Source organism: Amblyomma mixtum, chromosome 3 (genome assembly GCF_055824585.1).
Source record: "Amblyomma mixtum isolate Tamu chromosome 3, ASM5582458v1, whole genome shotgun sequence".
NCBI classification, from domain to species: Eukaryota; Metazoa; Arthropoda; class Arachnida; order Ixodida; family Ixodidae; genus Amblyomma; species Amblyomma mixtum.
The window spans coordinates 339,407,209-339,551,387 of NC_143014.1; the positions used below are offsets into that span (position 1 = coordinate 339,407,209).

At 49.6% G+C, this 144,179-nt stretch overlaps 1 protein-coding gene across 2 annotated transcripts; it reads left to right on the top strand.

Moving 5' to 3' along the window:
* Positions 1-12,153: 12,153 nt before the first annotated feature.
* On the top strand, positions 12,154-110,360 carry LOC149356108 (uncharacterized). Of its 2 annotated transcripts, XM_089584115.1 has the most exons (3): positions 12,154-12,786; positions 75,624-75,796; positions 107,273-107,608. In XM_089584115.1, the coding sequence occupies exons 1-3, from the start codon at positions 12,321-12,323 to the stop codon at positions 107,459-107,461; spliced, it is 828 nt and encodes a 275-aa protein (XP_089440241.1). In that variant the 5' UTR covers positions 12,154-12,320; the 3' UTR covers positions 107,462-107,608. The 2 variants fall into 2 exon arrangements, with proteins under 2 accessions (XP_089440241.1, XP_089440242.1); XM_089584116.1 differs by lacking the exon at positions 75,624-75,796 and having other exon boundaries at positions 107,273-110,360.
* Positions 110,361-144,179: the final 33,819 nt, after the last annotated feature.

A 144,179-nucleotide genomic window follows, 5' to 3' on the forward strand; every position in this document is an offset into this window, starting at 1 on the left:
CGTCTACCCCTGCGGATGTGGATTTAGGAATGTTTGCTTCCCTTTTTCCAGTTAAGACTAATCAGTTCTAAGCTGTTCTCTATTGTGGTGTCCTGTGTTGCTCCCTCACTTGGGGAGGTTACCCTATAGTCGTTGCTAAATGACGCAGCTATGACTGACGTAATGTAGTTGACAGCATCGTCTCCCTATAAACGTTTTCCCTCAGCATCTTTAATCTGTTCCTGCTTTCTTTGATTTGTTATTCCCAACCAGCTTATATGGTTCCAGAATTTTCTTGGCCCCCCTTTATTTGCATCACGAACTTCAGCCAGCCATTGATCAGAGGACTGCTTTATTTTAGCCTGGACGAGGACCTGAACTTGCTGTTTCTTTTGTCGATAAGATTCCCATTTTTCGCCTACTTCCTCTTCAGATAACTGCGCCCTCTTTGCTTCTCTGTGTTCCCTTGAAGCCGCCCGTCGTTGTTCGATGGGCTCTTTAATTTCCATATTCCACCAGCGTCGTGGCTTCCTTTTTCTTCTCCAGCGGTTTACTCCTTTAACTTGCTTCATTTTTGTGGCGATGAGCAGTTCTAACTGATTATACTCCCACTTTCCCATGGGGAGTTTCTCGATTGCTTCCTCTATGCCGGCTGCATATCTCTTTTGACCAGGGCTCCCAATTGTAGACTAATACCTTTATGATCACTTCCTAGGCTGTACTTCCCCTCTTCGTCTATTTCCATTATTGCGAGCTTGCTATGGATGCCCTGCGACATTAGACAGTAGTGAATGGTTGTCCGCCTGTTACGGGATTCCCACGTGATTTCTCCCTCACATTTAGTTTCTCTGTTGACACTAACTAGGTTGTGCCGCTCACAGAAGTCTAGCATTAACTTCCCGTTACAATCTGTGTATCCGTCCAGATCCTCGATGTGGCCATTCATGTCTCCAAGCAAAATAATACCGACACCGCCTCCAAACTGCTTTATATCGTCATTGAGGCACTTTTTATTTATTTATTTATTATTCCTCAAAGGTCCCTTTCGGGACATTACATGAGGGGTGGGGATAACACGGCAAAACAAAAATATTATACATTAATAAGAAATGGACAAATATTACATTGATGAATGGGCTTCCTCGATGGTGGTCTTGAACTTAACTAGATCCTTGTTTTCTTGCCTGCATTTGTCCCCGGTCCTTAAATAAGCTACCCTTAGCCATGTCCTTTTGCCAGCAATTGTACCTGATACCCAGACGTATACTTTGCCAATTTGTTCCTTGATGTATCAGCATACGTGCTCCTCCTCCCTTGTCCTCCGTTGTTGTTCAGTTGCACCCTTCCCAGACATAGACATGGATTAAAGGTGGATCTTCTAGATCCCTCAGATGCGCCTCGCATAGAGCGTACACACCTACTTCTTCATCCTTTAACTGCTGTTCTATATCTAGCCATTTCGCTCTCTTTCTACCCCCTTGCATGTTTATGTAACTGGTCCTGGCGTTAAATTTCTTTTTCGTACTTTTCTTTGTGGGCCTCCTAGTAGCCATTTTGTTGGGCTCAGCCGTCATTGTTACATTTACTACTTCGTTTCTACCTACCCCTACGCACTGAGCCGCCGTGGACCCCCTAAAAAAGCTACCGCTAGGCCTCCCAGGCGCCAGCCTATCTCTTCTCCTACCCTTCCACTGAAATGGATGCCATCTCGTCTAAAGCCTCTGCACAAGCCTGCTCTGTGCACTTTCTTGTTTATGTCTACCACCTCAAAGCCTTTCTCGAGGCTTAACGTCCTTATCTCTCGATTAAGATTCACAACGCCGTTAGCAACCTCTCCGTTCCTTCCTTGCACCTCCTGCACTGTGCACACCATGATCTGCGCTTGCTGTGCTATCGCCCTTATACAATACAATACAATACAATACGATACATCTTTATTTTCCAGAAAACAACTGGATGGTCTCTTGGGCTAAAGGCTATCACCGTCAACTCCCTCAGCTATTCTTTTCACTACTTGTGCGGCGTCATCATTCAGGACATCATTTAGCCGCACCGGTACCACTACCATGTTACGCCTTGCAACATTCTCGGAAAGTTCACTTTTTGTCTCTCTCAGCACCTCGTCCATTGTCCTCCCTGGGAATACCCCGACTCCTACCCGCCTATCACCCTTTACACGCTCCATTATAGCTCTTTTGCTGCGCCTCATGTTTGAGTCACCAGCGATAAGCACTAGGGTATTCTCCCCCTCCCTCCTAACTTCCGGATTTGGATGCCGCTTATCAGTGACTGTGACCTCATTCCTTGGGTTTAGCTTCTTCCCCTTCTCTCCATCGCCTCTAGACTTCCTAGCTGCCACCTGTGCGTAGCTTTTCCTGTCAGAACCTGTCTGACTTACTTGCTTGTCGCTGTCCATGCCAGTGCAAGCCCCATCCACGTGGCTGGCGCTGGAATGTCCGCCAATGTGGCTTCCAATGGCGGTTTCTGCCATTTTTTACTCCAACTGACCAAGCTGTTCTTGAAGTTTGCGTTTCTCTGCCCTCTCTACCTGTAACTCTCTTTCTAGAGCATCCATACGTAGCACTTGTTTGCTTTTCGACTGTTCAGCCCTGTCCAGGCGTGCAACTAATAAGCACCATTTGCACATAAAATCTGCGCCTTCGGCCTCCTCCACCGATTCGAACCGCGTTTCTTTTAAATTCATCGACGCCTCACACTCCTTACATTTAACCTTCAGTAGCTTAACCCTCTTATCAGCACTCGATTATTGCCACCACCAAATGCTAAGATATCAATAGGCTCAAAAAAAAAACACTTGAAAGCACGTGCACAAATAAAATAAAATTCCGCCTACCGCAAATGCCGATCGATCACTTAGAAAACGAATAACTATCTTTCTAAAAAAATTCAGGGGAGCACTTTGTTGGCCTAAAGTGCGGTGAGGCGGAAGCCTTAGGCGCGGGGTTGCTGCTTGTGTCACTGATGTGTGGTTAAGATGTTAAGCTTCGCCTCGGAGTGGAACGCGACAGCGTCTTGCAACGCTGCCAGGGAGTCCACAGAACGCCATCGCCCGTTCGGCTGTACACCTTGCTCGTCGGCAAATTGGTTTTTGAGGAAAGGAAATGCATCTGTCTTGCGTATATCGGTGGACACCTGAACCTCGCCGTAAGAGAAGGGAGGAAGATGGGAGTGAACGAAGACACCGTATTCACTAGACGCGCCTTTGTTCGTTCTAAACCTTCGAGCTGGCATGGCGGAGTGGTAGCGTGCTCGTCTCGCACTCTGGAGACCCAGGTTCGATTCCCGAACTCAACCAATTTCCTACTCGATTTTATTTATTTATCTGGTCTGACTAGAAAGGTTAATTAGGCTAATTGGTTAATTAACTAATCAACTAAACTCAGAACCATTTACTTGGAGCATCGCTATACCTTCCCTTTAATTGGTTGCATGGTTACTAGCCAAAGTTCAATTGGCCCCGTTTGAAATTCGCGCACTGTGACGTCACGACCATTTCGACCAATTGAAAAGCGTGACATTTCTGTCGACAACTTCTGCTTACAACGATGAGGCATTAAAGGCTTCCGCCTTAAATGTTAACGAACAAATAAGCACCTAAAAACTATAGCTGCCGGCCAGAATAGACCCGGCCGATTATAGGTCACTGACACAAATTCTATTCTTTGTCCCGCACTTCCCCTAACAGCCTAGAAACAAAACACAACCTACATTAAAAATATTAAAAGAAAGTACTCCTCTATTTTACGCAGGCGCGTCGCTCTCGCAGTCGTCAGACGGTCCGGTCTCCACACGTGATCCTAGGAGCACCTAAACATGCGTCCGCACAGCACGGCTGTTAACTCGAAACAGGTGCGCCAGCGCCATCTACCATCATGGCCAGTAACCAGCTGGGGTAGCACGTGTCACCCTCAAGGTCAAGGTTCACACACTGTTCGAGGCTGGGGTTGGAACCCGTTAATGAGTTCTATTGGCACTAAAATTGAGTGTTGCTTCTACCTCTGCATGCAACATGCACCGAGCATTTGCAGCCACTGAGCCCTGGGGTCCTACACCACATGTTTCAAACTTATCAATAGAGATTTTTATTTCAGAAGCTATGAAGGATACAACAATACGGTTTGTGCAGGTAGATTCTACATCATGGCAGACATATGTACCTGATAAATTTACCTAAGCAACTTGTTTAATTTACATTTTATGAGGCAACACTACACTGCGAAATTTAAGACGTTGAACGCTATAGGTGGGCGCAGGTTTTAAATTTTTTGAAAATGTCGAAAGTCCAAACAACGCATTTCAAAGCTCTTTGAGTTGGCTTTCTTGCGCTGCACTATAAACAGGCGTCGTAGGCATTTCTAATTCAGCAAGTCCAAACGCTGTTTGAGTATTTTATGTTGTAGAAGCAGTCAACTGATTTTTGCAGCAATACTATACGCAGCGGCACCATTTTATAAATGAGCAATGCGGGAAAGCCAACTGAAGTAGCTTTCAAATGCAGATTTTTGGCGCTCGTTGTTTCGAACCACATTGGTGATTTGAAAAAATAAAATTAAAACTGGGCGCACATGCGATGTTGCCGGCCTTTAATTTTGGAATATAAGGCTACCTTTTACAACAAAAAATTTAAATTTTGTGCGTTATATTTAGATGATTGTTTAGTTATAGAGCACTGTCAGGCATATAATGTCCGCAGTTCTGTAGAATCCACCTGAGCAAACTGGATAATTGTATCCCTCATGGCTTTTCAAAGAAATATCTGCATCAAATAATTCGAAACTCTCGGTACATATAACAGATACATCGCGGGTGTGCTGCCACAAATGTATCTAGCCACAGCGAAAATTGTCGTAACTGTTAAGGCCATGAGTATCTTAGAAGTTACACAAAAAATTGCAATATGGAGCTCACCAGTTGGTATTGGGGAAAAGGCCTGCTGCCAGTTTAGCCTTGCTAAGCTTGAAATATTCTGCGAAAGCACAGTTTTTTGCTGGTGGACACCACCGCCCCGTACCTGAAAGCGCGATTCAGGTGTCCACTGACCCAGGGAGCCAGTGATGTGTCTTTCCTTTCCTCAAAATCAACAGAGTCTACAACGTTGTCAACGCCAATGAACTCAATGAACCCAGTGAACGCCGGCGACCTATTGCTTCAGGGCTGCGTTTCTGCGAGAACGTTGCTAATACAAATCCAAGCAGCGCACACCTGTCACTACTGTCACGTATCTCGAAGTGCGATTGGGGTGTCCACTTACCCAGGGAGCCATTTATGCGCGTTTGATCTCCTGTTGGGACTTATGCGGACAGATGGAAATTTATGAAGACGGAGACGTGCAATGCACAACACGAGAGTGTGGCAGTTTAACGCAAGGCGTGATAGGCTGTCGCTTCTGCAATGTGCCTGAAACAATTGAACATTGTTTCAGACTGCAAAGACGCGATTTTGTTTTGGGATGTGCTGCAGAGGACGCTACAGAAAGATTTTCTCCTAAATTCCCACAGTGTGCGCTACCTTGTTGTTCCCCAACCTGACTCGAATCCCTATGATATGATTCTGATTGGACTTCATAGCCTTTGGAAAACGCGCATGCAAGACAGCAACGTTGAACCTGCTGTTTCGCCCAGAATTCATTTTAGCCGAATGTTGCTGCAGTAACGGACATTTACAAATACATGGATCTTTTACCGCTTTGGTTTCCTCTACTGCTGCGCTGTATATCCTTACCGGCCTTTCAGTTCTAATATGTTTACTATCACGTTTGTGGCATGCAGTGCCTGCCTAGGAGCTCTGTAAATAGTTTTTATTTGTGTGTGTATACACACACACACACACACACACACACACACACACACACACACACACACACACACACACACACACACACACACACATATGTATACTTATACCAGGTGTCCCAGCTAAATGTAACCAAGCTTTTAAAAAACACGGGGTGTCCTAGCCGTCTCAAACCAAATGAGGGTTGTTTAGAGTCGCGTGACCTAGTCTGCAGTATTTTTTTCGTTCTTCAAGGTTGACTAATCAGTTAAGCTTAATTAACAAACTTTTTAATTATTGACTTGAGGAACAAATTGTCAATGGAAAAGTTGTAGATCGCTTTGAGAAACATCTTAATGAGACATTTGCAGCAAAGTAGTATTTACGTAAAGTAGTTTTTTACTGGCCATTAACCATAACCCGCACAATAAGAAAAAACTTTCACATGACAACTGTGCCACTTCAACGTCCCAAGACGCGCCTTAAAGAATAAAATCCATTTTTTCTGCAGTCCTCTCCTCGATGAGACTTTGGGTGCACATTGGGACAGAGAAGTGAGCGAGCAGATGGTCACGTGACGACTTTCTTTTAAGGCCAATAAATGAAGCTACATACATCGTAACTTGACGGAAACCGCACTACTAGCGGTTTTTCGAGGTGGTCTAAAACTTTTGCATTGACACTTTCTTCCTCAAGTTAATTATTAAAAAGTTAGCTAATTAAACTTACCTAATTAATTAACTTTGAAGAGCGAAAAAAATACTCAAGACTAGGCCACGCGACTATGAACAACCCTGAGGTGGTTTCACTGGACTAGGACACTTCGCCTGTTTTAAAAGTTTGGTTACATTTAGCTGGGACACCCGGTATATCCTTTCTGTACAAAACAACGTAAATAAATACCATGAAAGAAAGAAAAAAAATAGCATAGTGCTCTCGTGGACAGGCCAGCGATGCTGATCTGTTCGCACCGCCGCTGGTTCGGAAGCGAGTAGCAGCAATATTTGTTTCATTTCTGCGGGCACCCCTCCGACAAACCTCGCCTTTTTTTAGGAGTACTAACAAAATAGTTCTTTGGCACTAAAGAGTGGCGAAAGATGCGATTACCAATGAGGCCGCCCCTTCCGCCATCTTGTCTGTTTACTTTCGTGTTGCGAAGAGGACGGAGATATTGATGCATGCTTACAGGGATGTCTTGGAAGTCGGCTCAGTCCTCGTTTCAGTTTCTTGAACTTTTAAATCGTGATTCATAATTATTTTTCTTCCCGTCGTTTTTGTAGCACACCAGGACCGAAATTGTTAACGGTGCAGGACTTTGCCAAAGCAATTAGAGATGGGAAACAAATATATGCTATTTTTGTGCACTTTTGAATGCTTTCAGTAAGGTCTTCACAAAAACTGCTTCACAAGTTGAGCAGGATACTGCACAAGTCCAGACTTATTAATCGGCTTACAGCCTATATTAAGGGTGGAGAACGATTTTTTATTTCCAATGACCACCATTCAGGACGGCTTTCAGTAAACCTTGGCGTTCACCTGGGTTCGGTTCTAGATCGTGTACTGTTTTTCTTGTTTATGAGTGATGGGCTAAATGTTATCCTAATTCGAGCTAAACTGCATGTCGATGATTGTGCATTACACTCCAAAATAGAGTACACCACAAATCAGGAGTTGCTGAACGACTAAATTAAAGTCGATTAATTTCAAATAATCCGCTTTTATGTACATTGCACACAAGAAGCATGAACTAAAGCTTCCATGTGCTACTAATAACACAGTTCTCTTGACTCGGACTCTGGGTCACTAATGCCATCACATGGACTTATCAAACTGACTACATCGTAGCTAACGCTAATCGCAATTGTTGTTCTTTTCGAGGAGAGCTTTGAGTACTTTTACCCTTTCTCTCCGCCTAGCTGCATACAGAACTGTATTTCTGCCGATTCAAGAGTATGCCTTTGTTATTTAGTAGCCTTTGATTAAAACTACCATTAGCAAGGTAGAAAAGTTGCAAAGAAAAGCAGCTCCCTCTATTCACCTATAATATTTTGAATCTACTCACAAAGCCGAACTTTCCACCACCATGTGTGACGACTCTTTCAACTGATTAATGGTCACAATAAGACAGATCTCACTGGAATAATACCTTTTGTTCTGGTTATGCCATTTCCCAGGCGCATAACTGCACAGTAACCCAACTTAAACTTACCGTGATTGGCCAGTGCTTAGGGTGCTCCGCTGCTGACCGGAGGACACGGGTTCGATACCTGCTGCGGCGGCCTGCTTCAATGCAAGCGAAACGCAAGACGCCCTTGCACTATTGGATGTCAGCCCACGTTAAAGAGCCTCAGGTGGTCGAAATTAATCCGGAGCCCTTAAGTCATCATGCCCATGCTGCTTTGGTACGTCAAAACCTATATAACATACCAAACCATACAAGTAACTGCATTTAACACGTGTAAGAACTGCTTTAGGTATTCTTCCTGTCCACAAACAGCAACTGAATAGAGCCTCCTTACTATTGATCAAGTTTCTAAATCATCACTGTCGACGTTTCTGTACAGTATTGTTTAAACACGTGTTTTTCATGCTTATCTACCGAAATATTGAAGCTGCGTTAATATGATTTACTTCCTATTCCTTGCCTGTATTCTTTGGACGTGTTTGCTTCAGTGTATTGTACCCTACCCTGCTAAAATCCTCAGCGGGTATGGCGGTATTTAAGAACGAATTAAGTTAAACACCTGAAGTGAGTAAATTTTCTCAAAAGCATGGACTAACAAAAACCCCTTTCCATTTTTTTTAACGAACGTTCCTCTTTATAATCGCCCAACTCATGTCCAGAGTGGCCTTGTGTCCATTCAATTCGATATACTCGCGCAATGGTACCATTCTTTATTTGGTTTGGTTTACTGGGCTTTAACGTCCCAAAGCGACTAAGGCTATGAGGGACGCCGTAGTGGAGGGCCTCGGATAATTTCGGCCACTTGGGGTTCTTTAACGTGCACTGACGTCGCACAGTACGCGGGCCTCTAGCATTTCGTCTCCGTCGAACTGCGAACTCCGCAGCCGGGATCGAAGCCGCGTCTTTCGGGTCAGCAGCCGAGCACCATAAGCACTGAGCCACAACGGCGGCTGCAGACTTTCTTTATTGGTGAAACGACTACATGTTGTTGCTGCACTGGTGCACAGAGAATATTATGCCTAATTCTTTCAGGAATTGTTTTCTTCGGAGCACTCCCTATGTAGCTAGTCTCCAGTGATGTTTCAGGGCACACTCGCATACGCGTTGCGCCGACCGATACATTGGTTTATTTATACGTCAAGTTCATTTCACACGGCAAAATAATGCGATGGTTAAAGAAAATTTAAATCCCGCCGGCGAATTGCGCGGTGCCCCCCAGATTAGGTGAATTGCTGCCTAGCGTTACCTCCTATACATCACCGTCAACCTGGTCTAACAGCCACAGTGAAATGTCATTTTAATATCCGAATATTCGATGTCCTTGTGCAGCAAAAGTTATGTTCCAACCAACCTGTTCACCCTTCTTTCCGGCGACAACGCCCCGCCGTTGTGGCTCAGTGGTTATGGCGCTCGTCTGCTGACCCGAAAGACGCGGGTTCGATCCCGGCCGCGGAGGCTGAATTGCGATGGAGGCGAAATTCTAGAAGCCCGTGTACTGCGCGACGTCAGTGCACGTTAAAGAACCCCAGGTGGTCGAAATTTCCGGAGCCCTTCACTACGGCGTCCCTCACAGCCTGAGTCGCTTTGGGACGTTAAACCCCAATAAACCAATTTCTGGCGACAGCAGCAATGATGAGACATGTCATGGAAGTTATGAGAAGGATAGAGATGAGGATTTATGGGTAACCGAGCGCATATAATACCTGCAGTGCACTTCTATGATCATGCAGCACTCTCTTAAGCGTTCATCTGTTTGTCAGACAAATTGCCTAATTAAAATCTAGCGCAATAACCCACGAGCACATTGCTGGCACTAAATGCGCGTGATCAGGCGGCAAGAAATGTCTGTTGATGAGTCCGTGATAAGCGGTTTTATTCTAATAACGTATTCTAATCGGTGATCCAGCCGTCGCGGTGGCTGAGTGGTTATAGTGCTCGGGTGCTGACCCGAAAGAAGCGGGTGCGATCCCGGCCGCTGCGGTCGAATTTCGATGGAGGAGGTATTCAGTGCACGTTAAAGAACCCCAGGTGGACGAATTTTCCGGGGTCCTCTACGGCGTCCATCATAGCCGTAGTCTCTTTGGGACGGTAAACACCCCGAAACCAAATAAACTAATCGGCGATCCGGAGCAGCCCTCTAGATGTACGAAGGAGCAAGATGTCTGTGGCAGTCCAATCAGAACTCAGGATCTGGATCCGAATCGCCCATTCAAACACGCTCTTCGGTTTCGAGGAGCAGGAAAACTTGATCGTCGATTGGAATACACCGTAAGTATACACGCCCATCTGTCCACGTCGCTACGCTGCAGGCTACCACATCACACGGCACTGCATGAATGCACAAGTGTTACCGCTTAATTACTATTTAACAAAAGCCAGTGTGATTCGCTAAATGTAGTTTACATCAATATTCATTACTCTTTCTTTTTTATTAGATTACTGGCGGATTACTGCGGAGCGAGTGAATGCTGTTGGAATAGCGGATAAAATTTGTGCCATTCATCATGCGTAATTTAGCGTGTCTCACCCTGTGGGTGTTTCAAGTAGTCCCGTATTTACCAATAGCATCTTTGTCACTTTGCAGCAACTTTTTAATGCTACGAGTTAATGTGCCATAACCATTGCGCAAGCGTTGTACCTTCAGCCTTTTTTTTTATTTTGTCTTGAAACTTGCTTAAGAACATACTGAGCCACAAGCAAGTCAATTGGTGACCGAAATTGAGATACCTGAACACAATTCCTTCTTGAAGCGACACATCAGTAGAGAAAATTTCGACCATTCAGCTAGTGTAGAAACAAAATTATTTGTTCGCTATAAACTCCATAAGGACACAAATACGACTGGTAAATTAAAACTCGGCGCGTGTTTTGGTGAGGGGCAAAGCCGAGACGTAGAAAGCAAAACGATGATCAGAAGCCAGCTTGCTCTGCGTGTGCCATTTCCTCCTACGACTCAGCAGCTAAAAAGAAGCACTTGCGGCTGAGCGCCGTGTTATGAGAAGGATCACGACTACGTACCTGTAATGCACCTGTTTGCGTTTCTTGTGCTAAATCTGCAGACCTGCCTCATTTAAGCGTGAATGAAGAGGTGCTCAGCTTTCTATAAGAGACTAAGAGCTTGTTAGCCAGCCCTTAAAAGTGTTTTGACATCCGAAATTGCTCCACCAATGTACAATCTGTTACTGAAAAACTCGTGCCTTAATGAGAGCTTACGAAAACACGCATGACGAAGTGTGGAGGCACAGATTCATACAGAAAAGTAACACCTTATTCTACTGTCGGCAAGCACGCCGGCACGTGCACAGCACTTGAGCGGTGCGCTGTATACGCTATAAAAAGACAGATCAGGCCGCAGCTGGTGGATTTGAACTGAGGTCCTTCAGTGCTCGTTTTTCTGGGTGCGCTGCTGCAGAAGCGCTCTCCCTGAAAAATTAGCACTATTTGTTTGCTGAATGAGGCCAACTGGCTCTTGAGACAGGATGCACGCGCACTGTGCACAATGAGCGACATAGCTGTCATCACAAAAACGGCTTTGACGACTGGGCATTTAAGCATTGCTTTTTTTTTTGCCATTGCAAAAAATTAAAGGCCCTCCCTGGCGTATAGCTCTTTCCCACTTTCTTCTTTTTTTTTTACTGATGAGAAGTAAGACGCAACAGCAGTTTCAGCCAACTGCGAGAAAGGCTTCGCTGTTCATGACTGACTCCGATGCATCGATGCACCGAGCTCCGGCACGATGCATTGATGGGTGCCTCCCAGCGTGGCACCGCTGTACCTCCGTCCGAGGTACTTACGCACTCGATGCATGCACCCAGAAGATGAGCACCCTGCTCCGCACACACTTCGGCTTCCTCCCCGCGAGATGAGTCAGACTGAAGCATAATAGCGAGGGCTCTGCGAGAATGCTTACGGCTTAAAAAGTGTAACTGATACAAATATAACTCCAAGAGCGGCACTGATGAATCGCCTGCAAAGTTAGCAGCATCCTGGCGAGACGAGCGCGTCCCGCACCCGGCTCAAACGCGCACTGCCGCGCGCTTCGCGGGTGAGCCGAGAGATGGCGGCCCTGGATCTGCCCTCCGCAGCGGCGGTGCCCTCCCTCGTCAAGGGCCGGACCCCGACGAGCCGTCCCCCCGGCGAAGCCCCTCCCCGTCCGGCCCCCCGCCGGAACTCACCGGCCAGAGCAGAGCGGACCGACCTGGGGAACCGTCGCTGCCGCGCGCCAACCGATCGAGCAGGAGCGGCGCGATGACGGCCCGCGCCAGTGTGACCCCTCACTGAACTCCCCCCCTTGCATTCCATACTTGCCGGCGCACCTTGGGCTGGAAGACTTCGATGCCGGCGGGCTGAGTGGCGGCCAGGCATGGTGTCACCGCCGGAGACCATGATGCCTACAGCGGCCCCCAACAAGCCCAAGCTCGGCTTCTCCATCGAGTCCATCGTCGGCAAGGATGCGGTCGACGAGCGGCGAGCCGACGTCGTCGCCACCGCGCACCACCACCACCACCACCTGCCGGACTCACTGGCGGCCTCGGGGCCTCCCGACTCGCCCCGGCCCCCGGCCACTAGCGTGGCAGTGCCCATGGCCACTTTTCCGCCGCTGGCGGCCGCGTACGCCGCCATGGTGGCCGAGCAGCACCCGCTCTCGCGGGGCCCGCCGCCCTACCTGGGGACGGCGCTGCAGCACCACCACCCGCCGCCGCCGCCGGCCGCCCTCGGACACCTGGTTGGGCCCGGGGGCCCGTTCATGGTGTCCCGAGACCCCCAGCCCCTCTACCCGTGGCTGCTGGCGGCCAGGCATTCCAGGCTGTTCGCGCACCGGTTCGGAGGTGAGCACCTTCTTCACTCGGCAACCGGCCTACTGTACCAGACGCGTCGGGCGCACTGTCCTCAGGCGTCGACGCGTCTGGTAGCCTCAGCGGTTGTGTCCTTGGTGGAATCTGGCTTTCTCGCGCTGACAACTGCCCTACACGTGCAGCAGCGTGCGCGCGTCAGGCGGAAGTTCTGTCGAGCAGCCTACCAGCCGTTCTGTATAGTTTCGTGCTGGCAAGTGTTCAATAGCACGTGAGTGTGCGTGACGTCAACGCATCGCAAAAGAAGTGCCGGCCGACTGCTGAAAAGTGCGTGGCTTCATTGCAAGTGAGCGCTATTTCGCAAGAGCGTAGGCTGCCAGGTACATTGCCTGAGAGTTTGCAACCGTTTTTGCAGGGAAATCGCCTCTGATTGAGAACAATTTTGAAATGAATTGGCATTCGATGTCGCTAAACTGGGGCTGTTTCCTTCTTTTCGCGGCCAATTCTTCGTTGATTTTGTTCGTGGCTGGCACGCACTCTTTCTTATAATTAACTTGCTGACAAGGGAAATCGCTAATAAAATGCAAAGAAAGCCATGCATGCATACTTGCCGCCAGTCGTGTCTGTTCCCTATTTAGCTCCATTTCTCGGCTCACGGATTTTCAACGGAGCCGCATGTGGGTGCGCGCTTTCTAGCTCATGGTCGCAGGCACAGAGGCTGTTACCCGTTGTACGCGCTCTAGGCAGATGTAGGTTGTCGAGGGTAAACCTACACCTTCCTACCGGAGCGCCGTGTGCGCTTCACGCTCAAACTGCTTTCATAACGCACGAACTGTTCGCCATTCCGTTTCATTCCACCAGCATCGTTAGCGTCTGCCGATGTGTTCAAGCTCATCCACTGGTCCTTCATGGTCCGGAACGATGCAACTCGCCCGCGACGCAAAAAGCACGAGCGAGTAGCAAGCTGTTCTCTGTCTTGAATATTGAGTAGAATGAAGATCGGCGGATGCATTGTTTTCAGCCGCGGAGCCGAATACTAACATCGCTTCCTTCGTTGAAAACCGCGGTCCTGCGTTGCTACCCTGTGTACACATAAAATGTGCTGATGTAATGTACGCGGCGTGGCACAAACCTGTCAGCCGCCGGCGCCTTCGTCATGCGCTCGACAAGCCCGCAGTTTCTTCTGTCAGCCATCAAAGCTTCTTGGCCTTAAATGTGCGTGCGCGTTTCCCGGCCACGCCTTGCGAGCCACGACTGCTCAACTTTTGCTTAGGTGTAGTCGGAGCGAGGCCCGACCGAAGGAGAATCCTTGCAGACTCCCTTCCACCGACCAGCCACGCACCGCTGAGCTGCCGCGTACGGACTGCTACAAGTCTCGCGCTCCTCGAACAAGTGCTGCGAAGACAAAGCGCGACGCATGGCTGCAGAGCGCCTAAAACTTTGCACTTTGGATCGCTTTTCATTGGTGCGAACAGCGCTGGTAAGAGTACTTCTTAAAGCGCGCCGGAATCTTGCGGAGGCATGGTCGAGGTTCTCTCACGTCATATAAACATCTGTCTGCCGCCGTACGACACGGAAGCAGGAAGTTACGCACTCAGTAAGTAAGCTGAGCACGTGACTTTTTATTGCTTCCGTGACGCACGTAAATTTTATTTTTTCTTTAACAGTCCAGGTTTCATCCAGTATGAATGTTACGAAAGCTTTATGAGCTGCGTGCCGCTTCTTCGACTGTAGGCAGTGCCGCAATCTTGTATCGGCGCGTCCCCTGTCTTCTCTTGGCTCCTTCTTTATATGTTATCCTGACGCGCAGTTACAGTGATGGTACGTGGCCCTGCACGTGGTGATAGGAGGGGCGCCGTGTGGCGCGGCTTCCTTTGGGGCTTTTAACGAGCAGTGACGGTATCGCAGAGCGTATATGCTCGACTTCGCCGTGGAAATGCGCCCGGGATTCAATCCCGCGAATTTATCGGGACAGCTACAGAACTCCACGAGCCTCAGGTCATTGCAATGAATAAAAACTTGCGAGCATAACGGCGGAGAAATTATCGCTTTCACATAGCGGCAGCGTGATTCTGTCGGCGATGTGCCCCTGTGTTCGGTACATGCAAAGCGAGTTCCTTTCGCAGAAATGCACCAGGCGTGAAACAGTTTCCGTTGAAAGAAAACTGGAGCCATGCTTGCAGTGGCTAATATTTTCCACGAAATTTTCCTTCGACCATTTTCAGCTGCTCGACAGTTACTGATGGGAGAGAACAGTGTCTAAATCATCGGTAGTTAAATCATGTCACACTTTCATCGCCGAGTAGGGGGGGGGGGGGGGGCACTGCCGCCATGCTTTTCAGCAGGCGCACACGCGGCTTCATGTGCAGTCCTCGCAGCGCGACTCCGAAAGACATGCGGCGTGTGGCATACGGCGGCAGGTGCGCGTTATCGCGGGAGAAGATGTTGGGATCGTTTTGGATGTTTGCAAACGATTATGGCCGCGCGCACAAAACGCAGTCGGCGGTGGAACCGCATGCGCTCGCGACCGGCGAATAGTATTCACAGAGTGCGACGTATTACTAGAATACACACAAAGGACAGCGAGCAGAAACACCCGGAACACACGCTGGTATGTGCCTTTAGTGCGACAAGACAATAGTATGGGCCTTTGTGCGACAAAAAGCACGCGTGCGCTTTCTCATCGAAATCGAGACGCTGCCACCGCTTGCATGGACCATGTTGTTTTTTTCTTTCTCTGTATGGGCAAGTTTGCTGACGTGCAGCAGCAAGCGTGTACTCCTGCAGGTGCTTGACAGGGCCGTGTGTGCCGAGTACATTGCTGGAGGGACGCATTGAATGCAGCTTACTTGACCAGGCAACGCTGTGGGCTGTCCACATCAGCGACGCCGCATAGCTGATGCATGGCGGGAAACTCTGGTGTGTTACCTCCCACGATATGCAGTCAATGCCACCTCAGGGATCGAATCCACGACCATGTGGTGACCCGACGAACGCCGTATCCATGCGGCGACTTGCACCGCAGCGGGTATAGGAGTTGCATTATAGGCCCTGCATGTGTAGGGCGTTCCGAGCGCGTTTTTAGGCACGCGTTTAAAACTGAGCTGCGTCGGGAGCCAAACACGTTTTCTTCGAGCTCAATTCAAGACGTAGGCGAGACGTTTTATTCAGCCAGTGGGATAACTACTATAGACTTCTTCGCTTATCACCTATTACAGCCCCCAGTTTATGCAGTATCAAGTTGGAGGCTTAGCAGATGCCCTTGCCGCTGGAAACCAAAGCTCGGCGTATGTGAGCGTGCAATCCGGCTGATTGGCCTCCCGTGTTGCCTCCCGCATGGAACATACACGTTGCAGGGGGCAAGGGGGGGTGCTAATTACGCACAACTTTCACATTAACCTGCCTTTTAATCAACTCGCCAATGTGCCCCTTCTGAGCAGCAGCATTGCAGACGGGACCCTGCATGCCATGCTGCCAGATTGAGGGAAGTGAGACAGCGAAGCGGTGCCGCGCTATCGTTGCGGTGCAGATGCAAATAGAGCTAAGAAGGGATGGAATGAAATGTGTCAGCAAAATAAAATATGTTGCCTGTATACTTGCAGTGTTGAACTATCCCCTGCTTCGTGTATCTGAGTAAAGGGTCTACCGAAGTACATATTCGTAAACCGGTTGTAAAGCACTATCCTGCAGGAAAGCAGACAAGTACGGCATATGCGTCCTCGCGTTTCATTCCGTCCTCACTGTACAGCTTTGGTCAAAATAGCCAAATCTTCGCGGCAATTTTTACTGTTGGTGTACATGCGTGCACCACACTATAATGAGAGTTCGGTATTCGCGCGGAAATAGCTACCGGGAAGGGGGGACTGAATAACGAAAGGTCACTGTTGATGGACGCGAGGATGTTCTTTGGGCCAGAACCAACGAATGTTTCAAGCCACGTCACGAGCACAACGGAACGAGATCAGATAGGGCGGAGTAGGAGACGCAGGGTGCCTGTGGACGAGCGCAATTTTCTGCAGAGCCAATGCTTTGCATCCATAGCACAGCTCTGGCTACGGTCAGTCAGCGCATGAAAATGCTCTGCATCTGAAGCTGCTAAGCCAGGGATGGAAACGTTGGAATTACATCCTCTGGTTAAGTTGTATAAGCGGTTTGCTGTGGTTTGACTCCTTGAGGACCGGGCCTCGGAATATTGCGGCTTTGATGGACTGACCTCTTAAAAGAACGTCTTGCTGGGCAAGTTGGTAACTGTTCATCTTTGGTTACAGGACAGAAAAAAGACACAACACAAGGCAGAAAGACGGGACATCTTTCTGCCTTGTGTTCTGTCTTTTTTCGCGCCTGTAACCAAAGATGGACTCACCTCTGCCCCACACTGCAGCATCGCTTCAAGAGGCCCAGCGAAGCCTCGCGTCTAGTATTTCTTGGCTGCGCATACGGGAGGGTCGAGGCGCGCCGTGGAATATTACGTATGTGTGCGAAACAAGTCGCACACGTTTTTGATATACCGAAGGCGGATCGTGAGCGCTGCTGAGCGTTCTTGAGTTTCGGCAATGCAATGAAAGACAATCCTTCGCGTACAAAGGAAAGTCTTTCTTTCAGTGGTAAAGAGGCATCCATGCTTACCTCCCTCCTGCATCCGACGCTGGATCAGGAGCACCTGGCCGAGTGGAGAGGCGAAGCGTCGCTAATTGGGAATCTTCATACACGGCTAAGCAGAGGGAGGGGGCGCAACGCGAGCCTGGGGTGGGGGAGAGAGGGCGGCGGGTGTGACCGTGGCCAGTTTACGCGGAGTTATGCGACGGTGTAATTGGCCGGCGGCTACCCAGTGGGCTGTGACCGAGGGGAACGGGGGGAGGGGGTTCGTTCCAACGCACAGCCGATTTCAGTGACCGTGCATGCGTGAAGCGAAGCGCGGTCTCCGAATTGCCACTGCTCTTTGACGAGGTTGGCGGGTTACGTGCGAGTGCGCTGAATGGTAAATGCCGCGGTCACGTCCAAGCCATACGGAGTTCGGGCTTCTCGACCAAGCAGAACAAGGGTCTAATGCTACCATTTAGGGGGAACAAGCTTATCTGCTATAGTCGGATACAGCTCCAGAAGGAAGCTGCAGATGCCCATCAGAAAATGCTAGCTGGCGTCGAATGATTGCCATGACGCCGGGGTTGATTCGATTAAGCTAGTCCCCTTTCTGTTGGCAACCCCTGAGATTTCACGCCAGCGGGTCAAAGATGATCAAGCCATGACGTCATGAGAATCGCTCAACGCCACTGGATAGAGGGCGTGCTTTATGGGGCACTTGCCGCTTCGTTCCTAAGCTGTATCCGACTGTATTAGATGGGACGAATACTCTGACTGCTAGCAGAAGATCATCTGATGCAGTCCTCCTTTTTCTATAACCGGGGGATTCGTGCCGGTTTCTCTTTTTAAAAAGCCGCGCCATTTTGTTGCCTTTTTCCGCTCAAAGAGTTGCATTTTTCTATGTATGTTAACATGCGAAAACATATGAGTCTCACTGGAACAAGAAACCGGCGTCGTCCAGAAAATTCCTGTTTGGCTGGCAGGCAGTGACGCCATCACTGACGTCACCAGAGTAGAGAAATATCATTGGCTGGAGGGACGTATCTTCACAAGACCGGAAGTGACATCAGCAAGCCGGCAATGCCCATTGGCTTGAGTCAAATGGCATCATAGATCGGAAATGACGTCACCGGATCAGGGAGTTCTGTGTGAAGCTCCCACCTGCCAAGCGTTGCAGGCGTTGTACGGGAAGAACCCGAGTCTCACGTCCGGGAAAGGCAGCAGCAACTTCGAATGCTATCGCGTTGCCAGCACTCAATGGAATTAGGTGTCGCTACGGTTTTGGTGCTTGCGCAGCACATTTCGTGCGTTGCTCGTTGGTGAACCCTACCATCATAGACATATGAGTCAGCCTGCACACCTCTGCAGTTTAGCGAAGCCCTATAGTTAACGCAAGCTCTCCGGTCAACCATGCTGCCGTATCCCTCGCTGTCGACGGCAGCGAATGTGAGCCATGTACGCGAGGAATCGGAACCACTCGCCGCCACGCTTGCTGCAGAGGCCCAGCGTATACGAACGCCGGGAAGTGTGGCACGCGCTTCACTTTTGAGGGTGCGGCACAGAGCGTGAAGCGAGTCTGTGGCGCAGATTCGCCGAGTAATACCCTAGTCACACGCGCAGTCTAATCGCGGTTAAGCCGAACAGAGGTTAGTGAACTTGACTGCGGGCATCGCGAATCACGCCCTTGTCATGGAGCACGCCACCGTTCTCGGTTACGGCAAACCGACGGTCCTTTGGGTGGAACAGATGAAGTCATGCCTTGGTCACTTACAACGCAGTGTTTCGAGTGCCGTCAAGCGGCAGCCATCCGGGCCAACATTTTCTCTACGGCGGAGCCCTGACCCCAGACAGCAGAAAAGCGTGCTATAATTTGTTGTCGTCGTCAATAATCAGCCCTGGGATACAGAAATGTCCAAAATGCATCCTTCTTTGGATCCCCGACCCGTACCGAGTTGCTGGTAGGAGTGACAGTCTCAGTAGACAACGCAGTGAAGCGCCAGCCTGTTCCGAAGCGCCGTCCACATGCGAAACAAACTAGGCTTACACGAGCCGCCGTCGTCCGCCGCGCATGCGCGCGGGACCATTGCGGAAAGTTTGCGGCATCCGGTGCGGGGAGCGTTACGAGCTTGTCCCCTACTTCCATGATGCGGTAGGGACCAGACCGTTTCCGGCGTTATACTTGAGCACATTGGGACGGTACTGCACTGCGTCGGCGGGTGGTACTCGAAGGCGCGTTCGAGCACCGTCCGGCACATTTATGTCGGATATCTCTGGCGCCACAGCCGATTGGAAGGCTGTGTGGAAGCACTGTCGGACGGCACTCTAGACACTGCCTACTTAGTGTGTTGCTCTTGAAATATGATTCTGTGCAAAAAATGTGCGCTGTTGAAGGGGGCCAACTCGCGCGCTTTTCGTGCTACGACTCCGTCGCCTCTGTCCACAGACGCCGCCATTTTCTCGGTTAACGACGCAAACCGAGGTCGCCAAGCTCTGTTCGCGATAACCTTGGTTAGCGGCGTAAACCGCGGTTTGGTCCGGCGTGTGAACAGCTGTAACTGTAGTTAGTGGAAACCACGGTTAGCGTAACCGTGGTCGAGCGTGCTCGTGTTGCAAGGGTATAAGACGAGAACTTAATTGCTACACTCCGAGGGCCTCTCGATGAGCACATTCGGAGGTTGGCGGAGGATATGGTGAGATAGCAGCGCAAAAGTGCTGCTGTTGTTGCAGGCCGTCGGCAGCGCGCAAACCGAACGGCGTAGAGCGAGTGCTTGTAGTGTCTGTTCTTTCCACATCCGTCGTCTTTTTGTGTTTCTGAGACAAGAGGTTCCAAAACGCGTCCGTGGATCGCGAGTCCGTCTCAGGTGACCCAATCTGGAATAATCCATGCTCTCGTGTCGCCGCGAACATCTTTGAAACGTAAAAACCGTAGCGCAAAGAGACGAGGACACAGAAAGAACGACAACACACGGCGCCGTGTGTTGTCGTTCTTTCTGTGTCCTCGTCTCTTTGCGCTACGGTTTTTACGTTTCAAATATGAACCAACAAGCCCAAGCATATGCCCTTCTGGAACATCCTTGGTTTTTCTGCAAGAGGGCGTGGCGCCGGGATTCTCGTCCCAAACTTGTTCCCATCCATAACCGTATACGCCGCTTGCGCCACTGATTCGTTGGCTCCTGGCCCGTCGCGGCACAGGGCGGGTGCGCCAGGACACACAGTGCGCAGTGCCGCAAGCACACGCACGCTGATTCGAGCTGTGGCGCCGAAAGGCGTGAATGCACGGCTCCGTATTGGCATCCCCTGTCTCGAGGGAAACACCCAGAGCCTTCACTCATCAACTGTGTTGCGCGTCTCGGACGGAGCCAAAAAACCACAGATGTCTCGTACCTTGGACCCATCACCTTTTGCGCAATTCCAAGAAATTACCCGATTAACTAGGGTAGTGTCCGAAGGCCGTGCGTGCTAGCCGGCGAGACGGAGGCGACCATTTGACGGCGGGTGTGAATCTCTAGAAGAAGGGCTATGAAAGCGGGCGCATGAAGAAAAGACTCGCCAAAAGAACAATTCAACATCGTAACCTCATATACGAGAGCGAGACACCTCTGTAAGCAGTATAGAAATAAGAAGCACCAAAGCTGGCCACACTATACCGTGTCGCCCTTATCGTGACAAAAAAAAAAACTGAAATGAATGGCTGGTTATTTCTAAACGATGTCTTGAACAAGATATATCTCGTAAAACGTAAAGCCTTTTAAAGTGCGCAACGCTTGCTGTAGAGACAGAGACTAGTGGAAAGGTCCCGTTTACTGCGCTACACTTGGGAAGGGGGTGGTAGGGAAATAACCAGTAACCGTCCGACAGGTTTGTGGCGTAAGAAGCACTCCTCCGTGCTGTTACGGGATGATGTGGTTTGCGAAACAGCGTCCCCGCCGTTGCGCCCGGCCGGTCGCACAGCTGGGATTATTACATCAAATATATACGACTCGAATGGGGTGTGAGCATTCTTTATTCGTCTTAGAAGTCGCCCAAGTGCAGAGGTCTGCCTCGTGGATACGATAGCAGGGCAACACTGGTGAAGATAACGTTGTTCAACTTCGTGGTGCCCTCGCATGCGCTCACCCGTTCGTATCATGTGAACCAGTCTTCAGCGTCAGTTCCGCTGAAGAGGGCGGGGTGTTGCTGTCGGCGGTATACGTGGAACAGGCCGGGCCCGCTTGCACGGCTGGCGTCTGCCGGCAGAGTGGGTGTCGATGGCGTGCGGTTGCGCAGCTGTATAGGGCGGTACGAGGATACCAAACTGCATCTCCCCCAGATATAACAGGGTTTATTCCGGAAGGCTTACGTCAGCGGGAGCAGCGGCGAAAAAAGTCCGCCGTCGGTCAGGCTGAGCAGTGGCAGTGTGGCTGGCCAGCTTGAATTTCAATTTCAATTTATTTCCCATGTACACATGGTGAGGGTCGAGGGAAAAAAGCCAGAAATTGTGGCTTGACATGCCCCTCGGCCCATACATTGCAGGGCAGCAGGTAACATGCAAATGTTCTGCGCAAGTAGCGTCGCAAAATGCAAACAATAGTTGTCAAAAATGGTTTGGCGCATTATTAGAAAAAAATAACAAGGAATGAAGTGCAAGCAAAAAATAGTAACAAAAAAGGAAACAGAAAAATACACGTCGTAGAAAAACAGGAATTCGGTTATTCAAATCAGGTCAACACTTTACGGAAACGAAAGAGATAAAGAAGCAGTGAAAGCACGGTGAAATCTAAAAAGTAGCGCATACATCCTGTATATCTTTGCGGCATGCTCATGATAGGTCAACTTTTGCAGTTTGAAACTTATTTAAAAGACGGGGCAACGTGTTAGCTAGACTGTGTGTGTCACATATTGTGCGGTATGTTGGAATATGCCACAGGTCGCTGTGTCTGCTAGGATAAACTTGTACATTTAGTGAAAGGTGTGCCGTGTCACGCAAGTGCCGGTCGTACAGCTTCAAGTACCCTCAAATGCACTCAATTGTGTATACCTCGTCTTTATGCCCAGCCACGTGCTTCTGAGAACGATCCGTCTCGGCTTCGCTTGGGAGAAAAAGAGGAAGATCTGAGTTATGTTTTTCTCTGGACTCCTCCATTAATGCAGGCGGCACAAACAGAATACAATAACATACATTACAACGCAATTCAATACAATGCAGTGTGTATTTTATACGGTGCTGTTAGTGCGCATCATTCAAAAGGAAACGCGTATGCGAAGAAAACCTTGTTGCCAGCGAAAAATTAAGCAGGTAGTCGCTCCTGTAGGGGAGAGCCTTGGGCACATTTAAGTCGTCGTGCCTCAGGAACCGTAGTGCATGACGCGCTTTTTTTTTTTTCTAACAAATCTAAGCGCTAGAGCGAATGGGCCGTTGTTCCGAGACGGCTTTCTACGCTATATGTGGAGTCCTCGTATATTTTAAACAACCTGATTTTTAGGAGGACCCAATTATAGCATTTCTCGCGAGTGACATGCAGTTCGCGAAAAACAGATCTTGCGAATAGCTTGCGCAAAATTTCGACTCGATATTAGGCCAAAACAAAAAAAAAAACTTACATGATATCAGCAAGTTCTTTTAGTGGAGTGGGAACTTTGCACGGTGGATTCCTCTCCCGAAGAGAATACACGCAGCGTTTTCTAGAAGAGGCTACGTGTGATTCTTGCGGTTTGGTGCTGAAATATCCGCGTGCTTCCTATTTTTCGGCTACAGAGTCCATGCCGCATTCCTCGAGAGTGGGGAACAATGTGTGGTGAGCTTTTGCAGTGTCAGAAAGCTTTCAAACTTCTGGGCAGAGAGAACTAAAGGGTCTGCCCCGGCCGCGCCGCGAAATTTTGGGCTCGTGAAATACTCCTGAAATGCGACTTTAATCGAATTTTCCAAATTTTTACGTCGCGAAAAATTAGTATACGGAAACGTTGAAGGCGTCTTAGGCCTGCTGGCTTTGCGAGTCCCGGATACTCTTCTAACATGTATGGGCAGAATTGTCTATTTGTTTTATAGAAGCTGCCCCTCATGGGAAGATATCATATGTGGACGGATGATCACAAGCGTGCCTTTAAAAAGTGCCTCAAGCAAGCGCATGGTATAGCTCGCGTATTCCTTTCTTTTTTTTCTCAGGCGAACTACATCGTCTGTCACCCTGATGTCACACGCCGCAGCTGGCGCGGGCTAAGGGGCAAAATAATAAAGCAACGAGGTGTGCATTATGTTACGCTGTCTGGTATACAGAGAACCAGCGTACGTGTGATTGAAAGCTTAAACAGCTTTCCGTCATGCGTGAGCGAGCGAAGACTGCTTCAAACGGGGCATGCTTCTGTCGTTGTTACGTGGGGTGCACGTTCATGTGGTGTGGAGAAAAACAGGCGTCAGTCCTTTTTCGGATGTTCTGTCCGCAAGACTGCAGCATTTCGCGGCATGTCTGTTTCAACTAAATCGCGCACGATTGCTCTTAACAGTGCCCGCCGCGGAAGTGGCATTCCGGGGCAGCGGAGTAAACCGTAGTGGCTACATGTCCGTAAGCGTTGTCGCCATCATTCTCAACTGCTTCCACAGCAGGAAAAAAGCCTATGTCATATCTCTGTAATTAAACCTGTCCCTTGCACCTGCGGCCCCCTTATGCCCTTAAACATCCTAACTCCACTGACGGCAAAACCCGTTAATTAAAGTGCATTTCCCATGTCCGGGTGTTCGCATAAACGCACAGAAAAACTTTTCCAGTCGTACAGGCTCGACAGATCTTCCCCTAACGCCTTTCATGGAGACGCTACGGGTCTATGTGCCCTCAGAAATGTTTGGTTTGGTTTTATGGGGTTTAACGTCCCAAAGCGACTAAGGCTATGAGAGACGCCGTAGTGGAGGGCTCCGGAAATTTCGACCACCTGGGGTTCTTTAACGTGCACTGACATCGCACAGTACACGGGCCTCTAGAATTTCTCCTCCAAAGAAATTCAGCCGCCGCGGCCGGGATCGAACCCGCGTCTTTCGGGACAGCAGCCGAGCACCATAGCCACTGAGCCACCGCGGCGGCCCCTCAGAAATGTACAGAAACGTACCAACGTGTTGGTTTATATTGATTCGTACGGGGCAAATGCATATTTAAATCTAAACTACAGAGTCGCTCATGATGAAGAGCAAGAGACTTGGAAGCTTGTTTGATGCCCAGCTCCGAGTGGAGTGTTACCCAATTCCTGGAAAGGTTTCCACGTGGGAGCACAGTGAGTGCTCTCCGGCTTCCAATCGCACATCCAAGAGGCCGTAAAAGACGTGTGCGCCACGTATCTGGCGAGGACATAAACCTACAAGCGCCTCTGTCCGTTGAAAGTCTTCTTTTTCTTTTTTTGTATACATTTACCTCGCAACAACGTATAAAGACAAAGCCCGTTTGTAAGGAGGGGGGTACCTCACTCGCTCTGACCCTCTCCATTTGAGGCGTCCCTCCTTGGCTGCACTCGGTGCACCAGTTCGGTAATGTTCTGCGTATACCACTACGGCGGCTGTTCCGCGAGCGGGAAAGCTTTATCGCGTCCGATGTCACCCCCCCCCCCCCCCCTCCCCTCTGTGCGCATGCTCCGCGTTGAGCGAGTGTGGGAGAAGCAGGCGCCTGTGGGAGGCTGAGAGAGAGGAGTCGCCCGCTTCCAAGGCGGCGTGAGTGAATGCTTACAGCCCGGTTACATGCGACGTTCTTTTTTTTTCTTTTTCTTCGCCGAAGCTCGCGCGGCAGAAAGCGCCGTGGCGCCGCGACGCCTTGCTGGGGATACATGGAGCGAAGAATTGGCAGAGGCGCGGCCGCGTAACCCTCGACGCACTCGAAAGGAAATGTAGTTAACAAGTGGCAAATGCCACTGAGCAAAGAGGTCTGTGAGAGCATCGAAGCAAACCTTTCTGCTAAAACTACGAGAATGTTAGTTTAGACACCACTGTACTAATTTTAGCACACGTGCATAGGCATATATAAGCATTTGCTTGCTCGAATGGATGATGTAGCGTGCACTGGTTGCCCGCTAAGCCGCGGACAACAGCGGCAAAGTTTTCCTGAACTCGGCTTTGGCTCTACGGAGGAGACACAGACATGTAGATGCAAGATTAGGTTGCGTTCTTTCAAAAGAGCAACATTTCATACTAAATACCGCGTCTATTCTCACGATAATCACATTTCCCTCCCTAAATCACTGCGTCGGCCATGGCGCCCATATTGGCGGCTGCGGACGCAAGCAGTCAAACCGGAAGAGCGGGCTTCCAGCTGCCGTTTCGGGCCTGACCGAGCGCCGTGCGTCAATATCTGGCAGCTCCAGATCAGTGGCGGCGGGCGTTTTCTTTCGAAGCCGGGCGCAGAGTGCACGCCGTCGGGCGATAATCGCTGACCTGCTGCCGTAAAATCGCTCCATGTAGCTCCCCCCACCCCCCGTATGCGGTGAGCGTTGCCGGATCGCATGGATGGCTTTGCAAACAAACACAACAGGAGCGGCAAAGGTCTATACGGAGTCCTCCCCGCGCTTCGCGCATTTGCTTTGCGCTCATACGCATTTTGTTCCCATTTGCATTTCTTTCCCAAGGGCAAGAACTTCGCCTCTAGGCCCTTAGCGCGGCGCGCTGCCTAGCAGAAACTTTGACAGGTAAATAATCGGTACTCTTTACAGACCTCGTGCACGTTTTTACGGCAGTGTGAACATCTGTGTCGCACACATTAGGCTGCGCGGTGTCAGTGCACATTAAAAATCCCCAGGTAGTCGAAGAGGAGCGCTTCACTACGGCGCCTGTTCCTCTACTTTTTCTTTCCCTTCCTCTTACATTCTCTCCCTCACGGCGCGATTTGGTGTCCACCAACAACCTATTACGCCCTGCCCTTTCCTCAGAAGCGATGTTGATTTCCGGGTCTATACCTTCCCAACCACGCCCTGAGGAAGCGCGGTATTTCCCTCGTCCGGCGAAATAAATTTTTGCGCCGAGCGAAAGAATGTTGCTTTCTTCACCTCCTAAATGCCAGCCGCGTTCGTGGCTAGGCCGTCCACTGGAGCAGCTTTCGAAATCTCCCTTTGACTCTAGGTCGTCCAGTCCAGGCAGCCATCGCACCTTTAGGAGGGCCTATTACAGAAAGCAGGAGTAGTGTACACTTATTTTTTTTTCTCTCTTTGTTTCATATTCCACTTTTGAATTACAATAGCCCTGCTCACGGCGGCAAGCCACACCACTGCTTCTGCAACGAATCGCTGCACAACAGAAGTTTCCGCGGTGGCGTGATATACCCGAGACAGAGGACGCCGAAAAGCACCTGCAACCGGCGAGCTGAGGGCAGCTATAGCGTCTCCGTGAAAAACGAATGCAGAGGCGGTGTGCACTTTGAACAGGTGGAGCGAAATCGGGAAGCCTTGATGAGCACACTGCGGCCGAGCTGTTAGCACACAGGTCTCTAGAGCATGGCCGGTGGCCTTGCTGCAGGCCGTTTGTATTTATGACGGTGAGCCGCCGGAGCTGACAGTTGTGCTGCTGACCTGGCAGGTGACTGCTGGCACCCGTGTCATCTGTAGGCCGTTTCACTATTTACAACTCACCTGCTTTCTGGTATGAAGCTGCCTCTGTAGAATCCGTCAGTCGGAACGCTGAGCAATACGGCTGCACTCACAAGGGTAATGTGGAGCGGAGGCCCCACTAGAGGTCCCGCGCTCTGAGTCAGCAATGCGGCTCTTCTATATACTGTCGCCGACTGCTTCCTCCGCGCCCGTTGCAAACTTGTCCCGCCGCTCACGTTTGCGGATTCCTTTCGGCAGCGTTCCCGCGATGCATTTCCCACTGGGATTCTATTGCGGAAGGGAGCGAAACGAAACCAGCCGTTGCCCCTAAGGTTCGTTGCGGCGCTAGCTTGCCACCTGGCGGCATCTCCTCCTTATTTCCAACATCCCCCTACGCCGGCGACTTGCTGGTCGGTATCACTGGTGTAGCTACTCCTGCCTGGACAATAATGCTGGCGTCCTTGGTTTGGTGGATGTGACCTCGTTGCATGTCTCCTAGTAGCATTCGTAGAGGAGCGCCCGAAAGGTCGGAAGGTCGTGGCCTCGACTCCATAGCAGTCGCTATGGCCGACCCTTACAAAAATGACTTTTGAGCTTCAGTTGACGCCTTGTTGAGCTCCTGTTGAATCAACTGGAAACCAACATGAACTCAATGTATGTTGAGCCTACTCAACACCTGCTACACGGAATTTTTGTTGAGCGCAGTCAAGAGATTTACTGTTGAGCAATTTCTGTTGGATTTAAGTTGAATCATCTCAAGGCAGCCGTTTCTAAGCCTAACTAAATGAAATCATTTCGACATCCATCGTGTAAACAGAACCTGATCACATTACACACATTAAGAACGCATGCAGCACCCGTTAAAACTCTCATAAACCGCTCAAAGTCATTTTCTTGCATAGAAAAAAGTGCACTATGCTCATTCAGGCATACCTACTTTGGAGGATTCGTATGTGCTCTCATAAAAAGGGCGCTTAATTAATGCTTTAATTAAGTTGTTTACGAATAAATCAAGGTCATCAAATAATAGACCGTTGCATATGAACTTCATTACTTCTACTACACATAAAATAAATAAATATTAAGAGTAATAACTGACATAACTTTTCTGATCGGCAGGCCATAACCTGCGCAGGTCCGGACACCCCTGAGTAGGACTATATAAGGGCGAAGCCGAGGTTGCACTAAAGATCAAGATGAACTCCAGCTGTCAGTTCTTCCTATAGCCTCGTGTGCAGTACTGTCTCATGCTCTTTATCTGATGGATGTGTATGTATATGTATGGATGTGTATGTATCACGGTGGTATGTATATATATATTTATATACATAAGTGTTTGTGCGTATGTGTGGAGCGCTACGTCACAGGGGGTGATGGCTTCACGTTAACGAGAAATCGCAGCAATATGAATATACCGCCGAAAATTGCATTGGTAGTCGGTCCACCTGGCGCAATACGAATGCATTCCCAGGATTTTTTGCTGTTTTACCCCAGCCAAGATTCAGAATGGCGTGTTGATTCACTCCCGTAATTCCAACATGAATTCAACATGAACGCAAAGCAGAAATTTCATTGAGAATGCTCAACTCTAGCACAGTGGCCACTTTTCCAATGAGTTTCAACTCTGCCTCAACAATTCACCAACACTAGCCAATCCTGGTCACAACAAAAATTCAACATGGCGTGTTGAGTCTGCTCATGAGAACTTCAACACTGTCTCAAGAAGCATTTTTGTAAGGGGAAGCCGTCTTCTTGTACCAACAGTTGTTCTGGTAACGTTCCAAAGCTGCGAAGCATACTGCCGCCAGCTGCGAGCTGGCCACGGCTTGTGTGCCGACACTGATTCAGGCAGACCTTTTCGAGCGCTTCCTGATTTCCCGGTACTCATTCCCAGTTTCGCAGCAGATATCCGACGTTCTGTTCGAAGCAAGGTAGAATTTCTCAATGCCTGTATTTTCTGCCGCCGTGAGCTCTGTCCATGTGGACCAAAGCTGACAGTGTGCCGCTCTTGTCCCGTGAGCTCTGGTAATGCTTTCCGCGATAGTGGTGTACGAAACTCTGCCTTTTCTTGTAGTTGGCGGTGGCATTGAGGGCGCCAGAGCTCCAGCAAGAAGCCAGAGAGCTTGATCTCCACTCATAGTGGTTCTGAAAGTGCAATATGATGCACGCAATTCCCGATTATAACTCCAGAGCGTGAGGGGGGAAAAGTTCAACTTTGAAGATTCATCTCTGTCGGTGAGCGTGTACGTAGGCCGTCCGTTGTCTTGCGGCAGTTCCTCGGCGACTGAGGAGTTGCCGACTTCTCCATCTTGAATGTTCTCCATGGTGGGACAGCAGAGGGGTAATGCAGAAGTGTTCTTAATCCAGTCGAGGAAGACCCGCTGTTCTTTACCATGATTTGACGAACTGTTTTGTCACTGTCGATGCTGGCGTCGTCTGAAAACCATGCCACTCTAGTACTGCAGACGGCGTCTCTCTCTAGCTCCGCTTTGTAGTTGGGTACAGAGCCGTTTTTGAACGCTAGTTGTGTCCTCGGTGTGGTTGAAGTGTATCAGTACTCGTGAGTGGCGCGTTCTCTGGCACTTCTAGATCACCTGTCAGGTGTGCATGGGTTTCCGACAAGTGAGCACAACCGTCACGAGGAATCTGTAGACGAAGCTCTTGGGCTCACCGATACAGCGCTAGTGACCTTCGTAGAGGTGTCCAAGGGAATAGCCGAGGGCGATTATGAGCTCCTGGAGGCCATATGTAGGTCTTGTACGCGCTGTCTTCATACAGCTGCATTGCTCGAGAGAGGCATCCAGCTCTTCGAGATCAGCCACTAGGAAGTCTGGCTGAATGTTTTTGTCAGGCATGTAGGTCGATTTCCGGCAGCAATCTTTTTTTTGATGAATCGTAGCAGTGAATTTCGAGGCGAAGCTCTGCATGTGGAAGTCAGGGATGCTTTCCTGCGCTGCGCCGTCAAATCTTCTGTCGGGGTTATTTTTCTGTCGAGCTACAGTGACGTTTGATCCCATTCTTGTTTCTAAAATGCTGCGAAGAAACACGTTCACATAGACCAGATACACACAGCACACGGGCGAACGCTGTCTGGAAGAGTATCGATCGGTCCCAGCGAGCAGAACGATACTCTTTGGTCGGGACTGTCATCGTGCTGACAGGGCGAGCTTTCTGCGGTCTCCGCCAGCGCGGTTGTCTTGCGCTGCAGTCTTTGAGCACCGTCGAGCTGATGACGTGGTTGCTTCTTCTGGAGAGCGCTGCCCGTGTGCCAATCTTATTTCTGCTGTTGTAAACAGAACCGCGGTCTGGACGGTACGTCGCTCGCATGAGGTCTTTGGAGAACTCTGGTAGCTTAGTTCTCTGTAGCGCAGCAAATCGATGGCTTTCGTAATTCTATAGGTATGCCCAGGGGCTCGGTTTGTGCGTTCACCAAGCGGTGTGGCTAGCGTTCACCGATAGTCGGGGAAGCGGTGGCAAGAACGGCTGGTGTTGCAGGCTGGGTGGCAAGGCGAACTCGCGTCGTCATAAAGGTGACCTTAGGGCCGTACTGGAAAGAGGCAACTATATCGGCGTCGAGGTCCTCGTCGACAGTGCTCCCCAATATAAAATCCAGGTGCATTTGCAGTTCGGCTGTGGTGGTGGCAAGATCCAAGACCGCTTCGAGAGAGGCCGTGTGATCAGGAACGGAGTGGCCCTCGGCGATGTCAGATCTGCTCCATGAGTGTGGCGCTGATCCCCGCCCTGGGTCCCGGCGCTTCAGAGGGAGAGACACTAATCCAGCCGTCTGGCGTTTGCCACGCATGAAAACCAACTGGCATCACTTCCTCTTTATTTTTATCAGGTTAAATTAGAAGGGGTCCTCATCTCTGGGGATTCCGGTTTAGGGCTGGCGGCGTGCCCGCCGTTCTGCGATCCCCAAAAGGGATGTTCCGACATAACTGTGATCTATAAGGGCTGTTTCCGATTTCTGCGCTCGCGGAGCCCTGGCGCCGTGCGGAAACACTTGGATTAAACATGAACTGGTGGGCGAGTTGGTCTGACATATCTAGTGAAGCAGCGCTACGGCACAGGGCCAAAGGGAAGAAAGGGACGAACACAGCGCTGAAAGCGCAACGGCAGTATATTTCAGCGCTGTGTTCGTCCCTTTCTTCCCTTTGGCCCTGTGCCGTTGCGCTGCTTAACTAGACTTGGATTAAGACTGTGGCGTGAAGAAAACTATTGGGCGCCCACCTGGCTTTCAAGGGTAGTGAGCGTCGTAAATACTTGCGTACTTAGTTGCTGTTATAATGTGCCACGTATACTGCTGGCAGTCTCTGCTGTGGTGTAGGGAGAAAACTAGTGTGCATCTCGCTATGAAATAGATGTCTAGGCGCACACTTGTGTGTAAGAAACAGCGCGTTCAGTTGCGTGAGAAACTCACAAAGAACGTTTCGGCCCCAAAAAACATGCGAATTGGTGTCCGAAAGTACGCGCACAGTATGCCCCGGGCGGCTGCGGAACTGTGGCGGGAGACTGCAGCTGGTAATCCTCGACGCAAAATTAGTCCTGTTTGCATTTTGCCGTATACCAGCCAGGCGCGTCGTGGCTGTTGAGTCAGCAAGCACAGGTGTTCTGGACATTTGTTGTATATAGTGAGACTGTTGCTATATCGTTGTTTTTCTTTCTCACGCTGTTTTCATTAGTTTGTGACGCTTATTTCCTGTGTGGAGCTTCCGCCTTGCGGCCGTGATCACGCTGGAAATTTCGAAAGAGTAGCACAGAGCGGACGCGAATTGATATTCCAGCTGAAATTAAAAGGCAGAGCAGAGAATCTGCGCCGAACTCAGGCTGTATAGGCAACAGATAAACGTACAGAGAGTAAAACGCTTGTCTAGAACACGTTTTGTGCTTATTTCGGGCTGAATACGCGATAACCAGTGATAACATTTGGTTAAAAATGGTCTAGATGTAAGCATGTTCAGTTAATCTGATGGGATTTCATCGTCATATTTCGCCTTCCCGGTCGCAACAGCTTCGGGAGCTGCGGAGTGCACAGTTCGGTCGTTCTAGAGATGTGTTTTGCCCTCTGTACGTCTACGACGCTGTAGACACGTGCTTAAAGACGGGAGACACAGTCAGAGGCTCCAAGGAACTACGTGGACTGTTCAAGTTATAAAATTCCTTGAAAGAGGGGGCTTGGTCCGGAAGGTAATAACGAAATCTGTTGTGGAAAAGCTGGCGACGTCGGGTTTGATTTTCTGCTGGAGGGGGGTTCGGGGAGGGGTCTAAATCACGCGCTGTTTTTTTTTTTTTTTGAGGTGAGGTACAGATCGGGTGAGTCAACAAAAGCGTTCTTAATTCCTATTTGTGCTGGTTATTTTTGGCATTCTTTTAAAAAAACTCAACAAATTAAAATATGACAAAGAAACTGCTCACCAAACAATATATTTCTATTTTTTTTGTCGCGTACATACTGCCATTCTCTTGGCAATATGTACGCGACATGATGGCTGACCTGCCTGCCTGCCTTTGCTGGTAAGCATGCCGTTAGAGGGTAACACTTGATACGATGAAGCCAAAAGACGTCTGGCCTCTCACGCACCGGACGCGAAATTCGGAGGTCGTGGGTTCGTATCGTACCGGCGGCATGTGGTTGTTCCTTTCTTCTGCTTTCTAATCATCTTTCAGCGATAATATAGTTACAGTATTAACTTGTCATTGATCAACATCACAATTTAAAAAAAAAATGCAGGGGGCACTTTGCTGACCTAAACTGCTGTGAGGCGAAAGCCTTAAACGCGGTGGTGCTGCTTGTGTCACTGATGTGTGGTTAAGATGTTAATTAAGTACACAATTGTTTGTGAATCTTAAATGCTGGAGACACTGGAGGGCGTTTGGGAGGCATCCATCTGATTCGACGCCTTTCTGCAAACTCTCTCCAGCCTCCTAAACAAGAAGAACTAAGCATGCGTTGGCAGGAAGTAGCGTAGCCATTAACACGCTCGGCTGCGGAACGGAAGAATGGTGGTTCGAATCCCATCATGCACAAAGATTTTTTCCTTCTGGTCTGACTAGAAAAAGCGTGACACCTCTGCTGACGACCTTCTGTCGACAACGATGAGGCATTAAAAATAAAATTGAAACATTCCCTTTTGCTCTTTGGTTTCAGTGACATTTGGCTTTCGTCGTATGTGTTTGATAAGGAGCTACTCATTTCCTTTCCCGTGTATGCTCAAAGCTTAAACGACTATAGACACCAAACTTTTCCTTTTGTGTTTTCTTCTTTCAAACGCTGCGTTAGACATTGGTATACAAGGAACACTCCCCGGTATTCGCCTACGACCGCTAAATAATTTCAAATTGAATTTCTTCTTGCCCCTGTTTCGGTTTCTGTTTCGTGAACCAAACGATGGCTGTGACGCGTAGTTCGCGTTAAGGTCACGTTATGCACAAAAGAAACGGCAATATAACTGCTGATATGTCGTTTGTTGTAATTCTAGCTCTCGAAGCAGGCTGGTTTACATTCTATATTGAGTTAACAGTACGTATCAGCGGCGCCGCTGTGATGCTGTCGTTCCGTCGGGGGCTACTTCATAGTCAAGCTCTCCAAGTCGACGAATGAACTTGTATGGGCCCAAGTAGCGGTGCAGATGCATTTCACTCTGTCCGCAGGGATAAATAGGCGTCCACACCCATACACGGTCACCCGGCTTGTATTCCGCTTGACGTCGGCGTAGGTTCCGTAATCGTAGGTTCCGGCGTAGGTTCCGTAATTGATCCGTAATCGTGAAAGCCGTCGGGCTTCTTCTGCGCGCTCTTGGTAGGTGGCGACGTCAATGTTGTCTTTATCTGTGACGTTCTGGAGCATGGCGTCTAGCGTGGTCGTGACCTGCATGCCATGAACGACCTTAACCGGCGTCATCTGGGTGCTGTCTTGCACTGCTGTGTTGCAGGAGAAGACGACGGAAGGCCGGATGACGTCCCAAGTCTTGTGTTCGGCGTCCACATACATGGCAACCACGTCTACTATGGTCTTGTTCAAGCGCTCCGTAAGACCGCTGGTCTGCACATATATTACGCAGTCGTCCTCCTGTGGTTTGTTTGACTCTAGCGCAGAATGGCTTGCGTCAGCTCCGCCGTGAACGCTGTTGCTCTGTCCGTGATGAACATATCAGGGGCGCCGTATCCCAGAAGGACGCATTCCACGAAAAATTTGGAGACTATTGCTGCTCTTCCGTTTGGCAGGGTTTTTGCCTTGGCGTACCTGCGTCAGGTCGCTACGATGATCCAGTTGTTTCCAGATGGCTTCGGGAAACGGTCAAGCAATTCCACGACGATTTTTGTGAGGGTCTAGAGTATAGTCGGTGCGGGGTAAAGGGTAGGCACCTTTCTTGGTTACGTTGTTCGTTGGCGGTAATCGACCCAAAACCGGAGATTGCCGTCCTTCTCCTTCATGAGTACTACCGGTGCTGCCCAGGGGCTTTTCGATGGCTGAATGACATTGTCGCGCAGCATTTCCTCAACTCGGTCCCGGATGGCTTTGGCGTTCGCGCGTCGAGACACGGTGGGGCTTTGGCGCAGATGTCGGGTGTCTTCACCAGATATATGCGATGCTACGTAACAGATGTTCGTCCGATCTTTGTTGAGGCAGCAAAACACTCGCTCTAACTCTGAAGGAGGCGGCGGATCTGGGCTTGTATGTGCACGGGCAGCGCTGATTTGATGTCGAAGGTAGGTGTGTGGTCTTGAGGGAGCGGGTATCTTCCAGATTAGTCGGAGGGGCAAAGGTATCTCGTAAGTCATTAATTTCGTCGAGAAATGCAATCGTCATGTGTTTGTTGAGGTGTCGGTATTCTTCGCCAAAGTTTGTCAGCACCACTTCAGCTTGGTCACTGCGGAAATGGGCGATGCCTCTTGCGATATTGATTCCTCGGTCTAGAAGCGATTCCGTGTGCCCTTAGAAAAAGGCTTCTATGTTCTTGGCTTCCGTTGTACCTACGATGACCATGACGGTTGAGCGGGGTAGAACGCTTACGTGTTCATCCACGACACTCAGGGCAACGTGATGCTCCAGGGCTGTCATCGAAGGGAGGACTTCGTCCGTCGAAAGCGTGATGAGCTTCAATCGAATATCAATGATCGCACGATGCTGACTAAAAAAAAGTCATGCCAAATATCACGTCGCGAGAATATTGCTAGCACTACGAAGGTCGCAGGATAGGTAACTTTACGGCCGTAGATAGCCATTTCCAAATCGTTTGTCCTGGCTCTTGCATTGCACGTCGTCCTCAGCGTTGGGTCACGGCTTCGTTGGGTATGTGAATCAGGCGTAGGGCGTGCCGTCGGACTTTTCTGGGTGGCGGCGTCACTCTGAAGTCGGATAGCCTCGTGGTCGACCTTGCGTCTTTATGCGGCGTCGGCGTAGTGGTGCGGCGTCTTCATGCGGAGTGGTCGCTGGAGGATCTTTAGCGTTTCGCTCGTGAGCAGCCTCACCACCTAAGGCTGCTGTCTTTAGTCTCCCATACACGGGCTGGGGGACCTTCCTCGTACCACGCCTGCGTAGCTGCGGCGTGGCGACAAGAAGCGTGAGGCTACGGCAATGGTGAACGCGAAAAGCGGTTCGGCACATGATCCTCCCGACGCAGGTATTCGTCGATTTCTTGTGGGCGTTGGCCGAAGCGTGGTCGTGGTACTCAATGGCAGAAGCAAGAAGACCGATACGTCGGTACGGGCAGCCGGTATATGGCCGGCCTCACCGCAACTGAACCGCAGCGTGCGGTTGCCGGATGTCCTCCAGACGTCGCATTTGCTCGCGCTTGAGCGTTGCTCGTAGGATGGACAAGCGGGGGCAGGGGGGCGGAGTTCTGGAACACTTGGTTCACGTCAAAGAGGAGGACTCAGGAGGTGTTATGGGGCTGAGGACTGCGTACTGCAGCGGCTTAAGTCATGTCTTGAGCTTTCCCTGGACTCGTCGATGATGAGGAGCCAAGCGCATGGCAGATTTCTACGCGGATGATTTCCGCGAGGGTAGCTGCTAAGGCTGGTTGGAAGATGGTAACAGGCGACGCAGCTTTTCCCGCACAATGTCGCAGATGCCATCCCGCAGGTTGTCTCCGAATGCTGTGCCATCCGAGATGGTTGTCGGGGCCACTTGGAGCGATCGACGGAAATTGTGCTACTCGTTCTCCCTGTTTTCTGAATGGTGGCCGCTTCGTTGGTGAATTCAGCGACCGTCTTTGGCGGATTGAGGGTCAGACCAGCTAAAAGTGCCTCGTAAGCAGCACGTATCAAAAGCTCTACCTTCTTCTCTTCCGTCATGTCAGGACCGGCACGTCGAAAAAGGCGCTTCATTTATTCTACTTATGCATTCACTGTCTTATTCGTGTTGGGTGCGTGGCTGCAGAAGCAGCTGCGGTCTTTCTTTCTTGGCGGTGCTTGTGGATGCCTTCAGGAACTTTCGCGTGATTGATTCCCACGTCGCCAGATAAGTTTCATGGTTTTCGGTCCAAATTCTGGCTGGGCCTTCCAGGGCGAAGAAATCGTGGCTCACTTTCCTCTCGTCATCGCAATTGCTGAACACGGCAACACATTCCAATGGCTCGAGTCATTCTTCAGGATCTTCTCCTGGTGAGCCGTTGAACGTGGGTGGCTGTTGGGGCTGCTGCAGATTAATGGATACCGGTGTTGTAGCCATTGCTGACGCTGACTCTGAGGGGCCCACTCGCGCATGGTTCATTAGTTGTCTGTGTTCGGGTGGCAGATTTTGGAGACGTCAACAGCTTCACAGCTCCTCTTCCGTTGGGACGGCTTCAGTGACTCTCCCGGTGTCGGCTTCAGTGCGGCTCTGGCTACTTCGGCTGCTGCCAGGGGGTGAGGTCGATAAGGACATCCGTGAGCCAGCGCCTTCAGCAGTTAGAAAGAGATCGAAAGGGGCTTCTAAAAGACACTGTTTATTAGGCAGACCTGCGCCCACAAAGAACTGAACGACTTGGCGACGCCGTAGGAACACACGTGCTCGGCAGTCGTCGAACAGAATGCCCGCTGCTCTCGGCCGTGCTGAATTTAATGCTGACAGCGTACTTTCGAGAAACGGCGTGCCAATCTAACATCAGCCGGCTCGGACAACGTATAATTGGTTTCGCCTGTCAGCGATCATTCTAGATAAATCGGGTCGCATCTTGTATAACAAAGTGATGAGGCCGACATTGTGCATGAATAAATGAGCATTAAAAAGCTCTGCGGCAATATTGTTTCTTTTATATACTATATATTCAGCGCCGAACACAAGCTTCATGCAAAATCAGCTGTAAAGAAATTTGTAAAACGCTTCCATGGGATATAAAGGTGACAGGAAAATTCATGACCCTTGGAAAACACCATGTTTAACTGAAAACTCATATCTTTTAACAGTCCAGATGCCATTGACATTAGCTCCATTTTTACTTTAGATAAGCGCTTCATTTTTTTTTTAAGGTTCATATGTTAATTTCGAACCTCTGCATTTTATTTCCTTTTATTTCCGGCCAAAAATACTGTGTACTTATATTCAATGCTTGTTTTTGCACTTCGGTCAGTTCACGCATAAAGCACACCCGCGTTTCCGTGAATGTTTAAACCTCTAGGTGAAATCATTCCAGACTTTAGCGTAACTCATCCTTTACTGCCGCTTCCCACATACAAGCCACATTTAGAGTCATAATAATTTGTTCTGTAACTATAAAAAAAAGAAACATCATATCTGGGACATTGAAATGATCTCTACATTACCTGTTTGCATTTATGTAAAAAATGGATTAAAATCAGCTCTGTGCATTGAGGCATTCACGTTTTTCTCTCAGCTAACTTCGATTTGCTTCAAGTCGACATATGAGCGTGGCAACTATCACCTGCTATGCATATTTTAAAAAGCAACTACGCTAACATTTTGTGTCATCTGAAGAATTATCAGCAAAGCCTTAAGGCAACGGTTGGGTGAGACTAAAAGTAAGACGAGCTCCTAAAATTTTGTTGCCAAAGATTATAAATGCTTACACTGTGCATCAGACAGCAGGTAAATTCATAATTGTGTTTACCGTGTTTTTCAAGTCAGAGCAGTCAGATGTGACAGAACGTCATAGAGAGATTTCTGCGCATCAACAAAACTCCCGAGAAACAGAAAGGCAAGTGTAACCGAAGACAATTTGTGGGCACACTATGCAGACTCCCAAGACTCCAAGTAAACACAGGGAATTGTGCTAATTGGTACTAGTAGATAGTTTCCAGTACAGCGAGAACGAAGAAAAGGAGAAGAATCTCATGGAAGTACTGACTCAACGTGAAGCTCAAAGGCAATAAGTACAAGATGACGAGGAAAAAGCAATTTCAGGAAGGCCTTGGTACAAAACGTCCATGACACAAAACCGCTAAAGTTGAACAAAAGCATGGCACAATTATTTAAGCGAACACTTCAACAGTCAACAAGAATAAAGGCTCCCTTCCGAGCTCTCCTTGGTATGATAAGTTTTTCAGCAGTCTGCAGTCCAGCAATGGTACACATAACATTCTCAGCACAGTATCAAAGAAACTTGACAAGTCCTCCTTTGCTGTGCTCTATAGAGTCTGATACTCATGCAGTGCGCACTTGAAGACATGTCTTACGCGCACACACAAGAATTACTTCCAGTAGTCCAGCAACACACTGCAGTAAACGTGTGTGACCTTGAAGTTCCCTTTATCAGATCGTATTGCAATGGCCTTTGTATTTCTCCTGAATTTTACCCTTACAAAATTTCTTTAGACATTCAGATTTTTCAACTGTGTGTTCATTCCGGAAAATATTATGCACATGCAGAGGTGTTGTTACTTCAGAAAGCTATCGTTTCATAACACCTAAATTTCTGGCCTTTCTGTATGATGTAGTATTAGAAATGCCCGCAGCAAGGATACTGCGCAGTCTCATTCCAAAGCTTCAGGGTTTCTGTAGAACAACACTGAACACGGGTGCTGCTTGCCTTGTTTTTTTGTTCTCAATGGGCTCTGAAAATTTGAAGTTTTCGCTGTGATGAATGATAAATGTCAAATAACACAATTTATAGCCCGTTCTCGTATGAAATTTCGAATAAGGAGAATTCCACCGAAGACATGTTTGTTGCTTGATATAAAATGATTCTTTTACTGAGGCCACAGCTTCCGAACTCGAAACAAAAAAAAAAAACTTGTCCGGAATATCGTAGTAAGTATCCCGGTTTTGCCGTTATTCCTGGGCAAAGCATTGCCGAGCAAGGAAATAGCTCCAGCACAACCACATCGGGCTACCGCGCTTGGCTCTCGCCTTGGTGAAGCGACGCCGTGTTCTTGTTTTCCTTCTTCGTAGATGGCAGCTTTCGGGTGAAAAGATGCACATTCAGTGTGCAAGGCTATCAACACACTTGAAGGAACATAACGAACGAATGGGGTGGAGGGGAAAATGCCTGATTGGTCGCGTGTAGAAGTTTCCGCTAACCCCATCTCCTATTTCGTTCTTTCACCCACTGAGGCCTCGTTACTTCTAAAATTTTATCTTAGCCCTTGAGATTTCATGTTAGTGCTCCTTACAAAGGAGGGCATGCGCATTAGAGAAAGCGAATAACAACCTTTCAAACGAGGGCCCGCGCGCCACGCTATAGCTGCATTTCGCGCCCCGCAGGCACACTTTGGAAACGGTGTTGGCAGCCCGTTTTCCACCACTTGAAGCTGCATGCACTGGTCACGGACTGTAGATTAATCATTACCCCTCGGTTTCTGGAGCGCAGATAAAAGCAAGTTTCCAATATGACTCGTTTTAAGTCCAGGAATTGAAAAAATACAAAAATGGAAAACAACACTTCTTTGGCGAGTAGTGCCGATTTTTCTCCCGCTTTTCTCACTCCGCTCTCTCTCTCTCTCTCTCTTTCTCCCCGCGCACGCGATTCGAAGCCCGTGTGCGGAAACGGGCTGCTCCACCTCCGGCGGCAGCCTTAGCGGTCACGTGGGGCAGCGTCTCTCCACCAGGGCAGAAATTCAGCGCTATAGCGTTGCGGATCGAACTCCAGCTTTGGATCCAGCCGCATACGGAGAAAATAAAAAACAGGTACACCCTCAAGCACGGTTTTCTGTAGCTGCTGAACGGTGCCCTGTTGCACAAAGGTAGCAGGTACTGGCTCCAGAGGCACTGCTTCCGCTGGAGCTAAGGCGCATAACTCCATTTACCGCTATTTCTTTTTAAGAAATCGAAGACGGTGGAGCCGTGGATTGGCCCGTATATAGGGAAGTCATTTGTTAAGTTACATTTATCAAGGTTAGTAAAATATGTATCTAACCATAGCTGCGGAAGCCTTGTAAAACAATACCTGATCTCTCATTTTCACGCTCTTTCTGCACCACATGAAATATGAAGGGTGCAGCGTGGATGAATACCGTTTTTGGCAATGTAGGAAGGTGAAAATAAAAGAATTTGGGCATGCAGAAATGGATGCATATCGCGGAAATGCCCGTTGGGCTCCCATAAGGATGCAAAATTTTTAACAGAGCAGCGCCTGCCGAGGCCACAATGCGATAGTGAATAACAAGCGGTAAAAGAGGTTTAGAATTGAATTTGACAGCGCTGCTCAAGAGCAAGTACAAAACACCCGCTAGCTTCCCTGCGGTGCCTCGTTATTCACCTTCATACACTGGACAACTGCGTTCAACTGAAGGCGCATTCTTGGGGTAGAAGTGGAGCTTAACACGATTGCCACGTGGTGCAAGAGTCGGTTGAAGCGTGGCTTTATATGAAAACACAGAACCCTTCACGTACGTCTCATACAAACCCTGATGAATTCGTGGGCTGAAGTGGACCTTGTACGTCAGCGTTGGGGCTTCGGATTCGGTTTGGAAAGATTAGAGCGGCTTAGCTAGGTGTTACCTTGGCCGGTACACCGCTACCTTCGGCCTCTACAAAGTGGAACAGGCGGCACGCGCCACCTCTTGGAGGAATGTTCTTCCTTACCGTTACCACGTTACCGGTAATGTTGTCGCGTCGGGATACGGGCGGAGCGTGTGCTACTGGATGTAACGGCACGCGGTATACCTGCAAAACGCATTATTCCCATCTGCCAGCTGGCCCGGTTGAGCGCTGCAGGACCGCATTTAAAAGATGATTCCACAGTGTACGAACACAGAGAACAAGGGAAGGCGGGTGCGCTTAATTCCTTTCGTGTTGAGTTTTTTCTTTCACGCGTTAGCGTTAAAGGTCCTGTGTCGCAGTTAAACCGCGTCAGCCTTGTACGGCGGCGTGGCGGAGTATTTAAGCCTAACCGAACGGCTCGTGACGTCATAACCACATGACCTCGCGTGTCTAATTCAAACACCCCCGAAGCTTAAGCGTCCTTCAACTTTTTTGTTTTCTGTCTTCCATCAAAATTGCACCTCACGTGAGGCGGCCGTCTACCCTGTGCCGCCTCAAGAAAACTTGCAATAAATTCGGAAGCTGCGGCGTCGCTGCCGAGCCCACTCTCTTGCCAAGTTCCACTTGAACCTGTAGAGAAATCCCCCAAGGTGAAGTACTACAGCGCTCTTGTGTACTTCCCCGCAGCCAGTGACCGCGGCCCAGGTACATGAACAGAAGTAAAATTGATCTGAGAAATTGACTGCACGCCAGCTATCGCGAACGCAACTCGAGTTTTATTATCGTCACTGAAGAGGGTCGCAAGAACTACACCGGCAGCCAGGAGTTGGTCGTGTTTCCCGGCGACGCGTGGAAGAGATGGTCCGTGTATGTATATTCCAAGGGCCCGCTAGGCCCAGTCAGCGCTGCACATTTCCCAACTGTTGCGCGCGCCTTGGACAGGCCTCCTGCAAGAGTTGGCAACAGTTTCGAAGCACGTTACCGGATTGGGTCGGGTAACATGGTGCAGTGCGGCAAAGCGGGGTCCGCTCGCCTCACCATCAGCGTTCGCGGCAAACGGAAGGTGTACGAATCTCTTTATTTGTCTCGAGATGCCCGCGCCACAAAATTCTGACTGCGTTGAAAGCCGCGAATATTAAGATTGGTTCCGAATTTGGACATCTGCTAAGCTTAGACAGTATGCGCTGTTTGGTCGCCATCGAGACACGCCACCATCCTGAAACCGTATCACGGCAGCAGACGGTGCGAAGGACCGCAGTTGCTTTACGGACGAGGTTACGAGCGCGCGCGAACCGCTTAACGCCTGTTGCATTCGGGTCGCGGCTGTTTCTGCCGACGTGCACACAGCGCCACTGCTCTTCTCGTCTGTGAGCAAGAGCAGACGACGCAACGGCAACTGGTAATGAGCGCTCCCTGCTCGTAATTTCCTCCGTTCCGCCGACGCGTTCCGTCGCAGGAGCGACGAACGACAGCCTAGCAGAGCTGCCGTGATGTTGCTCAAAAATTACGAGGGATGCGCATCAAAAGCTCCCGCGCTGCGGCTCCGCCAGCTCCGCAGCAAAGTCGTTCCAGGCTGGATATGCTTGATGAAACACTTTCGCCGATGTATACTGACACTTCCGTATTCATTTGTTTGGTTTGGTTTATAGGGTTTAACGTCCCAAAGCGACTAAGGCTATGAGAGACGCCGTAGTGGAGGGCTCCGGAAATTTCGACCACCTGGGGTTCTTTAACGTGCACTGACATCGCACAGTACACGGGCCTCTAGAATTTCTCCTCCAAAGAAATTCAACCGCCGCGGCCGGGATCGAACCCGCGTCTTTCGGGTCAGCAGCCGAGCACCATAGCCACTGAGCCACCGCGGCGGCATTCATTTGTGCGTATTTAAAAAGAAAAAAAATCCTGTGCGTCAACTATGGCCTAATCGCGAGCAAACTCCGTTCGTAAGGTAGCGTATTATTGTCGACGTACTTTGAGATGTAATGAAACATCGGTACTTGTTTGACATTTTTCCTAATTATTGCAATACTGGTGTCGCCTACGGGTACACTTTTCGGAAAAGCTGGCTGAGCAGGCAAAACTACGGGCTGTGCCCCCTGCAGGTTGTGTGGTTACTTAGGAATACCGTGTCGTCTGCTCGTTAAAATTAAAATCAGAAGGAAGAACCATCTACCGTCTAACTGAAACGTCGCAAAAATGCGACAGTAAGCTCAAAAACAAACGTGGAACTTGCCCACTTACCGTGTGGGTTGCTTCTTCGCACAGCACATGGGGCAGCCTGTCGGATCCGCTCTTGGCCCGCGTCTGCGGAAAATGTACTTGCAGCCAACAACAGTTGCTCCTTCATGTCCAATACCCGTGGACAAAAATTTTGAAAATTCAACAACTGTAAAATACTGGCGTAGAAATGGTGAAGGTAATGCTGCATACTTGCGATGTGTAGCAAAATCTTTCCTTTAAAGCGTTTCCATCGCTCGGAACGAGCAGCTAAGTCTGCCATAAAAACCAATGTGGAGAGCTTTCGGCGACAGAAAAAACGTTAATAGCAAAAAAAAAAAAAAAATTGCGAGCCTGCCGACGGGATATCTGCGGATATATGTTGATTGTTATTGTGAAAGCTTACAATATGAAAAAAGTACGCTCAAAAACTTTATTCCGTTCAAAAATGCTTTTTGTCCTGAATTGCTGGGCATGTAATAAAAAAAATGCAAGCTACTGCCGATGTTTAATTGCGTCTCAAACAACGCAGACCATAATATGCTGCCTTCTGAGCGCTGTTTGCTCTCGATTAGGCCAGTATACTTTGCTCGCTGGATTTTTTTTTCTTTATTTATCCGGACAGCTGAATAGGGAGTTCTTTGTGCAAGGCTAGGCGGAAGTGCCGCGGTCACAAGTGCCCGGCATTCGATTTCTCAAATGGCACAAGCGCGGCCAATCGAACTCGCGCGAGGCGTTTTTGCCTTCCTTCGAGTGGCCGCTGTACAGTCAGGGCGGCCTTTTCCGCACACCGAGAAACAACAACACGGGGGTCCGCAGCTGTTGTTTTGCCGCAACCCGCGCGCGCGAGCATTCAGTTGTCATTTATTACGCGCCTCTTTTCGGTCGCGTTTCGCAACAATGAGTGTACTCCTGCTGTCCCATTGTCCGCCGCGCACGCCGGGCAAAAGCGGCGCTGTTTTGGAAATGGCCCGGGCAAATAGTCGCAACTGTCGCCGATTGTCTTCGCTGAAGGGTGGAATGGGCCTCCTCCCTCGTTCGACCAGGTGGGGGGCTATACCGCGACGTTGATTCCTCTCTCCAAATCGCCTGCGACCCATGTGCGCGTGTATAAATATATACCTCGTGCACGGCGAAAGGTTCCGAAGGCGCCCTTTTCGTTTCTATATCTTCGTTTGTTTGTTTTTTTTTTTTTTTTCCAGAAACTCGGCACGCGTACGGCAGAAATACATTGTTTCGCCCCTCTTTGCTTGTGGTTTGATTTGCCTCTCGGGAAGATTGATGCACTGGACAAGTGTTTGAGCGAGCGCGCTGCCCTGGCTGCTGCTGCCATCTTCTCCCAGCCGAATGTTGAGACACACGTGTTCCATATCTGCGGTTGCAGTTCCGAACCACAATGTCAAAGCGGGGCTACATTTTGGGCTGAAAAAGGTTTGGTTTGGTTTGGTTTATTGGGGTTTAACGTCCCAAAGCGACTGAGGCTATGAGAGACGCCGTAGTGAAGGGCTCCGGAAATTTCGACCACCTGGGGTTCTTTAACGTGCACTGACATCGCACAGCACACGGGCCTCTAGAATTTCGCCTTCAAGAAATTCAGCCGCCGCGGCCGGGATCGAACCCGCGTCTTTCGGGTCAGCAGCCGAGCGCCCTAACCACTGAGCCACCGCGGCGGGGTGGCTGAAAAAGGGGAAAAAAAAACAACATTACCCAGACACCGCGACATGCTTGCGCCTGCAAACACTGCCCACAACCCGTGGTGTCTAAACAGCGTCACCGACGCTGCTAGTCTTTTTGGGATTCATGACACCTTGTTGGTTTATTGGGGTTTAACGTCCCAAAGCGACTCAAGCTATGAGGGACGCCGTAGTTAAGAGCTCCGGAAATTTCGACCACGTAACGTGCATTCACATCGCACAGTACACACGGGCCTCTTGAATTTCGCCACCATCGAAATTCAGCCGCCGCGGCCGGGATCGAACCCGCGTCTTTTGGATCAGCAGCCGACCGTTGTAACCTCTGAGCCACCGCGGCGGAGCTTTCAGAGTTATCCGCTAAGGAAACGAGCTATGAGATAAATTAAATGCAAGATAAATCAAAACTGTAAACAAAATTGGTGCGAAACGTGGGCGAAAAACATTCCTGGCATTGAGAGTAACTGCTTCAGTGTATTGCACACAACACGTCAGTAGCAACGACTGAAATATCGGGCATCAGCGCAGAAAAACTGGGAAAGGTTTTGAAGACACATCCATGCGCAAGGAACATTACTATCCCGAAGAGCAAAAGAAACCACGTAGCGCTCTGTGAATTGAAAGATGCCAACATCGAACACTCAAGCAGATCAGCGCATGCAAAGTAACAACCGAGTGTGCAGTGCATTTGGATGGATGGATGGATGGATGGATAGGAGCGCCCCCTTTGAAACGGGGTGGTGGCAATTGCCACCATGCTCAGCTTTTCTTTACGAGGGACGTAGCGATGTCAGGGGCGCCATCTTGTGGTGCAGTGTGCAGCTTCAGTCTTGTAAACCGGAGCAGGTAAGCCGATTCTATGTGCTTCCACGCTTTCGCCTTGCTGAATTCACCCATAAGTGGCCGTTATTGGGACGTCGGGGCATACACACTCTCTATAGCAAAATTCGTCATTATCGTTTTGTTCTTGTTTCTGAAAGCTTTGGCCCCGCGGTTTGCATTTTTCGCCCCTCGCGTTCGCGCGTATCCGAAGCACGCGCAACGGCGCAGAAAGTGTCGCTGCACGTGCCAGTTGGTGGCGCTATCTTATCGCGGCCGCCGGCTGCGCGCGCTACCAGCGACGCGTGGCCCGGGGTCAGACACGGCGCCATGTCGAGCCGGTGTATGTGCGCGTCGCGTAGAGCACCCTGCCTCCTGCCGCACTCGTAGCTCAGACAGGGATTCCAGCAAAACTGAGCGCTATACGGTGCCGCGGACTGAGGCTGACAGTGTTCCTGCGATAAAGGAGCCAGGCCTCGTTTTAAGCACGCATACAGCGCGCCTGGCTGTGTCGGCCAGGGGGACGAGCATCCGATGGATGGGACTGTAAGAGAGAGAGAGAGAGAGTGTGTGTGTGTGTGCGTGTGTGCGTGTGCGCGTGTGCGTGTGTGTGTGTGCGTGTGCGCGTGTGCGTGTGTGTGTGTGTGTGTGTGTGTGTGTGTGTGTGTGTGTGTGTGTGTGTGTGTGTGTGTGTGTGTGTGTGTGTGTGTGTGTGTGTGTGTGTGTGTGTGTGTGTGTGTGTGTGTGTGTGTGTGTGTGTGTGTTAGGAGCATCATCTTTGAAACGGAGACATGGCAGTTGCGCCAATGCTCGGTATTTCTTTTCCTTTACATTTCTCTAGCGAATTTCTCCAACTTCCGAGTATTATCCATAAATTCGAAATTTTTCTTCCGTATCAACTCTGTTCACTTTTACGTTTGACCTTTTTTTTAATTCTGATCGTACTTGTGTTCTTGCGTCACTGCCCTGCTTTTAAGCTACCAATGTTCGAAGAGTTTTTTACTAATGTCTACTGCATATTCATTCATATTCGACACAGCGGGAAGTTGGGCTAGTTGGTTTGGCGCCGCTATAAATTACCGGTACGACCCGAGCGTTGCTAAGAACTAAAGCTTTATTTCCAGCTTCTTCTCTTGCCGTCCTTCGCGCTAATTTATAGTACCTTTGTTATCTCTAAACCCGACGAGCTCAGGGAGAGTGGCTGTGCCTGCATCGATATATGGGTGGATACCCCCTCATTCTAACAAAAGATATTCGATTATTGCAGTGGATTTACTACACACTGCACGTGTGTCATCTTCTTGGTTAAATTCCTTTTGTATATAGCTTCGTGTTGTATACGTAGCCCTAATCTCTCTTTAACGAGCTTCTTGAATTATCTTCCTGATTTGCTCTTCTATTTTTCATGCTAGTCTAGAGGATGCTTTTCTTTTCATTGAATTAGCTGATTTCTTATTATCTGCGTTCTGACCTCACTTTTAAACATCTTCACTTCGCCGTCTCCATGGTTGCGGGTGAAATGTGTTTCGCCGTTTATCCTGCGGGGAGGGGAAATCACCATACATGCCTGCCGTAATTTTCGCCACCGGGACAGCTGTGCACAAAGGCTGTTGAAACTTTAGTCATCCATGTCCAGCGATGTTTGTTAGCAAGCAGTATCCACCCACGCCTTCAAATGTGGACAAATAATTCTATTAGAAACAGGCTTGGTGCCCGAAAAAAAAAACTGCGCCGTCAAGTTGCGTACCTGTGAAAAATTAATTTTTACTTGTCAAAGCTATATATGAAGTCTATGAGAACGTCGTAGTCGGAGGTTGTTTCAGTCACCTATAGGATTTTTTTTTTACCGTACAGCGAAATATCAGTTTTCGGGACGCGTTTTCAGCGAAAGACCATTTTGAATGCATGGCTGGACGGCAGATTGTGAAATGTTGAGTCGACGAAATTGTGATCGAACAAAGGGCGGAAGCCCAATAAGGCCATGATCTCCTACGGCTCTTTTATTTGCAGCGAACGCGGTCTGACGTTTCATGAAGACTGCTGCGACACCGGTATACGATTAGATTGGCCCGGGGCGAAAGCGGCCTACGTTGATCGCCTGGTCGCCACGAAAATCTTGGGGGCGTTACTCGCGGTTCCCAACGCTGTCTTTTTCACCGGCACCAGGGAACTCCTGCCATACGCAATGGCACGTCTTCTATCCCGTCACCGCGCAAACGTCACTGAAAGAGCCAGACGCGCATTCAAAGGGGGGAGGGGTACCCCCTTCTCCTCCCTCACAAAAAGTAACCTCGGCCCGAAAAAAGTCCTGGCCCGGTTAAAGTTCATTTCTTTACTCCGAAACTGTGGCGATAACGTACGCGTATCAGTGTGCCTGCGAACCACTTGTGCCACGGAGCAAAAGACTCCACTGAATAGCTCCCGCAGAATGACAACAATTTCATGAAAATCATCTATTGCCGTTTTGCTGAGAGTAAAAAACCTCTGCCATCATTATAAATATGTTGTCGCAGCATATCACCGCGCTGTGTGCTGAAAATATTTGTAGCTACGTAATACAGGGTCTGTTCTGAAAGTAGTAGGACTGGTTTTTGCCTGGGCGAACGGGCTGACGAGAGGCGGTCTGCGCGTGCAGGGTAGTTGAAAAGGGATATTGGGAATGCTGGGGAAAACCGCCAGTCGGCTCTCGGCCGTTGAAGAGAGCAGGTCGCCTGTACTGTAAACCCCTGTCGAAACGTCTCGTCACGCAGAATCATGGAGCGTTTACCGAATCAGCGATACGCGATCAAAATTTGTGTAAATCTTGGTAAAACTGGCAAAGAGACTCACGACATGATTAAGTAGGCCTACGGTGACGCTGCCATGGGTAGATCAGGTGTTTTTTGAGTGGAACAAGCGGTTCCGAGAAGGTCAGGAAATATTGGAAGACGACAACCGCTCCGGACGCCCTTCGACCAGTAAGACCAACGAAAATGTGTAACGAGTGAAACATTTACTTAACAGTGATTGTAGGATGAGTATCAGAATGATTGCTGATGACTTGAGCATTCCTCAAACCCATGTGTTTGAGATCGTGACAGAAAACTTAGCCATGAGGAAAGTGTGCGCGAAGTTGGTGCCGGGAGTGTTGTCAGAGGAGCAAAAGGCCAACCGGAAAGCGATCTGTCAGGATCTTCTTCATCATGTGAATGAGGACCCCGATTTTTTGCCCAGCACAAGGCGGCAACGCTGGCTCACAGCCCCGACTTGGCCCCGCCAAACTTTTTTCTATTCCCGAGAATAAAATCCACGCTCAAGGGGAAACATCACGAATCGGTAGAGGCGGTTCAACAGGCCGTGACGAGGGAGCTAAACAGCATTCCGGTCCAGGCGTTCCTGGAGGCGTGCGAAAGCTGGAAAACTCACTAGCAGCAGCGTGTAGGTGCGGAAGGGTGCTACTTTGAAAAATTCTAATCGTTTTGACTACTCTCATGAATAAGTTTTATTTTAAAAAATGAGCCCTACTACTTTCTGAACAGACCCTGTATCTCAGATATTTCTCTGTTTAAGCGGTGTTCACTGCCGGCGGCCGAAACACGGCGCTAGTTGGTGACGTCTGCTCCCGACAGTTCTCAAACATGCTTCCTGTTTCCTTTTCTGACAATCTCGGGATAGTTGGTTCAGCACGGGAAACCAAAGCAGCGCGAACAAAACGGCGAAGACGGAGAAAGCTAGACACTCAGCGCGTGTGTTTCTCTTGTTTTCTCTGTCGTCGTCGTTTTCTTTGCGCTGCTTTCGTTTCCCTTTGGGAATTTAGTATTAATCGCAAAAATGTATACGTATTTCTGAAGAAGGCATTGTTTCCTCTTTTCCTTTCTTCTGTCATAATTTTGCGCTGCTTGTTGGAAGTGTGTCAAGTCGACATGTTTAATCAAAAATATGCCAAGTGGAAATATCCTTGTCAGAATGTAAGGCCGTTTTGGCATGCACATTGCTCGCAGAGAATCCCAGCAGCAGGAAGCGATGTCATTCAAACAGATATTTTGGTCGTTTCAAAAAAAGCCTTGCTTAGGCTAGAGTGACTCTAACCGTCCCCTAACGGAATCAAGTTTCAAATCGTTATATACCCGCCGCGGTGGCTCAGTGGTTACGGCGCTCGGCTGCTGACCCGAAAGACGCTGGTTCGATCCCGGCCGCGGTGGCTGAATTTCGATGGAGGCGAAATTCTAGGGGCCCGTGTACTGTGCGGTGTCAGTGCACGTTAAAGAACCCCAGGTGGTCCAAATTTCCGGAGCCCTTCACTGCGGCGTCCCTCATTGCCTAAGTTGCTTTGGGACGTTAAACCCCATAAAGCCAAACCAATCAAATCGTTATACATTCATCTCACCGGAGAAAAACCTGCTTCAATCCGTGCGCCGATATTCCAGTTTCCTGCTGGCTTAGTCGGTGCCGTCCGGGCACTACACGGCATAGCGTTGCATTATGCGACAGAAACAGCAGAAGAGTGGCCAAGTGCACTAAGGCGCCATTTCACGAGGCGGGTAGTGTGCATCTCCTTTTGCCGCTTGCCAGCATCTAATGAGCGCCAGTCGGCGCATGCGCACCCGAGGGGGGCTCCCTCCACAAGTGTGCCGTGTCACGCCGCGCGTGTCTCCGAGTGCAGCTGCGGTCTGGCCGTACAAACAGCCAAATGAGGAGATTTCGATTGATGGATGGAGGCCGCCGGCTCTCAGCGGCGCGGACGGACGTTGCTACAATCGGCCGCCGGGGACCGCTGCGCTCCGGGGGACGTTTACCGCTGGATTCTCTTCTTCGGGCGTCCATCTGCCAACACTTGCACGCGCAGTGGCGAAGGTTACGGGGGTGTCACCTTTAGGTTTAAACTGAAAAAGAAGAGAGAAACGGTAAAATTACGCCCAATTCTGTTTTCCAGTTTCAGTTTTGACGGTAAAAGGCTAGTATCCACGACATGCACGCTCTAGCTAATTGGCTATTGAGTACAAGTTACGCCCAGTCGAAGGAGAAAATTAACCGAGTACACAGTACAGGGCCACGGTGGCAGCGATGTGTTAAGTAGCGCAGTCGTGCGTTCTGACGTACTGCTCCGGTATACGCTACACATACTCAACCTCCTCGCCAGCGTCGTCCCCTTATAAAAATGGTCTATTGACTCTATTGACTTCCTATAGATATTGCTATTTGTCTATTCATAGTCTACATGCTGTCTATAGACAAACGCACTCCAAGTGCATGGCCATAAATCTATAGATTGTCTACAGACTGTCTGTGACATTTGTATTGCCTATAGACTGTTGTGTAGGGTTTGTCTACAGGCAGTGTATAGACTTTATAGACCGTAGTCTATAGACACTCTATAGACTGTCTAAGCTGACGTAGAGCTTCTCACCACTCGCTTGGCACAGCTGTTTGGTTAAGTAGGCTTCTCTGCCACATGTGACAAGACTAAAGTACCACGTGCATGAGAGTCACGAAAAATGTCTCGTTGCGGCGACCCATCTGATCGCTGCCGTCGACACGAAGACCTCGCGATAAGCCGTTGTCTCGCTTAACCCAGCGGAATAACCTAATGATAAAGGGACAACCCGTCTGTGGGCAGTCGACTTACCCTTGAGTTTTTGTCTGACGGTTCCATCATTTGGTTTCTGTTACTTTTTTTAATGCTGATAGCATTTTCTACTACGACCATGGTTCTAAGCATGACCATTTGACCGTCACTTGTTAATCGTTTGCCAAAAAGGGGTGACAAAAAGGGGCATGCAAAACTATAACTGACTTGTTAGCGCGCAGTAATACCAGAATATATCGCTGAAGACAAAAAAAGATTTGGTTTATTGGGGTTTAATGTCCCAAAGTAAGGCATGAAAGACGCCGTAGTGAAGGGCTCCGGAAATTTCGACCACCTGGGGTTCTTTAACGTGCACTGACATCGCACAGTACACGAGCCTCTAGAATTTAGCCTTCATCGAAATTCAGCCGCCGCGGCCGGGATCGAACCCACGTCTTTCGAGTCAGCATTAGAGCGCCGTAACCACTGAGCCACCGCGGCGGGGCGTTTGATATGTATGTGTATACTGCAATACGCACACATCGTATTATGTGTCTTTGTATGAAGAGCATTTGTATTTTATGTTATTTCTTTGTGATATTTTGCGCTCACCCCTGCTTGGAGTCAAAGCGTCAGTAAACCAAACCAAACAAAAAAAAAGGGTCATTCAACCATGGATTATAACATTTGGCCAAAAGAATCCAGAACTGCGTTCGGAAACAATCAACAAAAAAAAAGGGGGTCAGCCGAATTCTCTAAACATGAGAACCCTTTCGCCCACGATGGCTCAGGAACGCATGTGCGTGCCATATCTTTTGCTGGCTCTATTTTTTCGCATCTCACGCGCCCACGTTGCGGTGGTTTGAAACTGATGTCGCCGGGCGCGTGCGTTGAGATGTCGACCGAGAAAAACACGAAGAAAGGCCGTAGCAGTGGCGGGGCGCTGGCTTCCAGCCCACTTCTAGAGCTTCTTGACGCCTCCGTTAAGGATGGATCGTGCCGTACGTTGCGGGCCCGGGGCTCCTTCTCTCACAGCCACCTCTCGAGGGTGTGCGCATCGCGAGCCGGATATTTGACGGGCTCTTTCGAGACTGAAGCGAAGAGCTTGCAAGGGCACAGCGGCGACTTTCGACGTCAGAACCGGGGTGCTTGTCCTTGGGACAACTTTCCGCATAGAAGAGGGTACGAGCGCCAGGAGATGGCGTCCATACCGATCTGGTCGGCTCGCTCGAAAAGAGCGGACTTTTGGAAGCCGTCGCATCGCACTCGTTACTTTTGCCACATAGTCACAAAAACCTTGTCAGGAAACACGACCGAGCCGTAGGTTAGTCGGCCAAGCGAGCAGTTCGTCCACCAATGTATTCACGTCGAGCGTGTCAGTTTTCAGTCCGTCGCACGCACATTGAATCCCGGCTGAGTTTATGAATGCAGATGGAAGCGAAAAGCCACGGCTGGTTGGGCCGCCGACCTGTTCGCCGCCGATGCAAGAAGTCATGGAAGCGCTCGCAACGTATCGCGGCGAATACGTCGTTAACGCGCGCGCTCCGGACGCTGCGGGGACAGCGCTGTGGAGGCGAGGAAACGAAATAATTACGGTTGTCGACGAGGCGCCGCGTTGTTCGAGGGCTGACAGCGGCGCGGCCGACGCGTGCCTTCCTCGTCGACCGAAAAGCGGGGGAGCGTGTATTCTCCTAAGGTCGGGCTCCGAAACAGAGGGGCAGTGATAAATAGCGCGGAGGAAACACATGTCAGGCCATTCGCAGGGCCGTCATCCATCATGTTTAAATGGCCGACATATTTCCACCCCTCCTCGGAGGCCCGCTCTCGACGAGCCGCGTTCTTCTCCGATAGCGCTTCTTCGAGGGGTGGGAGAGGAGAGAAAAAAAATGGCGCGAAACGAAGCGTCAAGTCCCCAGCGGGGTGGTCTCTGCGCGTTGTTTTCTTTCCTTCTCCGCTGGCTTGACCCGGCCGCGTCGCGTTGGGTTTCCTCACCAGCGGCTCGCGTTTCCCCCGTGTCCCGCTGCGTCCGTCCGGTAGCCTGGCCACAAACCGCGCAGTGTGGTGATGGACACCGCCGCGGCAACGGAAACACCAGAAAGGAACGGCGTGCCGTTCCTTATCGATTAGCGTGTTTGCAAAGTGTCTCCTGGTCAGTCAGCGTCCCCACCCCCTAATCGTTGACCCAGCGGAGCAGCTAACAGCGCTCGCTCGAGCTACCGTGCCTATCCCTCGAAGCCTGTATACTTCCCTCCTGTCTAAAGAGCTTCGGCAACTGCCCACCCAGCGTTGGGTCTGTTCGTATACACTTTCGACACGCAAACTACACCGAGTGTTTGTGCACGCGCACAAGTTAGCGTTCGCACACTCTATAGACGAGTACCAGCCGTGGGCCAAGCATTTCGATCCTGTGCGCAGCTTGTTTTCAATAAGTCATGCTGTTTTCATTTAATTTCAGTCTCTTTCCAGGATTGTTCCGCCTGCACTCATGCTAGGTTACAGTCGCTTCTAGTTCCCCTTGTGCTGTTCCTATACGTTACTTTGTGCACTGTAGCGGTTGCGCGGCATGCAATCGCTTCGCTATAGTTTTTGCCCGAATGCAATCCTGACTAGACGTGTAGGGCAGCGCGTGCTGTGCGCACGTGCAATGCATGCACAAAACCAAAAATCTATGACGTCATAACCACGTGGCTTTGGGCGGCAAAAATAAATCTCCGAACGCCGCGAGGTACCATGCGACACACCAGAGAAGGGCGAAGAAGGCACCACAAAGGCCCGACTGCAAACGCCATTTTTCGTTAGTCAGTTCTCGTTGCGTCTTTTTCCTTTTCCTTTCCCTCGTTTTTCGCGCTGAATTTTATGGTGTTAACGTACCAACAGAGCCAGCTATTTGTCTTAATGTCCGACAGGTCCATTTTTGGATATATTTGTAGCTTCTTGTTTTGGAGCTGTTTTTTTTTTTTTGCGGCCAGGTTTGTGAGCAATCCACTGCCACAGAACTGTGTTGGTGGCGTTTTGCTCACATAAAGGGACAACAGTGCAATTTTTTTCATAAAAGTCAGTTTATTCGCTGAAAATTGCAACGCAAACTCAGACTCTGAATAGTTACGTAGTAAGAAGTGCCTAAACTAACTTTAGAAAAGTAGTTGCATGTGCGACGAATAAACTATTTGCCTGCTGTGCATAAATGACAGAAGAGTGCTGTATGTAGCGTTCTACTTGCCCAGTGAAGTTACGACTGCCTTTAGAACATATGAAGGACAGAGTTTTCATCAATGCGATCAAAACCTACGCAGACCAGCGCTCACGCAATTAGATAGAAAGGGGAGTTACGGGAAAATGAGCAACTACGAATAGTGAAATTGCAGTCGCGGCAAGCGTACACAATGCGCTCACACGTTCACAGCGACAGTTCGAGCGCCGGATTCTATTGTGGCCAGTTGTGTGTGTGCGTGTGCTTCTTGCGCGCGCTACCAATACGCAAACTAGTAGAAAAGATATTTAACGCATGGGCAAACATTACGCGTGAACAATGCACCCAGGAACAGAACAGTAATTTTTTCGCATTCCCACACATAAGCACCCTTAAGTGTCTGTGCTGAAAAAAGCGTCGTGGTTCCCAACCAAACGCACGCACGTAACATTTTTAAAACCATTAACTACAGTGGTGTGCTAAAGGGTTAAAATACCACATTTATATAATCAATCATTTCCCTCTTATTCGCGCGGTCCTCACCGACCAGTTTGGCGCTTCAGTTCCACTCCCCATTTGATGTCGCTGGCATTTGGTTCTAGACCGCTATCGAGCACCGCCTTCGCGACCAACGTGAAACGACCTTGCAAGCCGAACGATGCTGTCCCCCAAGCAGGCATTCTCAGGGAATACAGGCTAGGCGATGTGTGTACGTGTTGGTGCCAGCTTGCAGGCTAAACTTAGAGAGGAAACTTGTTGCCTCCGCAGATCCCGCACAAATCCAGGCTCACCTATGCTTGCAGTTGCACTGCCCGTGTCACGATGAAGCGGCCGATGTCGCAACTTCCGAAAGGCATGGAATGATTCGCTTCGGGAGCGGGTTGCCGCTTGTTCGCGCACGTTCTGCGGATACTTAAGTCTAGTATAGTTGAGCACACCGTGGTTCCTTGTCGGTGCGCGTTTCCCTAGCACGAGGTGCCATGTAGGGAACTATTCGCCGTTTGGACACGAGTGAATGAGAGGAGGTCGTCGCATTAAAGGAAATCCTCGAGAGCGCACGAAGCAAATCGCATCAACTCGGGGGTCCAGCCGGTCGGCGCGCAGCACCAGCGGGGGGGGGGGGGGGGGGGGGGGGGAGCTTCCCCGAGATAGCGTCCGCCTGAGCACCCGTGACGAATCGATCGGCGCGCAAACGAGCCCCGCACCCGTGACACCTTTTGCGCGCGCCGTGATGGGCCCTAAGCCGGTGACAGCGACGTCACACCCAATCACCGGCTCGGAGGGGCCTCGTTTGTCGACCGCCGAGTCTGCGGCGCTTGTTTTATTTCGCCGCGAGTGTCAGCGGTCACGCTTGCACCGCGATTGTTCGCAGCGCGCGTTTCGGAAAAAGTCTCTCGGGGGGCCCCGTGGTTGGCGTGCGTCGGCCGGAGAGCATCGCTCGGCGACCTTGTCGAGCTGCAGCGTCGCTCGCTTTGTTCCCTAGGCAGAGCCGCGACGTTGGCTGTGCCGCGATTGCAAGGTGAGGGGATTCGCTCGCAGTGAAACGCTAGACTTTCATGAAGCTTAGCGCCGTGAGAGCCCCGGAGCGCTGTGACGTAGAGTGGCGCGCCCACAATTGGCCATTCATCAAGGCCGAGACATTGCACGAATCGTAAGCGAAAGTAACGTTTAAATTCACGATGAAAGCTGGTCCTCTTGATGCATTCGGGTATATTACGGAGGCAGCTTCGGCGGGATTCCAACGAAAAACTTGGTGGTGGAGAATCGATTTCTGCCGTCAGCCGGTGGGAGTAGCACAAGAGGAGTCACGATAGCTCCGCATGCGCATCGAACGTGATCGCCGCAGCATATTCAGTGGCGGCGGGCGGAGAATATCGCTCGCTCGTAGCGCCAACGACGCGCATCTTGTTCGGCGGAACTCTCGGTATGTGGAGATTGGCCGCTTGGTCATTGGAGAAGGGGCGCAAAGCGACACCGCCGCAGCCCGTTCGTGTTGGCGCCGAACCCGGCTGTCTTCGCGGCGCTGCCGCCCTCGGCAGACCGGGCGGCTGACGACACACGTGACCTCGATCAGCGCCTGACCGAAGCAGCTGGTGACTGAACGGGACTTGGCTACGAAATTCTTTTGTGCACCCTGAACAAAGCGCGCGAGGTATTCAGGTGGAGAGTCGCGTGTTAGTACTCTGGAAAGAAAAAAAAATCAAATTTCCTTCTGAAATTGACAACAAACTAGGTTGCCCATTGCACGCAGTACGGCTTCATGGTCTCGTGTTGCCGCATTAGGGAGGCGATGATTTTGCGAGCCGATCTCGTCTCTGCTCTAAAATCCTCGTCCCTGCGTATCTCCCTTGATTCATTCGCATGCCTGCACTGCGTGCAAAACGCGCCTGCTGGACACTTCTTATGCTGTGCCCCGCCGCGGTGGCTCAGTGGTTATGGCGCTCGGCTGCTGACCCGAAGGACGCGGGTTCGATCTCGGCCGCGGCGGCTGAATTTCGATGAAGGCGAAATTCTAGGGGCCCGTGTGCTGTGCGATGTCAGTGCACGTTAAAGAACACCAGGTGGTCGAAATTTCTGGAGCCCTTCACTACGGCGTCCCTCATAGCCTCAGTTGCTTTGGGACGTTAAACCCCAATAAACCAAACTTCTTATGCTGTATAATGGTGAGGAGCTAGTTGGCGTTAGCGACTGCATCACCTCTGGCAAGATGGAAGCGGTGGAAGTATTGTAGTACATTCAGGGTCGTCCACTCCTAGCTTGAACACGAGAGCGGCATGGCTGCGCTCTTCAGAGCGCCAATGCGTCCATTGTAGGTGCGCATCAAAGTCAAGTGGCATACGCCGAGAAACCCCAGCTGCTCTAAGCCTGCGCCACCTTGCTTCTGTCGGACGCTTTGAGCATCCGAAGAGCGTAGCCACATCACTGGCGTGTTCAAAACAATGGGCAGCAAACGTTGCATCGGGTGAGAACTTCAGCTATAGGTCGTGCAAGCATATCGTCACAATTGCTTGAAAAGTATATGAGAGGACGTGCGTGTCCTGGTGTGAACTCCATGGCTACGCAGAGCTCTAATGCATGTATTCCCCAGCTCACGCACGCCATGTAAACTTTTGCTGCCAGGGTGCCTCGAGTCGTGTTACGGTCGACCGACGCGCGGTGTTGTTTCCTTAAAACGCAGCGTACAGTAGGCAGCGATATCATTTCGCGTATGAGCTTCATACCCGTACGGGGCGCGCAGTGTGCGATAAGCCATTAGGCGCACCTATGGCACTGCGAACACGCAGCGTGACAGGCAGTCACCGCTAATGGCGCCACTGACGGCCACAGCTGCGCGCAGAGACCGGGAGTAAAAAAGGAAAAAAAAAACGCGCTTTTGTAGGGCACGAAGCGGAGCGTGTGTCCTCGTGCATCCTGACGCAGATGGCCACGCGCAGCCTCCCACCACCGTCATTTCAATTTGCCTCAATTAATTAGCGCTGGCCGCGACAAAAGCCGCTTCACTTTGCGAAATTCACTGTTTTATTAAGCTCTTTAACACGCCTGAGTGGTTCATGTACATTTCTTTTTTTTTTTTTGTTTACAGCGCTATGAGCTAGACGAGTGGCAGTTCCGATACAATTAAACGGCGCCAGCGGCTGCCGCGTTGACCTCTTGCCCAAAGGCACTATAGCGTTCAGTCATGAGGGATGTAAGCAGACGCGGCAGTGAATATCTTACACGTCGCGTGAATTAACAAACTTGAACGCTGGAAAACTCAAAGCGCAGGAGAAGGCAGGCGATGACAGGGCTGGACGGTTGCTGCACTTTGAAGATGTTTTACTGCTGCGACTCACACTACCCGGGGTCAAGGCGGATGCGGAGCCCCGACAGCAGGTGTCGCCCGTGCATGTGCTCAGTGGGAAGCCCTCCCTTCCTCAGTCGCTGCGGCTGAGCAAGAGTGACAGAGAAGCCGTCGTGCAGTCGTTACGTGTGTAGGCGTCCCATTTGGGTATACCTTTGTGAGCTACTTCTTTGCAGTTGGAGCTACTTTTGTGCTTTCAAACGTATGGTAAGAATTCTCTGCGAGGTTTTTTTTTTTTTTCTCGTCAGCCTCTACGTTTCTCACACGGTAAATGCTGCAAAGGCAACTGTGCATGTGTGCCGATGGAGGCCACGTGGAAACGAACTGCTTCGACCTCAGCCAACTTCATCCGGTGAGGTCGGCACATCGCTGACCTCATTCGCGTTGTAGTTTAACCGACCTCACCTCACTCCGCGAGGCTGACGTCGGGTGAGGTCGACCTCGCGACACCGCCCACGCACACTATTTAGTGCCGCCAGTTTCCCGGGGAGGTGGAATGCCTGCAACCAATGATCGCAGTGGCAATTAGTAGCTGTGCGTGCGCATCAGCATCAGGCACAGTCACGACAAGGTCCCATAAGCGCATGAGGCCTCGTGCGGCTGTCTCAATGCCGCGCATGAAGGGGGAAAGAGCTGTACGGCGCGGTTAAAAACATGGCCTCGGGTTGCCGTGTTTTGGCGGCGCTGGTGAGGTCGCGCAGCTGAGCTTGCAAAACTGCATCTACTCCGGAGCTGTGTCGCGCACCCTGGTTCGAGTGGCCTTCGTCTGATAACAGAAAAGCGATGTCCGTGCCGAAAGAGGATTTTCTCGGCACTGAGCGAAAGGCGCCAATATACAGACGACGCCAACAGCGCTGCTGTTGGCTTTTCCTAACTCGTGCGCCAGGCTATCACCCCTGGACCACTCGCATCAGACGCAACTCGGGAGCTGGGCCATGTCGAAGGTCTCGTCGTGCTTCGCAGACGCGGCGACATTAGCCGTCCGTGGCCGGGGAACAAAGGGACGATCCTAATTAGCGGCGGCCAGATCAGCGATGGCAGGTGGCGCACGCCTGTCGTTGGGCTGTGACAGGCCATTCGCGAGGGCTGCCCCGTGTAACGAAGAATCCAAACAGCCGAGCCGCCGCCGTCAAAGGAGGCGCGGTCCCCGCCGGGACAATGGGACGAAGCCAGCAACGCGTAACTGGAGCTGTCAATCAGTCTCATCGCGTCAGCCGCCGCGTGCCGATTCGGCGGCCTCATTAGCGGCGCCTCTCGCGGCGACCTTCGATACACGCAAGGGCGGCGCATGGACGGGACCGCAGCCCTGGCCAGTGCACGGTTGGCGAACCCGCTGCGGTGTCTAAGGTATCACCACTGTACGCTGCTTACGAACGGATTTGAATGGTACGTTCTCGAGGAGCTTCGTCTAATGGAAACACGGGGTGAAGCAAACAGTCGCGTATGCTGTTGCAGTCGTGATGACCGTCCTCTTCACCCTCGCTTCCGCCTCGCTTAGTGCTGCGGCTGAATGACGGTGGATGGAGGAGCTCTCGTGACGGAGCACTTTTCTCGGGAGCTGCCGCAGGGAACCCGCTGTGTGCGGCAGCTGTCGGTGCGGCAACCGAAGCATCACTCTGCTGAAAGCGTGCGCCTCCCAGCGAGCGACCAAGACTCCGCCGCAGTTCCTTTATAAAAATGGTCTATAGACAGTCTATAGACTTCTTATTGACTTCCTATAGATATTGCTTTTTGTCTATTCGTAGTCTATAGACTCTCTATAGAGAAAAGTCTACTAAAAGTGTATGGCCATAAATATATAGATTGTTTATAGACTGTCTAAGGCATTTGTATTGCATATAGACTGTTCTCTAGGATGCGTCTACAGACAGTCTATAGACTTTATAGACAGAAGTCTAGAGACACTCTGTACACTGTCGAAAACCTTTTTGTAAGGGTTGGCGCGAAAACGAATGTCTCCATACTCTGACTTGACGCAACAGGTCATATTCCGAGTTAGTATGTTCGCGTTTACGGTCCACGTCGAAGGAAGCGAGGCGCCGTGACAGTATTAGGCAGGATTTGGGAGGTATACGGCAGTAAAGTTAAGTAGTATTCTGCAGGCTGAATGCACAAGGTTAGTTCCAAAATTCTGTATTCACGTATATAAGCTTTTTTTTTTGCTTTGCTGTTTTAAGAAAACAGCGGGCTATTCATTACTGCTTTTGTCAGTGATTGCAGAGTTTTGAGAGAAATGGGATATGCTAATTTTGATCCCCAGCTTCGCGCAAAAGAGCAACTCTATATTTTTAGCTAGTATTCTGTCCTGGCACAGGACGTGTGTTGGGTGTATCAGCTCCGTATGTGTTTTGTGCCCTTTGGCTCAGCAGGTTTCAAATGTTCAAAAGAATTCACTCGTGCGCCTGGAATGTGTCGTATTACTGTGCAAGCCAGTCTAGATTTCCGGATTTTCCAGCCTTCGTGTTCAATTATTTTGGTGCAGTAATCGTAAATTACTGAGGAAAAGTTGGAGCTTAGAAATAAAATAACTATTTTTTGTAATTCCCTTACTGTGACATAATTCCGCATTCCTATGGAAAATTCAAAGGCCCGGAAAATTTGCTTTCCCCTAAATAGGAAGGGAAATTACTTCCAACAGTGCGGCAAAGAGCCATCAGTTTGCTAGTAGAAATCGGGAAGGCGCGTGTTTGGCGCGTTTGGCATGGAATGACAGAGCCATGTTCGTTTTTCCTGGACTGCAAACCTAAGGGAAACTCGAATCATGGACCGGCATTGTGAATCAGTTGCATAAACAAAGCCTCATTTTAACCGACTGATTGTTCATCTGAGGGAAGTGTGTATGCCCAGAGAGACTTCAAACCGTGAGACATTCCCTCTTAGGGTTGGGCTCAACCTTGCTTCCATACTAGTCCTTTGTTCCTTGGGCTTGTCATATATCGAGATGGATTGGATATGGCTTCCCAAAGGCTTTGCTCATGGTTCAGCTATTAGTAGTCTTAGAGCTTCCACGCCTAGACGTTTCTTGTTTTGAGCCAGATTTCATGAGGCTTTATACAGACTTTGTAAATATTTCATGTGCATTATTTCGCTGTAATAGACACCACGTTTAAGAAGAACACAAACAAAAAATTATGGAGATTTTAGAGCACTGGCCCCTATGAGGCGTATACGTTGGAATCCCACTGAAAGCTATACTTCTTTTTTCTCGAGTTTTCTCGTGGCGTGTACGAACGAACGGGCAAAAATTTTTCGGGCAAGGAGAGGTGGAATGCAGCCGTGAAATGCATTCCTGCATTAAACCCCGGCAGTATACTGATCGCTACTTGTGAGCGGCACTTCCTTTCTGAATTAATTTTGAGGCATAAGCGCAGGCGGAATACGGCGCACTTGCGTCGCTGCAGCCGAAAGTGCGCGTCCACCGGGGCAGCAGCCCGGGACAAAAGCCGGCCGAGAGAGCGGCGTCACTTTTATGCCCGCAATTACATTCAGCCGAGGGGCCGATTGTCTCCGCTGACCATCGGCATCGTGTGGGCGGCGGACCGATGGACGCCGCGAAAAAGGGCTTCCTCGACCGGCGTCCGTCCTTGTGGCGCGCGCTTTAAACGCTCCTAATGTCAGCGATGGCGCCCGGCGTCCGAGCGAGGCTCGGCCACCCGCTAATGAGTGCCGGCCGAAGGCGCGCGCGCTGCCCGCCTTTTCCGGCGCCAATTAGGCCGCATGCGAGCGATTGTCCGCACGCCCATTATGCGGGCGCTAATTGGCGAGCTATGAGTCCGGAACTCGGGGCTGCCTGCCTCCCCCGCCGCCGCCTGGCGGACACAAAAGCCGGCTGACCGGACGTGCGCGCTCGTTTAATGATGAGAGGCAAGCGTCGGATGTGTGCGTGACCTGCATGATCGCTGGATGGCTTTTTAGCACCTTAAACGGTGTAATGGCGCCGCTCGTGTCGCTCTGCCGTTGTGCGCCTCAACGACAGGGGGGATTCGGAAAGCGTGGCGCTTGGAGTACGGGAGGAGCTGCGTCGATCTGAGCTAACATGCTGGCGGTCGGTGAAGTGTTCCGCAGATGGACGTCCCAATCACCCACATTTAAGGAATGAAAGTGATGTCGGAAAATGCCAAGGGAACGGGGTAGATGCACGCAGATGTCGGCATATCTACACTGCAACTTCACTATTGTCAAAGCGAATGGGTATTCTTCGAGCAAAGCAGCTGAACGCTTTTTCTCGACATCGAAAGACCTTCCTGCCTCTTGGCCGCCGCGGTGGCTCAGTGGTTGTGGTGCTCGGCTGCGTACCCGAAAGACGCGGGTTCGATCCCGGAAATTCTAGAGGCCCGTGTACTGTGCGATGTCAGTGCACGTTAAAGAACCCCAGGTGGTCGAAATTTCCGGAGCCCTCCACTACGGCGTCTCTCATAGCCTTAGTCGCTTTGGGACATTAAACCCCACAAACCAAACCTTCCTGCCTCTTGGACGAATCCGTATTCCGAAGACTGGCGCCAGTCCGACCCGTGCAGTTGACTTCGGCCATCTTCTTCGTACGGCCGCTCGATGTCGCGGTTGTGGCTCGGCACCTCAGTGGCTGCTATCTCGGCGTGGAAGGCTAACTCGCCTCTCTGACAAATATCGCTGCGAGCGCGATGGTCTGTGACGCTGCACGCTCGGTCCTACGACCAGCGACGCTTTTGAGCCTCCTGGAGGAGACGCGCGCGCGCCGTTTCCAAGGCGGCAGCCGTCACAGCGCCGTGCACATCGGTCAGGGGGCGTCAGCCGACGCAGCTGCCGCGTCGTCCATTGACGAGAGCCTGGCTGCTCGCCGAGCGTCGAAGGCGCCGTCTCATTAGCAGGTGTTTCTGCCCCGGTGGCGCGCATTGCAGTCACTCAGTCTCCGGCCGCTGCGGGCGAGCCGCTAATTGGCCCGACGGCTCGCGCCAGAGTTCTTTGCCGGGAGCGAAAATGGCGATTCGCACATGCTATCGCGCTGCCCTCGTCGGATTAAGTCGAGGGGACGCTCTGGGTTGGGGACTGGGGGCGACCAGCAATTACCGGAGCCGGCTCGCAGAAAACGTGTACATTGTTATTGCTTCTTTTTTTTTCTTTTTTGCACTGTAACTTTCTGCTAAAACAGGAGAGTTTAGCGTGGTCGCCGCTGCTGTTGAAATGGTGTGCGGAGACATGCGTACAACAATTGACTGAGCGCCAGGAGAGACATACGGAGGTCGTGGGTTCGGTTCGGTGCGTTATCTTGTCGTTTCGTGATTTTTTTCTAGGTTCAACGTCATATTTCACGAAATCAGTGGCCCGTTTACAATTGAAAATTATCGTGTATTAATTGCTGCCTGTTCTTTAGCTCTTTTGCTCTGTTCGCTGGCGCCTAATCCCTCCAAATCTTCTGAACTGCGGTCGTGACGCCAAGCCTCCTTTCTCTGACAGCTGGTGTAGTTGCAGTTAAGGAATAGCGGCAGTGTGATTAAAATAAATTTGAAAGTAAAAAGATGTCCTAAAACTTGCTAGTTTGCAAGTTTGTAACCTGACAAGAAGAAACTATACAACCGGACAAAGCATCCCCGTCGGCTTTTCACTACTTCCACCGAAGCGGAGTATGAAAGCGAACGTCGGACCCTAGTTCTCTCACCTATTCAGTGCCTACTCAGCAAAACTTGGGAAGGCGCCCTCACCCCTTGGCAGTAGCGCCATCTCTGTTTCAATGTCAGCCATATCTGTCGCTTCGCAGTGGAACCTGTTTGAACGCCTAAGATGGTTTACTCGTCGCTATGTGGCGCTGCTTACAGGGAAGAACTACGTCCACTTGCTGAGTTTTCAGAGCACCGCGGTCCTCCTCTCCCCGCCACAGGACTTGGAAGCTTCATGACTGCCTCTGCACAATGTTCCCGGCACTGCAATCGCATCCATGGTTCCCTGCCAACGTCGTTTTAAAAAGTGATGAATTGAACTTTGTTGGTATTGGCACTCAGAAGAACCAATGCTTTTTGATCTCTTTGAAGCAGCGTGCCTTTGGTATGTATGCTGGTTTGGGATTTTTTGGACCCCGGTTTCCAAATACTTTAAAAACCTTGCGGCGCGGGGAAAAAGATTCTCAAAGCTTATCCGGATAGGAACGACGCAATCGCACGGGGCACGGTTTCTCGAACGCTCCTCCACAGAGCGCAGCCTCCCGAAAGGAAAAGAAGAGAAAATGTCATTTCTTTATGATAGGCAGGTGGAGCCAGGAGGTGGAGCCAGGCATTGCGACCAAACGTAAAGTTCCCACTTACATGGCAAGGTTACGCGTAAGTCGAGTGTGTCTCTAGTGGCACGAACTGAATGGTTGTTTACTGAATGGTTGCTTGGCAGATTTTGCGTCTTTTGGGCCCGCTGGGCAGCGTCCCATAAGAGCGCATGTGTGGCGACAACATAACGGTCTCTCAGTACGCGGCCATGTGAGGCCCCTTGAAAAAGAATGGGGCCGTGGCAATTTTGGTGCACATCCGCTGGACCCACTTTAAAGCGCTCCTACCATGAAACTGAAAACGTGTCTGCCGACAGACAGAACAGACGTTCAGTCGATCTGATCTGGAGAGATAATCATTCCCAATGAATGCGAATAAAAGAACGGGCAAATGCCAAGAAGGATCACTAAAATGTTGCTTCATAGAAACCTATTGCAGCGCAAAAAAGGGCGACGCACGCACGGCGCTGAGACAGTGGAATCAATGAGTAAGAAGGCCTTATCGGAGAGGGCAGTGGGAACCGGGCTCACGCAATCCTCTCCAAGTCTAAAGTTGTGCGTTCAGAACCTACAATCTCCTGCTTTAGAATCTGAACGCATCCTTTATGACTTGCGGAGGATTGCGTGAGCCCGGTTCCCACTGCCCTCTGCTTGCTCATTGATTCCACTGCCTCAGCGCTCGTCCTGCAGATATTTTCCGTGAAGTGTGCGCCGCCTTTACAACTGCACGGGCCTCATTCTGGGGCCCAGGCCGACGCTCAAAGCCGGGGCTTCGAAGGATGGCCCCTGTTTCTGAGGCTTCTAATGTTACGCCACGAGCGTAACTCAAAACCCAGCAGATATGCGAAGCGCCTTTTGCTAGAATCGACGGCGCGCGTTCGCCGATACCCGAGACTGCCCAAGTCAGCGGTGCCCTCTCCATTAGTTGGCAAACACACTCGCTCAAATGGCCCAGGCGATACAGCTCCGTCAAGAACGCCGCAGTAGCGCAGCGCGCTGCAGGACTTTGTGCCGCATGGAGAACCAGCGAGAGCCGCCTTTGCCTGCTCTAGTTCAGTCACCTAGAAGGGCCATGTGACTTCTCCAGTAACGTTCAACGTGGCTGGTCATGCAAGTTCGAAGCTACTTGGACATTGCACTCTGAATGACGCAGGTTAAACTCCATCCACTATTGACGTAGTTGAGAACTCTCCGGGGGTATTTTAGCGCCTACATTCTACGGTTTGCAAGTCATTCCATATAGAAGGTCAAAAATTAAAGAAAACAGTACAGTACTCTTCGTTATTTCTCTCGCACGACAAAAATGCAGCCATATGGCACACGCTTAAAAATGAGTAAATAAGCGTTCATTAATCCTTTTCTCGGCCCATGCCATGACAGTGTTTCATAGAACGCTGCAAGTGTACTTCATCCTGCAGTAATGAATCAGCAGCGGACATATTTTCTGCATGCACAACCCGAGCCCGCAACTTCAAGCCTGGACCCGGCGAAACAACGCAATCCGCACTCGAGCTTTCGGGCCAGCGCGAGCCTGCGCACTGCACTAGTACGTATCATCAGGCGCAGTTTGTGTCATTAGGAAAAGGTGGTTTTGAAATGAAGGACTCTACATTCCGTTCTTCATTTGTATACCTTGTAAACTGTCGCCCTGCTGGACGTGAGCCAGTTTGATGGTCGGCCACTTTAGACCCCATTGCTGCAGCGTGGGTTCGGAAGAGCGGATGTTAGTGACGCATATATGTGCGAGGAATAAATTTCTCGGACATGGCAATGAGAAAGACGGTAGTAATGGGCTTCGTGGACTACGCTGGTAACTTTTGGCGGGCTTCTAACCATTTATACCACATACGATCGGACACGTTGCGCTTGCCACCAGCACATGACTCGGCGCATATATAGCTCGGCTGTTTTGCTCCAAAATCCTTCCCGTTACAGACCACCCTGGTGCCGGGCGCGCTCTTTCTTCTTTTTGGTCTACTGGATTCTTGGATTGCGTAGGCAGGGAATATGCTGGCGAAGTGGAACCCTACTTCTCTGAAAAAAATGCGCAAAACTTAATTCAACAGAATCCTTAACGATGCGGTTCAAGTCTCTAGTGCAGGGCTCCTTTAGACCGCTGCTGTCTGGCTCATTCCGTCAGCTGTTGCCGGCAGGCTGGGTCCGAGCTGGGCCGCACGTCCTCCCGCTGCTCACGTTAACGATTACCTTTCGCAGTGGACCGAGTAGGGCTGCAGGTAGCACCCGGGAGGCAGCCGGCAAAAGTGTCGACTTCGCTACCGTCGCGCCCCTTCTGGAAGCGCGGTCGCATCCGCTGCCAAGAAGGCGCGCAGTGCCGGCCAAGCGAGCCGCCGTTTGCATAGCCGCCCGCAGAACGCCGCGCACAATGCTCGTCGTCAGCCAACCGAAAAAACCAGCCCTCACACCGCGGGTCCGACTGCCGCTGTGTGTATACACAGGCGCGTTTTCTCGCCCCGGTAATTGGGGGCAACCCTGGCGTTTCCGGAGGGCGGCCGGCTCTGAGAGCCGCGCCATTGTCGATATCTTTGGAAACACGCCGGGCCGCCGCTCGTCGTGTGCGCGGCGGTCGGAAGCCGACGAGGAGGCAGACGTCATCGGTAACGTCAGGAGTGAAGCGCGCGCCAGGGACATTAATGTTTGCAGGACGATCTCCGTAGAAATCCCTTTGTCCTTTCGAGTGTACCTGCTTTGCCGGGTTTTGCAGCTCATACAGTGAGGTCGCTGTCCAGTGGTAACAACAGTTTACATGCGCTGTATAAGCGCTGGATACTGACTTTGCCGCCCTCCGCCTCTCTCATGGAGCACTCGTGCAGCCATCCGACGGGTTCTTTAAACGGTAACGATCGCCCAGCTCCTTCCGTAGCGACATCCGTAGCGTCATCCGTAGCGACCATCTGCCCTGAAGAGTTGTCTAACAAAGTTCGCTAGCGCGAGAATATATTTTTTTTTCACTCACGGCGGGGTCTATGGGAGCGCGTTATGAAAAGTGAGCAGTCTGTGTACGCCGGGCCAGAGCCAGCGCTGCTTGGTCAGAGCAGCTTCTTCTTTAACCGCGTCGTGCCGACAAAGAAAGCAGCTGCCGTGTCCGCACCGTGGAGGCGCGGTCAAAGTCGCCGGATGAAGCAATCGAGGCCCCCCGACGGCGCTTCGCTGTGCACATCCGTACGCAGCTGTGCACCTCCCCGGCCAGGAAGCTCAAAGTGACCGCCTCTGGAGTGGCAGCACGCCGTCGCCATTTTTCGACGACGAGCCTGCGTGCACATGTGGCTATAGCGACCTCGGTTTCGGCTGATGAGACGAGATCGTTTGAAATTTTCTCCGTTTTGTTAGTGCGAAAACAATAATCCGGACGTTCCGCGGGCCTAGCAAGATCGTCTCTTGCGTGTAGGTGCCTAGCCCACGCGCTCCGTCCCGCGGCACTCCCCGCTCTTAGCACGGAGCGCTCATCAGGAAGTTCTGGTCCGAACAAAATTGTGCTTTGTGTGTCCACTAAAAGAAGAGAGAAAATTGAATCAGTCCTCACGTGTGTACCTTCGAATTCGAACTCGAACGTAACAACTTGCAATTTGATGGCAGACACTATGTCCAGATGAACTGGACATCCATGGGTACAGGGATCGGTCCTGACTATGCCAACATATTTATGGACCAGTTTCTTGCTAAGCACCCATTAAAAGCCTTTTACTATAAGTGGTTCATTGATATTTTTCTCATTTGACAACATGGCGAAGCAGGACTATCATTCACAGAGAGAGAGAGAGAGAGCAAAAACGCAAAAACGTAGACCAACGATTGGAAACTTGATTGCCGTGTTCTGCGTTTTTACAGTTGACCGTTCCAAGCAGATTTCCTTTTCGTGTATATATACATGTATATATATGTATATATATATATATATATATATATATATATATATATATATATATATAACGTTATATATATATATAACGTTATTTATATATATATATAACGTTATATATATATATAACGACCCTTTCCTGCTGCCTTGAGCGTGAACGAACACTGCAATGATACGTGGCAATATATATATATATATATATATATATATATATATATATATATATATATATATATATATATATATATATATATATATATATATATATATATATATATATATATAACAACATCATTTTCCAAGCATTTCACCCGAAAGGTGCCGAACACCAGACCGGGGCGCAGCTTGTGTCCATCATTTTTCACCAGTGGGTACCCGGCGACACAGGCAATCAAACTCCTCACTCCAGGCATCCGAAACGGGTGCTCAAACCGCCAGACTACCGCTCCGATTCCTTTAGGAAAGTATTCCGTTGGATGCGACAGGGGATGAAAGCATTCCCCTGATGCCTGCGAGAATCGGTCAATGCCATTGGCTGGTGGGGCTTCTCTGAGGAGCATTTGCCGCTTCGTTCTAGAGTTGTACCCGACCATAGTCTTTCGGAGGCCAAACGTTGCCTCCGCGAAGGAGTGGTCGTCGTATACTCCCGAAAGGACGAAAAATCGAAAAATGGCTTAGATTGTAGTTAGGCCGATGACGTCACGTTAGTTATGCGCTCTGGTTTTAACCAACCAGCAAAAAGACGACTCAAGGGGATTAGTTGTGGCTTTTGGAAGATGTGCTGAGGAAGTTAAGTGCCAGCGAGAGTTTACATTTCTTGGCACCGTCCCCCCCCCCCCCCCCCCCCCCCCCTATACACACATGGGAAATCTGGTCGGGATCCCACGAGGCCCCGATCTTAGGAAGAACCTCTGTTGTTGTCCCTGATGCTTTCAGGGACGAGCATTTCAATGTGGGGCGGCATCGAAGCTCTGCAGCCGAGTGAGCGTGCTGTTAAAAGTGCACTCGAAGACGCCGGCTTGCGCGCCTCCGTAGCAGTTTTTGCAAAATAGCGTCCCGCATTGTTACTCGCGAAGAGTAACGCGCCATCCATCATCTTTCAGTTTGTGCATAAACGTCGGCTCGACCAGCTGCCGCTCGAGTGGCCCATTTAAGGCGAGGGTCAGCCGCTGTTGTCTTTGTGTAAAGCCAGAGGCTCCTCGTCGAGGCCGCGCGCGAACAATATCTCGCATGCGCTTCTAGGGAAGATTGCGCTTTCTCGGGAAGAGAAAAAGCGAAAGGGAACCACGTGTTTCACGGACCAGACGTACACGGGACGATGGCCATGTTTTTTAGATGCCCCGGATTGTGTACTATGGGTTGGCTCGCGAGAAAGGAGGAGCGATCGGTACTCCAGCGGTGTCGAGGCACATGTAGTATACAGCGGTCATTGCCGACATTTGTCGATCCCCCGCTTGTGTTCGCGCCGCCCGCTTTGCCCGGCGCCCGCGGTAATGAGCCCGTGCTTTGTGTTCTGATTGGCCTCTCGCTTTACTTCCTTCTTTATCCACCAGAACGCGCCGCAGCTCGGTTTGCCGTCGACAATTGTGCGGTCGAGGTGAATGGTGCACGTTCTTTTTTTATTATTTTCACGTGTTAGACCATTGCGATAGATGATGATGTCTTGGTTCCACGTTTGTGCTTGTATCCAACATTGAGGCGAGTGAACGTATACGCGTGGTTGCTCCTCCTGCCGTTGTTTTCCTGGCTCATGCGAGACAGTTTTTAAGCTGAAAGCCTTTCTTGGCTCATGAGTGGCGTAGACACAAGTTGCAGACAGAGGTTGCCTGCAAAAGTGTCCGCTTGAACTCTCAATCACAAGAAAAAATTGGGGTCTAGGTGGGAATCGAACTCGGGCCTCCAGCGTGCGAGACGGGAACGCTGGCACTCCTCGACAACACTGTTCCTTCCTCTCATGGTATTTATTTTACCAGTGTTATGTACAGAAAGGATATATATATATATATATATATATATATATATATATATATATATATATATATATATATATATATATATATATATATATATATATATATATGGATGTGTGTATACACTCATAAAGAAACTATTTACAGAGCACCTAGGTAGGCGCTACGGGCAAATGCATGATAGAAAACATATTAGAACTAAAATTACGGTAAGGATATACAGCGCAGCAGTAGAGGAAACCAAAGCGGTAAAAGATCCATGTATTTGTAAATGTCCGTTACCTGCAGCAACATTCGGCTAAAATTAATTCTGGGGGAAACAACAGGTCCAACGTTGCGGCCTGGCGTGCGCGTTTTCCAAAGGCTATGAAGTCCAATCAGAAGAATCATATCATAGGGTTTCGAGTCAGGTTCGGAAACAACAAGGTAGCGCACACTGTAGGAATTTAGGAGAAAATCTTTCTGTAGCGTCCTCTGCAGCACATCCCAAAACAACTGCTCCACAACACATTTGGTGTTTCTATTAACATGGTATTTATTACAGTGAAACAATGTTCTATGTACTATCGCGATGGAAGGAAATGTGAACAACGGGGCGCCTACGCGCTCCGCTGTTCGAATTTCTTTTCATCGCGCTTTTACCCGAGTGGTAAGGAAATGACTTCAGATTCGCCGTTGAACTTATCGTGGACGACTCTAGCGTGTTCTTGCTATCACCGAAGTGAAAGCGACATGAAAAGAAATGCCAACGGCGGAGAGCGTTGGCTCCGCTCTGTTCACATTTCTTTCGCTCTGTTCCCCTGCACATGACCTGTGTACAAAGCATGAAGAAAACTATGTATTGTGCATTGTGTTTGTCCGCCATGACACTTCCACGTTTGAAGTTGAATAAAGGCGCGTCTAGTGAATGTACATTTCTTAAAAACATATTTTAGAGATATGCACTAAGGCCTATATGAGTGAGCATGCAAGTTACATATGTCGCAATCAAGAGAGTACTAAATTTCCTCCGTTTCCGCTAAATTGCCTACGTGCTTGGCGTGCAGTCGTGGCGCCCTTATGCAGCCCTCACTAAAAAGCCCCCTCGCAATGTACGGCACTGGCACAGCAGATGGCGCAGGTGGCGGACCGCGCACAGCTGTCGGATTTCCTCACGTAAGGAGACTTCAGTGCACTTCATACATTTTTTTTTTTCGATTATGACCCGCGGAACTAAATATCTCTTTAAATGACAATGAATTGATTCCTTGATCACGTCTGGGTTATACTCTGAAGAAGCCTTCATTCCAGTGTAGGTATATGTGCTGTCGATACACTCTATGACATCCGTGGTGCTGCACTGAACAAAGAAACGTTTCTTCTGCGGTTGGCCGCAATCGTGGGAAAATCGACCTGCCCACTTCTGCACAGTGCGTCGGGAGACCCCTAAGGCCGACCTCCAAAAGGCGAAATCGTTGCGGCGAAATATCTGCTTGCCGCGAATTCGTCCCGCAATCCTCCATACGAGGAATTAGCGAACGCGTTAGCCTTCGCGTTAGGCTTACAAGCCATCATTTCACGTGAGCCATACTGTCATTGTTCTCAGTTTTGTACATGTTCACTCCGCTGGCAGCAGATATACCAGAGACGAAACGCCACGAACAGACGTGGCAGCGTAGACTGTCGGAACGTTTTCACTAGCTTTTCAATGCCGTGAATGTTTCGGCGTGGCAACTAATGTGAGAAGAGTGATTGTAAGCATTCTTCACTCCATTCGCATTAAAATGAGTAAGTGCAGCAAGAGCGGAAAAAATTTCCATTCACTTCTCTCGACAAGCCCGTACACTCAATGTCGGCAGTTTTTTTTTCAAACGACGCCTCAGGCGCTGCAAAGACATGGGCTATAGCTTGGATGCTATATTTTTGGTTATTTTCTATCAGAAACACTCATGCCAAGTGAGTCGGTTGTTTTGACAATAGTTGCAAAATTGTGCTCGAATCGGCGGCGGCCATTGCGGAGGGCGGGGCCCATTGGCGGATGCGCACGCCGTACGAAATATCGCCGGGCGAAAATATCGGACAGATCGGGAGCGAGCAGCCGGTTAGCAGCGGGCGACGTTGTTCGCAGGTTTTTCGCTGCTTGGAAGTCGGCCAGCGGTCTGAGCCGACGCTTCCGAGCAGCTGCTGGTGCTGTAAAATCAGAGGGCACAGAGGAGTGACAGGCGCAGTACAATAACACTCGTTCTTACGGTTATTGTCCTGCACCTGCGCACTGGCCCCTCGTTATTCACCTAACTAATAGCGTCACCCTGTTCTAAAAGCGCCTAATGAATCTGAGCGCCACTGTCAAAAACATATAACGCGTCGACTGCCGTTGGTTTCTTATCTCGGACTGCGATGGCATAAAATCATTATATTTGCATTGTAACGACGGAGCACGGAGCAAAAAGCTGTCTGCGCGTCAGCGGAGCTGTTTGCAAGGAGTTAGCCATGGTTGTAATGACGAAAAAATGCTACGATGCATGCGCCATTCTCCAACAGTTCCTTATCGCAGAAGAGCTCTGTCAGTCGCCATGGTTTTGTTGTCATCCAAAGAAAGAAAAGGGTTGGCGGATGAATCCACCGCGTGTGCACTACTCGCTTTCACCCATAGATGGAGAGATGACGCACGAAACAGGAGACACGCCCTTGACGGGCGGATAAATCACGATATCCAATATTGCGATGATAACATTAAGCGGTGCTCTCGCTTTGAGTTGCGCAGTCTGACGTGGGCGAAGAATGGATGCAGCACACGTATAGGATGCCCTTGCGTTGACATATGTGCATTTATCTCGACATCTTATTGTGTGCTGCTTTTGCGCGTTCTACGCTACGTTCATTCGCTCACTGGCGTCGCGCGTGGTCGCGGAAAACTCGGGCGAGCGCAGAACTCAAGGCATATATCGTGCGTAACAGCCGCGTATTTAATTCCTTGCCATCATCTTATTCAAGCTCTCATTCGCGACAACCCCGTGACCGATTGAAACCAGGCGTGCTCCTTCAACACGAATAACTGAGCTAGCAGTGGTTGCAGTAAATGCGGATTCCGCCGTGTCGGCACAATGACACGGCGGAGGTTGCGCTTCATTAACTTTACACCGCAGCTGTCCTGCGCTCCGCGTAAGCCGACTGGCGCCACAATAGGCCGCGCAGTTCGGGCCCCTTCGAAATGATGAAAGGTGCATTCACAGCTGCGAGTAGCAGACTGGTTTACGCCGATTAGTTATGGTCCTTCCTAGAGTTCGGTACGGCGTACTGCGACGTAAAGGGCGTCCTTAAGCGGACAAATCAATGGGCAGAATTGAGCAGAATGGCCTACCCTCGGGTCACAAAAGTGTGCGCAATCATTTTCGCCAAGTATCGTCCGCTGTTTTTCCAGCTCGGGGGGGGGGGGGGGGGGGGGGGGGGGTTATGTGGCGCAGGGGCCGGCTGCTCCGCTCGGACAACAAAGACGCCAGGGGCGAGCGTGGCGGCGGCGAGCCCGACCCAGTTGCCGCCGTCATCGTTGCACGAAATAAATGACGGCGGCCACCATTGGTCGGAAGCCGCGCACGCAGGCCGGGCGGGCCAATCGCCGAGCAAAGGGAGAGAGGGTCGGCTTCGATCGAAGGGGGGGCATTAAATGCGCGCAACAGCGCAGTCGGCCGTCGCGAAATGAAAGCGGCAGTGTAGTGGCAGAGCGCTAACACGGGCGCCAACAGGGACCCGCGCTCAAAGGACGTCACGCTCGGATCGCCTGAATGGGAGATTTAGTCGCCGGCAAGCGCGCGACCGCTCGTCCCGCTCTAGAGTCGGGGGGGTTGGGAGGGGGGGTCTCCTGGATGGAAGCGCGGCTAATGCGCGCTGAAAAGCGGCCGCATATCCGCGACATATGTTCCCGCTTCGGTCTTTTCCCGTCCCCGGAGAGCGGGCTTGTCACACGGAGGGCGCCCTGTTCCGAGGGGAGAGTCTGCTTTGTGGATGCCGCGCCGACGCGCGGTTTGTTCGGGGACGCGGGCGTGTGAATTATACGTTTGTTAGGGCGCCATTGTGAGCGGCCCCACTTCTGCTGTTATGTATACATGACACTCCCCCGAAGCGATCTGCACGGGCCTCCGCCCCTCCGGCCCAATAGAGACGTTGGCGGGGCGGCGATATCCGCCCCTGCTCCTTCGTCGGCTTAGCGGGACGCCCGGCGGTGGCAACAGCAGGCGACAGCGAGTTTTCATAGGGCGTCAATGGAGTCCTAATTCGGCGCTCTGGTTACCGACCGCCGCGACGCGTTGATGAGCCCGGCTATTTACAAAGCGGCGCCCCGCTTCGCTCCCTCGCAGCGCGTCCCGCCCATGCCGGAGCCCCGCGGCTGTTGCGTTCTCACGCCGCCCTTCTTGGCGCTCGGGGATGATTCTCCCTGGCAGATACTAAATGCCACCCCGCTGCCACATTGGCATTCATAACCCGCGGCAGCAGCTGAATAAACACGAATTGTAATTCATCTAATGCGCACGATTTACCGTTGCACATTGTGTTCCGCGACTCGATCCAAAAGTTTCCCGTATTGTGTGAACGTGCTCCAATGTGGACGTTTCCCGCGCTCAACTCAGAACGCACCTCCGGGTATGAGTTGACCGTTCCCGCCGGAGCCTGTCTTCGTTGGCCTCATCTCTATACCTTCCTGTCTTCAAAAAAGAAACGCCGTGGCCCCAATTTCTTGTACGCATGCGCTCGGGAGGCATCAGCAGGCAGCGGTCGGCTGCGTCCTCGTGTGGCCCGATAGTTTAAATGGGCAGACAGTGTCTCGCGCTGTCCTATACTGCATTCATCATCGCCACCTTTTACGCAGCTCTGGACAACGCGAACAATAAACACGCGTCCAGCATCGCGAAACAAAGCGCTGCTGTTGAGCCGATCTGGTAATTATATATAACATTGATGTATTTCGCCGCCTCAACTGACACAGTTAACCACAACAGCAAAGTTTGGAAGTTGCTAACAATAACTTACAGCACGTGATCACTCTTTCGACAACCAACTTTACCCTAACGCTGAATCTCAACGCGTTATGCGGAGGCTGATGACACCTTCGGTCGCGTGCAACGCTTGGACCATTTGGGGTTTTTGCAGAACGTTTCTTTTCGTGGGACGACGTTGAGAGCCGGATTCACTTTCGTGGACCTTCGCAATCATTTGAGTGAAACGAGACAACTCTCTTCGCGTGCTGCCGAGGCGCGTATTCTGGACGTGCACACCAGCGTCCAAATGGGCGCGTTCTCCTGCTCGCGTTCCGGAACTCGTTGGTGAAGCTCTCACGATGCAAACACAGCCGCCTTTAATTTCCAATCATCACAGCACACGTTTTGTAATAGTCGCTTTTGCGCCGCAATAAGTGGTGGCTCCACCGTAGATGACGCAAACAGGAAAGACGCTGAGTGTTTACGGAGCCATCGTCATGTCTTGAGCCCGAGAGTTGGCGCAGCAGACACTCTCCCGGGATGTTGAGAGGGGGGGCGTTTGTTCGCAGGTCCCGAGCCGGCCGGCTTCCTGCTTCACCCCTTCCGCAAGCCCAAGCGGATCCGGACAGCCTTCTCGCCGTCCCAGCTTCTCAAGCTGGAGCACGCCTTCGAGAAGAACCACTACGTGGTCGGCGCCGAGCGGAAGCAGCTCGCCCAGTCCCTGAGCCTCACCGAGACGCAGGTGGGTCCCTCGGCTGAGCTTTTGTCACTCGACTGAGACTCTCCTCCGGCGCGTGCACACCGCCCCCCCCCCCTTCTTGACGGGCCGGTCTGCACTTGCCGGCAGGGGACTACTCCCAATTGATTACCGAGCGATTTATGTTGCCGCGAGCCTCGCGCTTCCGCCAACTTCCGAGCGTCTCGGCCAAGTCGTGGCGCCACGCGCCAGAGGCCATCTGCGGCCAGCTGACGCGTGCCTAATTGGACAGGTGGCGCCGTTATCGTCTGCCGCTGCACCGTCATCTCTTGGGGCCGTAATTTGCCCGTATGCGGGAGCAGCTCAACGGCGAGACCGTTAAGAAGCGCAGCTCTGCTCGCCCCCCGCGGCAGGTGGAAAAGAGCAACCCGACACGGCGCGACGCGAATGTCGACCCAAGCTGGGGGTCGACTCTGCTTGTTCGGCCGCTAAGGCTTTACAAGACTTCGCGCTACCTCTTGGCCGATAATTTCAGTCTAGCGTACTAGCCAAAGCCATTCACGTGAACCTGAAATAGTTTCACATTACATGGAGTGATTATACGGCGGCAAGTCGGCGAACTTCTCCCCGCGAGGCGCGCTTCACCCCCGGCGTAAAAAAATGATAGATTGCGTATTGCAACCGTGCAAAACGACGAGGGACGAAGAGAGGAAAGCACAGGACACGACGCGGAACTTTGACTAAGGTTTACTACAAGGAGAACCACATTTATACAAAATTTGTAATCACACCTAGTAAATCTTGTATAAATGTGGTTTTCTTTGTAGTAAACCTTAGTTGAAGTTCCGCGTCTTGTCCTGTGCTTTCCTCTCTTCGTCCCTTGTCGTTTTGCGCGGTTGCAATATGCACTCCATTGTCAACCACCAACTAGCCCGCCTTGACTTGTTGCATGTGGAAAAATACGGCGACCGATCTGCAAAGCCAAGATATTAGACACCTTTCGCATCATACCGTCCTCTGTTAGAGTTAGCGAAGTACCGGAAGCCCGCCTAGCGTCAGTGCGCGTGCGTAGGTCGTTTTAAGGACGCCAGATGACGCGAGGCACCCAGCAGCTCCGGGCGCGCCTACTGCATCGGGACCAATCAGCGCTTGTGCACTAGCTGTGGGCAGGCTCCCGGTATTACGCTAACAGAAAGGGTAACACGCTAGACGGCGTGCTGAAGGTGTCTATTCACGCGTGGTGTCCGGGGAGACCGGTATACTGAGGCTGACGGTAGCGCGGAACGCCTCTTCCGGTTTGGCTGCTTTCACCGGCTTGGATGGCCGACGAGCAAAGCAGTCATTTAAACACGGTAACGTGATTATCGCGGGTATATAAATATTTCATCGAGCACGGAATGTCCCTTTTTTGAAAGACCACTTCGTAATCGCCGATGGAATTTGCCGGGTTTGCTCCCTGAAGCGAAAAGTGCTAAAGCAAAACGCGGTAGCTAGCCGTGGTGCAGCGGGCAATTCCAACTGCCTGATTTCAAGAATGCAAATGCTTGCAGATACTTATGCGCTTGTGCTAGATTTGGTATTGTGCTGTTGAAACGAACACGGGAGAGCGTGACTGCTCCGACAGGTTTCTTTGAGCGGCGGCATTCCCAGAGAAGGCAAGCAGGGGGTGGCAGAAAATTTGGTGGCCGGGTGAGATCAAGAAGTTTGCGAGAGTAGCGTGGCCGCAGCTGGCACGGGACTGTTAAAGGTGCCCTGAAGAGGAATCTGAACTCGTGTTTTTACCGCGGGAACTCGACCTACATGTTCCGAGCATTCTCACAAACTTCGATTATTGCCCTGTGCGGCCAATTTCCCTAATTTAAATCGGATTAAACGTCCAGGCTCCCGCCTTTTTTTGAGCTCGCCGCAGGCAATAGGAGGAATCAGCTAACGCGTGGAGTGCCGCGTGGTGGCTTCGCTTTCGCTTTTATTTTGTTTTTTAGGTCTCCGTGAATAAATAGATCCGGCCAGAAGGTACATAGCCGCAAATTAGTTTCACGGAAATAAAAAAAAAACACGCGCGGACTGTCTGCTTTCGCCAGTCACTACGTATCACTCCGCCGATGGCAGAGCAGCAAGCCGCCACGGGACTGGTTGAAAGGTTGGTCGACTCCTGCCACCATTTGCGGGCAATTCAAAAAAAAAAAAAAAGGCGGGAGCCCGACGTTAATTCGATTTAAATTAGGGAAATCGGCCGCACAGGGCAATAAGTCGAGGTTTCCAAGAATGCTCGGAACGTGTAGGCCAATTTCCTGCGGTAAAAAGACGAGTTCAGATTCCTCTTTCGTGCAGCTTTAACTGGAGAAATAAGGGGAAAAGCAGTTGTTCTGCAGTGGACGTAGTCCAGAGAATGATGATTATTTGCTACTTGAACACTTTTGCTTTCGCATTGAGTACTCCGTGTATGTCCACTGGCGGCGGTGCTATGCTGGGCGTCACCGAGGCCTCACCTTGTCCCCTGTAGACAGCAAGGAAGTTGTCTCAGGCCCCATCAACCGCTTGATTTCCCTTCCGGCTTCCTATGTCCCACATGCCTCATGCCTTTTCCAGAGAACAAAATGTCCGCAGCTGGCACTGAATTGAAAAAGCTGAGCAGCAGTAACATGCAGCCGCCGTTGTTGATGGTGTCGGGCGTTCCACCGAAAACCGCCTCGGCCCTGTAGTAGCCGTCGTGTAGATCGCACCCATTCCCGGGTTTGCGCGCGGTGTGCGACACGCGTGCTCTCATCGTGACAAAGCCGCACTGCACTCGACGATCGGAGCACAACGCAGTCGCCGATTACGTAATGGGACACGCGGGCCGGCTGCGGAACCGAGCCGTCGCGGAGGCAATTACCGCGCAGCCGAGCCGTATTCCAATTTGCGAACCTCAAAGAGCGGCCACCGTCGTCAACCCCCCCCCCCCCCTCCTTTTGAGCCGCTTTCCGGCCGACGGCATAATAACGGCCTTCTCTCACCCCCCTCCCCTCTCATTACTCGGTATCGCGCATGCGCCCGCCCTGATGCGCGTCGACTAAAGCGAAGCGGCGCATTAACGAGGTCGAGCCGAGCAAGGACGGCGTGACCATTAATGGCTGCGCCGCCGCAGGTGGGGACTCCTCGCTTTGTGCCGATCGGGACACGGAGGAGAGCCGCTTCTCACCCGTCGCGCGTGGGGCCCGTGATTCGCACGAATATCGGTGCGCATTATTGCTCGAAGCTATGGCTTTCAACTGCTCTATTGTTTTTGGTTTGTTTTACCTCTGCCTTTGTCTTGGCGCAGTGAAAACATTCAGGCGGGGGCTCTAACCCTTATAAAAATGGTCTATAGACAGCCTACAGACTTCTTATTGACTCCATTGACTTTTTATAGATATTGGTTTTTGCCTATTCATAGTCTGTAGACTGTCTATAGACAGAAGTCTACTAAAAGTGTAATGCCATAAATCTATAGATTTTCTATAGACTGTCGATGGCATTGTATTGCCTATAGACTGTTCTCTAGGATTTGTCTATAGACAGTCTATATACTTTATAGACAGAAGTCTATAGACACTCTATAGACTGTCTAAAACATTTTTTGTAAGGGAAAGGAAACAGCAGAGGCTAGCATGCGCGGAAATAAAGACGAGGCGACATGTCTGAAAGGGGAGTCAAACAAAAGTGGTAGGGTTTTAACGTAGTTCAACCGAGTAGACTTGCTGAAGCACGTGTTAAGCCTGGTCGGCTCATGGCTTTGCTTTGCTGAGTCGTTGGCACGTCTGGCGACGATATTAGTTCCATAGCAGTATTGATGAAGATGTGCAATGCTCAGCACGACAGTGTGTTGCAGTTAAACACGTGGCGCGGTCGGCTGCGTCGATGGCGTAGTGCAGTGGCCAGCGAAGCTTACTTGCCGGGGGTTCGAATCCCAGTCGCGGCAGTATTTACTTGTTTATTTGTTGTTTCACCAAGGTCACCCTCAAGGTTAAGCTTTACACAAACTCGTTGAGCCTGTCTGTCCTCGTAAGGTAGAGCTTTCGCACCAAAGAAAGTAAAATCGGTGACGATGAGTGCGAGCTGCGCAATTGTAATGCGAGCTGCGTTGCCAACTCGCGTCGACGTGCTATATCCCTAGAATGACTGCCGGGAAATCCCTAGGTTATGAAAAAAAATTTCCAGCTTTTTCAATCTAAATTGTTCATGTGTTCAACGACATAAGCGAAATTCGCCTTTCGATGAAGTGAGATGTGCTCTCGTACATTACATTTCTGCCTTTTTGACGGGTTTCGTTTGACTTTGTCCACTTGAGCCGTAAATACTTCGCCCCCTTTCTGAGGCTTTCTCGCCTAAGAAGTGCTTAGGGAATTTTCAACAATTTCAGATTTCGTTATTCTTGTGATTTCTCTCACACAGTCCGTTCGTACGCGCCGATAGGTATGCGGTTAATTGTAATCAGCTTCCCTCTGTGTACCACGTATTCGTCGTCGCATACTGCAGTGTTCTCCGTGTTTCGCCGTTCCTGGAGTTGCCAATCACTTGCTGGTGCCTGCGGCACGCCAGGAAGTATTTGCAGTGTAAAAGTGGGCAATTCACTCTATAAGCTTGATATCTGTTGTGGAGGGCTTAACGTTTCTTTTCACATCGCAGCGGCCGTCACGACTGTGATGCGAATTTAGTACGCGCCAGCCGAGCGCTTATTCAGGTTCTCGCAGACCGCCGCCTCAGCAGTCCTGGGAGGAACGCAGCGGGCACCAGTCAGCGGTGTTTCCATGTTTCTCTGGGAGTAATGGCGCGGCAGGGAAAGACGTGGACGAATGAAAGAAAACACGCACACAAGCGCCAAATTTCAACATTAATGCATGATTGTCGATACGCTGAACTTAAACATGGGAACACGCCCTTCAAAAACTGCTGAAGCAAACAAACTCTGCACGGATGCCAGATATGCCATGCAAAATCGGACAATGCGCATCAGCATTAAAAACATTTACATCGGGCATGAGCCCTTACCAAGCGAAACTCAGCACGTGACGAACCCCTGTGCACAAACAACTAAACAATGTAAAAAGAAAATGGGCATCGATCAGAACCAACATGACAAGGAAGACAACAAGCACACGTGGACTCGCAGAACATTGCGTCATGCAATGTTGGTTCTAGCTGATCGATGCCCATTTTCTTTTTACAGTGTTTAGTTGTTGGTGCGCAGGGGTTCGTCACGTGCTGCGTTTCGCTTGTTAATGGCTCATGTCCGATGCAAATGTTTTTAATGCTGATGCGCATTGTCCGATTTTGTGTGCCGTATCTGGAATCCACGTGCACAGTTTGCTTTACCAGTTTTCGAGGGTCGTGTTCCGACTTGTAAATTCGGTGGATTGAAAACCATTTATTAATGTTGCAAGTTGGCGCGTGTGTGTGTGTTTTCTTTCATTCGTCCATGTCTTTCCCTGCGGCGCCATTCCGCCCATGAGCATGTCGCACCAACTTGCCCAAACCTTTACGCTACGATGTTTCCATTTTTGCCCTTACCAACCAGTGGCAAGTCGGCATGTGTCATTACACTGCACAGCTACACAAGATTACGGGGCGTTATAAAATCCCCAGCTTTCTTAAAAGAGACGCGACACATTCGTTCGACAACGAAAAACTGTAGATCTAGGGATAATTTCCCAGCGGCTACATCAGTGACCGAAAGCGAGCGCGTCTCAGGCGCCTCCCTGGATGTCCCGTTCCCCCCTTCTCTGCACTGAGGAAAAAGAACAACACGACGTCGTAAGGACGTTCGCAGCGGGCGACTGCCGCCGGGTAGCGCGTGCGGCGTCTCGGATGGGACGTCTGTGCAGCAACGCGCGCTGATCACCTTCGGCCCCAGAGGGACGCGCGCCGAAGAGGAACCCGCCCGACGCGCTTTGTCGCTGCCAGCCACCGAATTAAAGCGAGACCACAAACAGGAAAAGACGTTGGCCCGCATACATGAATAATGTGTCGGTGCAAACAAACCCGCGAAGTAGTAGATGATGTGCGAGACGAGTCCTCCCCTTCTCGGCTGTCCCTCGCAGTTGCGTGCAGCGTACGCCGACGAGCGAGGTGCGACGGCCCGCAGCGCTGCCGTGGCTTCGTCGCTCGTGGAGACCGTCGAAAGGGTCATGCACAGCGTTGCTCAAGGCGGTGCTGTGCGCATTGCCTTCCCATAGATGGCGGCAGATGCCAACTTGAGTACAGTACTCAGCATCACGGATGCCAGCCCGTTCGACCCAAAACATTTTTCTGCTCCACGCTCGCCTCGGGAAGTGAGCTTGCCGCGAAGATGCGCTCTTTCTGCTATGCGGCGGCCACCAGTGATGCACGCAATTGGCGGGCGCGCTCTGCGGGCGAGAAACAAAGGCTGCGGTGCGCGGGGCGTCAGCCAATCTTCTTGACAAACCATTTCGCGCAACTCTAGGCGCATCGGGGGTCAGCAGTTGTCGCTCGCCGTTGCCTGCGCTCGACTGCCTGCAGGGGCAGCGTCAACATGACAAATGGTGTGAGCCAAGAAGACCGACGCTCTCTCTCGCGCGAACGAACGGAGCGGCGCCTGTCGAACCGACCATCGGGGGGCCGGTCCGTCTTCCGGTGGCCTTTGTCTCTGAGTGCCGCCTCTGCTCATCATCAGCGCCGCGTCGTGTGCTCCCCTGCGGCTGGCGGCAAGATGATCGCCGGCCGGGGCTAAACTGGACAGCGGGGGCCTGTCGACGGTGCCGTCGGGACAGAGCCTCCCCCCCTCTGCAGTGGTAGCCCGGTTGACTCGGCCCAGCGGGGAGCGGCTTGCGGCTGACCACCGGTGTGTTTCGGGTTCGGCCATTATTCGAGCCCTGAATCGATCAGTGCCACATTGGCCGCGGGCCTGCAATCGGATAGGGGTTTGCCTGGAGGCAGTCTCACTGCGAGCGAACGAAACACACGTTCTAAGGTAATGCGCGTCAAAAGCACAGGCATAGCACTTTTTAGGGCCAAAGGCGTGGCAGCCTCTTCCAAAGACATAAGCTGCGTCGATCTGAGGCTCACGAGTCGCACGGTCAACGCGTGCCCAGGCTTTGGAGAGGAGGTCAGCAGCAGAGATTACGAAGCTCGCTGTCCTATGACACTCGATCGTGGTCGTTTGCAAACCTTGAGTGGCGTGCAGCGGCGACTGCACGAGCTCCTATCTGGCGGCCACGGAGTCATTTGCTGGGCTGTCGAGGAAGACTGCGTACGGAATGCGAGCTCTATGAAGTCTCCCTCCTGCGCAGCGCAAGTTCTGGGAGCCGGCGGGAAGGCGTAATCTTCCTTCCGGGTGCCGCAGTGTTGTGCGCCCAACGTGGGACGCCGAGTGGGCGCAGGTCGGGCGCAGGCACGCCCAGCAGCAGCGGCGGCGCTTCCGCGGTGGCGCCTTTCGCGCGCAGCCGTCCGGCGAGCAACGCCCACGAGCGCCCGGTCGCCAGGGGTCATTGATTGAGACCCGCCGCCAGGGAGGACGCCCCCTATCGGCCGGGCGCCGAGCTGCGGGACGACTCAAATGAGCGCCCTAATCTGCTCGTCTTCTGTAATGTCCGCGTATCGCTAAGTGTTTCCAAGCCAGCCGGCCGGTTTTTCATTCACCCGCGCCAACGGCCGAGATATCGGCTCCGCGGTACTACGTCTCCCAGACGGCTGCCCGACCACAGCAACAAGAGTGAAACGACTCAAAAACGCCGTCGTTTAGGCCGCCGCGAACAGGAAGTCGTAAATTGAATCGCCGACTAACATTCACGCTCACTCGGGACCCTTTCGGGGCGCGGCAACTGAAACATGGCGCGTGTCTTCCCCCTCTCGGCCATTCCGGACACGCGGCAGCGTCATTTTTTACTTGCAATCTGTTCGGCCGCTGCTTCCACGCTCCTGCTATCAGCCGATGCGTATCGATGACCGGCGTACATATACGACTGCATTCCGCCGGGAGGGGAGTACGGCCCCCGAAGATGCGTGCAGCGCTCCGCGGCGGAACGACGATTCCGCTGGGACGGGAGGGGCGCCGCAGTCCGTGCCCGGATAACCAATCGGCCTTCCATTCAAGTCGCTGTTCGAGTGAGGCTTTTCGGTGACGACCCTTGGCGAACGATGCAAAAAAGGAAAGGAATGGATTGTCTCCGAATGATGTCGAACGTTGGCACATTTGTGCCGGACGTTTTCCCGCGCCGAAGGTCAGATTTTCTGCGTTGCGAAAGGAGCCATCGGGGCGGTTTCACAAGGCGACAGAACAGGTTACGGCCGAGCGGAGCTAGTGGAGAGTTTCATAGGAGGGGCAGTGGGCAAAGGTAGCCTGCCGTTCAGTCGACAACCGTTTTGACAGACGGAGTTTTTTTTTTTTAATCTTTGCCGAGATACGTACCCAAGCTTTTAGCAGTGATTAGAAATGTTTTTTCATAGGCCAAACTGGTGAGAGTTCTTCATCAGGTTCGAAAGACGTGGTGTATTCTGAAAACCGAAATGCACAGAAGCCGTTCAAGGTGTCCTGCTCTCTGCGCTCACGGCGTGCTCGACTGTCCTGCCGAGCAGGCGGGGTTAATTGTTTTCACTCTTTTTCGGGCAGCCCCAAACTACCGAATGTCCCGCCGCGCGTTCACCCAGTCCGAGTGAGACAGGCGCGAGATTGCGTTGAACACGCACTGTCTCCAGGACCGTTCCGCCGTCTCCGAATGTTGCCAGACCATGCCGTGACCGAAGCTCTCGCTGCGCCGCGTAGTGGTACCGTTTTGGAGCCTGTTGACGGATACGAGGCCCGCCGGTTTTAGAACGCAGATCCTCGGCGCCCGTTCCAGCGGTGCCGTCGGCCTCGGCGTAACCAAGCGAACGAGCACATCGGAGGATAATAGAGAGCGAACGCACTGCACAGCGGAGGAGGAAAGAAGGCGACAGAGAGGAGGAAAGCGGAGAAGGAGGGAACGGCGGCAGCCTGAAGAGAAGAGGAGAGTAGCGCGCTGGCCGTTCGCTGGAGGCGAGGCTCATCGGCGGCGGAACGCTGCGCCCAAGCAGAAACCCAGACCCGCCTCCGTTCGGCTCAGCGTATTCCGCATGAGGTCGCCCACAGTAGTAGTGCCGCCGCGGCTGCGCCCAAAAAATCGCATTGTTGAGAAGCGTGGGCTAATATTTGTTTCACCTCTCGCAATTGGTTGACAGCCATGCCCTCCACTGTTGCCGCGATCTGTCAGCCGCCAGGGCGCATGATGAAGAAGGAACACGGAGAAGATCAGCTAGGTCACAACTGGGGTCGTCAATGAGTGCACAGCGACGAAAGCAAAGTATCAGCTGTCGGGGCCAGCTCGTACTTTCCACTGTTCTTTACTCAAGCACAAAGCCTTCATAGCCGCGCATTTTGGTTTATACGTTAGAGCACGAAGGCAGAGTAGTCTATGGGGCGGCTGTAACAAAACCCTCAAGTTAAAATCCCATTAAATCGAGTTCTTTCGGAGCCATATGTGCCGAGGGCGCACTGATAATCGCGTTCGAAACCCTATATAGCCGCTTCTAAGAGCTCAAATTCTACAGGACGATTTTTTTTTGTCTCTTTCCGTATTTTCGTGTAAAAAAACTGCAAGAGATACGCCCGTGCGCTCTGTGCATGTTGCTTTTGCAGCTATGCGGTCATTGTGTACGTGAGAGAGTTCCATGAAAACGCGATTAAATTACTGAAATTAACTTTTTAATTTTTGGTGTTAGGGCGTGAAACAAAATTGCGAAATTGAAGGCCGTCATCCATCAAGTACACAAAAATTTGAACGTTTCTGAATCGACACTGCGGTTCTAAATATTAGGTGTCAAAGACACGCTTTTGAAAGCTCGTTGAGTTGTCTTTCACGGGTTGCACACTTTTTCCAATATGGCGTCGCTGCGCGTGAAATCATTTCCTTCTACATCGTAAAATACATAAGCTGCGTCTGTATTTGGTACATTCGACATTCGAGGGACGTTAATGTATTCATGGGCGGCGCGGGAAAGCCAACTCAACGAGCTCGAAAAGGGTATCTTTGGCGCTCGATATTTCGAACCACTCGATTCAGAAAATCCCTGACTTAGCGCCGACGGGACCTTTGTGCCATGGCCCGTAAACTGCCGCCTGTGTGACCAACTGGAGATTATCGATCATTGCCTTGTGTGATTAGATGATGCTGCAGTGTTTTTCTTGGACATACATAAGCGGACAGTTGAAAAGGGCATTAAGATCTCGCCTTACACTACAAGGTTCCTGCCGGGACTAAAGGACTCCGGTATTCCGTGCGATCTGCTAGTGCTGATAGAATTTTTTAGCTTGTGGAATTGCCGCATGATTGATCGCCATGCATCGTTCAACTAATTCCCTGCTCAGAGAGCACTGCGCCTTGGTTCGGGGGGTTTGTGCCGTGCAGGATTATCCTCCTAAATGATTTCCGCTTCTTGACGCATGTCTCCCGAAATTTCGTTGTCGGGTGGAGAGAGTGGTATGAAAGCGTAGCTACATCCTGGGTCAGCGTCGCGGAATCCTACTCGTGTATGCAAGGCATTTGGCAGGTCAGCGAGATTGATTTCCACGCAATAAAGAAAAAACATTGCGGCGATGGCGTAGTGGTCCAATGCAGCAGCTGACGAATGTCTCTCTTTGGCGGCCAATTTTATTCCTTCGTTTCGCACAGAGGGCGGGTTTTTGGTCCACCGAGGCTTCCATGCTCTCGTATGAAATTCACCCGCGTGTATACATCGTGTGTATTTTCCCCTCAACCTGCATCTTGCGCAGCAAAGGTAACAGTTTAGGCCTTGGCCTTGAAGATGCGACCTGTAGTTTTTAAAGGGGATAGCAGCATGCTTTCTTAACCTGTCGTCCAGATAGGGACCGGTCAGTCCGATATGGACAAGCTCACTGTGACAGCGGCCAGCTCTTCCGGATGGGAAATGCATTCTGTGTCGCCGCCCATCTCGCTGATACCAGCGGATCCCAAGTGCCGCGGCTGATAGCGCGTACACCGCCGTCATCAGTCCAACTATGGGACAAAGGCTTCTCGCAAGCCCCGTCATGCCCCAGCTGCTATCACTACCTGCCTCCCGCTGTCTGCCTTCGCTTGGAATCCACTCTACTCTCTCCATGTTACACCGGCCATTTTCCTTTCCCTGCGCCGTCCTCAATTTCATTGCAAGTCTTTTCATCACATTCCAAGTTTCTGCTCCAGAAGTGAGAGCTGGTGAGGTGCCATTATTGCATACTTCCCTCCCAACGGATGCTGGCAAGCTCCTATTCATGCCCTGAGAGAGTGCCATCTCGACGCACTTCACCCCTTTCTTATCGTCCTATTTATTTCACTTTCGCGGACCGGACCTGGCGTCTCTGGCGAGCAGAGCCGACGCCTTGCGGCGCAACGGCGAACCCTCCGTGGTGTGGATGCCCTCTCTTTGCGTCGTCCGGTAGCCACCTGTGTGTATACTGGCGGCACCCATTGCTTGTGACTCGTTTCTTTCGCGGTTTCAGTGCGTTCCTGTTTACTTGTCTGCCTGTTATGAAATAAACGCGAACACGGTATCATCCTAGGCTGCGATGGAGACAATAATTGTCCACGTCGAGTACTTTATGCTGCATTATGGCATCGGTCTTCGGCAGTTTAGGTTCTTTGCCGCACGGCGTCTTAAACACGGCGACGATGGCGTTAGGTGTCGTGGTAAAACAGAGCGAACAGGTCGCTGCCGCGTCCATACAACTCAAACGCAGCCGGCCAGCGATTGATCACTCCCGTCAATTATGCTTGAGATCCGACAAGTACTAGTGACACACGAGTCGGTTTGAAGACTCCTGTCATGGAGTAAAGCACTTTGCAGGGGCCATTTTTTGCCCTCTATATGCATGATCAATTTGAGTTTCTTTTTTCTTCTTCTCGCTATGTTAATCGGTTTAAAAGGCACATGTAAGGCGTGTAGGCCTATATATTTTCCATTGCTGTGGCGCCTGATGGCTACAGCGCATCCGTCACATCGCAGCTGTGGTGATGCTTTGCCTCTGATAACTGCGAAAACGTTTTAGGACTCGTACCGTGCCCAGCACTTAAATGTGACCGCAAATATTCGCTGGTCGAAACAGATAAAGTTATACCAATGTCAGTCTAGTGACTTCGGTATTCGGGTAAGAGCGAGTTCTTTCTACTGCGTAATTGCTCTTTGTTTCCGACAAGTAACAATTAAGAGAAGAAGACGCGCTACGTTGGTCAGTGCAGCCGAATGTGAGTATTATACGCGCTTAACTACTGTGTCCTCCTTGCGTGGCGATTTTATGCGAAGCATAGTACTTTAGCTACCACTTCAGCCCTTCACCGTGGTTATGCGCCTCCAAATCACGTGATACATGACGTCACACCACGTGACACGATGACGTCACGACAGTGGAGAAACGGGGGCCCACCTCGCGCCGTCGCTGTGGTTGTGCGCCTCCAAATCACGTGATACATGACGTCACACCACGTGACACGATGACGTCACGACAGTGGAGAAACGGGGGCCCACCTCGCGCCGTCGCTGTGGTTGTGCGCCTCCAAATCACGTGACACGATGATGCCACACCACGTGACACGATGACGTCACGGCAGTTGAGAAACCGGGGCCCACCTCGCGCCGTCGCTGTGGTTGTGCGCCTCCAAATTACGTGACACGATGATGCTTCGCATTCTCCAGGCTTAACCAAGTTAAGCCTCAGCCCTTTTTTACTTGCCGAGGAATAACATATCTTAATAGGCGAAAGAATACGAGGACAACAATCCGTTTCTTTGGTAACAGCGAATTAACGCGGGAGTTTTTATTTCTGGTGTCTATTTTGCAAATATCCCCAAGTTATGTTTTGCATAATACTAACACTGTCCGATAATCACAGTGCTAAAGAGTTCTCTGTAGTCCTTAAAAACTCCGTGCACACGCCTAACCGCGCTCACGCGCACTGATTTGCGGAGACTTCGAAGCGACTGAAGCGCAGGATGCAGTTCAACGTAGTGAAAAAAAAAAATTAATTGCAGAAGCTCCTAAATTATGGCGAGTTTGTGCAAATTGTAATTTTGGACGAGCGACGCTGGCGTTTAGAATCGGTCGCGCAGCGTCCGACTGACATTGGCTGCATTGGCCTCGTATAGTGGGTTCGTCAAACTTGTTCCACTCGGCTGAAACACTCTTCACAGTGTGCACACGAAGATCCTCTGCGACGAAGATTCCTGCACGGTGCCGGCGTGATTTCGGGGAATACAGCTGGAAGTACCGGCGTCGTCTAGCCAGACCAGACATGTGCGCCCCTCCATCTGTGAACACCCCTGCTGCGCAGTGCGCTGTCAGCGCTCTATTTAATCCGCTCGATTTCTTGAGGCAGGTAGGCGCGGTGCGCCTCTGCTTAGTAAATGCTGGCACAGCGCCTAATCCGTGTGCGTTAAAGGTGCAGTGAAGAGGAATCTGAATTCGTCTTTTTGCCGCAGGAACTCGATCTGCGCGTTCCGAGCATTCTTAGAAACTTCCACTTATTGCCCTGTGTGGCCGATTTCCCTAATTAAATCGAATTAACGTCCGGCTATTGCCTTTTTTTTTTAATTCTCTACCGTACGATGGGCGGAGTCGACCAACGCGTGGAGTGCCTTTCACCCAGTCCCGTGGCGGCTTGCCGCTCTGCCATCGGCGGAGTAATACGTAGTAGTCGGTAGAAGCAAATAGTCCGCGCGTATTTTTATTTCTGCGGGCTTATTTTGCGGCTATATTATCTGCGAATGAAACTATTTATTCACGGAAACCTAAAAAAACAAAATAAAGCGAGAGCAAAGCCTCCACAGAGCTGGCTGAAAGGCACTCCACGCGTTGGTCGACTCCGCCCACCGTACGGGGAGAATTAAAAAAATGAAGGCGGCAGCCGGATGTTAATCCGATTTAATTATAGAAATCGGCCACACAGGGCAATAAGTCGAAGTTTCTAAGAATGCTCGGAAAGTGTAGATTGAGTTCCCGTGGCAAAAAGACGAGTTCAGATTCCTCTTCAGTGCACCTTTAATGAAGCGCCTGTCCGAGAAGACAGCTTTTGCCTTAGTTAAACAGAGGAGGAGAGAAAGCGCATACTTTGTGCGTTGCTAGGAATTCCGACTCCTCTACCCAGTGTGGCACCATCTCGCCACGGTGACACTTTACGAGGCGAGATTAACTAGCTGTATGTGATGCTAAACTTGCGTGTCTGACACCCGCATAACTATATCACCTCTACGGCGACAGGCAGTTGCGCGCACACTGTTGAAAAGGCGAACAAATGACAAAAATGTTATTAGCCAAGTGTCACACAATAAATATGAGGCCTGCGAGCCCGTTAGGAGGCAAACGCAGGCAAAACCACGTGTCCAAACCGGGAAACAAGGGTTATGTGGTTGCGTGACAGTTCTTCGTTTTCAGAATCCGCGCTTCTTTCACGTAACGTTTGGCGATTTTACTTTTTTCTGTTCGAAATGCGAACCTTTTAAGGAATGCATCAGTCATCTATTGCAGAGATTAGAAAGGTCAGTTAAAAAGGACTAGAAAGAAAATTGCCCTGCCCGCACTCATCCATTACACATGGTATGTTTTCTTATGCAGAAAACCCTCCGTAAACTTTGAAGCGATCCGCCGCCGCGCACTTTTCAGCCGGCGCCGACGGCTGCCGGTCCACAGTATAGTGTGGCGACGGTTCCGCCACCTGTGGGCCGATCTCGCGGCGAATAGGTAGATGTTTTGGTTTGGTTTATGGGTTTTAACGTCCCAAAGCGACTCAGGCTCTGAGAGACGCCGTAGTGAAGGGCTCCGGAAATTTCGACCACCTGGGGTTCTTTAACGTGCACTGACATCGCACAGTACACGGGCCTCTAGAATTTCTCCTCCAAAGAAATGCAACCGCCGCGGCCGGGATCGAACCCGCGTCTTTCGGGTCAGCAGCCGAGTACCATAACCACTGAGCCACCGCGGCGGCGAATAGGTAGATGTGTAAGTTGCACCACTTGCAATGAATTGCTGCCGATTGCACACTGCTGTTCCCTTTAGAGACAGTTAAACATTATTTTTGTTTCCTTTATATTAATTTTTATAGCCACCGTTCTGCCTTTTTTGCGAAGATCCCCGATTACCCTGTGCAAGCGAGAACAATAAGCAAATTGAGGTGTTATTAACTTTTATCCCCACTCCGCACTAATCCGAGTGCCTCCCATAAACGCAGTCAATAGCAATGGGGTGATCGTGTCTCCCTGCCTGACACGTTGGATGCTGCCCCCTGGAAGATATCCTCCAAGTCCACTTTTGAACACACTTGGGTGGCTCGCCAGAGTGTGGCGTTCGTTGTGCTCCTCCGTATAAAAGGTCGTAGGGTCGGCTGCAGAATGAGGCGGTGCCTTTGATATGGGCGCAAGCGAAATGCAAGTATACACCGTGCTTCTGGCGCATATGAAGGAACTCCAGAGACCGTTTCTCACAGATCCTTGATCGGATTCGTTCTTTCCTACCATTTCAATGCAGCACTGGCTGCATTGTTTGACAGAGGCTGCGATGTACAGTGCAAAGTAAGCAAATCAATGGTGCTACAAAATGACTCTTCACAACTTCACCAGCGCTCCGACGAGGAACAAAGAAAGAGAAGGAAGGACAGGGACAAGCGCTACTAACAACTGAAAGTTTATTTGAAAAAACACAGGTTATATACTCTCAAATGACAATATCAATAAATCAATCAATCATTTTTTATTCAAGACAATAATACAAAACTATTGTCTTGGGGGACGTGACAAAAGGCGGAAAAGTGCCTGACGAGGTCACGCCACCCTGTGGCAAGCAGCGGTTTGACACTCATGCAGAGTGTACAGCAGAGTTTACATGCAGAGAAATGTCTTAGATGAAACTGTATCCCCCAACCCCCTTATTATATTTTTTTTACAGTGCAAGAATATGTACAGGAACGGAGTACAAGAATAAGTGCAGCAACTTCTACTAGCAATACATGTTAACAAAACACTTCCAAACATAAAATACATGTAAACTATCGAACTTGAAGCACATGAAACATATAATTTAAAACAAGAAAAAAAAACATGAAAACATAAAACACTAGTCTTCCTTTAAGAATAATCCCTTCAGTGTTTTCTTAAACCTGCTGTCGCGACGCCGGACGGTGTGCCCGAGTCGAGGGTAGCGAAGACCAGCGAGGCGTCGAGGAACCTCGGAGGCGAGGAGCTCTCGTAGGCGAATTAGAATTTATTTACATCTTTACAGATGGAGATTTCAGAGAATTCTGCCTCTTACGAGGCGGAAACATCGGGTTTTAAGCCTTAGAATGTCCCTAGGTCCCTAGGCAGGGAATTTGTTGTCCTTGGACACGCACCAATCGAAGAGCACAAATTTCCATTCTTTTCACACGGCACCATAAAGGCCCGCCCTCGAATTCCTGCACGTAAGCCACAGCACGTGAGCACACACAACACCAGCCTTCCGCAGGCAACCGCTGTTTCTCACGCTGCGAACTTGGAAGATCGTGTTCTCGGCGTGTCCGCTCGTCCTCCTGTAGGCTTGCTTCTCGACGATGTGTACGTTTCTCCAAACGGCGGGTTTCGGTAAACCGACCCCGGCGCGAAGCCAGCGTTGCTTGTGTTATGCCCACGCCGTTGCACCTGGGCGAGGTCGCCGTTCTCGGGTAGCCTTGTATATCTTCTGCCTCATCCGGACACTCGAAACGATGCGAACTTGAGCTCCGTTTACGGCCACGCTCTACGGCAACCCTCGTCGACGAGTGCTTGTTTCCAGGCCATGGTTGCTATTCGCCTTTATGCGCTCCACGGTATACTTGTCATCAATGAGACGCACCGGCGCCTTCGCAGACAGTTGAGACATTACACTGCTTAATGAAAGATTTTCGGTTAATAGGTCATGAATGACGGGATGGTTGTTTAATAAATCTGCTATCTGACAGCTTAATCTTTGATGTCCACAGTTTGTTCGAGCTCGGGGCTTGACTATGATGCTCTTTCTTAAATCGTACACACTTCTTTTTTCCTGGTATTTTGTTTCAAAGGTAGATTTATCCAACCGGTATTGGCGGTAAACTTCCAGGCTTAGTCTGTATTTGTAGAACTGAGGCATTTGGAGTATTCCATGCGATCTATAGTAGGGCGCACAACTAGAGGACAGCTCTAAGTTACTGATAGCGCGTATTGCTCTTTTTTGTATTGATAGTAGGGAATCTAAATTTGTTTTCGTCGTGGTTTGCCACACAAGACAGCAATAGCTAAAACGTGAATGTATAAGGGAGTAGTACACCAGTCGTTTGATAGAAGCTGGTAGGTAACACCTAAGTCTGTTTAAGATGCCTAAGGCACGAGAGAGATCAGTTCTAAGGGTGTGGATGTGAGCATTCCATAGGAGATACTCTCAAATGCTCCTTCATCAAATCTGTCCCTTCATTACAGAGATTGTCATCTGAATAAATCCGGTGTGTCCAAGGTGTCTAATAAAAAAGCATGCTTTGCTCTTCTTTACAGGGCTATGATTAAGTTTAGACATCAAGATCAGTTGACTATAGAGAGTTGTGTGAAGCCTATCACATTCACAAGAACAGCGACGCGTGCTTTGGCACACCTTCTGTAACCATCCATGAGTGTGAAATTTCCTATCTGGATTCCTAACTTTCTTTTGTAAGCGCAGGCGCTGCGCGTTGTCATTTGAGAGTATATAACCTGTGTGTTTTTTCAAATAAACTTTTAGTTGTTAGTAGCGCTTGTCCCTGTCTTTCCTTCTCTGCCTTTGTTCCTCGTCGCAGCGCTGGTGAAGTTGTGAAGATGTACCAACTAGCTCAGATCACGGTTTTGCTACAGAATGACTATAGAAGGGCGGAGGGCGTTGATCCTCAACCTTTCACTATACAGCGCGCTTCGTTGCTTAACCGCGGCAATAAGTTAGTGTTGTGATGAACAGCGCGTATTCCACGAGGAAGAGAGGGAAGACATGCAGGTACAGGAGCTCACTTTCAACTGCAGTTTTATTGCTTGGATCGTGGAAATAATTAGGTTATGCTCCAAACAACAATCGGAAAACATGACAACGAACCAAACTCATTCATAAACAGAAACGGTCACTCTTAGATCAGTTCCAGCAGACGCTCTTCATCAGAAAATGCCATACCAATTCATCCAAGCGTCTGTTGTAATAATGGTTTGCCGCCGCGGTGGCTCAGTGGTCATGGCGCTTGGCTGCTCACCCGAAAGACGCGGGTTCGATGCCGACCGCGGCGGTCACGTTTCAATGGAGGCGAAATTCTAGGGGCCGTTGTGCTGTGCGATGTCAGCGCACGTTAAAGAACCCCAGGTGGTCGAAATTTCCGGATCCCTTCACTACGGCGTTTCCTATAGCCTGAGTCGCTTTGGGAGGTTATACCCCCATAAACCATAATAAGTTAATGGCATGTCATCTCGAGCACGGTTCCCCGAGGCGTACTTTGATGCCAACCCACCCAACAGTCTGGAATGGACGCATGGGTGGGCTTCGTTGCTCTCGGCAGACTCGCGAGAACGGAGTGCGAGAGTAGAGCTCCGGACACGCCTGATCACGTGACCAGCCTCGGTCGCGCAGCGGGCTCAGAGTCTCGCTTCCGCGAAGCGGCGGCCACCGAAAGCCGGCACTTCCCGGGAAGCCCCTCAGATTGATCGCGCTGATTGCGCTCGTGCCGAGGGGACTCATCCGCTATCTCTTCGCGCGTGTAAGCTGCTGTCCCCGCCCGTCGCGGAATGCGTGTTTGCCCTTATCAAAATCCTAGCGCGCTGAGGGATGGCATCTTGGGATGTCTGTCCGGCTGATTCATGAGGGAGGAGGTGTAGTCTCCCTTTCTTTTTGGGCAGCCACGGAAGACTGATCGCCCCCTTTCTTTTTTTCGTCTGCCAAACTGGGGCCTATTTCCGGGGCTGCCAGGGCGTCTGCTTCCCATCGCTGGCACTGCGTAGCCGAGCCGCAACGCCAAGTGAAGTGCCTCTGCGTTTTGCCCCTGATCGAGTTTGGTGGTTGAAAACGGTTCTACTTTGACCAAGTTCACTATCGCAGCTTATATGTGCGAGAAGTCCGAACAAGGTGCGCTGTAACCTTCACCGCGGCCACTTTGGAAAATGAGGCACGTTTCTATCACGAATAAAATTATTGGTTTTCGTTGTCCTGCACGTGAGGGACCACCTTCAGATGGACGCCGACTGTACGACAGAGTAGAGCACTGCACGGGCCTCAATCTGAGGCCCGAGCCCGGCCCGGGCCCGAGACCTGAAGCCCGAGCCCGGCCAAAGCCCGCGGCTTCAAGCCCGGGCCCGGCCCGGGCCCGCTAAATTATCGCTCTAGCGAGCCCGGCCCGGCCCGTGAATCCCGGAGTGAAGCCCAGCCCGGGCCTGCCCCGGTCCGTTTTACAGTAACGCTTGAGGTATACTGGTCACTTTGAGCAAGTAGACTGCTACTACAACGATAAGGAACTGGCTGACAAAGGTTCTGAAACCGCAGTTTGGCTTCCAGAAAGTTGATTCTTTTTAACCCAGAAAGAAGTGATGAAGAGTAGTTCTCGCCAGGCCCGTCTTTTGGAGAGTGGTCTCGTGTAGGTGGGCAAAGATAAACTCGGAAGTTCCGAGAGCTAAATAAAAACGGCTGCATACACGCGTAGTAGTCTGCTTTGCGTTCCTCCATGATTGTAATCAGTTATATTCTGACGCCCGCGAACGCGATCTCACTGGTAGAGCTCATAGCCGAACTGGTCGCCTTTCAGCAGAAACGAAAAGCTAAAAGGCTTGAGTATTTCACGGTATGTGCTTGAAGAATATAAGCGTCCTAAACTAATATGTTCTTCCCGAATGCATTTCTAATAGCGTATAGGTATGTTTTGAGATGACGAACGCTCAATGACCAATTAAGGCCGGTTGAATTTTACTCTTACTGCACCGCGGGCGTGGAAATAAGGAAATAAATAAGCCAATAAATACAGCTTAGTTTTTTTTTTCTCAGCGCGTACTATAACTCATAGCTCATCCGTATCGCTCCTTCAATGCCGCAGTTGTGTACTTCACTCTACAATAGTGAATGAGAAGTCGGACACCAGCCGTTTCTGTACGGACCCAAGCCCGGCTCGGGCCCGCAGCCTTAGCCCGAGCCCGGCCCGGGCCTGCAACTTCGGGCCCGGGCCCGGCCCAGGCCCGGCAAAATAAATCATATCCCGGCCCGGCCCGGCCCGCGGGGCGGGCCGGGCCCGGGCTTCCGGGCTGGCCCGAGCCCATGCAGTGCACTACGACAGAGCACGGCGTTCTGACCTGAGAAACCTCTGTTATTGCGTTGCTGTTGCGCGAAGTTCACGAAGGAGCTTCCGGTATACGATATGGTTTTGCGCGCATTTTTTGAGCCCGCTTTCAACCTCCCAAGAAATAAAATTTATACAGTACTCTGATATCGATTTCCACTGCGGAGTAACGGGGCTCGAAACATAAAACTTGAATGTTTCATTTCTGAATTCTGGGGCGTTTTTTAATTGCTTTTACTGCCTTCTTGGATCACCTTTGTGCGCGTTTCGCGTATTTGCCTTAAACTTCGTCCGTTGTGCCTTTAACTTGGTTTTTAATATGTCTACATTCCTTTTCTCGGTTATGCCCCCCTCACCCAGCGTAGTTCGTGGTCTGCGAGGTGGAAATAATAAACCAAAAAAAGATCACGGGAAAGTATTCGAGGTCTCGCGTAATGCAGCTCTATTGACCTCTTACTTGCCAATGTCCAAATATGGAACATATTAAGCTCAATTCTTGATTTCCCTTTAGAACGAACCTTTCTTCGTAACTTTTGTTTTTGCAGTGTGTATAGGAGATTGTGAGAAACATCGCAAGTATAATATTTTGCTTATCGACCTAATTGAATACATGCAATTATTACTGACAAACGAACATATATTGGGCCCTGTTACAGCCCAGTGTTTGTTGATCCCTGTCGCAGGAAAAAAAGAATATTGAAATCAACAAAACATGACAGAAGTAATGACGTATATAGGTGGTGATTTCATGGAAGCAAAATAAAGGTCTAAACCCTGTGTGTCTTTCGCTGGCAGTGAGTTTTATGCAAACGTTCCATTTTTGGACCACTAGGGTTTGGCGGTAGGAAAATTCAGTGAGACAGACGATGCTGCTACCTTTGCCGCACTGCGCTTTAGAGTGGTCCCATTCTGTCTAGCAAATGCGCTGGCACAGGCTTGCAGATGTTATCGGGCACTGCGTTTGTGGGTCCCAAGAACATGCTATGAACTATCAGGGACAAAAGTGGTATACTCCACGGGGCGGAAGCCGGAGCAACGGAAAACTGTGGCATATTGGCGAGCTATAAAGCACGAAACATTGAAACGAGCCAAGCGACATGCCTGATAATAATAAAAGAACCGCATTGGCTGTCTCGATCCCAGATGGTGCCTGTAGACGGCGTTGCAATGCTGTTTTCCGTTGCTCCGGCTCCCACCGCGTGGAGTACACCACTGTTGTCCCCGATAGCACATTGCAACCGCCGGATGTCACCGGGCTCTCCCGGCGTCTGAGAGGCGTCTTCACGACCACGAGTCCCATCGCAACGATAGCACGAAGACGCGAGGTGCATGCAGGGTGTGGCCACCCTTCCCCCTGCCTGAAGGAGGCGAACGCAACGGAAGGCAGAGGGTGGTCACGTGATCAGGGAACAGAGCCACGATTTGAGGGTCGTGAGACGTGCGTATCATAGCTATTCAGCGGAAGCCATTTCTCAATAAATGCTTCCCTGCCTTCCGCGGTAGGCAGGCAGCTATAAAGCCGTATTCAAGTAACAAGAGGAGGAAATTCGCACTACACAGACCAGAAAACCTCGTTCAGCCCACGTTAGCAGTCTGTATATGTCAATCGCCTATGTTCTAAAACGGGAACATGGAGAAAATCATGTTTAGTCGTAGTAAATGCGGCATATTTTTTTTCTCGTGGTTGTTTTAGAAGCCGTATGCAAATTGTCAATAGGAATTTCGGTCTTTGAAACATTGCTTCATAGTGCGGTGTTGGAAACTTAACGCCGGTCGCTGTAAAATCGCCGGGGGCGAAATGGGGGCGGGTGTAAATGAGATACAATTACAAGGCGTCGCGCTGCCCGCGGTTCTCGGAAACTGGGTGCGATCTCGCTGACGGCCCCTCTTACGAAACCCGCTGGGCGAAGAGGAGGCCGTGCGCGGCGACTGCAGCGCCTCCGCGTCTTTCAGCGCCGTGGTGATTAATGGCCGCATTGCGCATATCCCACGCGAGGCGGCCGGCGGGAACCAGTGCCAGCGCCCTTCGCCGCCTCGGCAGGGACGGCTGTCCATGCAAACCCAGCGCGTGGCTGGGCGCAGCGCGCTACGCGGATCGTAGCAGCTCGGGAAAAGCGCGTCCATTCGAGCCCGTGCTCAGTAAACTGTAAAAAGGGCCCGAGACAGTGGCAAGACGCGGTTTACGCTAATGTGTCGTGTATAGTCAGGCAGCGCCACGTTTTGATTAACGGACGTTTGCTCGTGCAACCCGGAACTTCCAAGGTGCCGACAGCGCCGAACCGACGTCCTTCATTGCAAACGTGTTTCATCTTATCTTGGTAGCTAGTGGAAGAAACTAACGGCGCCGAAAACAAGGGTCAATACGTTTTCTATAGCTATAGAGCATACGTAGCAAGTGCGCACGTCCTTGGCGGTCATAACTGGAGCTGCGGATTGTTGCGAACGCTGATAGGCTAATTGGTCCATTAGGCGGCGACAAGAGACGGCTTCTCACAGCGCGGGCGCGACGCCAGGGCTTCTTGGCGCCTCGTTGTATAGTGTGTGAGAGGCCACCCGCGTGTGCTGTGCCTTTCCGAAGATCACACACGTGAACGCAGCGCCAACCAGCCATCGCGATGTTGGCGAGCGTCCCTTCATGGCTTCCGGTTTCGCATCGGCGGCGACTGCCTGAACTTCCCGAAGCGGCAGAAACTTCCGCCTTTGTAAAGCAAGCCCGGGTGTAACATGGGTGGCTGTTTTGGACTTCTTTACTCTGAAATTAACCGTCCGTACTGATGCAGCAACGCAATATTTACGGCCAAAATTTTTTTAGGAAGTTCAGTGAGCTCGCTGATTTGTGCTCCGTGTCAGGGGAGCGTAAATAAAATTTACTAGATTATGTAAATCAACACACCAGAGATTCCGGACAGACACACTCACCCGGACTCCACATTTGCGCGCGAAAGGCTATGTTGAGGCAAAGCGAAGGCCAGACCAAGAGGAGTGTTTTGCCCCTGCTCCATTTCCACAAAGCCGACGTCAAAGAATTTCAGCGACGATATGGATGCACTGTCAGTTTTATTACTTCTCGCTGAAATTCTCTCTTTGTTGTTCCCTCTCTGTGGAGCCCCCGTTCACATGCTTGTGTACGCATTCGTTTTTGTCATTGATGCGCTGCCAGGAGTAAATGTGGTCCCTAGCATTAACAAAAAAAATATTACTCTCGGGCATGACGGAACATGCGAAACCTTATGATATTTCTTTATTTGGACATGCTATACGCTCACATCTGAGGCCGTTGCAGGAATGGGACACTATGTCCGTGAAAACGGACAACGATCAAGTAGGCGCGCTCATTAATGCTGTGAAATTTGAATAAGGCACAACGCAAGCATTGAATATTCATTACGGAAACGCTATAAGATGGCGGCAAGCAGGATTAAATCGCATGTTAAAAGAGTAAGTATACAAAAGATAGCGATGTTGCTGTCCGATTCCACTTGGGTTCCCAGTAGTGGAATGAGCGCTTTCTTCCAGTATTTTTAGAGGGCGTTGCTCTGCCGTACAGAGGAAGAGAGCAGCCGCAGTACAAAATGTGCAACCACTGCGGCCCTGCCGAAGCATGCATGCCGTGATTTTGCTTCATTAATTGTTGTGCACAAGCACGGATGTGGTGGCCTAGAATTGAATTACTTACGTCAGGGAACTCAGTCGCATACTAGTTCCACTACCACGGAGCGTTTTCACACCATGGGCCGAGCATTGTTCACGGCGGAAGACATCAAAAATGGCGCTTGAGGCGCTCGTGAAGTGGCCTCACCTGAAGATGGTCGGCCAGAGGTGGACCGGATGCAGCGGCGCTCGCTTCCAGTCGAGGCTTCGCTTACCATCGGATCCGACAGCGATTGTGGCTTGAGATTATCAAGGACAGGTGGCACGTCGGTTGTTAATAAGCGTCGTTGTCGGAATAAAGGTGCGGACGCCGGTCCACCGTGTGATGCGTCATCAGCTGTGGAGCATGCATCATTTAGCCTAACTGTGCTACGCTGTTTGTCGCCTCCGTCCCTTGTCACAGACTTGGCTTTGAATTAGTGGCTGCGACGCAGGGTTTGAAAGAGCGCTATTGCTTAGCCCTTGACGTCGAAAGCTCGTTCTTGGTCTCTTGAAAAGAACAGCGTGTTCAGGTCGCGTTCATTTTAGTGGCACCGGACGAGCACTGGGAAGGCAAGCAAATGCGAAAAAAAGTGCGCAGTTTTTGGAGAACTTGCACGCGTAGGACGCCAGTGTGCACGAGGATAGTGCACACGCTGTGCGCTCAAGAAAGAGCCACAAACGCACGTAACGCCTTGTGCTTGTGCGCGGCGGAGCGATACAACGTGAAAAATGTTTTCCAGAAGAGCGTCACTCCCTCCCCGCCTCCTATCACGCTCACCCTATATCAGACCCACATCCGATGAGAAGAGCCTGTGCGGCCTTCATTTCTCACAACGCTCACTCGTCACCCTGTGCGTGACAGTTGTACGCGTAGTGGGCGCACCAGTGCTGAACGACATGTTCTTTCAAGTGAAGTATAACGCTAAGCCATCGGCTACAAACTTGTTCCGAGACAACGCAGCCGGAAACCTGCCTATTGGAACCCCCGCGCGTAAGGCACGCATTGATCGGAGCGGTGACCCGCGGAGGGCAACTGGTTCGGTGCAATGGAGTGCCCGCCCAGAAAAAAAAAGACATAGTGTCGATGCGCGCAGCGGCGTGCACGTTTCAGTTCAGGATGCGGGACGGGCAGCTGTCAGGTTCAAGTTTGCCTTTTTGTTGGCTTGGCGCTGACCGACGTCTGAGGCGCGAAAAGCGGAGACCGATGATTTATGTGAGGCTACATTCAGACGTGAGGCAGGCGGAAGTCGAGTATTTCAAAAGACGTGCGACTAAACCCTTTTGCAGCTGCAGTCGCTCTCTGTTCCGCAAAGACAGGAAATCGTCGCCTTGCCAGGCATGCAGCAGCGATTAGCGGCAGCAATGTGCGTGCGTTGCTTCTTTTGCAGGTGTGGAATGCGTAACCGAGACCTGCTCATTGCGCGTATGCCGATATTTTCCGAGATTTACGCTCCGAGCTCCTTCTTCTTTTTCGAGGGTGGAAAGGGCTCGTATTTCGTGCTCCCAGCTGCATAGAGAAACGCGTACTCCTCACCCCTCACGGAGAGGGTGGAATGGAGGTCGCCTATTACGCGGCGCGCCGCCCACACTCGTCGCGGCGAACAAGTCAATGGTTTTCTCCCGAGCAGACGTGGCCGGCCTATACGCGACAAATCGCAGCCGCTGTTTCTCGATATCGCCACGACGTCGCTGCCTCCCGCGGGCGAGGGCGGCAGCGGCGTTGCCCTCGGAGCGCAAGCTGGACCGGCGGCCGCGCCAGCTCGCGGTAGCCACGCTAACTACACTTGTCTCGCTTTTTAGCCACCGGAGACGCTTCTTTTTTCGTGTCTGTATGCAGCCTGCTTGCAAATCAGGAAAGGAAAAAAAAAGTGGGCAAACCCTCGCTGCCCATTGCTTGGGTATGTCTCTTGTCACGCTGGTGTTGAGAGGACAGAAATGAGGAAAGTGCACCGAGGGTGCGTTCCAGCTTGTGGAATCTCGAGATGGCGGGAGATGAAGGAGGCAGTAAATCGGGACATGGGTGTGGAAACTGAGCGGCGGAATACAAATTAGCCAAGGAAGCGTACAACAAGTACGTGGTCGCCTTCATGAGAAAGGTGGCTTCTGCGTAGGCCGATACAAGCAAAGAAAAAAAGAAGGCTCCTTCTCGGCACTCGCCCTTTCCACCAGCTCTGACTCCAACCCGTACGAGCTTTAGTGTAGTATATCGACCGGCCGCGCTATGACACGAGTCTTCCGAAGAACAAATGGGAGAAGTCGTCGTTCGCCGTGCTTGTACTCGCGAGGCGCGGTCATCTTGCGGCGTCTTGGACAAAGGCGGGCGCAACTGTCGTGGCCGCGAGTGAGACCCGCGCACCTGGAGCGCTGTGTTTTTGTTTGCTCGCTGCTGGCAACGACCTTTGAGGAATATCTTGACCCTGCAGCACGGATGCCCGCGCGCGATTGTTCGCGGCGTGTTCGAGAAGCCGTGTGCTTCCCGCTTAATGTGCGGCCAACAGCAGCGGCTGTATAGCGCGACGGGAGAGGCTACCAAAGATCGCTTAAGCTTTGTGAGCTACAATGCCGGCTTACGAAGGGTCTGAATTGGTTTTACGAATACGGCTAGCTGAAATTCGGCGCTTCGTGTCGCTTACTTTCCAGCTAAATGTGTAAGTGCCCTTTCAACTGAGTGTTATAGACCTTTTGAACTGTGCCTTCAGGTCCTAGGCTGTTTCCGCGCAACAGGCGGCGGTTGAAGCGATCCTTGCAGTTCGAGCTTCGAGTGATGCAAGGGTCCGTCGATATGACAGGGGCGTTGTATGAGTTAAGGCAAATTTCCCATCACTCTGTTGCTCTTCTGATGAAACCGTGTGGGTGTTACGGTGGCAAAATGTAGAAGTGGGGATAATGGCTATAGTTCTGTTCGGAATTTAATAATAAAAAAGAAATTCTGCATTCGGTCTCGGGCCTAATTCGACAGGCACCATCGCCGCTTTGCAGCGCTGTCATGCGTTTGCTCCAGCACACACCGCTTTGTTGTACCTTACGGTGACGCGCAGTAAATGTCCAATTTCAACTTATCCTACAAAATCGGGGTGTTGGTAGCCGAGGCTAAAAACTTCACAGAGGCCAGGACTTCGTTTAAAATGCGCCACATTTACCGACATAATAGTCTTCGAAAAGGAATGCAGGAACGCGATGATACAGCCAGCACTCTAATACATTTGCATAAAACCAGCCGTACTGAATCTAAATTGGAAAATGAAAATGGCCAGTGCGCACTGTTCACCAAAACTGTCTCTATTTCCCTAGCACTAATTATGAACGTTATTCTTTTCTGCGTCATTTTCGAGAAAATTATTAGTGGACTTCACGTCATTCGGAAATATATATATATATATATATATATATATATATATATATATATATATATATATATATATATATATATATATATATATATATATATAGCAGCCGATCGCCTGACCACCATAATGGAGCCGCTGCGGTGGCTCAGTGGTTGTGGCGCTCGTCTGCTGACCCGAAAGACGCGGGTTCGATCCCGGCCGCTGCGATCGAATTTCGGTGTGGGCGAAATGCTAGGGGCCCGTGTACTGTGCGATGTCAGTGCACGCTAAAGAACCCCAGGTGGTCGACATTATCCGGAGCCCTCCACTACGGCGTCCCTCTTAGCCTGAGTCGCTTTTGGACATTAAGCCCCCGTAAAGAAATACCATAATTGGTGGCATAAGAGTGTAGTGTAGAAGAAAGACACGCTCCACAGACGCTAACTTCCGACTGATTTATTTCAAAGACAGCCATGGCTGACGCATCACGTAAGAACAATCAGTCAGAACTATCAGTCAGTCGCGGAAGAAATAAACAAGGACAAACGACAAAACCAGATGTCCTCTTGCGTCACCGGCTTTCACACTGTTTTTGCGCGACACTCATTTTGCGGATTCCGCCCAAGTATCCATCCTTGACCACAACACTCCATAATGCATACCTATAAGCGGCAGCTTCTTCGTGGTTCTTGCAAACTTCGTGTTCCTTCTGGGCTATTTTTTCATCAGAAACTTTGTTTCGCCTGCTGACGTGACACCATGCACTGCAGCTGCTTATGACATATTTTGCTTGTGCCGCAATGCGTGTACGCGTGCCGCTAATTCGGGACGTCATTCGGACCTTATGCGGAATACAACAGCTGCGAAGGTTGTTAAGCACGTGACAAGTAACTGTATTAGGTACCTAATAAACACTGTCGCAACACAGATGTCGGAAATTTTAGCCCGCGCGTCTCGTATAGGCCACTATTTCCTATAGCAAAGTCCAGAAAGGCCTCCGCGGCAGCACTCACACATCTCAGCGGCATTTTCGACGGGGATTCGCACACGGCGCTGTCAACACAATTTATCACTGCGAAGACACAATGGACGTCAAATGAAGCCCGCGGTATTTTCACGGCCTAAAGGGTAACGCGTTTAGACAAGCTGTACTTCAGGGAACGTCAAGTGCGCGTCAGCGTAAATTGACAGTCTTATTCTCTGCCGTGCCCTTTAGCTGCGCAAATCGCGTACTTTGGGTGAGGACAGCGCTCTTGGCATTTCTCGTCGCATCAGAAACGTTGTTTGCACTGGGCGCCTCAGACAGCTTGCGAGGTTTTTCGCGCTGTGGAGTGGTCTGAACCATATGGCTCAGTTGGAAAGTGGGCTTAAATCTCTGTTCTAATTTTAAAGATTACGGTTGGGTTGGGCTGAGAAATCAAACAAAAAAAAACAAAATCGGCACTCGCCGCCTCTCTGTGCCTTCCTTTATCATTTTCTCTTTGTTTGTTAATTTAACTATTGAATTAGCGTAATTATCTTATGCTTTAATTAAATTTATTTACTCTGATTATACCTCCTTTTATCTCAATCAACCATTTTGGTTTTTGAAATTTTGCGCCGTGGTTGATTTCCCGTCCACTTTCTATATTCCCGTCCAGCCTATTCAACTGTCCAATGGTTTTTGCAAATAATTAACTAATCAATCTATATAAATGAAGCTTTTTTGTTGGGTTAATTATTACTGATCAAATACATTTCAATTCATTTCAAACTTTATTTCCACTCCTTTGCCTATTTTCCCACTATTTTCCCGTCCACGGCTGTTTGCCAGCCCTGACATCGGGGACTGGATATGTAGTCTGTACAGTGACTGTATGCAAGTTTATGGCCACGACGACTGCCGCGCCGCCTATGCTGCATGCGATTTCAAAAATGAGCCTGACCCAAATGTATAGATGTCTTTTTGAAACTAGTTGAAAGCACTAGATGATTTTAAAAAATGATATCAATAAATAATACTTCGTGTCAATTCAGTTTCTTTGCTCATTTTGCAACATGAATACAGGAAACGGCTGGCAAGTGCGCGCGGGCCCGCGTAGCGATTCAGTCCACGTTATGAGTGCACAAATAGCATACCCAGGCGCCAGAAACGATCAGTTGTAAAACTTGTGCTCTTCTACACAACAATAATAAATTCAACCTGCACTACATGAGAAGTCCCACTGCAGACTCGCCCTTCAGCCGCGTACTTGGTACGAGGGTATCAACCATGTGTCAGTGTTGCTGGTGTGAGTGCTATTACTAAGTTATAAGGAGGCTAACGATGTGAGAATTTTCCTGAAAGAATCCGTCGCTAAATTAAACGATCGCAAGACGCAGAACTCATCACCGCGTTTGATGATGATTATATTGTAGAAGTGAAAGTATTCTATTGTAGAGAATAATCCATATCCCGATGTTGCGAATAATTTTTTTCTTTGCAATATGTGATCCTCCGGATATTCCGTTTAGTGTGGTTAGCCAAACTAAGTTGCAATAATTAGTGTAAGAGGCAAATAACGCGTAATATATTTGTAGCTTTGTTTTTGTTGGTAGAAATCAGCGACAACGTGATAACGCCCCTGTAATTGCTGAAAACTTTTTGCAGAGGTTATCTATGTTAGAGTCCCAGGTCGGATGTGAGGTAAATGTTACGCTAGGTATTTTATTTTCATCAGCAATCTCAATGGTTTGGTCTTCGTAGCAGATATCTTTTTGAATAGTAATTAATTTATTGTGGTGCGAAAAAAAAAGGTTTTGGAAAGTGGCGTTGGAAAAATAATTGGCTTAGCTTAACTATACATGAGACCAGGCATTTCTGAAAATAGTGGTATATATTGTCGTGGGACAATATGCCATCTACTCAATTGTCAATATATTGAGAATTCAGAGATATGTATCCTGTTAAAGTAGCAGCGAATACATTCCATAGCTCGCGCTTCTACAGAAATTCATTTCATTTAACGAGAAAGGACTAAGGGGTGAATAGAAACAAAAAAATGATTTCTGTAGGGGCTGTAACATGTACTTCGGGGCCAGCTGCTGTAGGCACAAACAAATTAGTTTTTTTCATGAACAGGTTTCTGTGAAGATCGTTTAACGCATATTCTTTTTATGGCTACCGAAATTTTCCTATAAATATCTAGAATTTTGCGCACATTTCTTGCTTCAGCTGCTGTCGCTTTCGCCTCATCCTGCACCGCTGACGCTCATCGTCTTGTGCTTACGCACACACCCAGCAGCGCCACCCATTGGCCAGTCAGCTGCTCGTAGTTCTACCAATAATCAGCGTCGACTAGTGACGTCATCTGCGAGTTGATGTTCTTTGAAACTCCGCCGAATGGGGCTTTGCCTGCAAAAATACAAAATGAGTGCGGTGAACGTAACTACTGTTACAGCACAGGCAGCTCTGGCAACAGATAGCGCAGGCATTCGGGAGTCCTTGAGAAACGCGCCTTTATTGCTTAAGCGGTGCATATAGAACTCACCAGTGGGCACGCGCACAACTCACACAACGCTTCCAGTTAGGGTTTTTCGCACGTCATGCACCCTAGTGGTGAAAGAGAGGGCACCTACCCAAAGTCCTCGCTTCGCCGCAGCTGTGTGTGTTGTGGTCAGCGGGGCAGCTGGCTTTCATATTCTATGAACTCCCACTGCCATATCAAGTTGGGTATTTTATGGCTGCGTCTTCCCTTGGACTAGTGCCTGTGGCGAGGGTACGCGGTGGGGTCGCACAACGTTAAAAAGCAAATCACTATCATGGTTCACAGCGCATCGCTCATGTCACGGTACATGTTACCTGTTGCTATTTTTTCCCTTTCAGCCTTATAGGTAATTTTCGCAAACAAGCTAAAGCTGCGAGCGGCGAAGGAAGCGTAGTAGAGTCGTCTCCTACTCGAACTGCTGTGGTCAAGGTTGTGAGCGGCCACTCAAATGCGGACCTCTGCACTTGCAATATGCTGGGCGTCTAGATTACGACTGCCATCTCTTGCCATGTCGTGGAGCAATTTCTTTCGGTCGCTGCCTTCAACGGGACCTTCCGAAGAGTAAAGCTCAATTGATGGTAACGTTTTCCATGGCTTTGAACACCGGGGCTCGAGCTGTCGCGGCGTGCGCAGACGGACGCAGTGGCAGAGTTGTTGTAACCTCGATTCGTTTACCGACCGAGTTTTGCGTGTGCTCTTGAAACGGGCCACGATGATCGCGTTGGCGGAGAATGTCTGCTCACAGTCCGCGCTCTCTTCGCAGGTGAAGGTGTGGTTCCAGAACCGGCGGACCAAGCACAAGCGCCAGAAGCAGGAAGAGGAGCACTCGACGTCCCACGGAGGCTCGGACTGCAAGGCGTCCTCGTCACCCAGGCCGCCGGCCGCCCTGTCGCCGGACATTCAGATGGACGACTCGAGCTCGGACTCGACGCAGCCGGACCCACTGTCGTGACGTCAGCCACGCAAGCCTCCGTGCCCGACCGTGACGCAAGAGCTGCCGCGGGGACCCTGCGTTCCGGGACCGCGTGCCGCCATGCTGTGGACGCTGGGCGGGCGAATGTGAACTGGAGGACGATGGTGCGCGCGTTCAGCCACTGACGCCACGCGGACGACACCGTGTGGGAGTTAGGGGCAGAGGTTACGAAAACATGTCGGTTGCCCGAGTACCGTCGTTTGCTCGTACTTACTTGACCAGTCTGTGTCGCGTGCGTACAGTCGCCAGGAGCTCTCGCTGGAGGGCTCGAGCTGTGGCCTGTTAAGAAAGAAAAGTGAAATTGTAAATCGGGAGTTGGTTTTTAGATTAAATGCCTGTAACCACAGGCTGACGCAAAGCTATACAAATGATCAAAGCACAATCACAGGGCCCGCAACACAGCAGTTGCGACGAGGTTCCACTTTCTTTTTCACGCTGCACACAGCTAGAGCGCTCTAGACGGAGCTGCTGACGACTGTACGAGACAGCGGGGCCCTTGTCCTTCGACATGGCATTAGAGCTGGAGCGGGTGTCGTCTGCGTGGTTCCTCGTCTTGGCGTCAGCAGAGGGCCATCAAGGACCAGATGCGCGCTGTGCTTATACGTTTGTACGCGGTGTAAGTGCGCTCAGTCGCAGCAGCAGACGGCGAGAGGCGGTTGCATCGGAACTCTGCTTCGCGGGGTCGGCTGAGGTGGACTACAGGTGCATGACGCTAGGGCACTTAGCCTTGTGAGGGAGTCGTTATCCGTGCGGCAGTTGTGAAATGGTTTTGTTTTATTTGCTACTCTCGTTCGGAGGCAAATGGAGGAGCCGGTAGTCATAATAAGGTGCGCATTCAGGCAGTAATCATGGTAATTTTAAAGACGGATGTGGGAAGATAAATTTCTACTAGAAGCATCCGATTTTCTTTTCACTAATGAAAAATATGAAAAAGTCAACCCACCAGTTTCCCTAGTAAATTGAAACACTGACGCAATTTGAAGGTGATCACTTAAAATGCTCTGACGCGTTTTTTTTTTATCAAGAAGGCCCCTCTATTCTGCGTCGAAATTTTTAATTTGAAATTTTGAAATTTATTGAAATTCAGACAAAATACAATTGTCTAGGTGAATAGGGCTAAAGGTGACACATGAGGTCACCTGACTAGGCCCAAAGCACCCTGCATTCATAATGGAGAGCAAGGCCTATTCTGCTGACATCACTGCGGTAACTACGAAATCGCGTCACCCTAGTAAAAATTACGGCAGGGCATCCGTACGTACGCTGTCATTGATTCTGGGAAGTTCCCCTGCGGGTCGGATGTGGACCCGCGCACTTGAAGCCCGTCTCCTCTCCGAGTGCACATTGCCCACGCGTGCTCATGCAGCCCCTTCCGTTCCTGAAATCGCCTCCAGTTTTCAGTTTCACTTGGTTGGCCATGGGCTTCGCCGCTGGAGTTCCCGAAACAGTTGTCTCGTCGAAGCGCAACTTATTCGGTGGGAAATGTGCTAATTTTTCAGCACTTTGTTGCCCACTCGTTGCCCGCCTTTCAACCCGCAAAATACACCTCGCACAATCCATGGGTGACGTAGCCTATTAATTCTTGCCCGTTCGACCCGCTGCGGAACAACTCACATATCTCCAATCGCGCAGCCGTAATCAGGGAGGCCCCCCATGTGGTCGAATGCCGTCTGCTGCGGCGCCAACTCCTCGCACGGTGTCGGGGGAACCGCCAAATGAACTCGCCACGCGTTTGAATCGGCAGCACGTGCCCAGAACGACGAATGGACCCATTCGTGTGTATGTGCGTGTGTGTGTGTGTGTGTGCATCCGCGACGCTGTGGAGACGTCGACGAAGCCAAGACGTGCGCGGACTCAGCGTGCTCGGATGCGCCGCCGTTTCCTATGTGACTGTCCAGATGGCACGCTCGGCGGCCCAACTGAGCATGCGCGCGTGTGTGGGCATCTTTCGCGACCGTATTATGTTTGTTTGAAATATGTGTACAGAATCATGTCCTCCTTCCTCTCACCCCTTTTATTTTTTTTTTTCGCTTCTCGTACTCTCTGCGCACCCCGTGCTCGCGTCAGTGTTCGCGTCTGGAGGGCGCTGCGCCGCCCAAGGATAGCCTCTGAAACCAAAGAAGCAGTTTCCCTCTCTTGACTCGTTGTGTCTTTTTTTCAGAGGCTGAAGGTCGCACCACACTGGAAACAACGTGACGTATGCAGGGACGTAGTAAGGCGCTGAAAGGAATCGCGAAGGGAGGAACCTGCGACCGCGGTCACGAAAACAGTCGCTGGCGAACGATCGGTTCTTCGCACTTGTCGTTCGCGCCGCGCTGTGGGCCGAACAGTGGCTTTAATACTGAGGCTTTGGCTCGCGGTTCAGTGTCGAGGGTGTTTGCTCAAGTGCGTGCCGGGTCTTGTGCGCGCGAAAAGACGGAACTGCCCGACTGGCAGTAGTAGTACTGAGCGCTCTATAGAACCCAAAGATGACGTTACCTTGTGTACGTGCACCGCCGTACCTGTGCCGGAGCGCTACGCCGGACTGTTTCTTTTTTCGACGTGCCGCACGGTGTGAGGTGGCCGGACAGCCGTGGTTCTCCGTGCGTTGCTGCAACGTCACCGCTCGCCGCTTTCGGCAGACCGCGTTGGTGGAGGCGCTGCGGATGGCGGCCAGACTCACGGAGGTCGCTCCTCGCATGGCGGAAGCGCCCGAGTGCGTTCTGCTTTGTTCTCGGGACGCGCGTGTAAGGGCTTCATGCGACCGCTGTGCGACCGTGTGCATAGGTGCGTGCGTTGTATTCTTCGTGTTCAAAGTGTACATATGTCGATGTAATTTATAACATGCAAAAAAAAAACAGAGAAAGGGAATCTCATTAAAGAAGCGTGCACCACCCGACCACGTTGTGACCTGTGTGTTTTTCCGCTTATCCTAGTCTGCATGGTTGTCGCCGGTTGAAACGCATGTTCCTTTCGTACGAAGATGTGGCTCACCCGACTGGTCGTCGGAACTGTGACGCTTGCTTCGTTTAAAGAAATGTTCAAGCCTGTGTATGACAAGTGTACTGCTTGTGGGGCAGGGGAACATTTAGCACACTGACTGCGCAATTGAATCGAAGGTTAAGATAAGGTGGAAAATACGCAGCGTGAAAGTTGATACCTATCGGATATATCATCAGTGTCCACTCGCACTGTGATGAGTATATATGCTCGCTACGTACCACGGCACAGTGCATTCGTGCTTGACAAAGGTTAAAACTTGGTGACGCTAAAGAAATTTTAGCCATTAGTACGTGTCGCACGCGTCAGAACTCGACGACTACATCTTTGGCACTGCCTCCCAAAGCAGCACAGTGGTTGCAGAGCGGCATATGTATTCAACAGACGCACAACAGTGGCGTGGGGGCAACCGGCGGCGGACAAGAACGCACTTCTTTCAATTGAACTGTCGACAGTGGCGTACGAGTGCTGCCACGAATCCAGGTAAGAGGATGTCACGCGTGGCTCTGCGCCAAGTCAGAAAATCCGCGCCGTCGACAAACAATCGAGTGAACTGTTTGGGCAGGAGCAGAAGCCAGTTGACGAAACAAGAATCGGCACAACCAGAAGGACACGAGGTTAGGAGGCATGACAAATGCGTAACGGTCTGAACGGTGCCTAAGAGATGAAATCATCAAAGTCGTGTCGCAAGCGAGCAAAGAACACGGAAAAATCCCGAAATTTTCACTCAAAAAAGACTCAGTGAAAACGAAGCCAAAGTCAGCATGATGCTGGGCAAAAATTGCTGGGAAGGGAATACGGACCATGAACACTGGTGGCCCGTTGTTTCCACCGGCGCTGGTTTAAGAAATGTGGCTTACCGACTAGCCCCGGACCAAGTTTACTCAAGTTCTGCGTAGTTCCACTAATATCAAAACGTGTAGAGCCGTGCTGTCTCGCATATTGGGAGGCTACATGCTACAGCCCACCTTATTTTCTTTTATCCCTATATACTTGAAGAAATATCGCCCACTTCTCTGCAGCGTAGAGTAAGGAGGAGAAACGTAGTAAAAGAGTGTAGTGTGAAACACACATCCATGCAATTCGAAAATATGGCATAAGCAAGTCAGGTCCGCCCTAAAATGCAGAAGACAAAAATGGAAGTGCGCGCACAAAGCAAAAAGGAAGACCCGCTTGTTGAAAACGCAGCGTAGGCCGCAGTCACGCCGTCCTCCGTGGCGGAAAGATGGCCTGCTGCCTAAGCGGCCACATTTCCAGCGGCGTCGTGGCAGCTCATTTACTGCGAGGAGCGTGATGCGTGTTGCCGCCATCCATCAAGGGATGGCGAAGCCGTCCCGCCGGTGAGTATAATGCGCGTACAGGAGGATGCGGGTCATCGCGATTGTGAGCCGCGTTTCTCTGTGCGCCCTACTCCGCGGGGCATTCTGATCTCTTCTTTGAAGCGTCCGTGGGAGCAGGGTTCCCTCCAGCCAGGAATACCTGCCGCTCTCTTCCCTCTCTTGCGTCGTCGGTCGGGCACCCGAATCACTCTATTGGAGCTACAAAACTCCCCCCAAGGAACGCGACTGGCCCACGTGCTCAGCAGACGGAAAAACGATCCTACTTGCCGAGGTCACATATGGCCTTCATTGCTTCCGAGTCGCTTGATAAGCTTGAAGAATCAATCAAGCAATCAATCAATCAAACGAACGAACAAACAAACAAACAAACAAACAAACAAACAAACAAACAAACAAACAATCAATCAATCAATCAATCAATCAATCAATCAATAAATCAATCAATCAATATTCCAAACCGAACAACAGCACAAAATAAATAAATTAATTAAAAAATCCCCTATGCCCCTGGTTTCTGTGGCTGTTGGCTTCTCTCATATTTATAACGAGCCCCTCATTCCCCTTCCCTTATTCGCTGAATTGCTTAGCGAGGGCCTCGGTTCTGGCAGCCTTGATGCCATAGGAAGCATAAGAGGGTGCTCATACAGCATCCACCCTCGCCTTTCGATGACGTTCTACGTCACATCAGCGGTAACTCAGGACGTGCTACGTCCGCCGCTTAAGAACGTGGGTGGCGCTGATGTACTCTCAAGGTTTGGTTATTTGTAAACATAAATACCCCCGAAAGCAGAAGATTTAATAGCCGTCGCCGTAGCTCAGCACCGGACGCGTAATTCGGAGGTCGTGGGTTCGGATCTCACCGGCGGCATGTGGCTGTTTTTTCTTCTTCTTTTCTAATCACTTAGCTTTAAGCGATAGCATATTCAGTAATATTCCAAACCGAACAACAGCACAAAATAAATAAATTAATTAAAAAATCCCCTATGCCCCTTGGTTTCTGTGGCTCTTGGCTTCCCTCAAGAGAAAAGTACATTACAGCTCTAATTTACCCGTACCCACCTATCAGGCAGAAACGGGGCGGCTAACGAAAAGGGCTTAGCTAAAGTTAAGAATGTTGTGAAGAACGCGGTGCAAAAACGGACGAGGGACTTGAGAGGACACATAAGACATTCACGAGGACCTACCTCTCCTCTGTCCCTCGTGCGTTTTTTGCGCTTACTTGTCCACAACACGCATCACCAACTAGTCCTGCAGCTTGCTGTCCTGAACTGCATTAAGTTAAGGCCAATGCAGAGAGCTATGGTAAGAAATATGGCAGGTTTAACATTAAGAGATTGGAAGCGGGCGGAGTGAGTGAGGGAACAAATGCGTGTCACTGACATCCTAGTTGAATCAAGAGGAAGAAATGGGCTTGGGCTGGGCATGCAATACGAGGGCAAGATAACCGCTGGTGGTTAAAGGTAATGGAGTGGATTCCATGAGAAGGCAAACGTAGCAGGGGACGGCAGAAAGTTGGTTGGGCGGATGAGATTAAGAAGTTTACGGGGATACGGTAGCCGCAACGGGCATAAGACAAAGTTAATTGGAGAGACGTGGGAGAGGCCTCTGCCTTGCAGTGGGCGTAGTCATGCTGATGATGACGATGATGATGACGCGTACGCCTGGCGCGGGATCATCTAGCGTCTAGTGCCCCAGTTGATCACAGCTGAAGAAGAGCTGAAAGGAGAGGGAAAAGTATGACAAAGCGCAATGCCTGAGTTAAGCACCGAAAGTGCCTCCCGAGATGCCAGGCAAGCAAGGGTGCTGTGCAGTGTTCCCCTAGAGGGTAGCCCAATAGCGCACTCGTAACCCTAACCCCCCTCATATCTAAGTCACCAAGCCAGTCAAGCGCTCAGCAAAGAGAAGGGCAAGTTGCATTTCTACATTCCAAGGGAATGCTCAGTCCTGTAATCAGTGCCGAGTTTGTTAGCACCGATTGTGGTGCCGGACACCGGCGTTGAAACAGCAGCGCTTCCCCTCTGATAAACACATTAGACGTAGACGTGCAGGCCAACAGACAGGTTGTTGGGAGAACCAAGGAGATCGTTCAAGGCACAGAAGAACTGCAGGAGCGCGGCGACATGAGATGCTGGCCAAGCGCAGGCGAACAATGCGGTCACTCGTTGCCGAAAGACGATGAAGCAGCATGTTGTGTAGGTTGCAGCCACGGTGCAAGATATATAGCTGGGGACACTCCCAAAATTTCGCAACTGGCCCACTCCCAAAAGCATGATTTCTACTCAGCGCACGGTCTTTGCGAGGAATGGCTCATGTCCAGTCTTAACTGCTTCTCATCGGACGGGACATTAAATAAGATCACCTTTTCTTTGCAGCTTGCGCAGCCACTGTTTCAGTTTCAAACAAAGCACTTGCGGACCATTGCTGCAGTTTACCGCTGAGTACCGCGCCGCTGGCGCGAAATCGCACCCAGCTTGCTTAAACGGCTACGGTGATGCTGCTGGCGACGACGGAGAAACAGTTCAGGGCACGCGAACGGCTTGTGCGGGAAAAACGCGGCGTGCGATATCAGCTGGTAGCTATGGCAACCGCACCGTTCATGTATGTTTTCTTCTCCGGCGAAGTTTCACCGCTACATCGACGCTGACGCTGCGGCCTGATTCGGATGAGCGGGGCTGGTACTTTATCTGGTCACTTGCGTCCAGTGCGTCGCCTGTCTGCACCTGAAGTGTTGGTACTCAACTTGCGTGGTCCAGGCGGTACCCCCAGCGCTTAGCAGTGGAGTCAAGGAGCCATTACCGAGGCTAGCTAGACGAGGAGATCCTTAGACGGACATGTCAAACTCAATTGGTGCCATAGCCACACTATTGCCAGATAAACTGGAAATGACTCGTGATGATATGGACTATCTGTAGAACACGGGTGCCCAAAGAAACCGCTCGTTTCCTACAGAAACGGAAAAAGCAGGGCACATAGGTTGCAGAACAACGGTATATGGTTCAAGCAGCAATACCTCTTGTAGCAGCAGCGTGTGACGAGGCGGAGGACTTGGGTTCGTACACTGTCACAGTAAGCGTACCGCCAGGCGAATTAAGATTCACTGGTCGTGACGAAGAGACACTGCCGCCAATGGAAGTGCGTGATGACGTGCACCACAGCCCCAGCGCGCCTCCTCTAGGAGCCTCCTGCGCGGGTGGGGCTCCTAGCCACTCGAGCCATGCGCATTCATCAGACGCGGGGGATGTTAACCGCTCCATTGGAACGCTTCCCTCTTCCTACACTCTTAGGAAAGAAGGGCTAACGGGGGGCGAGAGGTTAGTCTCTTTGAGGACTAACTGGCCTGCCACTGGCATTCGTCCTTTTCGGCACTAACTGCAAAGGGTCTAACTGTTGGTCCCCTTAGAAAGCGGTGCAACAGTTAGTCCACAGGAGCAGACGTTTAACGAAAAAATGTAAACGACACGCGATTCCCAGCGACGGTGCGAGATCGAAAATAAAAGCCTTATTTATTTATTTATTTATTTATTTATTTATTTATTTATTTATTTATTTATTTATTTATTTCTTGTACACCTCAAATGCCCCTGAATAGGGGTATTACATGAGGGGAAACAATACACAAAATGAATCTGAAATGAATGACATGGGGTTTAAAACAGAACATTTTCAATGGCTTTTTTAAAATGGACGGGGCTGGTGTGGAGTGCGGCATCGGCAGGCAGGCCATTCCAGTCTACTGCAGTCTGGGAAAAGAAGGAATGAAGGTGCGCAGTGGTGCATGCGCGGGGGGGATAAACGGCTTTGCTGTGACTGGTGCGAGGAGACACGTGATGAGCTGGTTTTAGATCTGCAAGGGATGAATGATAAAACTTGTGGAAAAGGATTAGTCGGCAGATTTTGCGTCGCAGCTCGAGGTCAGGCAGGTTAGCTCTTGACTTCATGGCAGTCACACTAGAATGATAAGAGTAGTCTGAATGGATGAATCTAGCTGCACGGTTTTGCACTGATTCAAGTGCTTTAGTTAGATAAGAAATGTGAGGGTCCCAAACTGCGCATGCATATTCCAGCTTGGGACGAACCAACGTTATGTAGGCGAGAGTTATAATAGACGAAGAAGCTACTGACAAATTACATGCGATGTCGGAGAAATAACGGAACCGCAAAGTACGCAGCAAGGAGTTGTGTAAGTGCGTCGCCGATGAAAAGAAATTAACGAAGTTTTTTTCACATTCAAGGACATGAACCATGTTTTACACCAAGTTTCTATGTGTGAAAGGTCAGTTTGGAGGGCATGAGCATCGGCTTGATTGTTAATAGGACGGTAAATAATGCAATCGTCGGCAAATAGGCGAATGTAAGATGAGATGTTTGAAGCAATGTCATTTATATATATTAGAAAGAGTAGAGGACCAAGGACAGTACCCTGAGGCACACCTGAAAGTACGGGAGACCTGGAAGAGGTGGTATTGTTAACATACACAAACTGCTGGCGGTTAGTTAAGAAATCACATATCCATTCATATATGCGCATATCAAGGTTAAGACACGAAAGTTTTAAAAATAGCCGTTTCTGAGGAACCTTGTCAAAAGCCTGTTCAAAGTCTAAAAATATGGCATCAACGGGAATGTTATTATCAAGGCTAGAACTAAGATCATCAATGAATAATGCTAGCTGAGTGTCACAAGAGCGACCCTTACGAAACCCATGTTGGTTGGGATGAAAGAAATTATTAGATAATAGAAAGTTTACGACATGCGAGTGAATTACATGCTCCATTAGTTTAGAACAAACGCAAGTGAGAGTGAGAGATATAGGACGATAATTACTGAGTGACTGTGAAGGGCCTTTTTTCGGGACTGGAATGACCTTGCCTACCTTCCAATCCTGTGGAACAGTGCTTGAAGAAAGGGACTCTTGGAAGATATGAGATAAAATGATACTTGAGATGTGCTTGGTATTAACTAATATTTTGGCATTAATTCCATCCACACCAGCAGAAGAAATAAGTTTGAGTGATTCAATAAGTTTCAGGATTCCTCGAGGTTCAAATATTAAGTCAGGCATTAAAGGGTGATCAAAACACGGAAAAACTGGTAAGGTGGTATCGGGTTCACGCGTAAACACAGAACAGAATGTTGAATTCAAAACTCGGGCAGCGTCCTGGTCTGGTACAGTGGTTCCATCATGGTCGAGCAGAGACAAGGGCTTGGAATAAGTGGGATTAATAAGTTTCCAGAATTTTTTTGGGTTATTACGTAGCATTGAAGGCAGGGTAGATGAATAAAAAGATCGTTTTCTTTTTTTTGCCAAGGAATCAAATGTTTTTTCGCCATCGTAATACTTGTTCCAAGCTCCTGTATTACAAGACCCTTTCGCACGGCGGAATAATCGTTTTTTCCTCTTGTACAGACGGCTCAGAGTATTATCAAACCATGGGGATTGTGTTTTCTCGGCTATTGTAACAGTAGGTACATGCGCATGGATAAGAGCTTGCATTTTGTTCCTAAAAAGTTTCCAGTTGGTGTCAACGGAGCGCTGGTGGAAGTCGATTAGGAACCAGTTACAAAACTCACAGAGTGCTTCATTAATTTTTACATAATTGGCTTTATCGTACAAGGTAATTTTCTTCTTAATTTTATCGGAATGTGGAATGTGGCATTCATAAGTTGCATGAATCGTTACATGGTCGCTAAGCATGGGAAGTTCCGAAACCGACAAGAAGTTATCTGGGTGTGACGTGAGGATGATGTCGAGAATGTTAGCTGATGTATGCGTTTGCCTGGTTGCGAAGTGTACCATTTGCGATAAACCAAATGTGAGACATGAATTTACGAAATCACTTTCAGAACTCTGTTTCGCTGTTGTTAGCGTCATATTCGTCCAGGTTATAGCGGGGAAGTTGAAATCTCCAACAAATATTATCGGGGCATGGGGGCGTAACCTAGTTAAGTCCTCGAGTGCGTTATGAAAATGCGCATTGAAGGAACTGTCAGCATCTGGCGGTCGGTAAAATGCTGCTATAGTTGTGGTTGGGAAAGTAGCGGAACAGGAGATAAAAACAGCCTCAAGTGGGCAGGAGATGTCGAGGCTAGTGCACTGTAGGTTGCTATGTGCGGCGATAAGGACACCGCTACCACGTTTACCAGCACGATCACGCCGGAATACATCAACGTTAGTTAAGGGAGAAAGTAATTCGGAATTGGAAACTGTAGAGTTTAACCATGTTTCAGTTAATACAACAATATTACTATCGGTGGTGGCAATGAGGCTGATAAGAGAATCACGCTTCGGGATGATGCTTCTAATATTGGCGTATAGAACTGAAAGACAGCTAGGATTTAATTTCTGGTGTGCTTTAGCCCGTAGCTATGCAGGTCGTAAAATGACATTTTGGCTCACCTGGTCGAAAATATATGTTTTTCCGTCAATTTCTAATTTTTTATACTTCAGTTTCCATTTACCGGGTTGGCCTTTGCCGAATGCAATGAGCTGTTTTCGTGCAAACCGAGTGCTGGGTGAAAAGTCTTCAGATATGCTGAAGTTCTTTCCCATTAGTTTTCCAGCACATGACAGTACTTTGTCTCTATCTTTGAAGTGCGCGAATTTGACAATAATCGGTCGTTTTATGTTTGGTTGACTGGTGCCAATTCTATGTGCGCGCTCGATATCTCTAGGCTGCAAAGTGATACCTAGATCAGTACTGCAGTGCCGTAGAACAATTTCTTCCGATTGCGCCCACGTTTCACCCGCGCTGTCATCATGGCCGTAAAGCAAAAGGTTACAACGACGTGCTCTGTCCTCACTATCATCAATTCTTTGCGTGAGGTCTTTAATGTGTTTAGCATTTTGCCCTGCAAGTTCTTGAACATCCTCAACGACCGCCTTCATCGCGAGAAGATTAGAACAGTCATTTTCTATTTTACTGAGGCGTTCTTTAATATCGTCGAATGTCTTTTCGTTCTGCGATAGTGTGGCCTTAATTGACTTAACATCACTTAGCAAAGATGCTTGTCCAGCACGGATTTCATCAAGGACAGCTAAGACGTCAGGTAAATCTTTAGGATCGTTGGAACGAGTGTTGGGACTGGGGTTTTCTTCAACATCACCGCATAATTTAGGCAGATTCAAAAACAAACAGGTGTAGTCATAAGCAACAGAAGTACAAAGCCGTGGGCTCGGCAGCACTATTAATACGGCGTAAGAGGTACGCGGGGCGTACAAAGAATACCGATTGGTTACCTGCACGAAAAGCAGCAAAGGCAGGTGAGGCGTATGCATCGTGGCTGCAGATGTGAAACACGCACATTGCCTGTTTTTACCGCTCGCATTGTTGTCAAACGTATTGCTGTTTAGAGCATAGTATAGTGTTCTTGCTGTCATGCTTTTGCAAGAAGCTGCGTTAAGCTTCAATGCGGACGCACAGCGGTCTAAATCGCATTTTGGACAAAAAAGAAGTTCTGGACTGTGTACATTACGACCGGTACTTCACAACCACAACACTTCTTTTCTTTTCTTTTTTTTGCGTATAAGGTAGATTATTTCTGGCACTTGGCAGCTGCACATTACAGCCTGTTGAAAACAAATACAGAAGGCGATGGTCCCCTTCGTTTTTGTTACTGGCGGTCAGCGGTGACAGGGAACTGACTGCTTGCCACTCACCGTTTCGCTAAGTGTCGCCGATACTTACACAGCATCCCATAAGCTCTTGGGCCTTTGCAATGCTCCCGCTACCTTCGAGCGGATGATGAACACCAGTCTGCGTCGACTGAAGCAGACGACGTGTCCTTGCTGCCTCGACAACAAAGTCGTCTCTTGTCCGACATTCATCCCTCCCGACTGAACCACGGCTCCATCTGTTTCTCTGACGCTGGTCTGCAATTCAACCTAAAGAAATGTCACTTTGCCGCACTTCAATTGACATATTTAGGCCATGTGTCCAAGAAAGGCGCCTGCCCCGAGCCACCAACGCTTCGTGCTGTCTCTGACTTTCACAAACCTGCCGCTATCAAACGCCCGCGCAGCTTCCTAGTTCCGTGCTTTTACTTTCACAAGTTCCTTCGCAGCTTTGCTTCTGCTGCTGCACCTTTGACGCTACTTCTATTTGGCAATTTCGATTGTTTGCATTGGTCGATAGTGTGCGACGACGGATGTAACACCTTCGTCTCGTTCTTTCGATACCGCCGATACTGTGCCATTTCGACTCAACGGCCCCTACCGAAGTCAAGGGATAAGTGGCAAAATTTGCGAAAGAGAGTCTGTAGATTTCGCATCGTTGTGCAAGTCAGGAAGGTTAGCTTTAGATTTCATGTCTGCAACATTAGAACGAGAAGAGTAATTTCAGTCGGTGATTCTAAATGCGCGATTTTGCACTGATTCAAGTGTCCGAGTCATTATAAATGAGAGGATTCCATATGGTGCATACTTATTACAGCTCTGGACGAAGTGGCGTTATGCAGGAGAAATACTTCCCGGGGCTATATATAATGATAAATTACGTCGTAAGACAGGACACGAATAGCTTTGTTGGTCCAAGCTTTTGAAATATCAGCGGACCAAGAAATATCCTGCGATACATTAATTTCTAGGTATTTACATCTTGATGTGAGAGAAATAAGGGTGCTCCACAATAGACGATTTTGGTTTGGTTTATGGGGCTTTATCTTCCCAAAGCGACCCAGGCTATGAGGGACGCCGTAGTGAAGGGTTCCGGTAATTTCGACCACCGGCGGTTCTTCAACGTGCCCTCACATCGCACAGTACACCGGCCTCTAGGATTTCGCCTCCGTCGAAATTCGACCGCCGCGGCCGGGATCGAACCCGCGTCTTTCGGGTCAGCAGCAGAGCACCATAACCACTGAGCCACCGCGGCGGCGCACAATAGAAAGTCTGGCGTTGGCTAAGAATGTCGACGATGAAAGGAAATTACGTAAGTGTTTGCACACCCATAGGCATTAGATACGTTTTGCATTAAGATTCAATGCGAAAAAGGACAGACTGGAGGGCACGAACACCGGAGTTATTATAATAGGACGATAAACAACACAATCGTCACCAAATACGTGAATAGTAGAGGAAAGATTTGAAGCGATATCATTTGTACATCACAAAAAAGTAGGTGTCCGAAAGGGTTGAAAATATGTAAGAAGGAAAGCAGGTGGTATTCCTAGGACGAAATACAATATTTGAACACTGTTTTAGCCTTAGATTGGCGGGCTCCTGCTAGGAACCTAAAATAATGATAAATATTTCTTGGAGTTATGTTCCATGAGCATCTGTTAGAACGGAAAATAGCAATTTTAAAAACAAGTCTGTCATGATCGCTAGGTGTCATCACGAAACGTATTTTACCCGCATGGCTTAAAGGTGCACTGACGAGGAATCTGAACTCATCTTTTCATCTGTGTGGCTAACCATCCTGCGTTACGCTATATTTTTTTATAGATGGGCTGTAGACGTGGGCAGGACTTGCGTGCGAATTCCTGTCCTGTCCCCTCGCTGGGCTCCGTGGTGAGCGGCTGCCACCACGGCCGAACATAAAATCATAGAACGTGGGTCTACCTCCTACACATAATGATCGCAGCACTCTGAGAAGAGTGCGAACCGAGGAAATCACTGCCTCGTGCTTCCGAAAAACAAAATAATCATTTACGAAGTATCATGTCCTGCACAGTGAAAAAATTGCCAGAACTATGTCCCATCCTTGGTGCCCAAATATCTAACCGATGCCTTGGGCACGGGCTACAAGTTGACAAAAATGCCCAGTAGTGACCTGCGTCTAGAAATCAAAGACAATATGCAACACTCAAAACCATCCAACATAGTCTCAATAGGAGACATTCCTGTTCCAGTGTCCGCACACCGATTCCTAATCACTGTCCGAGCTGTGATATCCGAATTCCTCAATCTCACTGAAGAAGAGATGCTCGAGGGTCTCAAAGAACAAAATGTCACCAACGCCCTTCGCATTAAAATTAGGAAAGAAAACGAAAAATGCCAACCAAACATCTCGTCCTCATCTTAAACTTGAGCACACTCCCCCAATATATTGAAGTAGGTGAGCTAAAAATGAAATTCCGACACTATGTCCCGTACCCAAGAAAATGTTTCAGCTGCCAACAATATGGCCATGGGTCGCAGAGTTGCCGTGGCTGACAAACGTGCGAAAAATGCGTCTCACACGAGCATGTTTCTGAAAACTGTGAAGCAGCGGCATTGCTGCGAAAAGTATGCAAGTGATCACCCCGCCTTCTCAATGTCCAGTCCAAGATGGAACACTGAAAACAAAAATCACTCTTAAAACAAAAGAAAACATTTCATTCAAAGATGAGCGTAATCGACTGTCACACAACATCAACAAGCTCTCTTTCACTGCAGGATCAAATTTCACCGCTGTGGTGTGTAGGGGCGGTACACCACACCGGGATCGGGCCAATGCCCAGGCAATGGCTGAGGCAAGGCCACCCCCGTCACCGGCAGACGCAGCGAAGGCTGCTCTGCCACCAGTCAAAAAGGGCCCGCCAGCCCCTCAATCGGCCACCCGCAAGGCTTTCCCCAACCGGGAGAGGCCCACACACCGTACACCCGTGGGTTCTCCGTGGACCTGCAGAGCCTCTAGCAAGGCGATGGACATAACGCAGAACTCTCCCCTGATGCAGCGGCGGCACAGCTTTCTTGAGCGAAAAAGACCCCATTCACAGCACCCTCAAAGCCGGTAGCTTCAGTTTTTAACTGCACTGCCAAAATCACCCGGCATGGCGTTCCTTATACACTGGAACTGCCGTGGACGAATAAATAACTACACTGACATAAAAGCACTTTAAACACACTATCCCCTGTGGCTTTATGCCTACAGGAAACAGCTAATACAGGAAACAGCTACAGGAGCAAGCTAATAGGCTCTCTGGGGGTGTTGCTATTATAGTACAGCGTGGTGTTGCAACCCGCGAAATCAGGCTTAAAACCAAATATGAAGATGTTGCAGTCATCGTCCTACAATTTAAAACAATCATAATATGCTCTAGATATCTCGATCCACATTTAATAGTTACACTTCATGCCAAAGAAACGCTCTTAGAACAACTACATGAGCCCTACCTAGTAGTTGGAGATTTTGATGCTCGTTCTGGTTTTGGGGGAAGTGCACAAACAGATACTGGGCACGGCCGGTCTCGAGGGGGGCGCGCGCTAAAAAAAGCGAGCACGCCCCCCCTAGGGACCGGCCGTGTACCAGGGTAGTTTTTCAGAGATTTTATTCAAAACAATAATATCTGCCTCTTTCTCCAAGCTCGAGAAAAATAAGCTGTATAGACTTGTCTTTTAGTTCACCCTCTGTTGATAAGGATTTTAAATGAGATTTCCTTGATAACCCATACGAAAGCGAACACCTGCCTGTGGTGATCAGCTTGTCGTCATCACCTAGGGCTGGATTTTCGCTCACCACCTTAAAAATCTTCCTGCAACCGGCCGCGTACATCGTTTGAAAAAAATTATTGATGCCCATCGCGACATTCTAACATCCCGATTTACACCAGCCTCTAGAACGTCCTCTCCATTATGGACCCGCACCAATCTCGTGTGCTTCTTTCCATACCAGGCATCAAAAAGAAGGCTGGTTCATCGCCGACAGCATTAAAACAGACCACTCTTTAATATTTGCATGAGAAGCACAGACACCGACTCCCCGTATGCCTCGATGGCTCAGCGACCCCCTCCAGTTCCTCCAGTTAAGAAAGTGAAAACATCACACCAGACTTCATTGACTGGTGCAGAACTTACCGCTATTCGAGTCGCCATTGAGCATGTTAGTGAGGAAACACCCAAGCAGTGGTCTGTTTTCAATGGTTCAAAAGCAGCCCTCCAAGCCTTGCAATCTGCTCTTCGTCATGGGTCCTATGAACAACTGGTCTCGGAAATCCGAAAGCTACACCACACCGCCATCAATAAAGGACATGATATTGTCTACTAATGGCTGCCAGGACACAGCGGCATTGCGGGCACCCACCCCGAGGGTGATTTTGTATCCATCCCCATCTCGAGAGCCGACGCAGCGGGTAGGCTTCGGACACTGGCGCAAGAGATCACGCTTGCCTTGTGGACTTCCGACCAGTTTCGAACCGACGTCTATTATCCATGGATACTGACCTGAAGCTACGGCTTCCATCCGGCCTATCAAGAGGTGAGGAAACTTTGCTGTGTCGCCTGTGGCTCGGTGTCGCATTCACAAACCACTTCTATACTGCGATCGGCATGGCTGATAGCCGTGCATGTGGCTTCTGTGGCCACGATGAGACCGTATCCCATTTTCTTTGTGAATGCTCAACGTACTGTTCTGAAAGACATTCTCTACGCCGTGAGCTGGAACACACCGGTTCACGCCCGCTAACTGAGTTCAAGATTCCTAGACACTGGCCGCGGCGATCATCGGCGGTGAGGGCCTGCGAGGCCCTCCTGCGGTTCTTAAGAGTGTCGGGCCTGCACGGCAGGCTGTGACTTGGTCGAAGCCATTTCGCCTTCTCCTTTTTCTTATCTCTTCCTTCCCTCCCTCACCTTTTTATCCCCTCATCCATTTCCACCAGTGCAGGGCAGCAAACTGGTTTCATTTACCGGCTAACCTCCCCATCTTTCCTCCCCCTCCTCCTCCTGCTCGTCATCACCATCAATCATCCCAAACAAACTACCTTGTTGGAAGCTCCACATAGCTGACTGGGAGCTGTTTCGGGAAAAGACCTGTCCAGAAAAATATTTGCGGATCATCTCAGTGTTGATGAATTGAATTAAATTTTCACATCTTTATCATTACTGCTTCACGCTGAGCTATTCCTCAGTCCTCGGGTGTGGTTCGACCCAACCACAAGGTGTGGTATAAAAAAGAATGTAGAAAAGCAAAAACGAAAAAACAAAATAAAGCCTGGAGAATTTTTCGCAGGTACTCAACACATTGGCACCATATAAACATAACGGCGAGAGCTAATGCACGTAGGATCCGTCGCAGTGCTAAGAAAGTTTCCTGGCAAAACTACATACCGTTCATAAACAGTTCAATCACATCCACAAAAATGTGGGCGCAAATTAGTAAATTAAATGGCAACTTCTTTCCTTTCACGGTTCCTTCTCTTACAGTCCGTGGTACGCAAACAAGTATAGAGGAACAAGCAGACATCCTAGGTGAACATTTTTCAAGTACTTCCTCTCCTCCACACTCCACATAATCATTTTTAAAACTCAAAAGCACAGTTGAGGGACATAGAATTCCCACAAGGGGTTTCACAAACGAAACATTCAACTGATTAATAACAATTCAAGAAATAAACAGCGCTCTATCGGCCAGGAAACAGGCTGCTCCCTGGCCTGATGAAATACATTAAATACTCGCACATCTTTTTCGACTTTCCCACTTTGCTTTTTGAGCTATGTAAGAGAAGCGGATTTTCTCGACAAACTCTACAGTTTTACCCACTGCTTCACTTGAATTCTGATACACCTTAGCGACTTTCTCATTCCTGAAAAGAAGGCTGAGGTCTTTATTTGGTTTGTTGGGAGCCTCGAGATTCATGCCCAGCGAAAAATGGTCACGTGCTTACCCGTCTTGATGTAGTAGGGTTTACAGCGCAAACAAAGGCACGGACAAGAGAGACGAAAAACACCCCCCCCCCACACACACACGCACGCACGCACGCACGCACGCGCACACACACACACACACACACACACACACACACACACACACACACACACACACACACACACACACACACACACACACACACACACACACACACACACACACACACACACGCGCGCGCGCGCGCCTCTATTGTCCGTGTCTGCGCTATAAACCCTTCTACATCTAGATGAACTACCATCTCACCCAACAGGAAGTCTAATCTGGTTGCCCGATCCTCTTTAAAGCTTGTACTAGTAGCCACTTCTAATACTCCTTTCATATTTCATTAGTAGGTAGGAATAAACTTTTTAGGCCCTCTACACCACCGATGATTTTTCATATTTTATAAAATTCTACAGAAAACTTTTCCTATTTTTCAGCTTGGCGCATGATGGCCTTATTTGCCATAAAACCAAGCACAACACAACCCCCCGCAGTTCTTGGGGCGCTAGGAAATTTCTTTATGTAAACCACACGACCAGGATCATCCAGTCCATCTGCGTATGCTTCACTCTTATCTGCTGATAAAAGCCACCTTCATCAGATACAAAACGGCAACGTGTTCACCTGCTCCTGTAGAGAGGTGTTTTTCATTTCCATCTCCTAGAGCGCGGCCGCATCAAGGAGCTCTTTGGGACCGGCGGTTTCGGCCAATGCGGTTATTTAATGCCGTTACGTAAAGGTAACATCTAAATAACCGCGGTGAGGAAGATTGGTTTTGTCTTATAAAATTTCAACCATTTTTTTGTCGTTTTCGTTCTGATTTTGAACGGAGAATGTTCAACTTTAAGCGTCTGGAAAACACAGTGCTGGGGAAAAAATTTCAAACGTCGCTTAATTACAATTGCCTGAAGAGCGAAAGCTCTGCTTGACGACCAACGCTGCAAAAGCCGGGACATCGCTGAAACCTTGACCTTGACCTTGAATAAATTAATGCATAAATAAATGTTGGCCCCTCTGGGATTCGAACCCGCGGCGGCGCGAGCAGATCAGCATCGCTGTCCACTGCACGAGAGCACTATGCTATCGCCGCAGCCGATCACGCCTTGTGTTGAACTGCAACACACTCTCGCGCTGTGCAATGCACATCGTCGGCTTTATCAACTTCCATATCTGCGGCGCCAACAGATCAGATCAGCTTAACCTCGATGAGAGCTGAACGTTAGTCTAGCATCGTCGCCGGAGGTGCCGATGCCCCAGTAAAGCAAAACCATGAGCCAATTAGGCTAAACACGCGCTTTATTGCATGTGCCCGGTCTAACTACGGGAAAACCCAATCATAATTTATTGCGAACAAAGTCACACAATATATACACAAGAACCGCCAGCCAAGCAACGACTGACATAGAAAGGCTAAAATTATGTAATTTCCTTTAAGGTATCAGTGTACGGGTGCGAGTAAGGTGCAGGATCCCCAAGTTTGATTATTTCAAAATACTTTTAATTTGCTTCTTCAGAGTACTATCTAGCTCACTGTGCGTGAGCTCACAAGATCTCCATTGTGGACCCACCGAAAAAGGCTAGTTCGGATTGTCCGCTCCCAGGAGCCCCACAGAAACGCTGCAAACACTTTGTAGAGCTTTTGAACATCTAGATGAGAACAGTGTAGCACCTGCACTACGTACCACAGTTTGCGTACCAAGAAAAGATGGCGAGCTGTGGCACGTCGAAACAATGACATGTTCAATCCATTAAATCTTGTTTCCTCATTTAATTCAGCAGCCTTTCTTCACCAATAGAGTTCACTGTCGATATAACATTCAAGAAGGACATCCAAGTACTTGGGCGGGGTTGTGGTTCACGATGTGTTGGTGAAAACAATCGGGGCTCGAGGCCATTCATCATGAGAAAAAAAAAGAAAAGAAAGCGGCGATGCTGTAGTGTTCTAACGCAGCGGCCAGCGAAGCCGATGTGATTACACCGCCGCGGGCTCAAACACCGCGGCAGACACTTGTATATTTTTCTTTGCCTCGTCGTCGCATGACTTCACACTCCCCGTCGACCAGCGAGGGAATTTCGTGACCGACGCAGGATGCCACCCGGTGGTTCGACTGTCGAGGACTCTATCACATTAATAGCAGTTGGACTTTCCAAGCACACGGAACTTGCACCAGAGCAAAGGCGTACGCACCCGATAAATACCCCAGTAACAAACGAAAAGCATTGGAAAAAGTTTCAAGTTAATTCGTAAACGTAGTGAAGGGCTCACAGACAAGTTCGCATGGAGAATGCTGCCTTTAAAGAAGACTTTGCTAGGCTGCTTATGCAAGTGTGCGCTTCAACGTCACCATGACTTCAGTTTAGTGTTGAAGTTGGAAAGATACCAGTGGTGCAGCACTGAAACTTGAAGAAATCTGCGCTGCAGATTCGTTAAAATCCTTTCAAAAACAATGCGATAAATGTAATGCATTTAACATTGCAGAAATCACGTAGAAATTTATAATAAAAGGTCTTTTGTTATTAGCTAAGAGAGTAGGCTAATGTATGCGAGTATCGACGACACAGTAAGGAGTATCTATATCGGAAATCAGTTTCAGTTGTATATCTGGTATCGGAAATACAATTTTTGAGAGTATCGGCATGATTGTGTAGTATGATTGTGTTTTTTCATTTTTTTCTTTTGTATGATGTGCTCTTGGGCAAGAAAATGGCTTTATGTATGTGCATGAGCAAGAAATAAATCAATTCTATGTCCGGCGACAGCCTGTGTGTATGCCTTCCTCTTGACCTGCGTCTTCGTTTTCGCTTTTTTTTTATAGAACATGAATAACCAACTCGCCCAGCAATTCGCCCTCCTCAGAATCTTTGTGGCCGGACACTTCAGTGCACACTTTATGAATGTGGCACGAGCAATGAATGCTCAGTCGAGATTGCACTGAATTAGCAACGCCAAGAAACTTTTTTTTTATCGAACCAGTTGTGATCAAATGGAAATTTGCCGGATATTTACAGATTTGGAAAACCAGCAACTCTACTGATATTGACGGTTTTCAGACAAGACCCGTGAAATCCCTAATCATCAAGTAAGATGAAGACGGCAACAATCTTCATCTTCATCTTCATCTGTCGACTCGACTGTGCCGTATCATATCAGCGCAATGCCTGCATGGTTTTACCAGATATGCTTGAGTTAGTTATGTGCCAACGAGCTCAGGTTTCCACTAATTTCTAGAAAGACGTCAACTTTTCACGCTTGTCCTACTATATAAAGCGCACACAAAGTTGGGCCCCACTTACACGAGTCATGAGTGAATCAGGTCGTTACCGGCTCACACAGGTCATTAGTCGGTGATACAGGCTCCCGAAAGATACAGTTACCTGATTGAATTAGGTAGCCGACAGGTGTATCGAAAGGCACAGGTGTGATACGGGTGCCCCGAATGATACAGGTGGCTCGAATGACACAGGTGCCCGTATGACAGGGGTCCTGTCCCATAATCACGGTCATTGAACTTGTTCACATGCACCTGTAAAGATTTTCCGGCAGGGTAGTGCCTTGTTTCATTAGTAAAAGATGTGAATTTGAAAGAGACTGAGTTGCGAGGCCAAACTCCATTTCTAAGGTGCTAAGACTTGTAATGAGTGAGAAACACATACCCCAAAACACCCTTTCCTGCTACCCTTCTCGTATCAGAATTTCATCCAACAGCTACGATGAAAGGTATGCCGGCAGCTTTCCCCCTTAAACTCTCCCGGAAAAACAACCTTCACGCGCGAAATGGATCGGAAATGCGCGCCCACTTCCGAAGACGAAGGCTGCAATTGGCTAATCTGCCGAGCAAGTTCTGGGGGATAGGCGATGCGTTATGAAAACCTAGAATCGAGCGACGCGGCCCGCGGTGGCTCATCGCCCGTTGCCATCGTTTGGCGCATCACCGTAAATTATCGCCTCATGTGGTCCCGCTTTACGGAACCACGAGGCGTTTAGAACTTGGCCGATATTGGTGAAGAAGAGGACGCGTTTGAAATCCCCCAGCACGGCAGATGAATTCGGCTGAAACGCTGCCCCCCCCCCCCCCCCCCCCCCCCCCCCCCCCCCCCGCTGTCAGTGCACTCGCAGTAGATGCGGTGGACAGCTACACAAGTGGCACGGCGCTGCTGTATCGATGGGCCACTTTGCGGAGATTAGGAGGCGTATTGTGCCCGTGCGCGACGCCGCTTTGGAGCGCCACGCCTCCAAATTTTCACTGCAGTCGTGCGTCAAATGCATTTAGGTCGCAACACGGCCCGTGGGGCGACTGCGAAAGGTGAGCCACTTAGCGCGCCTCCCGGACGGATCCGCAGGTGCCCATTACGCCCTCTCGGCCGCTGCTGCAGGGAGCGCGTGATTACCCGGCCGACGAGTGCGCCCGGGGCAAGCGATCGTTTAAGCGGCGTTCCAGTGTGTAAATGTTGGGGGTATTTACACTTCATTATCCCGGCCGTAATAGGTGCTCGCGCGGCGCAGGAACTGCTGCTGCCGCTATCGTAGCCGAGGCACGACTCGCCTAATAATCGCTAGCCAGCCGCGCCGGATACTCCCCTCCTCCTGGCAGCAGCAGCCTTGTTCGGAGCCCCGGGCCCCGCGGCCGCTGCGCTCTTTGCATGCCGTGCGCGCCGCAAGGGGATGCGCTTGCGAAAAATGCCTGAAAGGTCGCTCGCCGCGATCGCAGAGTGTTTCGTGGTGCCAATCGCTATTTAAGCATCTGTGACAGCCTTCAATCGATCGATAAATCAATCAATAGAGCGTTTAACGAGCCTGCAGGATCAGCCGCAAGATCCTCATGCTGCGTCCTTGAAGACATGTGCACTATTCAGCAGAATCAGATTATACACGCAAGGAAATTTCACAGATGTGAACAGCGTCGCGGTATGTCGAGACCGAAAACTATTGCGCTCCCAAGCACAGTGTTGCTTGCTGGCTGGGAGTGGCCACACCATTTAGGGTGGATGAGGGGGCACAGTCTTTGTCCATACCCACTTCAACACTGGGCGTCCTCGACTTGCCCTACGCACAGCCGCAGCTCGTATTGGTGCGCGTTTCTACAAGTGATTGGCAAGTGGCCTGGCAAGGGGTGCACTTCTTTGGCGATGGTCCCATTCCTGCGCATTACCAAGGGGTTTATTTGCGGTGATCGAACTTATCACATCCCAGATGCCCGTAATGCGACAGACGCCCGCCGATTTAAGAGGTCAGGGTATTTACAGGAGGTAATCATATTGGTGGTCACGCCCTAATCTCCCTTCCCATATGGAGCCTTATCCTGCTTTAAGAGTCCACGCTTTGTGTTGTGTGGGCAGAGGATACAAAAGCAGGTAACTCGGTGGCAGTGGTGGGGACGCAGCTCGCAGCTTTGAAAGTGTGCCATTTGATCAGGCAGCATCAATAACACTTTTTTGTTATTTGTCCCACGGTACAGCCACGGTTTTTATGCGCCGGGATGAGTCGTAAGCGACGATGATGCTGCATCCCCTCAGAGAACGGCTTTCTTCTGATGATTCATTCGAGTAACAAAGCAAGAGATGTTCTGGTGTTGCCTGCGATATATTCAGCCGTATAGGTGAATAACTTCTGCGAAGAGGGAAAGGGTAGTTTCCTCATGAAAAGGATCAGTTAGTTGGCACAGAGCGAAGGTAATCTTTACGATGAAGTTGAGCATGTCTCATGCGAGCTATTCGTGCGGAAGAAAAAAATTGACGGGCGATCATACGAACTGATGCGGCGAAGCTGAGACAAAGGGAGTCACCCGCTTTTCATTGGTCTCCTTCCCACTGCGTCTTTGAATTTGGTTTCGCTGTCAGTTTTTCGTTCAGCTGCTGGAGGGTGGCGACTTCACTCCCTTGCTGACACACGCCGACGCCGGGGTTGGGCCGAATAGCACTACTACCACTGTCTCAGCAAAGAAAAGAAGTGTGCTTCACGCGCCAACATATGGAGTAATCATTCATTGAATGCCTTTGACGAGTCTCATCACACATTTCCGCTCACATCACATAGCGGAACGTTGCAACGTGTACACTGACGGTGTAACAATCATTCCTCCGCCTCGTTCGATTGGCGGGCACCTGGTGTACACCCGGCGAGATTCACATTTCTTTAAAACACATGTTTCTGGCCGTGGGACCAGCCTCGCGCACGGCGCGCACACAACGGACCATATCATCGGAATCACTAATTTGCCATCGAAACCATGTCACTAAAAAGCCATATAGTCGCATTTATTCGCACATTCCAGCGGTGTGGGTAACACGGATCGGTTCGTCGCTGCTAGCTGCGGGAGGACGGAAGTCCTTGTCGATCCGACATAGTTAATGATGCCGATCAAAACAAAAAACAACGCGAAACGGCACTACACTGCAGCGCCTCATAGGCGAGACTGTGCTATGCGAACCTATATGATTAGAAGACGGAACCTTCAAAATATGTGCTTAGTGTACAAAGCAGCATGCAGAAAGACACGGAGGCTGTGCACACAATATAACTCTAGTGCAGTCTAGTCGTAAAGGGTTAGAAGATAAGTGTAAATGAGACCGAACACTTTTTATTCAGGATTGCATTTGAGAGAAGCGAACGCTGCGTAGTATCCATGAAAGCTCACAAAAGGGACCTTCAAACTAGCTTTTCGGAGTAATGATTACTGGACGTTGAATTTCCGTAAATTTTCCGCGAGCCTTAAGAAAGGGATGAGTCAGGAAATAGGGATGAACATAGGTGTCAATTAAATCTACTGCAGAGCAATCGTCTTTCTAAGTGGTGTGCCATCCACTGCGCAGCTTGCAGTTATCGTTATATTTCACGCAGTCCTCTGTCATCCTCTATTCTCCCCCATAGCGACTACGGCTATGAGACACGCCGTAGTGGAGCGCTCCGGAAATTTCGACCACAGGGTTCTCTAACGTGCACTGATATCGCACAGCACACGGGCCTCTAGAATTCCGCTTCCATAGAAATTCTAGAGGCACAGCGGGCCTCTAGAATTTCTCCTCCAAAGAAATTCAAACGCCGCGGCCGGGATCGAACCCGCGTCTTTCGGGTCAGCAGCCGAGCACCATAACCACTTAGCCACATTATGTAGGTATTCGGAGGTCGTGGGTTCGGATCCCAACGGCGGCATGTGGTTGTTTTTTCTTCTGCTTTTCTAATGAATTAGCTTTAAGCGATAACATATTCAGTAATATTATAAAGTGATCAACACCACAAAATAAAAAATGAATTAAAAATCCCCTGTGCCCCTTGGTTTCTGTGGCTGTTGGCTTCTCTCATATTTATAACGAGCCCCTCATTCCCCTTTCCTTGTCTGCTTAATATATATATATATATATATATATATATATATATATATATAATTAGTGCAATTTAGACGGCATCGTAGTCGTGTGAAGTCCAATTTGATGCATACTTCTTGAATGGAACAAGAAAACAAAATAGGAAGAAAATGAATCGAATGACAGCAACAGGTGCAACATAATGTAACACTACAAAATAGATAGAGGCACTAGAGAAATGGGCTTAAAGAAGCCAATACCGCTACGCCATTGTCACGTTTACTGCCTTTGTTAACAGTAGTATATAGATGAAAATGCACTTGAAATGGTTGTTTTGATTTGAAGAGGCTGTTACCATGTGGGCCTGTGGTGTAGCATGCGCTGTTGAAAAAGCAATTATTTGGGAAATGTTTCCTTTGCGGTTACCTTCCGTTTGGGAAGAAAACTTTATGCGCAAAACTATTTCTTTCAGTTGAGTCGAGAACTTCAGACTTCGCTAAAAGTAATGTTATGGAGGGGCTTCCAAAGCTCTCACAAATAAAATTTCCTGCTTTTATTGCGCATTTCTAGTGCCGTGAACATGTTTCTGAATGCAGGGGTACGATATGCTTGGCGCATATTGTGTTGTTGCCAGTGCAATAGATTTACTGGCAAGAAAGCAAACATCGGACAGTGTTAGCGCTCTGCTGAGGAAAAAGAAGATAGAAAAAGAGCTGGCTGTGAAATTACCACCTTTTGTCCAGCTAACACTTCTGAAAATCCATAAACCAAAAAGTGCTCAACTTGCGACGAATGGCATCACATGTTGAATGCACTAAACTGAAGAGGATTCCTTTTGGGAGTGATTTTCATAAAGACAGTTTCTTGAAAATGTTCCCACATTTCCCAATCATCGCGTGGAGAGAAAAATTCTTTAAAAGCGTTGTTTAACCGTATTTGATCGTCGATAGTGTCTGTGTAGGCGTAAATAACGCATTCCTCGGTCTACAGCGTAATCTGTGAACAATGTTATGCGCCATGCATTCAATGTATAAAAGAGATGAAAGGGATCGAGAACAGACCCTTGAAGAGCACCAGGATCGAGGGGAAGTTCGTGACAACAATGATATATGACGGAAATATACTGTGGTCTTTTGGTGAGATAATATGAAATCTAGTTCTGGGGCAGGGTAGTTCTTAATCTTATGAAAAAAGTAACTTCCTATGCAAGACTTTGATGAACTCTTTTTTAAATTTCATGAAGATTTCATTCAGATGCTTACTTGAGTTTTCTGAATGTGCGAAATTGTGTGCCGCATTTATTAACTGGGTAAATGTGGAAAAGCTTTTTCGAAATCCATGTTGAGCCCTCGACAAAATTAAACCTGCCCTGAAGTTCTGTGATGTGATTAATTATTATGGGCTCAAGGCGCTTCTATGGTATCGAAAGTAATGAAATAAGAAAGTTCATGATGTCCTTACTATCGCCTTTCATGCGAGGCCTGATTCTGGATGATCCCCAGGCGCTCGTATTTTCGCCAACACTTGGACTGAGGGACAAAAACGTGTGACTACTGTCAGATCCAGTGAGCATAACGGTTTAGAAATGCAATGGAGATGCCTCTAAGCAGAGGTAGTTTTTAATGTGAACATTCAATATCATAGGGAATATGGCGTGTTGCCTCATAATGTGTGTTACTGTAAGATATGATTTAGGAACCTTGCTAGACCGCTATCGACCTTCGTGAACAACGATTTGAAGTCAACAATAAAGGCATTTGCTGTCTCACTGCGTTAATAAGTTTTAAAACCAATTGTTCTAAGCACCTGATTCGCTTTACGTGTTGGAGTAATCAACTTTCGAATTTATTAGACGGATGGTAATATAAAAGCCGGAAGTTTTTCACCATAATTCCGCTGCTTGATTGCAGCTACTGGAGCCGTGAGCAAAGAGAATGCAGAAATGTTTTCCCGCTTAGCGGGCAAATCCTTTACAGTCTCCGAGAAATCCACGAGTTTCTACATTTTTACGTCTTTTCTATTCGGGCAACAGGGGGGGGGGGGGGGGGGGGGGGGGGCGCTGCTCCATTGCGTTTGTGTGCTTGCGTTCTGTATGTCCTTCGAAATGTTCATGTCTGGAAAAATGACATGCACAGCGAAAATAATGAAAATGCTGTTTAATGGTAATATACATTTTTGCTCAGTTCAGAATACCGTAAGGGCCGAGCTGGGCATTACGATACATAAGAGGGACTGATGAAGAAGAAAACATGACGATAGAAAACAGAAAACAGAATACAGAAAACAAAGATGAGAGAAAAAAGTAAACAATATAGAAGACATATAAGCACCTTGTAAAAGAAAAACTTCAAACCGGCCATGACTCGTAGAAAATAAATTTCCACAATACACGAGTAAACGATATCCAGAAGGTACACTGAAGAGAAAGAAAAAGAGGAGAATTGATTCTTGAGAAGCCCGCTGATTCACGTGAATCAGTCAAAAAACATTTATCAATAATGCTATGTCTATCACACTGCTCGCAAGCAAAGTAATGTTTCAAAAACAAGAAAAAAAGGCACTAGATATTACGAACTGTCTTGGGTGGAAAGAAATGCTATAACACAGAATTCAAATGCGGCAAGTTCGTTTTTGTGAGTAGATAGCAAAGAATTTAACTAGTTTACGATCAGAACAAGAGGATAGCTTTGATACTTTATCGTGCTCGCAAACACTGCGAAGACTTTAGGGGCATGATCCAGCCAAGATCAACAATCGGTGACCGGTATGATACTGGTATGAGAAAAGGGAAGGTCACTGCGAAAAAAAGTAAGAAAAAAATGAGAAGCAAGCAAGTTTTCAGCCAGAGATTAGCGTTTGAAAGTGTAGAGCATACTTCAATAAAAATAAGCTTCGATGGCGTGGGTAGGTTGAAGTAATAAATATTGACGTTTTTTTTTGACCGATTCAAGCAGATCAGTAAAATTATCCAGCCCTAAAGTCTGTAACGTCGATCGCAGCGCCTTAACAGAGCCTAGCTAGAGGAAGGGATTTTCCGGCGCTTATCGGCATGAGCATCGTGTGGCAGCTCACTGAGCGACGCCGAGAGAAGCTAGGCAAGAAATTTTGTCAGCCAAGAGCACGCCACTAATGATCCAGAATGTGGTCTCACGTTTGTAGTGGCCCAAGCGGCTGACGGCAGCATTTTCCAAGCGCACAGTGAAAGAATTCTAGCCCTGCCTGGAAACTGCAGGTTCTGACAAGAGTTATGTAAGCGGGATGCCTTCTGAGTGTTAGCAAGAATCAAGCTCATATTTAGGAGGCCAATATTTTTAAAAGCCTAATTATGCGCTATGTGCGTCTTGAGGCGAAATTTGAATTCAGGTAAACTGGAAACTGTTATTATTGATTGTGTAGATTCAGGGGCGGGTCGAACGTGGTAGAAAATTATGAATATTTACTTTTATCGGTATTGATCTGCATCTTTCATACGCAGCACCATTCAGTTAATTAAGCCAGATAGGATTGCAGAATTAGCACCTTGCTCGGGTTAACTATTTCCCTCTGAGTTACGCAGTTGTCAGCAGAAGACACACTGATGAAGGCAAGTTAAAGAGGCTACGTAAAAGAAAAAGAAAGGGGCCTGTTGGGAACAACTGAGATTACTTTGATAGGGTTAGAAAGGCACTGGTAATGTTCTACTGCTTGAGAATGATTAGTTTGAGATCGTACCCACAAGTTGTTTATAAACGCAATTTTTCGCATCGCATAAGATTGGAGCAGAGCAATCAGTATATCCTGAGATACCATCTGTGAACAGTCGTAGTTTTCTTTAATTTCTTGTAAAAAAAGGCACACTATTTGTCTTCTATGCCAGTCTCAACTACTCGGTGCTACAGCTGGACAAGATTTTGGTACACATAGGAAGATTAAAGCATTCTTATGAATACGTTTATAGCAGAATATTACAACATTCTGCAGTCGTCTCAAAATTAAAAGCGATGTCCAAGAAAGCTGGACTTGTTGTACAATGTAGGTAATTCTTTCGAGGCCAAGCTTTTAGGTTGCGAGTCTTTAATAGCAAGCGGTGTGGCACGTGGTCGAAACCTTTTGAGAAGTCTGAAAATGGCGTCGATGTTATTCGACATATGTAGGGAAAGCTGAACATCTGTTGCAAGTTCAAAAAACTGAGTCTGACATGATCGATTGCGTCTGAAGCCGTGCTGATTATGAGGGAAGGAATTGCTATTCAGATGATTTATGACGAGGGTAAAAAATAATAATTTAAATGTCGGCGATATTAGCCGGTAATATCTAGGATTTGTATTGTTGCCTGATTCATATCGACCAATATTATGCGCAATTATTCAGTCGTCTGGAATACATCCCATCTTAAATGGCGGTTGCAGAAATGATTGAATAATGAAATAATGCAGTCGATTAGTGCTCTGTCGAACAGAGTTTGTATTTTACTATGTTGGTGATGAGAAACAATTCTACCTGCCTTCTAACACAGCCTTTGATGTAAGCATCCTTGCAGAAGAATGGTTTACCTTCATAATCATTATTAAGTTATCGTATCAGTAATGTGTCATGCCGGTGTCCTGTTTCGTTTACAAGAGGTGACATGGATAAACTGATTCTTAATTTTGTATATTGTATTAAGGTGGTCTGATAGCTCAAGTTAGTGAGCACAAATGATTGGACGATTTCTACGACGCAACGTTTTAACGACCGCAGCGGTGACCCAGTGGTTGAGCATCCGTCTCGCATGCGGGAGGAGCTGGGTTCGATCCCCAGAGCCGGTGCCGATCCCCACCGGTGATATAATGGGTACAAGCTTTCCCTGGCCTGGTGTTCGGCTTATTCAGGCTGGAATGCTCGGGAAACTGGTCTTCGACCCCACCTTGAGCGAAACGAAAATACCGTGTGCCATGGCGCTCATTGGCCGCCGATGCCCTTGTGCTATAAAAAATCGCTATCGCATCTTCTTTACAGCGCTGAAGGCGCAGACGGTGAAGTGCGTGGACGCATGCACAAGCAAGGCAAAGCCGTACTGCATCTTGTTTGTGAGGACAGTAGCCTGATATTACTGGAAAAACATTCATGGCTGAAGTGAATGCCTATGGAGGGAAATTATTTGGCTGCCGCCATAAGTGTACGTAGCCGGTACGTTGAGTTGTACTGCCGTTGGCAGCACACCAAAAACGAAAATCTCAAACTCAGATATAACATAAGTTTATTCGCTTTAATTGCATTGCAGCAGTTTATTCGTGTTCGTTCTTGTTCACATTAAATTGCACCTGTACAGACGTGCATATTATTCTATGCGTTGGTGCAGTAAGCATTCGAAGTATAGCACGCGCACTTTAATGCAGGCTTCATCTTTGAGCCTGGGATACCACGTGTTGCCTCTTTCTTCACCGCTTGCAGTTAAAATAAGTGCCGAAAAACATGAGAGCTTTTAAAACTTCGGAGTAGTGTTAATCAGAAAGACCAGTCACTTATATCAATTCCTGACTCTCACTTCAACCCTATTCCAAGCACTGACTGCGCTGATATCGTTAACGAGACATTCAGTGCGGCTTTTCCAGGTACGTTAACCAATATTACTGAAATTAGAGACTGCATGTAACTAAGTGTCCAATGGAACCCATCAGGTTTATGTGGTAGTTATTAATATATAGAGACCGGATTTTAGGCAAATGCCTATTTTTTTCAACGCTTCGTAGGCGCACCGTTCTAACATATGAGCACGAATTAGGTGTTGACAATATGTTTAATACTCTTTTTATAATACCTATAAATGCCTATTTTGGGTGTCAGTGCCTATAAATGCCTATTTCCGACGTCGGTGCCTAAACATGCCCTATTTTACAGAAAAGGGGCCCGAAATACGCTGTGGTTTTGCTTTCAGATGCTGTTTGCTATCGAATCCATTTCGGTTTTGAGTAGAACACACACGTGGCAACATTAGATGACCTCGTCAGATGGCTGTGGTGACTGCAGGACACCAGGCAAATAAATGTCCAACGACAGAAGCCCTCAACCTGAAGGCAATCGTTCTTAACACAAGGCTTTAAGGACAATCGCAAAAAAGCCCCGCCGCGCGGCTGAGTGGTTACGGTGCTCGGCTGCTGACCCGAAAGACGCGGGTTCGATCCCGGCCGCGGCGGCTGAATTTCGATGAAGGCGATGAAGGCACTGTGCGATGTCAGTGCACGCTAAAGAACCCCAGGTGATCGAAATTTCCGGAGCCCTTCACTACAGCGTCCCAGATAGCCTGAGTTTCTTCGGGACGTTAAACCCCAATACGCTAATAAAGCAAACCCACAATCGGAAAAATCCTCTCTGCACTGATTTATGCGAGGCCTTAGTGGCTGCAAACATTCCATGGACAAAAATCGAAAATCCGGTATTAAGGCGGAAGCCTTTAATGCCTCATCGTTGTAAGCAGCAGTTGTCGACAGAGAATGTCACGCTTTTCAGTTGGTCGAAACGGTCGTGACGTCACAGTGCGCCAATTTCAAACGGGGCCAATTGTACTTTGGCTAGTAACCATGCAACCAATTGAAGGGACCATATAGTGATGCTCCAAGTAAGTGGGACTGAGCTTAGTTAATTACTTAATTACCCAAGTAGCCTAATTAACTTCTCTAGTCAGGCCATATAAATAAATAAAACCAAGTAAGAAATTGGCCGAGCTTGGGAATCGAACCCCGGTCTCCGGAGTGCGAGTCGAGCACGCTACCACTCCGCCATGCCAGCACGATGGTTTGGAATGAACAAAGGTGCGTCTAGTGAATACGGTGTCTTCGTTCACTCCCATCTTGCTCCCTTCCCGTTATGGTGAGGTTAAGGTGTCCACTATGACATGAGAGACAAATACATTTCCTTTCCTCAGAAACCAATTTACCGACGAGCAAGGCGTAATTGTCCGTGTTTCAGATTGGTCCCAATTGTCGTGACGTCACCGCGCGCGAATTTTGACGGGTGTCCACCGAAATATGTGAGGCAGTTACTGCGCAACTTCCTTTCCTCAAATACAATTTTCGACTAGTGCCTACTGTGATATGTGAGACAGTTAATGCGTAATTTCCTTTCCTCAAATACAACTTTCATTTTCTTCATTACGGCCCCTCTTTCTTCTTTCACTCACACTTCCTCCCTTCCTGTACAGTGCGGCTCAGGTGTTCACCGAGATGACAGAGAATTACAGCTCCATTTCCTTTCCTCAAAAAGCGTTGCGTTCAAAGGGCAACGCATCGCGCCGAACGGGTGGTGGCGTTCCTTGGACTCCGTGGCAGCGCTACAACACGCTGTCGCGTTCCACTCCTAAAGGCGAAGCTTAAGCGTCATTAATCGGCAGTTAATTAATGCACCAACAAAATGTGCAGTGAACAATCACGTAGCAGAATGCAGCACTCAGGCTTTCGCCTTTCAGCATTTTAGCCGCTAAAGTTCCTCGTAATTTTTCAAACAGTTCCTACATAAGTATTGCAATATGAACGTGCCATCTGAATCTACACTGCGAAAAAACTACCTCAGACCTCTGTATGAAGAAACCCTTGGAAAGATACGAGATGAGATCGGCGACTCCTGTATTTAGATCTCCGTAGATGAAACAACAGATGTGAAGGGACGGTTTATTGGTCACTTCCTAGCAGGAAAGCTTGAATCCGATGAGGTGACAAGGCTATTCCTTGTATGCTCTAAGCCTTTGGAGAGGACCAATGGGGAAACTATAGCCTACTTTGTTAACCAATCCTTAAAAGTGCTCTACACAAATGGTGTGGAAGACAACAAGGTTTTGCTTCTTTACACGGATGCAGCAACCTATATGCACAAGGCCGCATTTCTGCTGAAGCCGTTCTACCCGCACATGGTCCATGTCACCTGCCTAGCGCATGGGCTGAACCGTATTTGTCAAGAACTCAGAAAGCACTTCAAGGACGTTAATGAACTTATTGCTTCAGTCAAGGGTGTGTTTTTGAAAGCGCCTTCTCGTGTGTGCGCGTTTAAAGAGCAGTTGCCGGAAGTGCCTCTCCCGCCGGAGCCTATCATCACACGTTGGGGAACGTGGCTGGAAGCCGTTGAATACTACAACCACCACCTTTCTGACCTGAAGATCGTCATAAACAGTTTCTCAGGGGATGAGAGTGCTCTAGTCAGGAGGTCTCAAGCTGCCCTCTCTCAGGACAACCTCCAAGGAGACCTCGCGTACTTGTGTGCGAACTTCACTTTCCTTGCGAGCACTATGAAAAAAATGGAATGTGGGGGTGTAATGCTCACTGCCAACTTTGGACTAATTGAGAATGTGCAGCAACGAATCGCTACTCTTCCTCACGGAGAAGTTGCCGAGAAAATCCGCGCAAAGTTGCATTCCATCTTGGACAAAAACGAGGGGTTCTCAGTCCTCAAGCAAATTTCAGGAGTACTTACCGGTGAACATTCTATGATACCGAACAGTGAAAAACCATCAAATGTTCCTAAGTACAAGCACGCTCCTGTAACATCTGTTGATGTTGAGCGTTCCTTTTCAGCATGCAAGCTTGTTCTTACTGATAAGAGGCATAAATTTGAGTCCATCAACCTGGAGATGGTGCTTGTCTGCGACTGGTTCCATAGCTTTAACAGTGATTTCTAGATGGATGATGTTTATTTTACCATGGATCCTCGTGGATGTACGTAGGCCTCTGCAGAACTATGATTCTTTTTGGCATATTCCGCATCAAGCAGCACTGTGTGTAACATTTTCTAGCATCTCGCATTTGTGGTGTCCAGACCTTTCTAATGGCAAGCACCATTTGATAGTCGCGTGGCTCCAGACACGTGAAGCCACAAACTATAAAACACTGTTTACAGAAATTACAACATATTTATTAACGTCGAAGCATCATGTATGCCTACAATAAATAAGTTCAATTCCTGTGTGAGCGAAGACTGAACTCATTTGTGAGATGCTTTGAATTGACAATGTTTCGATCAATTTCTAAATACAGGCCTCCTGTTAAGGTGTTCATTGTTTCTACTTTTGTACACGACAAGCCAATTGTTTGTTTCGAGGTATACCAAAGTGTTTTAAGAGGGTTGGTAACCGTCCCTTTTGCTCTGCTGAAGCATGTGTATTGTACAAAAAGTTGCGCGACAGCCTTAAAAAAAACGGCTTCTAATGTTCGCACCTTGCTTAAGGTCCCAAATCATTCCTGCTGTGTTTTTGTATCATTTTACGGCAGATATGCGCGCTGAAGTTCGGAACTGTGCGCACTTTTGATAAAGCTTACAGTGCCTATTTTTCTCCGTTAGGTGCCTAAAATGCAATTTTAGCCGCCTATTTGTGGCGCCTAAAACGTGCTTTTTAGTGCCTAAAAATCCGGCCTCTATTACTATAATAGAAAATTTGAAAGTCTCCTCCTCTTGCGGGCCTGTCAACATTAACACCAGAGTCGTGGAGAACACACTGAGTCGTGTAGAGTTGTGGTAATAGTCTTGTTAAACTTAATTGAATAATCGCTTGAAACCAGAGATATATCTCACGAATTGAAGCTGGCTAGAGTGATTCCACTCCATTAATCTCGCGGCAAGCATGCACCCTTTAATTACCGCCCGATATTATTAGCTAGCATTTACTGGAAACTTACGGCGCATATAATGTTTTCTCAATTAGCTAGTTTTTATTAATTATTTTCGTTTTTCGCGTCTAAGCAAAGACAGTTATTATCTTTCAGCAACGAAATTTATTCCATTTTTGATGAGATTCAGAGACAGACGTCATTTTGTTACATATCTGCAGGGCTTTCGACAATGTGTCATAGTCTGCCGTTGTATAAGCTAGCTCACCTTCATATCGACTCTTATGTTCTAATATGGATTCAGTGTTTTTTTTTAAACTAATCGCTTGCAGCTCGTCTAGGCAAACGGCCTTTAATCTTCAATGCCGGTAACGTCTAGGGTACCACAAGGCTCGGTGCTCGGATCTTTGTTATTCCCTGTTTACATTAATGTTTAGCCAAACGATATAAACTCCTGAATCAAATTCTTTGAATATGATTGCATAGTATACCGTGAAATTAACCACACTAATGATGTCGACTTAATCCAAGCAGTTCTTGACTGGGTAACTGACAGGTGCACTACATGTAAATTGGTTTTAAACACATCCGAATGCAAATCAACGCGCTTTTCACATCGCGGCGTCTCATGACCTGCTTATTACAGCATAAACAATGCTTCCTTAGCCCTCGTCTCATCGTAAAAATACCTTGGTGTACGCATAGCATCAAGCTTACCCTGGAACCAGCATGTCATCTACACTACTTGAAACGCTAACCGCATGTTCGGTTACCTAAAAGGAACTTTTCCAGTGCACCGATTTTTATGCAAAACACTGGTTCGCTGAAAGCTCGAATTTACTGCGTCGATATGGGACCTTGAAACCAAGTCGCTCATATACGCCTTGGAAGCTGTTCAAAACCGTGCAGCTCGTTTTATTCGTCACCACTATCACCGCACATCAACTTCCATTCTAATGAAAAACACTTTCACTAACCGCGCTTTCAATGCGCAGGGAAATATCACGCCTCTGTCTCTTTTTCAAATTCTACGACCGCAATCCAGTTTTTAAAAACGCATTGCTCATTCCGCCCACCTATGTTTCATCCCCCGCTGATCATTCACATAAAGTCGGCGATACACTTTGTTACGCTACTGCTCGCTTAAATTCTTTCATTCCAGCTACATCATCCGAGTGGAGTCACTAGCCACCAGATGTAGGCCTCATCGCCAGCTACGAGCATTTTTGGAAAATGTGAAGTGGGCATTTTGCTTGCCCATGAGTCATGTGTCTTTCGGTCATGTGTCAGCATGAGTACTATGTTTTTGTTTCTTGTTTTTTTGTTTGTTTTTAATTTTTTCCCTTCTCGCAGCTTTGTCACGCAGACAAACGCTTGCTGTAAATGTTCGTCTTCAGCGCAGTGCATGTCCCATATGTCCTGCTGCAATGCGTGGCTGTATTCCCACTTCGTGTCTTGTTTTATTTCACTTATTCTACCAGTCTCCTCAATAACGCCCGCAGTGCCATGAGGTTATTTGAAATAAATAAAAATAAATAACTGCGCAGCCCGGAAGTTTGCGGAAAATTTTCGACGGTCATTATCTAAGTACAGTCATTTGGCTGTCTGTATGCGCAGCTGGCGTGCTAAAGCTGTGTCAAAATGGTTCCCTCAGGGCTTGAGAGAAAGAAAAAAAATGCCAAAGAGCCCGGTCTCGGGGTTCATTTCGAGTAGCTGACGCCTGGTGAAAAACCTGGAGACCCGCTTGATCTTTGACGCGATGGGGAACGCCGACATATCCTCCGGGGCACAGCCTGAAAGAAGGGTCCCCACAAAGGGAGCGGAGAAAAGGCGTCTCGACGATCGAGAAGGGTCCGTGCGCTCAGGTCAAGCGCGGAGTCAAGTTCAACTGTCCTCGCGTGAGGACTCCCTCCAGAGTAGG

Bases quoted from the DNA above. Each gene is read 5' to 3' on its own strand.
- LOC149356108 (XM_089584115.1), top strand. From the start codon at position 12,321: ATGGTGTCACCGCCGGAGACCATGATGCCTACAGCGGCCCCCAACAAG. The intron at 12,787-75,623 runs GTGAGCACCTTC...GTTTGTTCGCAG, and splicing joins GTTCGCGCACCGGTTCGGAG to GTCCCGAGCCGGCCGGCTTC. The intron at 75,797-107,272 runs GTGGGTCCCTCG...CTCTCTTCGCAG, and splicing joins TGAGCCTCACCGAGACGCAG to GTGAAGGTGTGGTTCCAGAA.